The 144,179-nt window shown below is 34.3% G+C and overlaps 1 protein-coding gene across 3 annotated transcripts; it reads left to right on the forward strand.

The window, feature by feature from the left end:
- Positions 1-31,617: 31,617 nt before the first annotated feature.
- On the forward strand, positions 31,618-97,874 carry ANKRD50 (ankyrin repeat domain containing 50). Of its 3 annotated transcripts, none has more exons than XM_074275435.1 (5): positions 31,618-31,715; positions 32,651-33,892; positions 68,585-68,826; positions 82,481-86,031; positions 94,720-97,874. In XM_074275435.1, the coding sequence occupies exons 2-4, from the start codon at positions 33,384-33,386 to the stop codon at positions 86,026-86,028; spliced, it is 4,299 nt and encodes a 1,432-aa protein (XP_074131536.1). In that variant the 5' UTR covers positions 31,618-31,715; positions 32,651-33,383; the 3' UTR covers positions 86,029-86,031; positions 94,720-97,874. The 3 variants fall into 3 exon arrangements, with proteins under 3 accessions (XP_074131536.1, XP_074131535.1, XP_074131537.1); XM_074275434.1 differs by lacking the exon at positions 31,618-31,715 and adding an exon at positions 31,921-32,139; XM_074275436.1 differs by lacking the exon at positions 31,618-31,715 and having other exon boundaries at positions 32,169-33,892; positions 68,600-68,826.
- The last annotated feature ends 46,305 nt before the right edge of the window (positions 97,875-144,179 follow it).

Below are 144,179 nucleotides of genomic sequence, written 5' to 3' on the forward strand. Positions count from 1 at the left end.
TTAAAGGGAGTGAATTTAGTATTCAAAATTTAAAAAGAAAAAAAAGTTTAAAATAAATAATAAATTGAAATGTTTTTTTAAATTAAAAATAATTGAGTTATATGATTTTTTTTTATTAGAAGCATACCATTGGAGGCTTAGGAGGTAGCTTGTTACTGGTATAACTAATATACTGAATAACAGTCAGAGCTTTTGACAAGCTACAATACTGAGATGAATCTAATATTGTGAAGTCAAAAGAGATAAACTCTTAGAGTTGAAAGTGTTTTTGGAATATAGCAGAAGCAATATTAAATAAATCTTGAAAATAGATGAAGCCAGATCATGAAGAGTTTCAATTACCAGAGGTATTTAGACTTTATCTTAAAGTCAGTATGAGTTATTGAAGCTTCCTGGGTGTGGTGTGTGTGTGTGAGAGAGAGAGAGAGACAAACAGACAGAAAGACAGACAGACAGAGACAGACAGAGAAAGGAGAGACAGAGAGAGAAAGAGAGAAGAGAGAGAGAGAAAAGAGAGAGAGAGAAAGAGAGAGAGAGAGAGAGAGAGAGAGAGAGAGAGAGAGAGAGAGAGAGAGAGAGAGAGAGAGAGAGAGAAAGAGAGAGAGAGAGAGAGAGATGCTCATGTTTAAGGAAAGTTAATTTGGTAGGTGTATAGACCATAAATTATACAGGGAGATCTAAAACATGCAATATTTAACCCCAAAATAATGAATATAGGAATTGTTTTTTCCCTTCTTTTAGCAACATGAGGCCAAATAAATTGCAATGGCCTTCCTTTCCACAAAAAACTGGAGAACATATGAAGTTCCAGAGTATTCTATGAAAATATAAATATGTGCCTTTGGGAATGAAGATAGGATTTTGTTCATAGAATTAGAAGATGTATACAAATTTTGACCTAAAATCTAGCATTTCATTAGCATGCTATAAGGTTTTAAAATCACTTTCTTAGATATTTTCTCTATATGTTAATATTAAATATTAAATCAAATCTAAAATAATAGATGCTTATTTAGTTATTGTCATTTGTTCCTCATAATAACTTTGTGAAAGGGTACTATTATTATCCCAATTTTATTGATGAAGAAACTGAGATCAATAGAAGTTATGTATTTAATCTAAGGTCAAACAACTAGTAAGAAAGTGGGACAGATCTTTCTGATCCCAAGATTTGCAATCTCTCCACTGTGCCACTTATGTACCTCTATTCATCCCAATACCCTCAAAAATGTTTGAATGTAGAGAGGAATAGGTTCTGTATCTATTTCTTTGGGGAAAAAATAAATCATCATAATAGAAATGCATCATCTTAGAAGAAAAAAGTAAAACTCTTTCCAGTGTTCTCTTCTTAGAAGCAAAACATAAAAATCTCCCATGCATTTTTAAAGAAATTAATAACTCCCATCAATCTTTTTCTTCTCAAGTTACAAGCTTTAGTTCTCCATTGTAATAAAATTTATATTCATCCTACCAACCACTTTAGAAACTAAAGTCAGAATTTTAAATAAAATTAATACAATCAAGTTTTAAAGAGTAAGCAATATGTTAATTATTTCCAGTTAAAGTGGTCTCTTTAGTGTTTACTCACCCAAATCTTTTGCCAGGAACATCAGAAAAACTTTGTATTCATTTTTTTAAATGAAAAATGGGATTTTTAATGGCAATAATAGACCTTTGACTTTTATGAATAGAAAAGCTCTGGTAAAATATAAAACATGTCCATAAAATAACTATGAATTAACCTAACACTGTAAGAATTTATCCATGTAGGACTCCAATGGTCCTCACTTCCTATTGACAAAAAGCTAATCACTTTAGCCTGACACTCAACATCATTCACAATGTGGCCCTATGATCCATTTCTGTTCCTATCTCTCATTACTTAGTCTTATAAACCCTAATTCTCCATAAAATTTCAGAATTTTAGAGTTTGAAGTCAATTCAATAGCCCCTTGTCCCAACTCAGATTAAAAAGAAATTTCCACAATAACACATGTGAAAAATAGTCATCTAAGCACCTTGTGAAGAGTTTCAATGTGGGCAACTCATCACCTTCCAAAGAAGCCTATAGGTGGAACATAGATAGAATACTTGTCCTTAAGTAAGGAAGATTCATCTTCCTGAATTCAAATCCTGCCTCAGACTCTCATTAGCTGCATGATACCAGGCAAGTCATTTTACTCTGTTTGTTTCAGTTTCCTATCTATAAAATCAACTGGAAAATGAAATGGCAAACCATTCCAGTATCTTTGCCAAGAAAACTCTAAGCGGGGTCATGGAAAGGCAAATATGACTAAAATGACACAACAAAGATTAAGAATAATTTTCTTGCCATCAAGCCTGAATTGTTCTCCATGCTACTTTTGCTAGCTGTGCTTGATCCTGCCCACCAGGGACAAAGAAAAAAAGAACAAATCTAATCCCTCTTCCATATGACAACTCTTTAAATGCATGAATATAGCTCCTTAAATGCCCTTCCCTTATCCAGTTTTCTCTTTTCCAAGCTAAGCACATCTAGTTCCTTCACATGGAATCATGGTTCTTCACCAGCCTGTTTACCCTCCTTTGGAAACTCCCATTTACCAACACTCTTCTTAGACCCTGGTATCCAGACCTGATATAATACTCCAAATGTTGCCCAACATTTGGATACAGGAATACAGGAGAACTATCACCTTCAAATCCCTGGAAGATAGGTTTTCCTTAATGTAGTATAAGATCACATACGTCTTTAGTCTTCTTGTACCTGCATAACTTGTTACCCATGTCTGGAATATATGTTTCCCCTTCTCATTTCTGCCTCTTGAAAAACTAGCTCTTTTCCAGGTTCTATTCACTTTTTGACTCCACTCACCCATCTTGATCTGATCTCTCTCTTAGTCCACTCTTTCCACTTTGAAATTATCTTTCATTTACTTTGATAATAATTTGTATTTTCTTCTCTCCATAATATCTTTTCCTCCCGCTATGAATGAATATGGTATTTCCAGTATTTATTAAGTGCTTACTATGTGCAAAGCACTAGGCTAAATGCTAGGAATACAAATAGAAAAGCAAGCATTTTACTGTTCTAGAGGAACATATATTCGAATGGAGGAAAATAACACATAGGGAAGATTTCAGCTGCAAGTCAAATAGAAAGGGTCCATGATCTTTAGGATACATTAGGATACAACAGCAAAGCCTCTTTCTTAATGGTATTTCCATTGATTTTTTAAAAACCATATCAGATTCTAATGTTAAATCATTTGACAGTTCCCAGAACTTTGGAGACAAGATTTTTTTTTCTCTTGAGTCTCTAGCATATTTATTATATTATATTATATTATATTATATTATATTATATTATATTATATTATATTATGTTTATTATATTATATTAATTATATCATAACCATAGCACTTGGCACATATTACCTCTCTTCTCTCCTTCAGGATGCCATGGTTTATCAGCTAGGGCGATATGTCTGCCCTCTGTGCAGCATTTGGTGGCAAGCAGATGTCCTCTTCTCTACAGGAATTGCTTCTCCTAGTGAGAGCTGTCAGGTGTGGGCTGCAAGCAAGGACTTGGGAGTCTGGGAACAAGTCTGGGAAGGTGGTGCCATTCTTAGAGCTCCTGTACCTATTGCTTGTAGCAGAAGTTGGTCAGCAATCACTGCTGGTAGTGAGAACAAAAGTAAATCCCTTCTTTAGAATGATTTCCCAATTAAAGTTATGGACATTTGAACTTGGAAGTGGATTTGTTTTTTGTTTTTTTTTTCCTTTGGGGGGATGGAGTGAAGTTGCCACCTTTACTGAAACTTCCCTGATTACTATAAATATATGCCAATTGAAAATATTCTCTCTCAATATTTCCTTGAGCATCTCAACTCAAGGAAATCTCTCTCATTTGACTCATTTTGATAAAAGCTCATCCATGTACATGTCATCTCTCTACCAACCAAATAGACATAAGCAATTTGGGATTAGAAATCATGTCTTGCTCATCTTTGCATCCCCAGTTCCTGAGATGACATTTCCTATACAATAAGCATTTGATAAATGTTTAATGACTGGAGTTAGGAGTAAGAATCAGAGTTGTGCTTTTAGGAAGGCCAGTCTGGTATAATAATGAAAGTATGTTAGGAGAAAAAAAGACTTAGAATTAGAAAAACAGTTAGGAGACTAATAAAGATATTAGGGATTTAATCATTCATTTTAAAAGCATTTATTAAGCATTATGATGATTCAAAGAGATTTCTAGGTATCAGGAATACAAGGACTAAACCAAAATAAGGTGTAATCTCAAGAAATTCACATTCTATTGCAGGAAGAAAAAAAAAGTTGGCATACAAGTAAAACAAAATATATACAACAAATACAGGGCAATTTTTCTAAAGACATTAGACAGTGGCACCTGGAAAGATAATAGGCTCTTAAAGCTAGAAAGGACATTAGAGGCACCTAAACCAACTCCTTCATTTTACAGGCGAGTAAACTGAGGTTCATAAAAGTTAAATGATTTGTCCAAGATCACATAGGTAATGGATTTCAGAAACATTTTTATCACGAGATGCATGGATATGCCAGAAAGAAAATGATTAGGACTGGATACTAAATATTTAGAATATTCTATATGCTTATATCAGTGCCACAAAGATCCATTGCAATGGGGTGCTAGCAAATATTTAATGACTGACTCTGTTTGTGTGTGTGTGTGTGTGTGTGTGTGTGTGTGTGTACGTGTGTGTGCCTAGTAGTAGTAGTAGTAGTAGTAGTAGTAATAGGTGGATTTTACACAAGAAGAACTTTTAAGTTTAATCTGCATTTTCTTTTACTTATTTAAATCAAGACAATCAACAGAACAATAAATAAGACCAGATTTGTAATGTTTGATGATTTCCAAGATATAAATTCTCACAGTAAAAGTTTAACAAGGAGCTTTCATGGGTTGGTTCATCCATTGCTACCATTTACTTTGTACATCATAGTTTTATAGATTTAAAGCTATAAGGGATCTTAGAGGCTCCCTAGGTCAGTCAAAATAATCAATTCAGACATAGAAAAGCTAAAGGGTTACGTCACATTCGTGTTTAGTTTTTTGTTTTTGTTTTTGTTTTTTTATTGTTGTTGTTTTGTTTTGTTTTTTTAAGAGAGACCTTAGAAGGAGCAACTATTTGGCATGGTGAATAGAGCACCAGTCCTGAAGTCAGGAGAACATGAGTTCAAATCTGGCCTTAGACACTTAATACTTCCTACCTTTGTGATTCTAGGCAGGTCACTTAACCCCAATTGCCTCAACAAAAAGAGTGAGAGAGAGAGAGAGAGAGAGACAGAGACAGACAGAGACAGAGACACACACAGAGAGAGAGACCTTAGAGATCATTTGGTCCAACCCTTATTTTACAAAAAAAAAAAAAAAAGGAACTGTGTCACAGAGATGCAAATTAATTAATTAATGATAGAGAATTAACTTAATTTTGAACCAAGTTTCTCTGACTATATTTCACACTTCTTCTAGATGTGTTATCCTGTTTGCCAAATGATCTTAGAGCATTTCATCACTTTAAAGTCAAACTCACAATGAGTCTCTCCAATTTCTGACTTGATATGGACTGGCAGTTTGTGAGTGGGTAGCTTGTTAGAACTTACTAGAAACTGTGATCTATTATCAGAGCCTCTATGAATGTAGGGTCACTTCTGTGCCAAAATAATGTCTTCTTCCCCAGTCAGGAGAAGTTGCATTCACTTTTGGGTACTTCATTTTAGGAGACATTGACAAGCTAAAGTCAATCCATGTGAGGATAAAGAGAATGGTAAGATGCTGAGGATCATCCTATATGGAAATTGGTTGGTGAAACATTGCCTATTCAATATGGAAAAGATTCATTAATGTATTTATTCATTTAACCATCTATTTAAAAAAACATTTATTAAGGGCTTATTGTATGCAGAATATTGCACTAAACACTGACCTAGGAGTTAAATGACATAGTCTCTGCCTTCATAGACCTTACACTCAGTCCATCAATAAACATTTATTAAGCACCTACTATGTTCCAGGCACTGTGCTAAGAATTGAAGATACAAAAAAAGAGCCAAAAACTTCCTGCCCTCAAGGAGTTTACAATCACAGATTTTTTTCAACTCTATGAAGAATTACAATGTGAAAGGATTGAACTTAAATTGTGTCATCCTAAAAGGCAGAAACAGCATCAGTGACTAGAAGTTAGATTTCTACTTAGCATAAAAAAAGATTCCCAACAAGTTGGTCTGATAGGCTTCTTGAGAGGTCCTGAGTACACTAACATTGGGTACATTAAAGCAGAGACTGGATAACCACTTCTAAGAGAAGCTTCTTTCAGCACGAGGTTTAAGAGTAGATTAGATATTCTCTGGAGCCACAGCAGAGCATGAACAATGGCCACAACCATTATGGCAGATGGACTAAACCAAATTGAGGGTGACAGAGAGTGCTCAAACACATCAATGAATTATCAGGATGTCTACCCCAAACATGTTAAGACTTTCCCCAGTAGAATGAATGAAGGAGAACAATTTGTTTCTATGATCACAGAGATTTGGTTGAAGCAGGTTCTTTGAAGTACTTAGAGTTTAGTTAGACATTGAAGATGCCAAAGTCATCTCCTGCATTTAAGCCATAGCCAGTCATCATGACTTTTGTCTTGTACTGGACTTTAATGATTTTGGAAGAAAATGAGACTAAGGACTTTGCTTAAATCCTCACTTAATCCTCATTTAAATCCAATTCATGTGCAAGTCAAGACATTACTCCACGTGTTATAATTTCTCTTCAAATATCCTCTGAAGCTGTAGTCTATCTCTAAGTTTCTATAATGCTCTTAGATGTGACAGATTGATAAGTAGAGGTCAAAGACCTGAAAAAGACCAGGAGTAAATTCTCTAACCTCCATCCAAATTCTCAATCTATCAATTCCACTTATCATTTGAATTATTCAGCTATTTTTTTTCCAATAGACTGCAAATTCCTTGAGGTTAGACATTCTCTTTTGTATCATTTTCTTATTTATGATGATCATAGTATCAAAATCTTGTCCTTCTTTTGGTTGTTGTTATTTTATGATTGCCTGAATGATCAAAGAAGCCCATTGGCAAAGGACTTTACAAATAGTAAATACAAAAATTAATACACCAGAATTTTTTAAAGCTAGAAAGAACCTTCAAGAGCAATAAATCCAAATATCTTATTTTAAATACAAGTAAAGCTATCCAGAAAGTCTAAGTAATTTGCTCAGGACTTAATAATTGAGAAAATATTAGAGCCTAGGTCTCCTGACACCTAGTCTTAAGGGGTTTTTCCCATTGTATCAAGCTGACTATTTTATTGAATGACTTGTGGGTTATAATTTTGATCAATATTGTTGCTGAATATGAGAATTAGAGGCATTGATAAATGCTTTAAGATAAATCTGTGAAATCCAATTTCAAAACATGGGGAGATTTAGTCATTGACAAAAAATAAATTTGAACAAATACATGCATTTTATCTGGTGTTTTATTTCCTGTACTTCACATAAAAGATGATTACATTTTCCAAACTATTTATTCAAATTAAGACTTACACACCCACACATATAGCCCTATACACATACATACATACACACACACCATATATTTTCTCTATATAAATAAATAAAGATAGTTATCTATATGTGTGTATTATAGTTATCTTTCTTTCAATGATGTCATTTGGAATATTATATGTTCTAATTTACTTACTAAAAATAATGCTTATTGTCTATTTCTTTTCCCCCACAAGGAGATATTAGAACTAAAATAATAAACATCTCATTTTTCTTGGGATTTGGTCAAGTTATTTTATCAGTATTTATCAATATGATCCTAAGTGCATTTGGAGACATTAAAGCCCATTCAAACTGGCTTACAAGAACTGATTTTTAAATTTTCAGTTTGCAAACACTATGAATCAAGGTTTGATTTATTGTTTTGTTGATTTTCTAGATAGAAGAAAGTAAAGGAAATGTATTAACAATACAGTTTAAACTTAACAGTACTTACGAACATTTTTTTTCCTTCCTAGAGAACCAGTTGCAAAAAAGTTTACCAGCATACCTGGAAAGCACCCTTAGAAAGTATATTTGTAGTAGCATATCAGAAAGTGACCCAAATTGGGCTGTAAAGAGTCAGATATAATTAAACAACAAAAACAATAAGAATCTCAGAAGTCAGGAATGGTCAAGATCCCTTTGAGATTTTCTTGGTAAAGATACTGGAGTGGTTTGTTTCTTTCACAAGCTCAATTTACAGATGAGGAAATTGAGGTAAACCAGGTTAAGTGACTTGTGCAGAGTTACACAGCTAATATATGTGTATGAAGCCAAATTTAAACTCAGCTCTTCCTGACTCAAAGGCTGGCACTCTATCCCACTATGCTGCCTAACAGTATCCAAAAACAAAAATCAGAGAAGCACGGGACTGAAGAATTGGAAGGGACTTTCAAGGAACTCAAGATTGAAAATGAAACATACCATTTCCTTCATGAATATCCCCATTTTGAAAGAATGTGTATATAATAGATGTAGAATGTCACATTTCTTCCTAGATATGGTTCATAAGGGTTTGATGTATACAGTTATATATATAGGTTAAGAATGTTATGGGTATAGGTTAAGAAAGTAGAAAGGAGTCACAAGTAACAATGATACAAGAAAAATAAAGAAAACAAAATATATTTTAAAAAGAAAAAGAAGGCATGTTTATTTAAAAAGAAAAAGAAGACATGTTTATGTTATGTTCTCATCTATGGACAAAGTATTTTATATGACATATGTTAGGCATAATAATAGCAGACAATGATATAGTCTTTAAGGTTTGCTAAGTATTTACATATATCATCTCATTTGAACCCTACAATAACCTTATTCTGTCGATATTCTGTTTTATAGCATATGTGCTTGAAGCAGAATTTGATACAGTGAGTAGAGCACTGCGACTGGAGTAAGCAGCAGCTGAGGTCAAATTAGCCCTCAGATATCTGCTAGCTGTATGACCCTGTGCAAATATTTAACTGATGTCTGCCTCAGTTTCCTCAACTGTAAAATGAGAATCATCATAGCATCTACCTCCAAGAATTATAATGAAGATCAAATGAGTTATAATGATGGTCAAATGAGTTAATATTTATAAAGTTCTTACTACACATCTAGCCCTAATAAATACTTAATAAAAGCTTGTTCTCTTTTCTTCCTCCAATCTCCCTCACTCTCACCCCATGTCTCCATCTACTTTGCCATGCTTTCCTAATTATGATCCTTTCTGTTCTTCTGAACAACCATGATTATCTTCCCAATGGAGAATGGAGGATGAGTATTTCATTCAAGATAAATGTGGGTAGCAGTGTTTTTATAAAGTCTTAACACAAAAGAGCTTAGCCTCTAAGGCGATAGTAGCAGCATGATGAAAATCAGAACTCTCCTAGAAAATTAAAAAGGGAAATGCCATAACCCTTGCTACCTAGAAACATGCATACATATTGGACCAGTATAGATAGCATGATTCCCACAATATTTAATTCCCAGGGTTGTGATAAGTCTTGCATGAGATAATGTATGTAAAATGTTAAGGAAATGTCAATTATTATTGTGCTGATTGACAGTTTTTCATCAGGTGACTATGATCGTTCAAATTCTCTCTGCCCTAAGTTTAAGTGTCTTTGCAATTATATTGACAGATGGTTTAAATATTTTATAAAGATGAGGTAGAAGACAAGGGAAAAGAGTGACAGTATCTTGTCATTGGGATGAATTTTTGACAATTTAATTGTGTCACATATCTATTCATCTGTGTCAAATTGATTGAGTTCTTCTTGTAAACAGAAGTTGCCATAGAGAACTGTGTTCTTAATTGTTCTGAGCCAGGCCTGAGTCAAACTGGTCCCCGATTAGAACAAAACAAGACAATCATATATGCACCAAATGACTATTAAAGTGGCTATGGAACAGAAAGGATATTTAGCAAGGATACAGCTTTGATTCGAATAAACATGATTTCCCTTATGTTCACCTGCATTGTGAGTGACTGTGTTCTTGACTCATAAGACAATGCATTTATTAAGTCCAAAGGACACTGACTTCTCTTGAGCTGGTGGTATTCTATTAGGTAGTAATAACAACTAAGTCTTAATTCTTAAACTAATCAAGACTGAGGAACAACTTCTTGGACTTTTTTTTTTTTTTTAATTGGGTGGAGGAATAATAGATGGGAGTAGTAACAGCATAAATGTAGTGCCTTATGAGAAATTTCTGAAACCAGATAAATAAGAGGAATTTATTTCATTAAAAAATAGAAACTGCTTAAAGAAAGGGAAGTACACTTTCAGTTTTCAAGCTATTTCCCACTCTAACACTAAAACCTATTTTGAGTTATGTGCTCTCAGTTTTTATTTTTATTTTTATTTTTTTTAAACTGGATATGTGATTTCCTAGCTATAGGAACTTCTAATGAGGAACTTCTCCTTCCAGAGTGAAGAAGTACCTTTTGAATGAAGCATAGAAAAGTGGATAGTTGGTTTTATTGAGTTTCTAGGATGATGTAGACGAGGAATTTTTACAGTTCTTCCTGATGCCACAGCCTGTTCTCTATATACAGTGCTATCCTACTAATTGAGATATTGTTCTCTAGACATAAAATAAAAGGGGAGTTCCATTTTAGAAAAATAATTAATTATTGTGATCTTAAGTTTAAAGTTATTTACAGATATTTCCTCTTGTCGTCTTTTTCTCCTTTCATTTCTTTTTCCTTTTCTTTCCCTTCCCTTCTTTTTCTTTTCTTTCCTTTTCTTCTCCTTTCTATTTCTTTTCCTTTCTCCTTCTTCCTTTTCTTCCTCCCTCTTTTTACTTCCTTTATGCCTTCTACCCCTCCCCTTGTCTCCTTTCTTCCCTCCCTTTCTTCCCTATATTTTTCCATCTTTACTCCTTTTCATCTCTCTTCTTTTCTTCCCTATTTATATAATAACCATTCCTCCACTGCTCCCTCCTTCTTTCTCCATCCCTCTCTCACCCTTGCTCCTTCTTTTCCTCTTTTCTCCCTCCTCCCTCTCTCCCTCCTTTCCTTTCTTTTCCTTCCTCCCTCTCTCACTCCTTTCCTTTATTTTCCTTCCTTCCTTCCTTCCTTCCTTCCTTCCTTCCTTCCTTCCTTCCTTCCTTCCTTCCTTCCTTCCTTCCTTCCTTCCTTCCTTCCTTCCCAAGAACTTTATATTCTACTGGAGAGGTGTGTGCATGCTATGTGGCCATATAAATTAATACAAAACATAATAATAAGCTTAGAGTTTCATGATTGGCACATTCTCTATATCTAATAACATTTCTTAAAGCAGGGCCTCTTAAACTTTTTTCACTCATGATTCCTTTTCACCTGAAAAATTTTTATTCAATCCTGGGTATATAGGTATGCAAAATAGATATACAAATCAAATATTTACTGATAATAAATCACAATTCCATGACTCCCACATTCAAGTACAAGCAACCCACAGTTTGAAAAAGCTTTGTCTTAGAGCACTAAGAAACTGATTTGCTCACATAGCCAGTATATAATAGGCACCGAATGAGAATGAAATTGTTTTTGGCTTTAAGACCAATCTTTATCCATTCTACCATCAAGTCTCTAACATGATCCTATGATTCTACTCTACCAAAAAAAATGCACAAGATTTGGAGCTAATTCTCCATCAGTCATACAGCCCATAAAATATATAAAAAATAAAGACAAAGTAATTGGGAAGTGGTGAGCAGTAAAAAGGGAAAGATTCACTATGAATAGGGATGAAGGAAAAGCATCATGTAGGAGAAAACTCTGGAACTGAACCTTGAAAGAACTTGTTTATTATTCAATTGTTTCAGTCATGTCTAACTTTTGTAATTCCATGGACAACTGTCCATGGAGTTTCTTGGCAAAGATACTGAAGTAGTTTGCATTTTTTTTTTCTCCAGCTCATTTTACAACTATGGAACTGAAGCAAACCGAGGTTAAGTGACATGTCCAAGATCACACATATTGAGAAGTTTCTGAGACCGAATTTGAACTCAGGTCTTTTCTAATTCCAAGCCCTGCATTCCATCCATTGATTTACCTAACTGTTCACTTGAAAAATCTAAAAAGTATGGAAGAGAAAGGAGAGCATTTCAGGCATGGTTTGCAAGAGGGAAGGAAATGTAATATCACCTCTGGAAAACAGGAAGCTCACCTATTTAACCAGAGCTCTCATTTTAAATTCAGTGCTTTGGGTTGGGAAAGGGGGAAGTGGGAGGGGGAGTGATGTTCTTTTGATGTTGAGTAACACCTGATCTGCTCTTCACTGCCATTTGGGGCATATTGCTACTCAATTTTTTCTCATTGAAAGGACTTGCAGTTAAGCCATCAAATTTCGGAAATATCAATACTGGACAAAAAAGAAAACATAGTGGATCCAGAGCACAAAGGCAAGAAAGATCCCATGGACATCTGTAATTAATCAGCAAGTTGGTCAATAATTATTGAACTCAGATGCTTAGTTTTTTTCCTTATTATGTGAAGTTTAATTGAATATATTTTATCTATTTTACAAATTCCAGTAATACTGTATACAAGATTGAGGATTTTCTTTCTTTAACTTTGTAGAATATACATTCTACTCTCTTCTAAAACTTCCTCCAAAGAGAATTTTTCATCTTCTTGCAGAAAAAAAATGACAATTCTAGGGGAAAGGAAGAAATTTCTGTTGAGGTCATATATTGGATTTTGGGAATGGGAATGAACAGATGAGAAATTCTTAGAACCAAAACAGCTCATTAACACTCAAACAAATATAAATCATGTTTTAAAAACAAACAAATACATCCCAATACTATTTTCCACAGAGAAAATGGAGACAATTTGATATTTGGTCATGACTTCTCCAAATACTGCTACTGTTTTTCTCAGTCTATCAAGTGACATTGATTTAAACATTTCTTCTTATCATATGGTTTATGTACCATCTGAATTACTGCATGTAGAGTGAATTTAGTATGTTGAATTGGAATAAAAGGACATATGCTTTGTCAAACACATAGGGTCATATATTTAGAGTTAGAAAAAATGTGTGTGACTTTGGGAAAAGTTCATACTATTTTTATCAAGGAATTTTCAGCAGGTTGGAGTATTGGTGCTTCTAATTGTTTCAATATATTTCCTTTTGGAGTTATCAGAATACTTGTATTCTATTACAAATTGATTACCATAAGGCTTTAGGAACAGATTGCATTGTTTTCATCTTTATGAATTAAATCTTCCCTTAGACATTTACTAGCTGTATGACCTTAATCAAGTCACTTAACCTCTATTTGCCTCAGTTTCCTCATCTGTAAAATGAGAATAATAATATCTTACCTCTTAGGGTTATTTTGAGGATCTAAATTCTTAGCATACTGCCTGGCCTGTAATACATGGCATATAAATGTCATTCCCAATCCCCAATCCTCCCCAGTAATCCTCCTGGATACCATTCCCTAAAACCTCAAACTTCACCCTACCTCCCAAAGAACTTTTGCCTGACAATGTCCTTGGTCTATAGTCTTCTGATAGTTGAGCCTTTATCTTATGCTCATAGGAAATGTAATTTTTCCTGACTCTTTTTTTCTTATTTGGCAGGCCTTGACTAATTATTAGATATCAGCTGTTTTAAGCTCTTCTTCCTCCTCAGCCAGTAGTAGCCTGCATATTAATTTCCAGGTACTACCTGGAATACTAACAGTATTTCAGGAATTTTCTGAATAATCAAATAGATCATAATTCATGAAACTCTTTCCTGAGTAGTTTCTTTTTGTTTAACTTTGCAATCAATTACTTTGCAATCCTCCAAAATTTTATATCTTTTTTTCAATGTTCTTATACAGTCACTATAGATATATATAAAGGTACCAAGAAGATGTATATACACATGTGTATATAAATACATAGAAACCTAAAAGTAGGATATACATATATGTATTTGTATTTTGCATATGTATTTTGTATATGTGCATATATTTATGTATATTCTCTATAGCTATGCACACATATTTGTATAGGTCAGTTAGGATAAGATTTAAATATATAGGTATACCATATATATGCACACACATATTTATCTATACATATAAATCTTATTCTTAATCTATATGTGTGATGATAATGATAATAATAAATAACACTTATGTAGTATTTACTATGCTAAGAACTTTAAATTATTATCACATTTGATCCATACAATAACCCTAGAAGGTAAGGGGTATTATTATTTTCATTTTATAGATTTAAGAAATTGAGACAAATCGAACTGAAATGACTTGACTAGGGTCACACAGTTAGGAAGTTGGAGGACAGTTTTAAACTCAGGTCTTCTTGATTCCAGGTTCAGAGTTCTAATCTACTATACCACCTATCTGTTATAGCTGTTATATGTATGTATGTGTATATGTGTATACATGTATATGTATATATAGCATACATTATATATGTATATGCAGACATATATACATACATGTACATAAGTTCAATATAGGCTGTATTTGTGTGTGTGTGTGTGTGTGTGTGTGTGTGTGTGTGTGTGGAGACAGAGGGGGAGAAGAAGAGAGAAATAAAGTTCATTAATTTCTGGGACACCTTTTGTATATGCTAAGGATGGCATAAGCATAAACTATATACATATACTATTTTTGGTTTTACATTTTGTTTATTCTTCTAATACCAGGAGGCCTTTATGGACCTTAATACACATTAAAACAACATGTTGCAATCAAGTTTGCTCCCATTTTTCAAGATATTATTCCATAATAACCAACAATGTTAGTAAAAACACTAAGCATTCAATATTATGCAAAAAAAAGAAAAAAACAAAAACAACTAAGCAATGTTATATACCATGAATGCTAGTAAGCTAAACAATAAAGCAGATTTGTCAAATAGTGGCAATGCTATATTAAAAACCATTGCATTCATATGCTAACAATTGATGTATATCTGGGCAACAGCACACAATAAATCAAAATCAATTGCACATGCACATAATCTCATCAAAACATGCATGATGTGTTAGTGGTACCAACAAAAAAAGCATTCTGCATTCACAATTGTTCAATGACTGCAACAGATTGATTACAGAAAAAAGATTTGTCACTGTAGAATAAAACATAACAAGACCAAATAAATTTAAAAGACAAAATTTTCCTTAGATTGAGAATACAAAAAAATTCTGTGGATAAATAGGTTTTAATGAAAAATTATTTCAAAAGAAAGCAATAGTAAGCAAGCTAGACTAATATTCTGTTCAAAAATAGAAAAAAAATAGATTAAAATTTCAAAGGAAGAGAGTTGTTGAAATATTTCAGTAGAATAAAGAAATCTCTGTGGGAGACAGAAAATGACCTTTACAAAGCAATTCAGAGGATGAACTACTATATATGATGGGCCTAATGTAACATACCCACAATTGTATGGGAATGGTAGCATCTATGTTTGATGCTAGATGTATTCTAACATCAGGTAAGACTAGTAGCAGCTTCATACTAAGTGGTTGAGTGAAATTAAAAGCCCAGCCATCTTGGGGCCCTCAATAGCTGTGATTCAAATGCTTCAGCCCCCCCATGAATGGACTTTTCCTCAGTTCATTTTTCTTTATGGATCTCCTTGTGTATCTCTCTGTCTCTCTCCCACTTTTTCAGGACCTATCATTTCTTCCTAACTTTTACCAAAGGAAAAAATATTTTTTTTTGTTTTTGTTGACATTATCCTTTCTAGTCTGATACCATTCCAGAAATAACTGCATTATTTGTGTAGATGGTCGCCAAGTTTATTCAACAATTAAAATAGCATAGAAATGGAAAGGTTAGTAGGAAATAAAAGCTTATAGTCCATTTGCTAAATTAAAGTATTATCACATTTATCAGATTAGCTAATATGAAAGAAAATGTAAATTATTAATGCTGTAGAAAATGTGGGAAAATTGGAACACTAATTCACTACTGATGGAGTTGAATACTGATTCAACTATTCTGGAGAGCAATTTGGAATTATGTCCAAAAGGCTCTAAAACTGTCATCCTTTGATCCAGCAATATCAATATTAGATCTGATTTCCAAAGAGATCATAAAAAATGGAAAAGGACTGGCCTAGCTAGTTGGTATAGTACATAGAGTACCAGCCCTCAAGTCAGGAGGACCTGATTCAAATTTGACCTCAGGCTGTGTGACCCTGGGCAAGTCACTTAACCATCAATTGTGGTATAGGAATATAATCGAATACTACTATGGTATAAAAAATGATAAGCAGGCAGATTTCAAAAAATCCTGGAAAGTCTTACAAGAACTGAAGTTGAGTGAAGTAAGCATAATCAGGAGAAAATTGCACAGAATTATAACAATATTGTGTAATTGTTGTGTCCTGCTTTCTAGAGCTCCCAAGTTGGGGTGACAAAACATACTGTTGCTTTCTAGAGCCCCCACACTGGGGTGATTAAAATAACCTTCCTAATGGAGAAGGCAGGATTCCTGAGGATAGTGGAAAAATGGAGTTCATTCATTTCAAAGACCTTTCCCTTTTTATAATGTAACAAAACAACACTGGGCACATGGGACCACATAAACAATTTGCTATTGTACATAGTTTGCCACCTGGGATCACTCTTCTACTTGGTATCACTCTGCTTCAATCTCAATACAGGTTGTCACCACACCCTGACTTCTTAGGAAGACGGAGAGCCCTTAGGAGAGATGGAGAGCTGAACCAGACATTGTCTGGGCTGAAGGGTCTTATACCTTACCCAGAGTTTCCCCACTGACTGTGACCCTCTCTATGCAATGATTAAGTTTGACAGACTTGGCTCTTCTCAGCAATACCATGATGTAAAATAATTCCAAAATACTCATGATGAAAAATGCTATACACATACATTCAGAGAAAGAACTATAGAATATAATCAAAGTTCACTATTTTCTTTCTCTTTCATATGTGTGCATAGATATAGATATAGATAGATAGATAGATATGTGTGTGTGTGTGTGTGTGTGTGTGTGTGTGTGTACACACACATATATAACCTATATTGGATTGCTTGTACTCTTGTGGAGGAAGGGAGGGAGTGAAGAAAAAAAAATGGAACTCGTAATCTTATAAAAGTTAATGCTGAATAAATTGGGGAAACATTTTTACATTTGAGAGTTCTCATTTCTAAAATATATAAAGAATTAACTCAAATTTATAATAATTCAAGCTATTCTCCAAATGCTAAATAGGCAAAGAATATGAACAGACAATTTTCAGATGAAGAAATTGAAAGCATCTCTAATCACAAGAAAAGGTGCTCTAAAACACTATTGATCAGTGAAATGCAAATTAAGCATATCTGAGGTACCACTACACACTTCTCAGATTGGCTAAGATGACAGGAAAAGATAATGACGAATGCTGTAGGGGATGTGGGAAAACTGGGACACTGATGCATTGTTGGTGGAATTGTGAATTGATCCAATTATTCTGGAGAACAATTTGGAATTATGTCTCAAAAAGTTATCAAACTGTGCATACCCTTTGATCCAGCAATGTTACTACTGGGCTTATCCCAAAGAGATCTTAAAGGTGGAAAAAGGACCTATGTGCAAGAATGTTTGTGGCGGCCCTTTTTGTAGTGGCAAAAAAAAATGTAAACTGAGTGGATGCCCATAAGTTGGAGAATGGCTAAGTTATGGTACATGAATGTTATTAAATATTATTGTTCTACAGACAATTCTCAGAGGAAGAAATTGAAACTATATCCACTCACATGAAAGAGTGTTCCAAATCACTACTGATCAGAGAAATGCAAATTAAGACCACTCTGAGATACCACTACACACCTGTCAGATTGGCTAAGATGACAGGAACAAATAATGACAAATGTTGGAGGGGATGTGGGGAAATTGGGACACTAATACATTGCTGGTGGAGTTGTGAAAGAATCCAGCCATTCTGGAGAGCAATCTGGAATTATGCCCAAAAAGTTATCAAACTGTGCATACCCTTTGACCCAGCAGCGCTACTACTGGGATTATATCCCAAAGAAATACTAAAGAGCGGAAAGAGACATATATGTGCCAAAATGTTTGTGGCAGCTCTTTTTGTTGTAGCTAGAAACTGGAAGATGAATGGATGTCCATCAGTTGGAGAATGGTTGGGTAAATTGTGGTATATGAAAGTTATGGAATATTATTGCTCAGTAAGAAATGACCAGCAGGAGGAATACAGAGAGGGTTGGAGAGACTTAAATCAACTGATGCTGAGTGAAATGAGCAGAACCAGAAGATCACTGTATACTTCAACAACGATACTGTATGAGGATGTATTCTGATGGAAGTGGAAATCTTCAACATAAAGAAGATCCAACTCACTTCCAGTTGATCAATGATGGACAGAGGTAGATACACCCAGAGAAGAAACACTGGGAGGGGAATGTAAATTGTTAGCACTAATATCTGTCTGCCCAGGTTGCATGTACCTTCGGATTCTAATGTTTATTGTGCAACAAGAAAATGATATTCACACACATGTATTGTACTTAGACTATATTGTAACACATGTAAAATGTATGGTATTGCCTGTCGTCGGGGGGAGGGAATAAGGGAGGGGGGGTAATTTGGAAAAATGAATACAAGGGATAATATTATAAAATATATATATATATAATAAAAAAAAAATTAAAAAAATAAAAAAAAAATATTATTGTTCTATAAGAAATGATCAGTAGGATGATTGCAGAGAGTCACCAAAACTGATGCTAAGTGAAATGAACAGAAGCAGGAGATCATTGTACATGGTAACAGCAAGATTATACAACGATCAATTCTGGACAAGATGGCTCTTGTCAACAATGAGATGATTCAGGCCAGTTCTAATGATCCTGTGATGAAGAGAGCCATCTACACCCAGAGAGGTAACTGTGGGAACTAAGTGTGAATCACAACATAACATTTTTACTTCTTTTGTGGTTGTTTGCTTGAATTTTATTTTCTTTCTCATTTTTCTTACTTTTTGATCAGATTTTTCTTGTGCAGCAAGATAGTTGTATACATATGGATATTTATATACATTATATTTGATTTACATATATTTTTACTATGTTTAATATATAGCTTCACAAAAAATAAAAATAAATAAATAAAGAGCTTCAATAAAAAATAAAGTGCATGATGATTACCTTTACATATAATTGGGAAAAAATGAAATATTATTAAGTATGGGGAAATTATACTGCTTTTACTGACTATTCTAAAGCTTCAAATCACTTCTTTATTCATAGATTATTCATATACTGAAACAATATATAAAAGAGATTCAAGTATTATGAGAACATTAGTATTTTATGTCCCCATTAGACACACATATACATATAACTTTTCACTATATAAACCATGTCACCCAAGATAATAGTGTCAAAAATAATTTTAAAAAAGAAGTAGCATCTTTCAAAGATACCTTTAAAGTTCCTAGTTTTGCCTAATTTAAAAACTATCATCATTGCTTTTAAACAGAAGAGAATACAACTTCCAAGTTAAAGAGGGAACTCTATCAAAACATCTTATTAATCATTTATTAATCACAGCTGGAAGACTTCAAATAATAAATATCCACTAAAAAATACTCTAATCTGCTTCTCCTTTTGGGGACTATTTTTCCATCAATTACAAAATATCTTTTGCATGCAATTGTTATAAAATTCTTAACATACACCAAGGAAAAGTTTCTTGAATTGAAAATTTATTGTTATATATTTGGAATCATCCCTAATCTTCTGCTGGACACATGACAACTCCCCCTCATTTTCTTTTTTTTTTTTTTTTTTTTCTCTTCTCTTCTTATTTTACATTTAAGGTTAAAATAAACAAATACAATAAAATAAACAAAAATCAATACCAGTGTCAGCATATATTTTTGGAATGAAATCACTGAACTTAATGAATTTGGGAAGACTGATACCCAGAAGTATTAGTGAAATACAAAGTCTATCTCCTTAAAGTAGTTAAAGAAAAACTAGCACTTCCATTTCCAAAGGGGGGGGGGGGGGAATTGATAGGTCTTCTGAGAGTTCACAAATACCTTTGAAAAAACCAACTCACTTCTTCAAGCAATAGTAAAAGCTGACAACAGGCAATTTGCCTTTAGCTTATTTGAGGTTAACAAAAAATGTTTTGCTTCTGGATAGAGCTTATAATATGACTAAGATCCAAAAGTAGAATCAATAATTACCAAAAGAACTTTTACCTATGATTTATCTAAACATTGATTCACAATAAATTCAGAATAATATTTTAATATATGTTTATAAATCAAATACTTATAAACCATAAGCTACACAGAATAAAATTAAATCATGCAGAAAGATAATGAGCTATATGCCATTCCAGTCATCCTATCTATTAGAGTTGTATCTAAGATACTTTCAGTGGGATTTCATAGAATAAGCTTGTATTTGAGCATGTTTATTTAATTTTTTAAAAGAGAAATCGCTTTATCCACATGTATAATAACCCACAGAAAATTATATGTAAAAGAATAATAGCAAGATGGTAATATATTCATGAAGGTTTTAAATCTGAATTATATTGGGAAAAAAGATGAGAATGAGATAAATAGCAATAAAAAATAATTGCTATCTTTTGCATTGCACGTAAAGATTTATGATCTTATTTAAGCTACATGATACCACTCTGAAGAAAATAGTAATGTTATTCCCATTTTACAGAAAAGGAAACAAGGGCTGAAAGAAGATATTGAGACAGGATTTGAATTCACATTTCATGGCTCCATCCTGACAAGAAATTTGAATGATGAACTGAATTTTCAATTTTGGTGTATTGTAAATACAGCCTAAATTTATTCATCTGTAAAATGGTAATAATATCTTCTCTCTTTCCTTAATAGAAAGGGTTTAAAAATAACTAAGATTCTCTGGCTTCCTTGATATTCCTTGCATAAAACTCTCCATTTTCATTTTAAAAGTTATTCTTCATGCCTGAAATTTTTCCTTCATCTCTCTTGATTTCCCTGGCTTCCTTAAAGTCCTTGTTAAAATTTTACCTTCTATAGGAAACCTTTCCTGATCCCCTTTAATTCAGTGTTTTTGCAGCTATACAAATAAGGTCATAACTGATAAAGAAGTAAAGAACATCCTATTAAAGCCTGAGTCTTATTGGGTTTTCCTATTAGATATATGTACATATGTAATTTATACAAAATATGGATTAATAGATTGCTTATTCTTATAACTACTAATAGATCACTAATTAAATATGAGTAATTAGGTAAATGTTTTGAAATAATTGCTGACGATCATTAGCCATTATAACATCATAATGAAGTCAATAATACTGATTAGAGTTTGACTAGGGATCCTCAGTAAATCATCTTTGTCAATATTTAGCATATTTTTTCTTTTTTTGACAGTATTGTATACATTTCAATTTTCCTAAAATTTCAGATTTCCCCCACTTATCTCCAGGGGTAAAAAAAGTGCTCCATGACTTCAAAATTATTAGTAATATACTTGATGTGATCCCTAAGCATGGAAGAAGCTTAATCAACACTAAATTAAAAAACTGTATTACAACTAAAAAGATGATCTGTCTATTAAGTAGATGGATAACAGCAACAAAAATATAAGCATTTAGATTTTCAAAAATTATTAAAGCAAATGAATATTTTAACCTCTCCAATAAAGAATGATGAATCAACCCACATTCAAAGGGAGACAAGAAATAGACAATTTTAAAAATTCAGGTAGGCCAGACTGAGATGGCTATCATTATGCATGCAAATACTCCTGATGCTATTTCTGCTGCCACTTGCCTTAGCTCTCCCCTTCCTTCTCCTTCATATGTATAGCAAACTGTGAGAGAAATATTTCACTACTGTAGCTGAAGAGAAGCTTCTCAGGTTGAAGAATCACAGTTTTGTAGCTTCCAGGGGATTTTGAGGTTATCTTGTATATTTTCCTCATCCTATATTAGAAGAGGAAATTAAGATCCAGGTCACTTGTCTAAGGGAACATAATCAAATATTCTGAGATAGGGTTATCACAAATACCCAAGAGGAGAAAATGACCTGGGTAAGATGTCAGGGGTCTAAACATTTCTTTTCCAGAATAAGACAGGCTTCTGTATCTGAGGTTCTGTTCCTCTCCTTTATAAAAAGTCAGGCTTCCTTCCACAACTGAAAATGTTCACTATAGCTTCTACAATATCAATGGAACATAAACTAGGGCTCTCTACTGTCTATTGGATATATGTTTCTTTTTTTTTTTTTTTTTGATAATTTATTAATTTTATAATTATAATTTTTTTGACAGTACATATGCATGGGTAATTTTTTTTTACAACATTATCCCTTGTATTCCTTCCCCTAGATGACAGGCAATCCTATATATATATATAATGTGTTACAGCTGAATATATGTTTCTCAAGACTCCAGATATTGGTAGCTATCTTACATGGATTGGAACATTCTCCTCACATAATTTTATTAAATGTTTCTATTACCAGCTTTTTATAGCTACCTAAGAAGGACTAGAATTCTCTACTGGATATTATATCCATGTCTTTGTATAACTGACACCCAGGTTAATACCTGTTGAATTAAAGTAAACAAAACAGAATAGAATGGAAATGCTTAATCTCTTTGTTTTTTAAGCCATCCCAGTTATTATAATTAGTGTGTATTGATTTTACACACTAATCCCATCTGCCTTCTTAGGACTGTCTTTGTAAAGTAAGGCTTGCCAATGGAGTAATGGAAAAATTACAGGTGAACAAAAGAAGGTGTGGTTCAAGGAGGGGCCCAGAGCCTGAAGACAACTAACTGAAAACACCTTTCTTTCATTCTTGGGACAAAATCAATTTAATGATTTATATGCTTTGAACCAGAGGCTTAATTTATCTGTTGTTTTACTGACTTTGAGACTTATGCAAAGAATGCAACATAAGCAGAATTTAGTTAGGAATGTTCACCCAACAAATGATATTTAACATTAGTTGCAAATTATTATTACCTTTACCATAATTATATATAATTATTGCTATTATCACCCATGACTGTCCAGGGCTAGAGACAGAGCTGCCATATCTCCATGTCAATCTGAACTACATTCAGGTATTTTAGACTCAGTTTCAAGGAACAAATTTATTATAAGGAGGGGTCGAATGGAAGGGTGAGGTGCAAGGTTGGGGTAGTGATGAACACTGGTTCCGTCAAGCATATCATTCCATTGAAGAATGCATAGAAGCCATCAGGAATCAAGATATTTTTAGAGCCTTAAATGGTATGCTTGTGAATATTTTTAAAAGCAAGGTTTTAACGGATGTCAGAATTAAGGATGCTTTAGCACATCCCTCTTATTTTACAAAGCAGTAAACTGAGATCCACAGAATTGATATGACTTACATGTAGCAAAGTTAGCATCAAAACCTGGCTCATAATTCAATATTCATTCTACCACACTTCCTTGCCAAAGATTACTCGATCTAAATTTCATGTTGCTATAGATTTCATTTAGCTATATATAGAGCTACTATAACTCTTAGATAAATCCAATATGGTCAAAGTGAACAATTTTGGGTACTTAAAACTGTTGGATTTCTGCTATTTTCCATTTCAAACTTTTAGATTTATATTCATTAGTGATATATTTCTCTTTCTTTGCTTTATCTCCCTTTTTAGGACCATGGCAGTTTCATAAAAGTGAAATTTTATCTTTCTCAAAGTTTGAGAATACTTTGTGTATGGCAAGTATTAATTATCTTTTAAATGCCTGTTAGAATGGTAGAATTCACCTGTAAATCTGTCTGGTTCACAGCCTCCCTGCTTCCCATTGACAGTTCCTTTATGGCCTGTTTAGTTTCATTTTCTGAAACAGGGTTGTCAAAGATCTCTATTTTAAATTCTGTTAATTTAAGCATTTTATATGGTATAGCTAATACTTTATCTTAAAAACTGCATAGTATAAATAGCATATTATTGTTGCTATCAGGTTCTGATCATTTTTTTTTTTAATTTTCTTATTCTTTCATCTGCTTTTAGTGGATTTTTAGGGTAATTTTCTTTTTATTTCCTTTTTGATCATTTTAGCTTGTTTCATCAATTTTGTTAGTACTTTCAGAGAACTAACTTTTAATTTTTTTTAAATACTTTTAAAATTTTTAACCCATTTCTTCTCTAGGATTAAAGATTTCTTCTCTTACCTTTTAATTAGTTTGCTAATTTTCTAATTTTGTTCATTGAATATTTAGTATCACAATTCTCTCATTTTCTAGCTTCAAAATGTATGTAGTGATTTGTTTCTTCCCTCTCCTTCTTTGAATACGATTTTAACTGTTTCTCAAGAATTTGGATATATTATTACCTTAATTATAATCTTAATATCATTATTATCTTAATATAATGATTAATTTTTCCATAATTTATTCTTTCACCTCATTCAGGATATCATAATTAATTTTCTTCATATAAGTCTATATGTTTTGATTGTATTCCCCATATTCTTGATCATCTTCAATGTGTTATTGTGAGAAAAGATTGTTTAGTGGATCTTTTAAAATATTTATTTATAATTTCTATATAATCTGATACATACTCTACTTTTGTAAAAGGACCTTATGATACTGAGAAACGTACTTTAATGTTCCCATTCAGAACCAATCAAAAAATGTTCAGCTTTATATTTTCCTTTTGATTTTCTCTTATACTTGTCTAACAGTGAGAAAAGAATATTAAAACTCTTAAAATGTTTGTGTTGCTATTTTGCTCAAATTCACTTTAATTTTTATTAAATATTTATTAAAGAACATAAAAATTTCTTAGCATTACATGTTACTTTTATAAATATAGAGCATGTACTAGAGCACAGATAAATTATAAATATAACAATTTTAGATATTGTCAAAAGATACATGTATAGCCTCTTTGATATATTTTGAAAATATCCTTTTCCATTTTATTCTGAAGTGTAAGAATTTAAAAGAATGTGTCTAGGTTTTGCCATTGTCATCTTGGCAAGAAACCTGGTTGGTTTGCAGAGGCTGGCAATACATACCTCTAATTGCATGTATATATATATATTTTTTGAGGTGTTTGATATATTGTTGGATTACAGTGTTGCTTGAGAGAAAGTGTTGTCATATACAATCTTTTGGGATAAAGGATTTGGGAGATTTTTTTCTTTGAATTGGTAGTACTTGCCAAATAAGTACTTCACAGTGGAATATTTGTGTTTTTCCAGTATTTGAGGTTGGAAGTCTATAGTTTCCAATGTATTGCATATCTCTTCTCATATCTCCTTATTTCTCTGCCTTACTTCATGAATTTGAGATTCTAGCTAAATTTGAGAATGTTAGAAGAAAAAAGGTGAATTTTTCAAATTTGCAAATGTATTTGGGTTTTTCTTTATTTGAAAGTTCTCGCCTTTGATTCATATCAGAATTTATGCCTGTTCATCCTGTACTACTCCTTGCTCCTCACTTATAATGATATCCTGAATTACTAGGTGAGTTTTTACTTATTGTTTTTACAATAATCCCTCTCTATTTTCCCCTAACACTTTTGGTGCTACCTCTTCTTGGTGACTAATATTTCTTTTCTTTTGAAGGGTATAACTCTTTTTTAAAGGAGTTGATCTCCTAATGTGCAAATCCCAATGAACAAAATCTATTAGGAACTACTGGTCTCTCACCATGGGCATCCACTTCACTCCACCCTTGAGAATAAATATTCGTTATTAATATTCTTTCCTTTCTCCTTCTACTCTTTCCTTCCCAAACCTGCTTTTCTCCTATTCTCCTTCAGCTGCCATTCTTCTCTATAGATTTACAAAAGTACTCTATCCACTTTTGAATTGGGCTGGGCAAAATCACAAGTATCCCTTAAGTCTATTCTTTTCCCTCCTCCCATTCTCACATCTTCTTAAGGTAACCCCTCTCAGAAATAGGATTTATTTGTAAGCGATCACAAGGTTTAGTTCACATGGCATTAATTTATCTTCTATCTTCCCTCTTCTTGATTCTATAGTTATAAAGCTTTAGCCCTTTAGGTAGTTTTTTCCCTAGATGAATCTTTTTTTTTTTTTTAATCCTCTAGTTCAGTTTCTTTAAAACATCAGCTTAAAGCCTATAAAGAAGAGAAAATCGATTTCATTATTTAGTCTTTCCTTGACAATTGTGCTTACTTGCTTTTCTCATTACTATATCTTGGGGGATATTTTCAAATTGAATACTCTGTTCACTTCATTTTTTTTTTTTTTCATGAATTTCTCAATGCTTCTCTTTCACTAGAGGTCCATCAAGTTGAAGGTTAACTTCAAAAATAACTCCTGTAATCTCTTGAAAAGAAGAAGGCCAATAGAACATGTGTAGAGATAAAGGGTGAGATTGAAAAAGGGGGGGGGAAAAAGGGAAATCTTGTTTCATTGGTGGGTGGGGAACCACTAAAGAATGCTCCTATTGGGGAGATCTTTTATAATGTGAGGTGGGAACTTGACAATGTATGTAAATTGCAGGGATTTGTACTTAAGAGATACTACTCATCCTACCTCAAAAAGGGGTAATAAGGGGTAATAAGAGCTCCTAGAAGCAGCTGACACCCGGAAGAGTGGGAGGGCATAGACCCAGGGTAGAGACTTCATGGCAAATAGTAAAATAAAATAACAAATGCTAAATTGATAAGGAATCTGTTATTATTATTTTAATTGAATATGAACAATAGAAGTAATAGCATAAAGTGGACAGTTAGGTGGCCTAGTGGTTAGAAAGATAGGCCTGGAGTCAGGAAAACTATCTTCCTGAGTTGAAATCTTGTTAGGATTATTAGGTAAGAACTCAGGTTGTCTGGACAGTGACAAGGTGAGAACTCAGGTTGACTTGATAGAAGGAGCAAGCTCATTGGCTGAAATGGTTCTTCCCAGAAGCCCTTGCATTATCCCATGCCCATTCTCTGGGAGGATAAAAGAGGACACCACTCCAGGAAGAGGAGAAGACTCTGCACTACATCTGGCTTGACGCAGCTCTCTGCAGGAAGGGAAGTCGGCTCTCTGCAGGAAGGGAAGTCACTTCTCTGGACAAGAGTTAACAGCAACTGCCTGGAGACAACGGTTCACTACAGGAAGAAGAATCTGTCTGAAAGATTTGAGTAGACACAGCAGATCTCTTCCCAGAGAGCGATCCAGCAGCTTCTGGAGACGACAGCTCGCTACAAAATCTGGCCTCAGACACCTACTAGCTGGGTGATCCTGAGCAAGTCACTTAACTCTGCCTCAATTTCCTTATCTGTAAAATGAGCTGGAGAAGGAAATGGCGTACCATTCCAATATCTTTGCCAAGAAAACCCCAAATGGGATCATGAAGAACACAATTGAAATGATCCAATAAAAACAATTAAAATTTCTATAACTAATACTTTACAGTTGTGACTATAAATCTGCATGATGAAATAATTGTTAACATTTATTGGTGACAGCATGGTATAGGGGTCTGTGTTGAATCTGAAATCAGAGAATACTGTCATTTTCTGGCTCTGGTACTTGCTACCTGCACTATTTTGAATGAGTCATCTAACATTTATAAGTCATAGTTTCCTCATCCATAAGATGAAAGGGTTGGATTAGATGATTTCAATTGCCCCTGATAGCTCTATATCATAGGAATCACAATCACATATACTTTGTTCTTCTCTTCCTCCTTTCCCTCTCATTTGGATTTAAACTGAATTTCACAATACTTTTTTTTTTTTGTTTATCACCTAGGGATGATTTAAGGGCTCAGAAATTGCAGGGGAAAGTTCTTAGTTGCAACACTTTTTATCTTAAAGTCAACAACATCAAACATTATTGATAGGTCAGTAATAAACAATATGGGAAAATAGAACAATCTCTGGGAATATTGATCCTTCCAGTCACTGTGATCTTTGTACTTTTAGTGATTAGGATCCAGGGAAAAAGGCTTGACTATCCTTTCATCTCTCTTTGGTAAAAAAAAGGGGTAACAAACAGAGTCAGGTTTTTCTAGTAGACTGTACAGAATGTCATATTTCATTTTTGAATAATTAAAAGATCTCTTGTAGGTGAGAGCGCATTTTTGTTTCTGGTTCCTTTCAACTGCTTCCTGAATAGCGAGGATTTGAAAAGGTAAATGTGTGTTCCATGAAGATAAGCTGGAAAAACTTGTTTTAAAATGACCATGTGATTTCAGTGAACTGTTAGAAGTTCAGCATGAATCAGCTGCAGTCAAGAAAGCTAATGAGATCTTGACTTGCAGTTGAAAGGCACATCTGCAAGAAATCACCCAAACTTAGAAAACTCCAGTGGCTCTCTCTTGCCCCTAGGACAAAATACAAATGACTATATTCAAAACCCTTACAGATTTTGATTTCATAAATTCTGCATTGCAGGCCAATTTTTGAATGGCATTGGGTAACATCTCAGGTATGGGAGACCTTAAGCAAATCCCTAACCTTCTTCTTCACCTATAAAATGAAGGGTTAGATGACCTTTAAAACCCGCTTCCAGTTTTAATTTTGATTAGATTGGCAATTCACTTCCCATTTTGGGGACTATTTTCTCATACCCCAAAGAGATAAGGTTCGTTCCAGATAAATATTTTATGATTCTGAATTTAAAAACTTGTTTTTTTTTTTTTTGTTTGTTTTGTTTTGTTTTGTTTTTTGTTTTGTTTTTTGTTTGTTTGGGGGCAGTGGATCAAATGACTACCCTAGAGTCATACTGTAAGTGTCTGAGGCTGGATTACAGGGCCAGTGCTCTGATGTGACAACTTGCTGACTCTGAATATAATATTTTAAGTCTGGATGCAACTTTACTGAGAGAGATTAGTTTATTTCCCTCAATTTACAGAGAAGAAAACTGCTTCTCCATTGTATTTGCTGTGGCTTAATGGAAAGAGCTCCAAATTCAGGATCAGAAGCGCTAAGTTCAAAGTGGACCCTTCCCTCTCAAGCTTTAGTTTTCTTATTTGTAAATGAAGTTAGACTGTGTCTCTCTTAAGTTTTCTTCCCACTCCAGTTCCTATAAATCAGGGGTTCTCAAACTACGGCCCCGGGCCAGATGCGGCCTGCTGAGGACGTTGATGGGGCTGCAGGGTTATGGCAAATGGGCTGAGGGGCAGAGACAGAGTGTGAGCTTTTGGTTTTACTATAGTCCGCCCCCCCAGCAGTCTGAGGAACAGTGAACTGGCCCCTATTTAAAAAGTTTGAGGACCACTGCTCTAAATCAACTTAGCTTATTAAGGTCAGTTTTTAATGAGTGAGATCTGAGGTTCTGCATCCTTGAATTTATTAACTCCCTCTGGCATATCTGCAGTCCTCTGCTCCTGCTGCCTCTCCTTTACGTCTGACTCTCTTTTCAATCACTATACAAGTTGACTACTGACTAGATCCCCCCACTAAATCTGATGGTCTTGTCTCTGTTAACTCTCATCCTTGAATTCTTGTGGTTTGTTCTCCCTTCTCAAGGAGCCCTGATGATATCATGGGTGATGTCTTGACTTGCTTGTGAATTGAATTTAAGTGAGGCAGAGTTGCCCAGTCTCAGCCCCACTCTTTCTTCCAGTCATCAAAGTTTAGTAGTAAGACAACAGTCAAGATGACTGGCAGCTTTGAAGATGCTCTACTAGGTGTTCTCCTCCCAGGTATTCCCAATACTATCTTCTCTTGGCTTTCCTTCCATGTAGCTGGCTGCTTCTTTTCAGGTTCCTGTTCTGTCCCTTATAAATGGTTGTACCTGGAGCTACCCCAACGCCCTTCTCCTTATACTTTCTTCAGTTGCCTCATTGGTTGCTATGGGTTTTCTGGAATTGGTCCTCATCTCTGATGACTTCAAGTTTACTACTTTTTGAAATTATTCAATTGGATATCACATGGACATTTTGAGCACGTCTGACTTTTCTGTTTCCAACTTTTCCTTTCCCTCTCTCCATGCCCTCCCCTATATGGCAAGCAGTTTTATATATGTTAAATATATTGTAGTATATCCTAGATACAATATATGTGTGCAGAACAGAATTTTTGTTGTTGTTGTTGTTGCACAGAAAGAATTGGATTCAGAAGGTAAAAATAACCTGGGAAGAAAAATAAAAATGCAAACAGTTTACACTCATTTCCCAGTGTTCCTTCTCTGGGTGTTGCTGATTCTGTCCATCATTGATCAATTGGAACTGGATTAGCTCTTCTCTATGTTGAAGATATCCACTTCCATCAGAATACATCCTCATAGAGTATCATTGTTGAAGTGTATAATGATCTCCTAGTTCTACTCATTTCACTCAGCATCAGTTGATGTAAGTCTCTCCAGGCCTCTCTGTATTCCTCCTGCTGGTCATTTCTTACAGAACAATAATATTCAAATGGAAACTCTTTTTAAAGCTCTTCACATCCCAGTTTTCCATTCTTCTTATACAGTTCTATCGTCCTATTATTCTAAAGTCCAGCTCGGACAGCCATCTCCATATTCTATTCCATCTCTTTCCCCTTTCTTCCATTTTTGGAATGCACTTCCTCATTGAAGCTTCTCAGAAACCTCTGATTTCCTTCAGAACTCAACTTCCACAGCACCTTCTATTGGAGATCTTTCCTAACCCTGTCCCCTCTCCTCACACATATGGTTAGCTTCTTCACAAATTCTCGTATTTTTTGGTATCTTTTATGTGCATATATTATGCATGTATTTGTGTATATTCACACGTGTGTTTATGTATGTTGTATATATGTGTGTATGCAATTTTCTTCTAGAATGTTAGTTCCTAGCTGCAGGTGTATATGTGTGTATAATGGAATATATGACATTATAACACACGTTATATATTACAATATTAAACTCACACACATCATACTGGGGATATATTCTATGCTTAACAAGTGCTTGATGATGGATGAAGTGACTGGCTAGAGAGGTAAACTTGCTCAAGGTCAGACAGGTGAGCAGTGCTGGTTCTGACCCAAGTTCTCCAGTCTTTAGAACATCTAGGAGAAGAGGGGGATGGGGGTGTCTGGAGGGAGCTGGGGTGCCATAGGTTGGGGGAGCTTCGTTTGGGGGAATCTGGAGTGCTAAGGGGGAAGCTTCAGTTGAGAGCACTGTATGGGAGGGGTCCGGAGGGTCCGGAGGCGCTTCTAGGCAGAGCTCTCTCCTCCCCTTCTCCTTTCCTTCCAGGAGTAAAGGAACAAAGAGGGGACTGCGGGTCATGAGCTCTAGAGGAGCAGTCGTAGGAGTGGGGGGGAAGGGAAGCCCCAACTGGGTGAGAGCAGACTTGACTTGGGAAGATGGGAAGCCTGAAGAGCCCAGAAGGGGAAGGAGAAGGGTCTGCGTGGAAGAAAGGATCGGAACAGGAGGGGCTAATTGGGGGCGGAATCTAGGAGCGAGAGAAGGGGCGTGGTTCCAAGGAAGAGGGCGAGGCTTTTGAGCGAGAGGAGGGGAATGAGAATAGGGGGCGGGGATCCTGAGAAGAGGGGAGGAGTTTAGGAACATAGGAGGAGTCCAGAGGAAGGAGGAGGTGACGACAAGGTGGGACTTATCGGGGGTCGCAGAGAGGGTAGAGAAGGCGGGGCCGAGCTGCGGACCGGGAGAGTGTGGTTATAGAGAGAAAGGTGGAAGGAGGAAGAGGAGAAAAACTAAACTTTGGTGGGATAAAAGATGAGGGGAGTGCCGCGAGGGTAAGAGGTGAGACAGGGTGGGGAGGACTCGGTTCCCCGGGAGGGGCGCGGCCTGGCTGAGGAGAGGAACAAAGGGGCGGGGATAGGGGGCGGAGTCCTCTCGCGTGGGACACGTTGGGGGCGGGACCCAGCGCGGGGGCGCGCGCGGGGGCGGGGCCGGCTCGCGCTCCGGAGTGGCCGGAGGCTGGCAGTCGGAGCCCGGGCGGCGGCTGTAGGGCGAGGGCGAGCCGAGCAGGGCTGGGCCGGGGCAGGCGTGTGCTGCTTTCGGGGGCCGGGCGGAGCTGGGAACGGGAGCAGAGGCATGGTGGCCGCAGCAACGGCGGCGGCGGCGGCGGCGGCCGGGAGCTCGGAAGAGGGGCAGCGGCGGCGGCGGCGAGGAGGCCGCGGGGTCCGGGCGTGCGCTGACTGAGGCGGCGGCGGCGGCGGCGGAGGTAACCGCGGGCGGAGGCCTCCCTTTCGCTCCCTCCCCGGGCCTGCCTGGGCCGGGTCGCGGCCCGGACCTCTTCCCTCTGCCTTCCCCCCTCGCGTCCCACTTTGTTTTCTCCGGCCGCTGCGGGGCGGGGGCCTCGCATCCTGACGTTCTCGTCCGGAGCCTGACAACTCCACAAAGACGAAGGCGGCCGCGGGCCGAGCACCTGACCGGGCAGCAGGCAGGCCGCCCGCCGCCCTCGGAGCCCGGCTGGAAGCGGAGCCGAAGCCCGGGTCTTTGTGCATCCGGGCTTCCCCGAAAGCTCAGCCGAACTGGGGGCCGGCTCCCAACTTTGTTAGAGTAGCGACCGCAGCTGCTTCTGGAGCTGGTCTCCGGGAACCCCCAGTCCTGCAGCCCCGACTCGGGGCCGGGGATACAAAGACCGAGCCTGGTGCTTTTGATAACCAGACTGCAAAATGGTCATGTTTTACACTAAGCTAAGGATTTTTGTTTGTCTCTTTGTTCTGTTTCAGTCTCTTGTGGAAGATGTAAACTCTCCAGACGTTGCAGACCCGAGAAACCTGTGAACAGGTTCAGGGAGAATCTTCTGTTTCTGGAAGAATTCACTTTTGTGTGTTAAAAAGGAATTGACGTTTGCACATCATCTCTGCCCCTGAGGTTTCTGCTATTGGGATCACTTTCCTGGCATTGCCCTTGTCTGTAACTGCCACGATCTAGCGCTTTGAATACGGATCTATGCTGTAAAATTGCATTTTGTTTCTGAAGAAAAGTGCTCTGCTAAATTTTTTTATAGAGAAATGCATTTCTGGATGGACTTTTCAGGCAGAGAATTAACACTAGTAGTCAAGAGAAGCATTTTATGTATACTGAAAGACTGGGCTTTCTGTTTAGTTATTCCAGATGTATTGTCTCATCTCTATACTTGAAACATCCACAATTTCTATAAATTCCAGATGTAGCCATGGAGTTCTATGACCTATTGAGCCATATGAAAAATATTATTGAGTTCTGGGACCAGACATCTTTTCATCAGATCAACAATTAAACTAATATATTATCTGCTACACAAGACAAAGGACAGAAAGAAAATGAAACATCTGCAAAAAGAACTCTCTGGCTGATGAGCTTTGTGAGAAACATTAAGTAGTGATTCTACTTTGAGCTTCATTGCAAAGTGTGTAATATAGAGTCTAAAGGTCTATATACCCTCAAGTTTTAGCAAATGTTGAAGGAGGGCAGTCTACAATGACCAGTCCTTGGGAAGAGAGAGCCTGCAAAATGGCTCAAACCAGTTTGCTGCAGGGAAAGCAGTTTTATTGTAGAGAGTGGGTTTTTCACAAGCTTCAGCACTGCCTCCAGGAGAAAACTAACTGTAGTAACAGTGCTGTCAACAACCCATCGCTCGGGAATCCTGGGAATAATGCTAGTGTTGTTTCTGGGAAAGGAGCAGCCTGGGGTGTGTTGTTGGTAGGAGGGCCTGGCAGTGGTAAGACAGCCCTCTGTACTGAACTATTGTGGCCAAGTTCACCTACAAGTTTGCAGAGAGGTTTACATCGACAAGCTCTGGCCTTTCATTTTTGCAAAGCCCAAGACTCTGACACCCTGTGTGTTGGAGGATTTGTTCGAGGTCTTGTTGCCCAGATCTGCCACAGTGGATTGATCCAGGGATATGAGGACAAGCTAAGAGAACCAGCTGTCCAAAGTCTCTTACAACCTGGGGAATGTGAGAGGAACCCAGCTGAAGCTTTTAAAAGGTAATGCTAAAAATGCTGGACATATTTTCAGGTTTTTTTTTTCTTTAGAAAAGACAAATGTGCCTTAGATAAGTAAAAAAATATATATATTATTAACTATATTTTAGTAAAAACCTGTAAAAAGTAATTAAAATAATGAAGGAAACAACCTTTCAGCTTTCATTTGTCAAAATAGCATATTGATGACAATGTGCATACTGGATTATATATAGCTGTATGTGATTTAATATTTATGAAGTCAAATAGAAACTTAAGATTGTTTGAACTTGTAATTTTTCATGAGAACTTTTGATTAGAAGGAATAGTGTTCTGTGATGAAGAAGAAAGGAGCTAGATAGAATCCCAGATTTTCTGGAATAGTAAATTTGTTTGTATTTTAACTGTCATCCTTTTATGGAAATGAATTCTCTTTAACTTGAATGATGACTACTGTGAAGAAAGGTATTCTCTGTTTGCAGTTCTTCCCCATTTCTTAAATGGTAATGTAAGATTTTAAGTATCTGCTCATTTTATTTTATTGTCCAGTTAATGTTAAGTGAAGTGATAAGACAGACATCTGTACTGAATTATTGGGATTGCCTTGTAGTCAGAAAAATTTTTTATTCCTACTATAGTTTAACTCAAATAATAAAAGTTTAAATTGTACTTTGCCAAGTTATTTTGGTCAAACAATTAAGTTCTTTTTTTGAAAGCAACTAGAAGGGAAAAAAAAGTACCTTAAAAATGTTGTCAAAGTCTGCTCTACCCATTTTTACTTAGGAGTAGAGAGTTCCTCTTTTGGTTGGTTTGACTATAGATTGATTTTATTGGCATCCATTGTTAATTCAGCAAGCATTTATTGTTCACCTATTATGTGATAAGTGCTGGAGATAGAAAAATAAAACCTCCCAACCCAAGTCTTACCCTTCAGAAAGCTTTTTATACATGTGTATAGATAGAATAGAAACTGAATTTCTGAAATCACATTAACAGCAGGAATTCCTGGATAAGGACAGTCCTACTACTAATTTAAGTTTTCATCTCTGAAACTTAAGCTTTTATAGTTATTAGAGCAGTAGTGTCAAATACAAATGGAAACAGACTGACTACATAAGAATTCCTGCAGGCCACACAGTAATTTTATTTGACTTGATTGTATTTTTATTTATTTTGCATCTTTATTTCCCAAGTACATATTAATCTGATTTGGGCCATGTTTGCCACTTTTGTCTTGTAGCCTCGAGAAGTTAGGCAATTTGCCCAGGGTCACATAGGTTACCTGGTTGTCCTAGCCCTAAGGCCAGCACTCTCTATTCACTGTACTACACTACAGAAAACTAAACAGAAATTGTACTAAGAGTACATAAATGGAGTGTCAAGTATGGCAGCATGGTGTTAAAATAACCTTCCTGTAAAAGAGCTTGCACCTGATTTTGTGAAGTTTTCCTTTTTTAAAGATAGACAAGGATTTCATGAAGTCACAGTAAATGAAAGAAAAAGCATTTTAAAATACTTCTCTAAATCATTTCCACTGTTAAAACCTTGTCAGTTTCTGATGTTGAACCATATGACAGTGTCAAGGACTTTGGTGATGAGGTCTTTGTTTTCTGGCTCTCTAGTAGCTGTGGCTATAGCCCCTGCAGGGGCAGTGGTCAGTTTGCATCTCCCCAGGGCTACTTTTCAAGAGAATGGCTGCCAGCTCTGGGCTGGAAGAATGGCTGTTTTCAAAACCCATAGATTCAGGGCCAACCCTGTCAACTTCTCAGGGGACATGGTGGTGATGATGATCTGACTTACTTGGCACTTGCTGGCTGCTGCTTCTTAGATGGTCTTGCCCTGTGAGTGGCATTTGGCTGGTAATTAGTCAAAAGATGGCTAACCCAGTCTTCTCAGGAATTACTCAGATGGCTGTGAAAGTTGGCCTGTAAGCAAGACTTGGGGTCTGGGGTCTGGGGTCTGTTCCTCCCAAGGCTCTTGTTATTAGCAATTGGTCAGCAGTCTTTGCTGATGCTGATGCAGCGGGTAAGGCTGTGGCTATGTAGAAAATAGGACTGATGATTTGGGGGAGGGGGAGGAAAGAAGAGGAGGGAAACCACTGTTATTTACCCAAGGCTTTTGTGTTCAGGGTCCTAGGCTGCCTCCATCATGGTTTATGACATACTGGTGATGGTGATATGTGAGAAAGAGGAGAACATTTCAATCATGGGGGATAGCCTTTCCAAAAATGTGCTAAAGAGACATATTGCACAGTGAGTTCACAGTGCACAAGCAAGTGAAAATAGAATATTATGAAGGAGCTTAGATAATTAGCCTAGAAAGATTGGCTTTGGCTAGATTGTGAAGGACTTTAAATGTCTAATGGGATTTTGTATTTTATCTGTAGGGAGCAACTGGACAATAGAGAGCCACTGGAACTTCTTGAGTTGAAGAGAGACATGGTCAGATCAGTGCTTTAGGAATAAACTTTGGCAGCTGTGTGGAGAATGGATTAAAGAGAGAAGAGACTTCAGGCAGTAGTCCAGGGGAGAGGTGGTGAGGCTCTGAATTAGATTTCTTGTCGTATGAATAGAGAAAAAGTGATAGACACAAGAGGTATTGAATATGTCTGACATACAGCACTTAAATACTTGCTTGTTAACTAGAATTGATAAGGCTTAAATACTGAATATGACTTAGCCTGTGGGAGCCTGGCTGACTGGCACCTTCAACAGAATGAAGATAGAATTTGGGTTCCAAGATGAGATTTCTTCATATATTTGTTGCATTTGAATTGACTGTAAGACATCCAATAGGAAATATCAAAGAACAGTTAGTTGATGATGTGATACTGGAGTTCAGAAGAGAGACTGAGATGAAATATAGATCGTAAGAGCTGCTAAAAGTTGAAATCGTCAAAGCTGGTAACTCTGTAAGAGAGTGTGTAGAGAGAGAGCAGAGAAAAAGGACTTAGGACAATCCTGGGGTATATCTGCACTTTATCTTGGTGGTAAATGATGATCCAACAAAGGACTAACTAGGCAGGTAAGAAGAAAACTCTTTCAAGGGAGGTGAGAATGACTACCCCGTGGGAGGTTAGTAATGTTAAATACTGAAGAAAAGTCAAGCATGAGGAAAAGGCTCTTGGATTTGTCAACTAAGAGCTCAGTGGTAATTTTGGAGAGAACAATTAGGGAGCAGTGAGATCAGAAGCCATATTACAAGTGAATGAAGGAAGGGGAGGCATTGAGTGTACCCAACTTTTTCTAGTTTAGCTATAAAAAAGGGAAAAAGCCCTGTGGAATAACAACTTGAAGTGGTGATAGAATCAAGTGAAAGTTTAAGGATAGGATGTGTCTGCACTGGTAGGAAAGGAGCCATATGTAAGCAAAGATTGAAAATTAGAGATCAAAAGGGGTGGTTTGAACTTGATTCTTGACTAACAAGACTACTGAGCAAAGAGTGGTTCATCATGGTTCTTCACATGTTGTCTAGAAATCAGTTTCTAATGATAGTACTAATGATAATGAATACAACAATAGCCATTTATAATAATGCTCTAAGTTTTGCAAAGTGCTTTGCAAATATTGCATTTGATGCTCCCAACAGTCCTGTGGGATGAGTTCTATTTTATTCCCATCTCTCCTCCCCTTTTTAAGCTCAGGAAACTGGGCTACTGAACACACAATTAGTAAACTTAGGATACAGAATTACAAAGTTAACTCCATATTCCAAATCTAACATTCTTCCTACTATGTCAAGAAAATTAAGATTTTGAAAAAGCCTGCAAGAAATTTTTCTTATTGCTTTGCGTTTTTGTCATAAGTACATAGATCATAGAAGGAAATAATTTCATTTGTGTGTGTATGTGTAACCTTTGAACCTGTTATATCTATTCTAAGGGAGAGGAGAACATGTAATAAGAAAGTGTAGTAGAGAGCAGTGTTCTGATAGTTCATGGGTGAGAAATACCCCTAGATAAGAAAGGAATGAGACAGTTATTGGGGGGGATGGGGGAGTCTGGAGAAATGCCTAGACCAATTTCTAATAGAGTTGTCTTGTAAGTGGTAGATAAAGTAGTGTTGTGAAATGAAAAATTTATAGCATGGTATCCTGAGATGTCTAGGGTTTAGCTGAAGTTGAGTCATGGGCCGTTCATTGCCGTAAAGATGGTGTGTGGGGGTGTGTGTGTGTGGGGGGGGTGTGACATGTACATGATGGGAGATGTAGAGGAAGAGGAGAGACATACTTCTAGCTGCTTCTTTAATTATTAGTACATTTAAGTACTTCTTAAAGGCAATCTGGCTGTGAAGTAGTGGATAGTGCTAGACTGGGATTGGAATCAGGAAAGGCCTTTATCTGAATCCTACCATAGGCACATCCTAGCTATAAATCATTAGCCTCTCAGCATCAGTTTTTTCATTGGGAAAACTTACATTACAGGATTGCTAGAGTGTTCACATAGGGCAAAATTACCATCATTATTTGATTAACCAAACTCAGGGTTAAAGTTGTCATTCTAAAATTAGTGAAGAAAATCCATAAAGTTTTAAAGCTTAAGCCAAAAATTATGAGTTCGCTTTTGTTTCAAAAAATACAGTTTGAATGAGATAGTGATGTGGTTATCTGTTCTTGTTCAGAATTCTCTAAAATTATGGTTTAATTTTTCACATGAGTTTTTTTGGTTAACTAATTTTGACATTTTCTTTGTCTTTGAATTTTCTCTGAAACTACTAGTCTATTGAAGTAACTATAAGTTTATGTTATTGGAATCAGGACTGGCATATAGTGTACACTTAAATGCTTACTGAGACTGATTCTATAGTCAATCTGGTGAAGCATAAGGACTTAGTGTAGTTATACATATATTCAGTTTCTTTTGGTTATGTTTTCTTAGTGTTAATTTCTTGGGTTTTAAAACATCTATAACATTGTACAAATATTTTGATCATTAATGTTTGATTGATTATATCTTCAAAAGTCATTTCTTGATGTGGCCATTCAGAGTTTCTGTTTTGTTTTTGTTTTTCCTATATAATTTGTAGTTGTTAGTCACTGTCAGAAAGTAAGATGAGCATTATTTATTGTGTGTGAAACTAATTTCAGTACTTCTTCCTGGTTGACAGAGGGAGCTAATCATTTCATCTTCTCTTCTATTTTCTGTTTAGAAAAAGATAGTCTTTATTCCTGGACAATTTTGGTGTTCTACTTTAGTAGCCTACTGTTAATTAATCATGGGATCAACCTAAAATCCTACCTTTGTTTCTCATTTAATCCGATGAAAATTAAAAATAGGACATGAAATAAAGGGATTCTTTTGCCTCAAGTATGTGCTATAAAATGTTTAGCTGATTACATGTTTATATAATTTGATGTCACCTTGCATCTGTTTGTTGGATAGACTTTAGTTTGTAGATTTGTCTGTGTTGGTATTCCTTCAACCACTGTTTTTGCAAAAAAAAAAAAAATTTCTCCCTAGAATATAAAGTTGATTAAGATCAAAGAGCCAGAACTGAGTGGGACCTTGGAAATTATCTAGTCTAGACTCCAAAATTGTACATACTGGGAAACCAAGGACCCCAGAAATGGCAAGAGTTTCTCAGGGTCACACAGGTCAAGTGAAATAGTGACTGATCCCACTACTGCAGATACAGATTTGATGATCTTTCCACATACCACACCTGAAAGCAATCTGACTGTGCAAATTAAAAGTGACATTAAATCTTAGATCTGTATTTCCATCCTTTGTCTTCCTGTTGCTTCCTGAATCAAATAGAAACTTTTTTCTTTAAAGCTCTTTATCATTTGTTTACAGTTTATCTTCACAGACTTATACATTACTCCCTTTTTTTACATCAATCTAACTATACTATCTTTACTCCTTCTCACACAAGCTATACAGTAATCATACTCTTTGGCCCAGTAAAGTCCACAATTGGGCATATAATTATAAAATGTTATCAAAAAGAAAAAAAAGATTTATCTTATAGCAGGAGTTTTAAAGTTGTAAAAAAAAAAAAAAAAAAAAAAAAAAAATCTGGAAATAATAATTTAATAAGAAATTTAAATATTTTTAAATTTTGAAGTTATTTATATTTTATGGTTAGCAATTCTACTTATTCTTCATAAATTTGCCTTGATTGCACTTTGAGATTCTACCTAATTTTGGCATGGAGAGATTTGTTGGATAAATTATTTTTCCTTCAGATGGTTTTATGGAATGGCATTGTATTTTCTGTTGGATTTTTTGTTCTGCACAGATTTGGTTGAGTCTTTTAAATTTGCCTTTTCAGAGAATATTTTTAGATATTAATTGTATTGATATCTTTATTTTTTTATGATACCACTTTCCTTTTGAATTGTTTCTATATCTCCCATAGCAATTTCTTAGGGGAAAAAAAAAGTACTTCAGTAAAATTAACTAGCTTATCCATAATTTATGCAGTATTCTATACCTAGAGGTACCCATCTGTGAAGGGAAGGGAAAAGAAAGAATTCATTTTGCTAGCAAGCCTACAGAACCAAACTATAATTGCTACAGTTGGCAAAGTATTTTAAGCTTTTTTTGTTGTTGTTGTTCCTTCCATTTATGTAATCATAGTCATTGTTTGTGTTGTTTTATTAGTTTTGCCTATTTCACTTTGTGCAAGTCTTATAAATATTTCCATGTGTTTTTTTTAATATTTAGTAATATTCCATTACATTTATATGCCATTTAAACATTCTTCAAACAATGAAGTTTTGCTATATTTTGACACATAGGGACCTTTTTGTGTCATTGACCTTAGAATATATGTCCAGCATTGCCCAGAAACATAGGTTTTAAAACATTTCATCATGTTTTAAACATAAATCCAAATCATTTCTGTAATGATTGGACAAATTCACAGCTCTATCAATAGTATTTTATTATGCCTGTCTTCCAGTAATTTATACAGCATGTAATATTTCCATCTTTGTCATCTTTGGCAGTTTTCTGTGTGTGTATGAGGTGGAACATTGGAATGCCTTAGTTTATATTTATATTTGTCTTATTATTGATCTGGAGCAGTCTTTGATATGATTCTTAAAATTGTAGTTATTCTTTGATATATTTGATGCCAGAATTTTTTTTTTCTGTTTCAATCAATATATATATATATATTATTCTCACTGCATTCGTTATGCAAAAAAACTTAAATTATAATTTGTTATCCCTTATCTCTCATATGGTTAAGGATTCTTCCCATATGGGTAAAACAATTTTTACTTGTAAAAATTAAAAAAAACAAAAAAACAAAACTTTTTTAACCTTTCTTTTGGTGATGGTTATGATGGTGGAGGGGGCTTTAGGAAAAAGTTTGTTTTGTTGTAGGTCTTTTTATATTTATTTTTTTTCTATATCAGGAAGAAGGAAGCACGTTTCATCATTAGCCCCTGGAATCCTGTTTGGTCTTAATGCTAATTATGATAGTGATAGTATGATGGTATTTCATCACTTTTATATACTGCAATTTGTTTAGCTAGTCCTTAATTTGGGGACACTCCACCAGATTCTCATCTTTTGCCATTTTAAGAAGAGCTACATCCTTAGAAATTGTTTTAGGACTAACCCTCAACTTAATCTGCTCTCCTAATACCCACCTTACTTTTTATTTGTTGAGTGAAGTGTATATTGTTTCTTGTATATGTATGTTTTTTTTTTTTTCTTCTGACCAGTTTAGATGAAAGGGAAATTCAAATGTTATATTCTTCCCCAAACTCTTCTTCCTTGATACCAACTGGTACACTCTGATTTTAAGATTTACCTTTAATCTTCTTCCTCCCCTACCAATATATCCCGATTCCCCTCTTTCTGTTTTTAAGGCCAAGACATTATAGAAACACTTTCATGCCTTGTCTAATTGGATTCCCTCAGTGAACCCTGATATGCTAAGTAATCATATATGTATGAAAGCAGTTTATCCTTTTTTTGTTGTTGTTGTTCATTATTGTTTACCTTTTTGTTTCCCTTTCCTCGTGTTTGAAATTCAAAATTTCTTTTCAACTCTAATTTTTTTCATTAGGATGTTTGAAAAATCTTCTATTTCATTAAAGGTTTATTTTATTTTTTTCTCTTGCAGGGTTATTCTTAGTTTTGTTGGATATGTTTATTCTTGACTGTAGGCAAAGAATATGTCCTTTGCCTTCTGGAATATCATTTTCCAACTTCTTTGCTTCTTTACAGTAGTGGCTACTAAATCATGTTTGATCATGACTGTAGGGACAGATAAGTGGTACAGTGGATAGAATACCAGTCCTGGAGTTCAGAAGGTCTTCAGTTCCAATATGTCTTTAAATGTTTGCTATTTACTAGCTGTGTTGGCCCTGGGCAAATCACTTAACTGATTGATTCACAAAAACAAACAAATAAAAAAGATCTTGAATGTAGCTCCTCATTAACTTGAATTTTTTCTTTTGTCTCTTTGAACTATATATTTTTTTTTTTTCTCTGATCTGAAAACCATCGCTTTTGGGCATGATATTCTTTGGTATTTTCATTTCAGAGTTCTTTCAGGATGTGATTGGTGGTTTCTTTTTTCCCCCACATTGTTCCTGGTACTAAGAGATCTGAAAATTTTTCTTTAAGATACCTTGAAATGTGATGTCTTGTTGTTGTTGTTAGAGTGTTCAGATAATCCAGTGATTGTTGAAACTTTTTTTTTTTCTTTTAACAGTTTTCCAGGTAGTATTTGTGTAGGTATATTTTAATTTTTATTTATTTATTTATTTTTGCTATGAGATACTTTATATCTTCATTCTTTTAGCTTTTTGACTGACTTTAATATTTCATGTTGCTTATACTGGCTTCTATTTGATTCTTTCTGATTATCAGGGAATTTGTTGCTTGGGTAGTTTTCAATCTGTTGTGACAGATTGTCAATTACCTTTCCAATTCTTTCTTTTTGGAAGAGGGATATAATTTTAAGATAACTTTTGCACTGATACTTGTTTCTTTCCTTTTTTTATTTTATTTTATTAAAACTTTTTTTATTTACAAAACATCTGCATGGGTAATTTTTCAACATATGACCCTTGCAAATCTTTCTGTTCCAAATTTTTCCCTCCTTTCCCTCACCCTCTCCCCTAGATGGCAGGTAGTCCAATACATATTAAATGTGTTAAAACATATGTTAAGTCCAATATATGTACACATATTTATGCACTTATCTTGCTGCACAAGAAAAAATGGATCAAGAAGGAAAAAAAAAATCTGAGAGAAAACTAAATGCAAGCAACATCAACAGAAAGAGTGAAAATGCTATGTTGTGGTCCACACTCAGTTCCCAGTCCTCTTTCTGGGTGCTGATACTTGTTTCTTACATCACCATAGTATCCCATGTATTCTTCTCCTTCCCATTCCCCTCCAGAAAGTCATCTCATATGGCATAGTATATTTTGGAAAGGAAAAGAAGAGGAAAAAAAAAAGTCAACCTAATCTACCAATGTATTGAGAAGGTCTGAAATGTGGAATATGGAATACTTATGGACCTTTGACTTCCAGGAAGGGTAGGTTGGGGATGTCTTCCTCATACATCTTCATTTGAATCCCACTTGATCTTTTTATTTTGTTACACTTACTTTCTTTTCTTTTCTTCCTTTTTTTTTTTTTTTTATGTCTTCCTTTATGTTGTAGTCACTATTTACATTATTTTCTTGGCTCTGTTGACTTCACTCTTCATCAGTTCATATAGATCTTTCAGGGCTTCTGTATATTCATTGCACATATTTTTTACTGCACAGTAATATTCCATTACATTAATATACCACGGCTTATTTAGCCATTCCCAATTGATGAGTATCTACTTTGTTCCCAACTTTTAGCTCTCACAAAAAGTGCTTCTGTAAATATTTTGGTTTATTTGGGAACATTTTTGTACTAGTAGCTTCCTTGGCTATAAGCCCAGTAATGCAATCTCAAGTTCAGAGGGTATGGACATTTTTGTCACTATTTGCAAAATTTCAAATTGCCTTCCAGAATGGTTGGACTGTTTTTTTACAACTTCACTATGTATTAATTTACCTTTTTTTTTTCACCATTTTTCCAACATTGACTATTTCCCTTTTTTGTTTTTTTCATCAATTTATAGGGAGTGTGTTGAAACTTCTGGGTTTTTTTTTGATTTGTATTTATTTTCTCATTAATGATCTGGAGCATATTTTTTTAATGTAGTTGTATATACTTGGCAAAACTTTTGAGAACCTTTTTCATAGCTATTTGCCATTTATCTATTGAGGAATAACTAACAGTATTTTATATGTTTATTAATTGTTTTTATGTCTTGGATGAAAACCCTTATCAGAGAAATTTTTCCTGTTCTATTACTAATATTCTCATTGTAGATTTGTACATGTATTAATGTTTGTACAGAGCTTTTCAGTTTCGGTTTCCTTTTCATTTATAATCATAGCATTATGTTCCTTCAATTGTTCATTTATTTATTTATTTATTTATTTATTTATTTATTTATTTATTTAGTTAGTTAGTTAGTTAGTTAGTTAGTTAGTTTTAAGGTGAGCTTATTCACTCTGCCTGGATTCTTTCCTTTCTTTTGCTTTTTTCTCTTTGTCTGATATTCTTCCTTCCCGTCCCCATCGCCCCCTCAGGATAGCTGGACCATAGAGGGAGTAGGGTTTAATAAAACTGGAAATGGGGACGGTTGGGATAAATTATTGGGATATGTATTTTGAGGGGAATGAGTATTTGTGTTTTCCGTATTGTACTTGAGATGCCTTTTAGGCATCTGGTTTGAAATGTCTCATCAGCATTTGATGATATGGTGAGAGTTTGGGAGAGAGGCGACTTATGAATCATCTGTTTAGATGATACTTGAAATCTTGAGAACTTTTAAGTCTTTGAGTGATGGAGTATAGAAAAAAGGATAGACTCTAGAAGTACACACATACTCACAATTAGGAGTTGGAATGAAGGTGCTAATAGTTCAGAATGTAACCTAAAGAGTGATCAGACAAGAGCACTACCAAGATTCAAAGTGTCATAAAAACTTAGAATAGGGGAGTCAATAGTGTAAAATGCTTTTTGAGTTTTTTACAGCATCCTAGGATTGAGAAAAGGCTATGAGATTTGTTAGTGAAGATCTTTGGTAATTTTAGAAAAAAGCATTTCAATCTAGTGAACTGATATGTTAATGGTAAAAAGTACCATGTTTAGAGAAGGATTACTGGGAGATATCTAAGTGTTAAGAAACCTATTGTTCTATTTTATTTTCTAGTATTGATTCTTGTTGTCATCTATTACTTTGCAGTGTGGTTATTTGGACATAGGAAATAAGATTCTGTTATTCACTGTTTCTGTGGAAATTAACAAATTTAAGTACAGATTTTAACATTTTTCTTTATTTTACATGGGAATAGTGCTACCTATTTAAAGTAGAAATAACCTGGGAAGAAAAACAAAAATGCAAACAGTTTACACTCATTTCCCAGTGTTCCTTCTCTGGGTGTACCTGATTCTGTTCATCATTGATCAATTGGAACTGAATTAGATCTTCTCTTTGTTGAAAATATCCACTTCTATCAGAATACATCCTCATATAGTTGTTGAAGTGTATAATGATCTCCTGGTTCTGCTCATTTCATTCAGCATCAGTTCATGTAAGTCTCTCTGTATTCATCCTGCTGGTCATTTGTTACAGAACAATAATATTCCATAACATTCATATACCATAATTTACCCAACCATTCTCCAATTGATGGGCATCTATTCATTTTCCAGTTTCTAGCCACTACAAAAAGGGCTGCCACAAACATTTTGGCACATACAGGTCCCTTTCCCTTCTTTAGTATTTCTTTGGAATATAAGCACTGCTGGATCAAAGGGTATGCACTATTTGATAACTCTTTGGGCATAATTCCAGATTGCTCTCCAGAATGGTTGGATTCTTTCACAACTCCACCAACAATACATCAGTGTCCCAGTTTTCCCCCATCCTCTCCAACATTCATCATTATTTTTTCCTGTCATCTTAGCCAATCTGACAGGTGTGTAGAGGTATCTCAGAGTTGTTTTATTTGCATTTCTCTGATCAATAGTGATTTGGAACACTTTCATATGAGTGGAAGTAGTTTCAATTTCATCATCTGAAAATTATCTGTTCATATCTTTTGACCATTTATCAATTGGAGAATGGCTTGATTTCTTATACATTAGAGTCAGTTCTCTATATATTTTGGAAATGAGGCCTTTATCAGAACCTTTAACTATAAAAATGTTTTCCCAGTTTATTATTTCTCTTCTAATCTTGTTTGCATTAGTTTTGTTTGTATAAAAGCTTTTTAATTTGATGTAATCAAAATTTTCTATTTTGTGATCAATAATGATCTCTAGTTCTCCTTTGGTCACAATTTCCACAAGTCTGAGAGGTAAACTATCCTATGTTCCTCTAATTTATTTATGATCTCATTATTTATGCCTAAATCATGGACCCATTTTGATCTTATTTTGGTATGTGCGTGGTGTTAAGTATGGGTCCATACCTAATTTCTGCCATACTAATTTCCAGTTTTCCTAGCAGTTTTTGTCAAATAATGAATTTTTATCCCAAAGTTGGTATCTTTGGGTTTGTCAAACACTAGATTGCCATAGTTGTACCCTATTTTGTCCTGTGTACTTAACCTGTTCCACTGATTGAATAGTCTATTTCTTAGCCAATACCAAATGGTCTTGGTGACTGCTGCTTTATAATATAGCTTTAGATTAGGTACAGCTAGACCACCTTCATCTGACATTTTTTTCAATAATTCCCTTGAAATTCTCGACCTTTTGTTCTTCCATATGAATTTTGTTGTTATTTTTCTAGGTCATTAAAATAATTTCTTGGGAGTTTGATTGGTATAGCACTAAATAAATAGATTAGTTTAGGGAATATTGTCATCTTTATTATATTCATTTGGCCTATCCAAAAGCACTTAATGTCTTTCCAATTATTTAAATATGAATTTATTTTTGTGGCAAGTGTTTTGTAATTTTGCTCATATAACTCCTGACTTTCCTTTGGTAGATAGATTCCTAAATATTTTATACTATTGACAGTTATTTTGATTAGAATTTCCCTTTGTTGTCCCCTTCTTGCTGTTGGATTTTGTTGGTGATATATAAAAATGCTGAGCATTTATGTGGCTTTATTTTGTATCCTGCAACTTTGCTAAAGTTGTGATTTCTAATAGCTTTTTAGTAGAATCTCTGGGGTTCTCTAAGTATACCATCATATCATCCTCAAAAAGTGATAGTTTGGTTTTCTCATTACCTACTCTTAATTCCTTTAATCTCTTTCTCGATTCTTATTGCCAAGGCTAGAGTTTCTAATACAATATTGAATAGTAATGATGATAGTGGGAAACCTTGTTTTACTCCTGATCTTGCTGTGAAAGGTTACAGTTTATCCCTATTACATATGATGCTTACTGACGGTTTTAAATATATACTCCTGACTATTTTAAGGAATAGTCCATTTATTCCTATACTCTCAAGTGTTTTTAGTAGGAATGGATGTTGGATTTTGTCAAATGCTTTTTCTGCTTCTATTGAGATGATCACATGGTTTTTGTTAATTTGGTTATTGATATAGTGGATTATGCTAATAGTTTTCCTAATATTGAACCAGCCCTGCATTCCTGGTATAAATCCTACTTGGTCATAGTATATTAACCTGGGGATGATTTTCTGTAATCTTTTTGCTAATATTTTATTTAAGATTTTAGCATCAATATTCATTAGGGAGATTGGTCTATAATTTTATTTCTCTGTTTTCAATCTACCTGGTTTAGGTATCAGTACCATATCTGTGTCATAAAAGGAATTTGGTAGGACTCCTTCAATCTTTATTTTTTCAAATAGTTTATATAACATTGGCGTTAATTGTTCTTTAAATGTTTGGTAGAATTCACATGTAAATCCATCTGGTCCTGGGTATTTTTTCTTAGGGAGTTAGTTAATAGCTGAACAAATATGATTTTAATCCAGGTCAATTGTACTGATCATAGATCTGTTTCATCTTGGAACTTTTTCTTTTTTTCTTCTCTCAGAGCATCAAAGAAGCTAAAGATAAATCTGGAAAATGTAGTACTAACTTGCTCTTGATTATGATTTCTTTTAAGGACAAGTTTTCCTCTTGCTTTAGCTGTTGTTGTTTCTCCTTTCACCAAAAGGACCATGATCTCAAGGCAGTGATGCCTTGACATGCAAGTGATTTGGATTTAAGCTAGGGATCTCTGTGCATGGTCACCTGACTCACTTTCTCCTCTAGAGCCATGGTCCTAAGTATTGATATTGATAGCTATCAACTAGATATTGATCATGAAAACTGGAGATGGCTATGTATATAAGTGGGGCCCTCTTGGCCTTTTTCAGCTAAGATCTTTAACAAGTCTCAATTTCACTTAGGCCACATCCATTCACTGATTAAGGTTAGGTGCCATTGAAGCCAAAAATGGCTTCTTTCATCTAGCTCTAAACAATAAATAAATCTAGGAATTTTGGGGTTTCTGCCCAAAATAGAAATGATAGTTATTTACATTCACTCAAACAACAACTAGCTGGGGCTTGACTTTGTGTATCAGTAGTCATTCTGAGAGTCAGAATGATTTGGGTTTAGGACATGGTCCTTAAGAAAGAAATCTAGCTTGTAAACTCCAAGGTACCTTGGGAAGGTTCAGATATGAACCTATATATATATGTATATGTATATATATGTATATATGTATATGTATATATATGTATATGTATATGTATATGTATATATGTATATATATGTATATGTATATATATGTGTATATATATATATATATACATATTTGAAAACATCTAGAAGGAAGAGAAAATGGAAGAAAGGAAGGCAGACTTGCTCAGGGCTATATTTTGTACAAACCTGTATACTTAAGATTGTTTTCTATAATTGTCTTTTATTTGAAAATTTTTATAATCAAAATTATCATTTACTCCTGTTGTTCAGAATCTTCAATCACTTGACTTCTCATTTCTTTTGGCCAGTTTGCTTATTTCTAGTTATATCAGGTTTCCTCACTATACCTAATGCTTATCTCTATTGCTATTCTAATCAGCACTTTCCAGTTCATTAGCCTACTGAATGATTGATAAGTTATTGAATCTTGGAGTTGTAAGGACCTAAGAGATTTTGTAGTTTTTTGATTCTTTCTTCTCTTTATTTTGCTAGCTACTCTTCCTACCTCCTACTTTATAAACAATGGGAAATTTAAATAATAATTAATAATAAAAATGATAACTAGCATTTACATAGTACCCACTGTGTTCTAGGCAGTGTATCAAGAACTTTATAACTATCATTCAATTCTCATAATAACCGTGGGGCTAAGTACTAGCTTTTATTATCCCTTTTTTACAGTTGAGGAGCCTGAAACAAACTGATTGTGATTTGCCCAGTGTCACACAGCTAGGTGTCTGAGACCTGATTTGAACTCAGGTTTTCTTGACTCCAGGCCCAGGTCTCTTATCTTCTGAGCCATCTGTGATGTAACACTTTTAATCTTATACTGTTTTTTTTATAGGGAAAGTGAGACACATCCGAGTAACACAAAGGACAATGTTAAAGTATTAATAAGAGGGAAAGATTAGTTCTGCTAAATTGTTTTTCTCTTTATTTTTTTGAACATGCTATGATTGCTAATTCAAGTAAATCTAGTGCTTATCAGGTAATTGGCCTTGTTAGGGGCATAGAGAACTATCTCACCATGTTAGCCTTCAAGGAAGATGTTTTAATGAAGAAAATTAGACATCAAATACTTAACAATTGACTCTATTATTATAATTTCTTTTTAGAAAGAGAAGACAAGATATAGTTTCAATTAAAACAGTTTTATAAAATTAATTCATAAAATCTTACAAAGATAGTAAATAGTTGTGATAAATTGAGTTATCATTTATTATTAATTTCCCTTTGTTTTTATGAATGGTGTGTTTAAGTCTATAGATTCCCTATTATTTTCATAAAATCTAAAATTAGCTTTTATTAAATTCTTAATTTATATTCTTATAATTTTATTTATTTATTGCTAGTAGGATATTTAACGACTATACTTTATCTTAGTCTCTCAGTGGCCAGAATGCTTTCTAACAATATATAATGGTCACAAAATAAGGCATGAACATTGGTAGAAGGAGTTGTTTATCAAGAATTAAATATACTGATGAAATAACAGGTCTGGTTTAAAAAAATAAATCTTATTTGTGTATAGTTGTTTTCCCTTATTAGATTTCAGTATCTTTGAGGGCTAAGGTTTCTTACCTTTGTATCTCCAGCACATTGACAGGTAGATGGTGTTTAATAAGTGCTTATTGAATTATATTGTGTTAAACTGAGTATTAAAATGTTTATAGTCCTGGGCCTGAAAACCTCATAGAAACATTGTGTAGAGGAAAGAACCTCAGATCTAGTCATAGAAATCTTGGATCAAATCCTGCCTCTGTAGTTACTGGCTTTGGGACCTTGAAGAAATCACATCATCTTGTACCCCATTTTCTCATTTAGAAAATGATAAGAATGATATTGTAGAATCTACTTCACATAGGGTTGTTGTGGGGTCCAGATGATATAATGTATACATAATTTGTTTTTGCTAATCTTACAGAACCATTTTAAGTACAAAGTACAAATACTTCACTTTTTTTTTTTAGTTTAATTTTGCATTTAAATACACACACACACACACACACATATATATGAAGTAGAATAGATATTGCTTTTCACATTTCATAACTTTTTTTGATCCATACATTTGTCAGTATTTTAAAATGAGTTGGTAACTTCTAATCCAAAAAAGATCCTGTCAGGTCAGGTTTATGGGTTGAATCTGATAAGATGAAATTTAATAGAGGTAAATGTGCTTGGGTCAAAAGAAATCAAGGTCACAAACACAAGAAGCGGAGGTATGTGTAGGCAGCATTTTTCTGAAAAAGATGGGAATTTTAGGAAACAATAAGTGCAGTGTGAGTAAACAGTGTGACAGCTGAATCCAAAAGCTCATGTGGTCCTAGGATGTATTGAAAAGCATCGTGTACTTACCAAAAGAAGAAAGATTAGGTTCACTGATTCTGTACTTACCAAGCTGCATCTGGAATATTTTCTTTGGTTTTGAGAGCTGTATTTTAGGAAGGACATTTTCAAATAAAAGTGTTGAAGGAGGGGGGAGTTGCAATCAAATATTGATAAGTTCGCTAGACTGTATACCATGTTGGGGATTGTTTGAAGGATTTCAAAATGTTTCCTCTGGAGAAGATAAGTATTAATCATTGATTTATAGTTACTAGAGACCTTAGAGGACATCTATACAAATCGATTTATATATATTACAGAAAAAAAAAAATCTAAGTTCATTTATATCTAATTAAAAGGAAGCTTTGTTTAGGCTTTAACAGGTAAGCAGTTTCAAGTGTCACTACTTGGAGGGACCATTTTTTAACAGGTCAGGTTACTTAAAAGGGGTGGTGTTATTTGAGATTCAGAAGAGGGATGGAGAAAGGCCCTTTTCCATTAATCCCCCTTTTTGCATTGAACCTTGAAATTCTAAATATATGAGTGATACCATTAGATTACACTTACTTTCTCTGAGGTCTTGGGAGGATCAATATTTACAACTCATTTACATTGAGTGTAAAGCACTAATACTTTTTTAGAGAGTAGTAGATGTGGGCTGTGGTGAAAAACAAAACAAAACAAAAACAAAGAAGGCTCCCTAAAATGGAGGAGGTGGATCATAGATCTGGAGCTGGAAGAAATCATCAAGGATAGTTCCCTTATTCTAAATCTATTTTCCATGGCGCACACTTTCACCTCCTATCAAGGAAGGGAAGGCTGACTTGGCTAATCCATAGATTTGTCAAGGCCTTACCTTGTTTTTAATGTCAGAATCATTGAATTTTTCCAAACTGAGTTAAGTAGATTATATTTGGTTGATGCTTATAGTCAATCCATTTCTGGATATTTCCTGTATTTTACATTGCTAATGAAACAATAGTTTCTCTTTGGACATTTTTGCTTATTCTTAGCTTCTCTACTGTTAACACCTCAAAATCCTAAGCAAATTTAAAGGTATGAATTATAAACTATATGAATTTTTTTAAAAAGTACTCATTTGGCATTTCAGGTATAATAATTAAAAGATTGACATTCAGTATCAAGTCCACTTTGGTATTGGAAAGTGCCACTTTTTTATAGTTAAAATTTTTGTCAGAGGTTTGTGTTTTTTTTTTTAGTTTATTTTGTCTTAGAAATTGAGATATTGAAGAAAATGTAGGCTTCTAAAGCCAAGCTAAATCATCTGGACCTGGAAAATTATAGTGTAGAGTAGAATATAAATAAATCAGTTGCTCAAATATCAAAATATGGAACTTAATTGAACACTGTTAAATGATTAGATAGGTATTTCTTGCCAACAAGATTTATGAACTCTTGAGGGCTTAGGGGAATAATGGTTAACCAAAATACTATAGTGAAACACATGGGAACAATCTTCACTTATTCAAAAGAGTATATCTACCATCTCTTAAATCATCAGCAGATCCTTTGTGGACCACTTTGATTATTAGTGAATCGGACCCTGCACTAAAATGAGAAATTCCTTAAATAGTCAAAATAGATACATAGTGAAATTTCAAATAATACAAATGGTTGGTTTAGGTCTAAAAACAACTTAATTTTCTAGTAGTACTGGTAAATAAAAATTTCAGTTATTCATGTTTGGAAAAATCAATGAATATTTTGTAAGTAATTTCTTTACCACTTGTATGAAGATTGATTCTAACTAGTTTTGCCTAATTGCTTTTTCCCTTCATTAATTTAATGAAATTGCTCTAATAATATTCTTGCTTAAAATTGGACACCAAATCTTTTGTTATTTTTTCTCCCATTTTAATATTAACACATTAAGTCTCTTAAAAAGGATAGAATTGATTCTTGGTATTTTGCATTGGAAGAGGCACTAGATTTGGAGTTGAGGACTTGGGTTCAAGTTTGTCTTTGTCCCAGCCTGGACAAGTTTTTTCACTTTATGAATTTCATTTGCAAAATGAAGAAATAAGATTAGAATAATTTTAAGATTATTTAGAGCTCAGAATTTAGAATCTTTAGACAGAACAGATAACTCATTTCAAGTACATGTTGAATTTCAAAAACAAAATTAATTATGTATTACAAGCTGATAATAAGGAAACATTACTAAGGGGAAAAAAAAGATCACATGTATTATGCTGTACCTATTAATAATTTTCCAGACATAATTCATTGTAATTTTTGTCTGAAATGAAATGAGTGAAGAGAAATTTTAACCATGACTTTGAGTTAGGAGGAACTGAAAATATTGATTTAATAGAGTTTCAGAGGATGGGAAATTTGTCCTATTTTCTGCACCTGCAATTTTTGATGTTTCATTCTTTTCCCCTTTCTTTTTTAAATGACCCAATTTCCTGCTATGCTTACCCTCCTAAAAATTTGGTGGGAAAAGAGTATGAAGAACATTCCTTACTATTTCTGATTGCATTATTTCAAATAAGGTAGTCAGCCTTTGACTTAATGGTCAATGATTTGAGCAATATTGTTTTGATTTCTGTTCCTGTGTGGTAAGGTGCTGGCTATCTCATTTTGAATAGAGCAGTTAAGAGTTGTGACCTGTCACAACTAGCTTTGAACTGTGTCTAATTAGATTTTCAAAATTTCATAAGATCAGAAATTTAGAACTAAAAGTGACTTCAGGGCTCACCTCCTCCAACCTTCTCATTTTCCTAATAAGGCCTCCAGAGGTTAATTGATTTGGCATTCAGTTAATAAATGTTAAGATGCTTCAGGGACTACACCCAGCCACCTCTTAATGCTGCTTTCGTTTTGCTACTTTGGGAAAAGTAGCAAACTAGATAACCCATGGGTAGGAATATATATATGATATTCTAGTTCAGGGTTAAAATTATGAATAAAAGGTTTTATTTATTTATTTATTTGTTTGTTTGTTTGTTTGTTTGTTTGTTTATTTATTTTTTGTTAGTTGATCCAGCAGTATATACTGACAACTAACCTGAACAAGCTTCCTTTGTTGGTTTATAATTAGACTAGTTTGCAAGAAACTTATTTTTTCATAAACTACAATTTAAAATTAGTCTATCAGATTCTTGATAGGTGAACCTTTAGTCCAATTTTATTAGTCTCTTTAAATATACTAGATCTGTAAATTCAATGTGAAGATAAATATATGAAAATATTATGAGAAGTTAAACATGATTAAAATACAAAATTATGATTAGTGTTATTAAGCTGATTTTATTCTATGAGTAACATGCCAAATTTTAGATTGAAAAGTGGAAAAAAGTTTGGCAGCTATTGTCTAGAATGACCAGAGAGGTGGAGAATTTTTGACAAGTTAATCTAGGAAGATTTTTCAGAGGCATCTTAATAGTTTCTAACCAGAATAAAATATTGCATACTGTTATAAGTTTTATGTCACTTTAAAAGGAAAATTGACTTCCTAAACAAGAGGCATTAAGAAAACTTACTATGTTTAAAACAAAACAAAACAAAACAAAAAAACAGTAGATGGCTTTCATTTTAAAATTAGTCCAATAGGCTTGCAGCTGCCTTTCTGCCTGCTAACTAAAAGGTCAGCTGCATTGAGAAAATATTGGCAGTATTATATTATAAGAGGATTTTGAACAAAGGGGAAAGTGGGAGGTGTATTTCTATGGGATCCAGGCACAGGCTTTTAATGAATATAAGAAGAAACATTAGAATGAAATATACAGTTGTTGCTTTAAAAAAATAAATTAACAAAGAAAACAAGATTTCTGCATATGGACTTATAAAACAAGATAGTGCTACATGCTGCTTCAATTTTTGTTCATGGTGATAATAACTTTTATCTAATCTCTCATAGTGACATATTTTTAACACTGCTCCATGTTAAAACAAAATATACTAAGCCTGTCAAAGTTCTCAAATATTACTTTTTATAATATTCATCCTTTGCTTTATTTTTAACAAGTGATTTTTAATATACAAAAAGAGAATGTACTTCATTGAGGACAGAATGTTCAAATCTAAACAAAATTTAGCATTTTGATAACTAGATAATATTTTTCCAATATATAGCAAGTGGTGTATGTTATCTGTATCTGTAACCAGGAGCATAGCATCAATTAATCAACAAGTATTTATTATAGGATTATTAAATGGTAGGTACTTAAAGTAAGTGTGTGTGTGTCTGTGTGTAAATAGCAATAAGGAAAATTATGCAAATTTTTTTTCCTCTAGCACTATTTATATCTGGCCAGTATTTGATGTCTAAATAATATTTTATGTATATAAAACATGTCTCTGTATATCTTAGCTTACATAATTTCTACTCCTTATTTACCCTTATTTTAAATGTATAATCAACTGTCAAATCTTGGCATTATTATCCTTCTCAATTCTGTTACCTCTCACATGATTACCCTAGTTCTGCGCCTCATCAACTCTTGACTATTGCAGTAGCCTCCTATTTGGTTTCACTGCCTCATGTTTCTTCCCACTCCCAATCCATCTTCTGTGCAATTGCCTCTAACTCTCTTCTACTCACTAAACTTTGACTTCCTGTTGCCAGTAGGATAAATGTAAACATTTTGGCTTTTAAGGCCCATTACAGCCTAGTCCCAACCTTACATATATTTCCAGGCTTAGTCCCTCTTATCCCTCTTCACACACTGTACACTAGTCAAATGGCCTTCCTGTTTTTCCCACACAATAGTCCATCTTTGTACAAAATGTCCCCATCTTTGGAATGCACTCATCCTTCACTTCAATCTTGTTAAACCCTTTATTTCTTTAAGACTGCTCAAATATCTCTATCTTCTATTGGATGAATTTCAGTTTCCCCATCTGCAAATGGAGGATTCCCCCTTCTAGTTATCTTGTATTTTGTATGCGTTACATGTGTGTATGTATTTCTACTTTTGTACATGCAATTGACTTCTTTTTAAGATTCTCTGAAGGGAAAAATTGATTTATTTTTCTCTTTGTATTCTCCATAGGAAATGCATTGCTTGGCATATTAAAAAAGCATGTTAATTAATAAAGCTTTGGGTATGGTCAGAGACAAAATACTTTTGGGGTAATTTAGAAGAAACCCAGAGTTGTCAAATTTCTCCTGACTTATAGGTGTTTACTTTTAAGAATAATATTATGCTTTATAATGATAATTTATGAATTTAGGGATTTATTTCCCTTAGTTTTTGTTTAGTGAGTACTGTTAATTTGTAGAGAAATTTTTAAAAATTATCATTTTTATCGTGAGTATTCTGTAGTGTAGGCATTTCTAATTCACAATTTTATTCTCACTTAAACAATTATAATGTGATCTACATGTTAATACTTTAATGTAAAAACACTGGAAAATTATTTCTAGCCCAAGTTAAATTCATTCTTCTTTTTTTCCCCACATTTTGTATTCATGTAATGAATTCCGAAGATTCTTTCTTTCTGGTAACACACTGTTATGTTCTTGCTGGTACACTATCTCTTTGATTCTGAAAGTTAGGAGGACATTATTAGAGGTATAGAGAATGGTGTACAGCATGTTCAGGACAATGAATAGACTGATCTATGAAGGAAGATGTATTTATGTTCAGATAGGTATACTACATTAAGTTGTATAAATGAACTTATCACACTGTAGAAAACTTTGAATGGCAGGCAGAAATGTATAGAATATAAACAATGAGAAATTAGTTATTTAAATTGCTAAAAATAATGCCTTGGTGTTTTAAATACGGTATTGGGGGGTTTAACACTAGTTCAGTTATATCAAGCTGTGATGGGAAGGGAAGATTTTACATGTCTTTACTCTGTGACCTTGGGAGGTAGTGTGCTGGACTTTCAGTCAAAAAGAACCTGGGTTTAGATGGTGCTTCTAACATTTACAGAGTCCCAAGAAGGATATTAAACGGGAATTACCCCACATGAGAATGGGTGGTTGTGTTGTGGTTTACACCAAAACTTTTTAGAAGTTATGAAAAACAGTAAAGGTATCAAATGTTTCCCCAAGATTTAATTATTTATATAAAAATAAACAAGCACTGCCATCCCAGTATGCAAATTTACTTTTATCTTTAATAAATGGTAAAATTTAGTTTGTATACCTGTTTTATATACTTATAACCCTGGTTGTGTAAAATTTCTTGGACAAAAATGGGTTGCTGGTGGAAAAAATTTAAGAAGCCTTGGTTTGTACCATTGGAAGGAAGGAATACCTGCATCAGTCAGACCATGGATTTATTGAAGCACAAAAACCAAAGTCATAAGAATGACTGCTGAAAGAGAATGATCATTAGTGAATTGTGAGATCAAGGAAGGCTTTAAGGAGACAATGGTATTTGAAGGACAGAATTTCTTCAGGAATGGAGAAAAAAAATGCTTGATAGGAAAGGTGAGGTTAGAAAAAGAAGAAAATGTAAAACCAAAGTTTCAAATATGAAAGATTATTAATGGTGATGCCATAGACTGAAAATGTGAGGTAAGGGGGGGTAGAACAATGTATGGGACAGTAGTGACCACAAAAACAATCAGACTCTCCAGTAAGAAAAAGCAAACAGTATTTTGTTTTGTTTTGTTTTTCTGTTAACAGTCTTATGAAAAAGGGCATCTCCTAACCAACAGGGCTGTCAGTTAAAGGATTGCAAAACAAACTGCAAAATACAAGATTAAATAAAAGAGAATTCCCTCCCCTTGACCTTTTCTCCCATTATTTGGGGGAATCTAGTCTTATATTCTAAACAGGAAATCTATTCCAGTAATAAAAGAATAAATTTTCTTTAAAAGAAGTAATTAAATACTAATTAAGAGGTGGGAAACTGGAGGGGACTAACAGCTAAGCTATAGCTCAACTTGTTATTGCAAAGTTTCAGGTCATAATTAGGGCATAGTTTAAGGTCATATTCCCATGAGAGGATCTTCACTCAATTTATCCCATACATTCCTTCTTCTTTAATTATTATCCTTTGAAAACCTTTCACACCATTCTTAATACATTTCCTCAACCATGTTCTCAGTCTCCAATTCCTTTGGGCGTGGCTTGTCCCTTTTTTTCTACCTGGGTCCATCCTTGTTAGAACTGGACTTCCCTCTCCAGGTTGCTCAATCTTTCTTCTATGGAAGTCTCAGCCATATCCCTGAGAATAAAATTTTCCTATAAAACCTACTTGTGGGTCATCTCATGACTAATACCTTCATTTGGGTCAGCTCATCACAGCATTCTGCCTTGTGATTCTTTTCCTTTCCCCATACCATGTCGTTTCTCTCCTAACTCCACCATGCTTTCCTATTTCACTTCTCTTCCCTACAGTTAACTAACTCTTTTAGGGTACTAAATCCCTCTCAGGATTTAGCCTATCTGCTGATATGCCCAATGTGGAACTTTTTTTCTCCTGGGAAATTGTGAGTTCCACTAAGGAACTTATAAAAATCCTTTCCTTGCTAATTACATGGTCTCTGAAATCTAAAACAAATCCAGTAGCTTTGACATGTGGTTAGTAATTACTTTGATCATGGTGTGGAGTCTAAATGAGCTTATTCAGCATACAAATTGGGGTTCTGTACCCCCAGTTCCCATCTGGGGTCATCTCTCACCCCAACTATTTGGGCTCCCAGTAATTAATAGGTAACTTTTCACAAATAAAAATGCCTATCAGCAACAACAAAAAGACTTAAAAGAAACAGATAGATATATGCATCAAGCAAGAATACCAGGCCAAATACTCACTTATTTAGGATATAATGACCACATTCTTAGATAGGATACTGCAAGATCTTACATCTACTGAATACTTGCCCTGATTATAGAAATTTTCTATAAGAGGAAAAAGTAGGGACATGATTATAATCAAAAACTGGACTTTTAGGCCTCAGCTTGAGAACACATATATGTGATATGGATAAAACATCCTTAGCTCAATTTAATAGTTCCACCTTATAGCCAGACTCAAGAATAATCAGGTGTTCTTATTCAAAGGAATAACCCACTTGGAAACTGAGTCAAAAGGATTCCACCTTAAGTGGAGACCAAAGATGTCCTTCCAACTCTTGCCCAGATACTAATGTCCATCTGTAACAATTCAGAATCACTTTCCCCTAAGCAGATTATAACATATTCCTTTTAGATGGTGGATTACTGGCTTGATAATCCATCAGACAATTATATTTGGATTTAAAACTCCAAACTATATCAGCTAGCCACAAGAGATTTTACCTCTAATAGCAGATCTCATTAACTAAAGCTTCAAGCGAATTTAGCTCTGAAGGATCACCCATCCTAAATAAGTATTGACTATAATTTCATATTAATAACATCAAGAGATTCATCCTAGAAAGTTCACAGTTTATCTTCATATCTAAGTAGATGGGTTTTAAATTCAATATTACTCAAATCATTTTACTTTATGAGGTTTAATAACCAGTCTATATCAAAACATGTTTAGGTTTTAACCATATTCAAGGAACAAAGACATAGACCACTGTTCTCATAATCTCCCTCAATAATGAGAATAACTTTAAAGTGACTCAATACAACCAATTAAACCTCACATAGAATCTAGAATATCCTAATTTCACATTAAAGAACCCTATCAGAATTAAAATTAATAATTTCTTCCGCCTAAAATTGTTAATTCAACTTTATGCAATTGAGAAGCCCTATAAACTTTTCTGGAAATAATATAAATAACAGATAAAATATCAATATTAAAATTCCTCTAAGAACAAACATTCCTACCTCCCACCAAAACATTCTTAATTGCAAAGTCAATTTTAGAGGTTATGAATTGTTCTTAATAGTCCATTCTTTAGGTTCCTCCACAGTCCTTTAAAATCTCTTTACAGTCAGCCTCCAGACTGCAGGCTTCTTTAGGTAAGTTACCAGAGAGCCAAAAAAATTTTTTCTTAACTTAAAATCAAATCAAATACAGATTTAAATTTCTGTAATTAAAAAAAAAAAAGTAATAATACTTAAATATCAATGCACACACATTTCCAAAATATAAACAGGTCCACAATTTTAGCACATACCAGTTAATAGTAATTATCTCATGCAATTTCAGAATCAGAAATCCAATTTAAACATACAGCCCCCAAATCTAAGGTGGCAGAAAACTGCCCTTTCAAGTCTATCCATAAGAAATTAAGAAATTAGAAGTCTTTAGGACTCTGGGGAAGGAGGTCAGAGAAATTTGGACCCAGATGTCTGGCTGCAGGTCGGTGGCGCACTAGCTCACTCTCCATGCAAAAATGGGGGAAGGGGCAGGTGGAGCATGTCAAAGATATTGTGATACCCAATTCAGGCCAGCCAGGGACACCACCCTAGCAGGATATATTCCACAAATCTGGGAAGCTTGGAAAATTTCAGAGGATGGCATTTTCCTTCTGCAGCTTTTTTTTTTTTTTTTTTTTTTTTTTTTTTTTTCTTTAAGCCTCAAGTTTTGACCCTCCGGAGACTTTTAATCGTGTAAATTAGTTCTACTTAAAAAAAAAAAAAAAAAACCAATAGACCAACTCAATTTAGCTGATTGACAGTGCCAAGCAACTTAAAACTTAATCTTAAAAACCCCAGAATTGGCTAAAATGTTTTAACAGTTCTGTAACTTTTTCTGTAACTCTGCAGACCCAATTTGGCCAATTCTAGGTTCAAAGAAATGTCATTTTTGTTTTTGTTTTTGTTGTTGTTGTTGTTGTGGCAGTTAAAAAACTTTCTCTATTGCAGAACTACTCCTTCCTCTCTCTAGCTAAAAGTTATTTGCATAAATCCAGTTATGTACAAAACAAGTACTTTTAAAATCCCAAATAGGCAGATCTTTTCCTTTGACTATTCTGCTGAGAGAAACAGAAAACAAACAGGTTCTCACACACAAACACAGACTGCTTTTCTAAATCAGTCAAGCTCCCAATCTCTGCCCCACATTGTAATGGACTTGAGATGGGGAATTTAGGAGTCTTTTATATCCAACCCTTGGGGGATGGACAGTTTCTCCTAGTGAGTGGGGGATCTGCCCAAACAAACTTCATCCCAACTTTTCCTAAAGAATTAGTATCTCCTCAGAACACTAGATAGATTTAGTGTCAGCTTCCTTCCTTTTCCAAAGTTCACAGTTCCTTATCCTCTTTAATGCAGGACTTACTTACTAAAGGAATCTTACTAAAGGAAAATGGAGGAATCCTTTCAGACTCGAACCACTTGGAATTTTCCTAATATCAAAGGGAAGAAGGATCCTTTTACAGATTTTAACTGTCTAAATTCTCCCAATCCTAGTCACCCAGGCAACTCACCAATTGGTTGGCAGAAGAAAGTTTTCTTACAGATAGCCTTTCTTCCTCCCCCACCAGTTTTTGTTGATCTGGGCTGTACACAACTTACCTGAGTTGATTTCAAATTTAGTTGATTTCAACTCAGTTGGCTTATTATCTGGGTTGAATTAATCCTCTATCTTTGCTAGTCTACTTCTGTTTTTGTTTTCTCCAATTGTCTCTATTTGGGAGTTTACCTGATCAGAGTGGGAGTTCTTCAGCAGAGTCCTAGGACCAAGGGAAAACTCTTCAGAGAGTGCATGCCCAAGGATTCAGAATCCCCTCACAAACAGAAAATATCTCCCCCTCCCATATTGTGTCTGAGACAGTATGGACTACAAAAATCATAAGAGGCTCTTAGAAAGAAAGCAAAAATTATGATTTGACTAGAAAGGGCATCTTCCTACCTACAGAGCATCATTTAAAGGAGTGCAAAACATAAACTGCAAAACACAAGATTAAATAGAAGTTCTCTCCTCCCTCACCCTTCTTTCCCCCTCACCCTCTCCCATTGTTTGGGGAGTCCAAGCTTACACTCTAAACATGGAAATCTATCCCAGAAACAAAAGAATAAATTTCCTTTTTAAAAAAGTACTTAAATGTTAAGTAAGAGGTGGTAGGAAACTGGAGGGGAACAAACACCTGCAGCTTTTTAGCTATAGCTCAACTTGTTATTAAAAAGTTTCAAGTAATTAGGGCATAGTTTAAGACTATATTCCATGAGATGATCTTCACTCAGTTCATCTAACACAACAAGTTTTGGAGAAAATTGATGATGTCCTAAAGGCATTTGAATGAATGAAAAATTACTTAGCCATATGACAAGCCTTGTGCTAAGGACTGATGATGCAAATTTAAATATGAAATAGCCTCTACTCTCCTGTAGTAAGCATTCTAATGGGGGAGAGAACACCTGTATGTAGGAAGGCTCAGCATTAGAAAGGATGGAAAGACTTGGAAGTCAGAGAATGGGGTAAGGTCCAAGGATCCTTAAAGTGCATTGGCAGGTGATAACAGCAGTTTCTTAGGGGAATGAAGAGTTTGGTGTAAAAAACAAAGTCTGGTGATGGTGGTGGAGATGGCCATAAGAGCTAGCCATCCTTTATAGAGCCCTTTTAAGGATGTTGTCTCACAATATCTGGGAGGTAACTGCTTTTATTTTTAGGAAAAATGAGGCTGAGGAAAGTTAAGTGACTTTCCCAAAGTCACAGAGACAGTAACATCTGTGGCAGGAATTGAAGTTTTCTGAAGCCTAAGCCCAGCCTCTTCATTGTGCCACCTAGCTGCCCAATGTTCCTTCACTTCATGGGAGGGATTATATTTGGCGATCTCTGCTTATCTATATCCAGGCTTTGAGCCTGGAGGGGTCCAGCCTACCATCCTTGGGAATAATGCCAAGACAATAAAGTCTAAGTCTAAGTGCAATGAAGATTCTGGGTTTTCCTAAGCAGGGGTAAGGATTGAGGGAATGGGGACACACAAATGGACAGCAGAAGTGAGGGGGGGAAAAGGATATTGGTAGTGATGAGGTTCTGGGTAACTAGATGGAGTTGGCAGAGAAAGCCTGATGTAATGAAAAGATTACTCCCTGAGCCAAGCAGGGAAAGACAAATGGGGATCACCTTAACTTTATAGGTGCACTCCCTGTGGAGGTCTTGGGTAACCCCAATTGTATCCAATTGGAAAGCTAAATTATATCAAATCTCCAAATCTCTATGGCCAACGCCATCTTTCCTGAATCCCTTTTAAGTTAAGGAAATTTTAAGTTAAAAAGGCCCTTTTAAAGTTAACCTGCTAGTGCATTCTGCCTTGTGGTGTTTTTCTCCTTACCCCAAACCTCTTCTATGCCTCATGGTGTTTTCCTTCCTTTTTATAGCTAATTAACTCTTCTAGGGTGCTAAACTCCTCAATGGATTTGGTCTGCCAGTCAATGGCATACTCTTACCTTATGGTGTATTCTCTTTTCCCTAGTTAAATGTGAGTTCCTCTAGGGAACTTGTCCTTTCCTTGCTAACTATATGCTTTCCCAAATCTATTTCATATTGACCACATCTGGTATCTATTGTACCTATTAATTTTATCTGTAACCACTCTCATAAGTAAATCTCTTTTTCCCAAGAGAAGGGCCATTGTGAATTTTTCACATGACCAAACTCCAACATTTGGTGCCAATTATTCTCCCAAACCTCATCATTTGGTGCCTGAAAATCAATCTCATTATTTGGTCCTGAATCTCAAACATATCAATAGGAATGTAGGAGGAGATATGTGAATATTTTCTTGTCTTCTTTTTCTCTGTAATGGTTCAATTTAAAACCCTTCCACATAAATTTTACCAACACTGTGGCACTGAGTGTGAGCTTCCCTCCACCAGATCTCCTCTCTAGAACTGGCATTCCTTAGACTTTGGGTCTTTTCCCCTAAGCTCCTGTCTGATGTTTTTCACAGTTTCTATCTTTTCCAGAGGTTTTCTGAGATTCCTGAATTGCATCAGGCATATAAAACTGGAAGCCTTAGGCCTCTTATATCTCTCACTGTCCTCAACTATTCATCCCTATTGTTCCCACCTCTATGTTAGGATTCTTACAAGGTGCTAAGTCACTGGAATGGATATAATTATCTAATTTAGCATGGTACTTAACAATTCTGTTTCTCACCTTTAAGAGAGCATACTTTTAAGGAGCTCCCACAAGCCCAGGCAGTACCCACAAGCCCATTCTCAGGGAGGATATAAGGAGCCAGGATTCCGGGAGGAGGAGTGAAGATTTCATTCTCACTTCGAAGTTGGTGCTAGCTGGTGACATTCTGACACGAATTCTCGAGAGCTAAGAAGAGAGATAGGCTTCTACTAAAGCTAAGCAGGCCGCAGGAAAAGATTCAAGACTTTGAGGGACACAATAAAGGATCTGGACTTTAACTCCTGGCTGCATTTTGGGATTAATGAACTGAACTAAAAGGAAGGCTGCCTCCAGAAGCTCCCCAAGAGACCTGCCCCCAAGAGAACAATTACATTTTAGAGAAACAGAACACTACACCTCTAGAAAGCAAAATTTCCTCTTTCTTTTGCTTCTTGTTCCCATTCATTTCTTCCTAGTGTTTTATGGTGATCTGAGGATTTTTTGTTTTGTGTTGTTTTGTTTTGTTTTGTTTTTGAGAGTCTTTGACACTTCTAGGATTTTCTGTGTTCAGCTTCTACATACTGGAGAGCCTTTACTCAAAGTGCCTGCTTGGCTTTCAGAGACTGCTCTCTTCAACTAAAATGATAACTAAGCTTAGAGACAACATTAAGTTTCAATAGATGCCAGAACTTGTTGGATATAATATTAAAATTCAAATTGTTAATTGAAAAAGACCCAAAACAAATGGAATCAAAAGTCAACAAATGCAGAATAGTAATTTTAGAAAGCAAAGAATTATACAAATACAAAATAATGATTAGATAGATAAAAATATATTTTTTTCTATTTTTATTGAGTACTAATAAACTTTTGAAGGCATAATTAAATTGAGATGTAAAAGAAGGTCAGGTAAGATTTCAGAGAAGAGCTATTTATGTGATGGGCTCTAAAGCATTTAAGATCAATTTCAGAAAAAGATTGATCCTTACAAAGTAGAGGATGCTGAAAGGCAACTTAATAATCTTTAAATATACAAAGGATGAGCTATTCTTATGTTACTGATAGTATTCTAGTGGCAGTCAGAGAGTTGTGGGAATCCCCTTTTGATTGGAGGCCCAGGTCCTTCGTGAAAGAATTCACAAACCCAAAAAGTTTTAAGTGTCAGAAAGGGAAATTTATTGTTGGATGAGACTGCTAGGAGACTGACTTCCTCAGTGGCAAAGTCCTAGTAGAGAAATAACAAAAGTTTTTTTGCTGAGAAGAGGGTCTCTTCACAGCAGGCAGGAGTCCTGACAAGCAGCTATGTCAAGGGATGAGACATAGTCCTGATTTGGACATTCTGCAAAAAAAAAAAAAAAAAAAAAAAAAAAAAAAGAGTTTAAAATTGCCCTTTAATAGGAAATTTGAAATTCAGGTTTCAAACTGAAAAGAAAGCAAAATCTCCAGGCCTAGATGCTTGGTGTTAGTTTTTGCATATGCGGTCCACTTCACTGGGGCTCAGGATCTCCTGCTGGATTGTTGTGGTTTGGTTCCTGTCTTTGATAGCATTCCTTTTTTTACTTGAAAAATTTAGACCTTTTTTGCCGATCTCTTTCACTTTGTCTTTTTGCTGGTTCCAGGATTTGTTGAGGGTATTATTTTATGGTTGTTTGGAAATGGATATGGAAGAGATATGTGATTTATTGCTTACTCTGTTATCTTGGCTCCCTGAAGTCAGTTCCCCTCTTCCCCCCCCTTTTAAAGTTAGATCTAGAGAAGGAGAATAATAATAAAGTAGGAAAGATGGAATGTGCTACAAATAAGGGTCAGTGAGCCAAGATCTCAGAAGATGTTGTGAGTAATAGAATGAATGAATAAAGAAGCATACATTATGTTAAGTGCCTACAATAGTGCTAGCACTAGGGGCATATAAATAGAAAGGAAAGAAAGTCACAAAGAGATAAAAAGAATAACCTTGGCTAGAAGGGGAATGGCATCTTTGTCCAAAACCAGAAAGTAATAGATTAACATGAAGGATTTTTTAATTTGGAGGAGGAGGTAAGTTGAACAAATTCACACAGAGATAAAATATCTAATATATACAAAAATGTGAAATATCTAATACTAATTTAGTTAGGACCCATTATTGTAATAGCCCCTCCTTGAACAGCTAAACATTAACCATGTACGATCTATGAAGACTGAAAAGGCCCTCCCACATAAGCTGGCTTTTCTTTCAGGACCTAGGATAGAGCCTTAAGGGAATACTTACAATTAACTTACTTGACTAAGGTGAAGAACCAGCAAAATTAACTAAAGAGATAGGGAAGTGGGGTGGCTTTATACCACTTTCTCCTCTCTCCAACCTCAAATGGAATTTCTATAACTTATGACCAGCCTTTTGGGTAGCACCTTCACCTTTTGTCATTAAGCTTTAGATATAGACTTCCCCATCACATCACTAAAAAGACATATTTGTAGCAGCTCTTTTTGTGATAGTAAAAAATTGGAATTTGAAGGGATAACCTTAACTGGGGCGACTGAACAAATTGTATATGATTATGATGGAGTACTATTGTGTTATAAGAAATAACAAGCAGGATGGTTCCAAAAATACTTGAGGAAGCTTACATGAACTTATGCTAAATGAAGTGAGCCAAACCAGGAGCATATTTTATACAGTATTGTAAGAATGGTCAACTGTGAAAGACTTAGCTACTTTGATCAAAACAATTTCAAAGAACCCATGATGAAAAATGCTGTCCACTAGTTGTGAAGTGATCCAACCATTCTGGAGAACAATTTGAAATTATGCCCAAAGAGTTATCAAACTGTGATCTACAAGTGTTTATACTGGGCTTATTATCCCAAAAAGATCTTAAAAGAAGGAAAGGAACCCATGTGTGAAAAAATATTTGTGGCAGCCCTTTTTGTACTGGCAAGATGAGTGGATGCCCATCAGTTAGAGAATGGCTGAATAAGTTATAGTATATGAATGTTATGGAATATTTTTTATAAGAAACCATCAGCAGGATGATTTCAGAGAGTCCTGGAGAAACTTACATGAACTGATACAAAGTGAAATGAGCAGTACTTTGTACACAGCAACAGCAAGATTATACTACGATAAATTCTGATAGACATGGCTCTTTTCAACAATGAGATGATTCAGACCAGCTCCAAAGTTTTTGTGATGAAGAGAGCCATCTATATCCAGAAAGAGGACAGGAAATTGAGTGTGGATCACAACATAACATTTTCACTCTTTTTGTTGTTATTTGCTTGCATTTTATTTTCTTTCTCATTTTTTTCCTGTTTGATTTGACTTTTCTTGTGCAGCAAGATAATTGTATAAATATGTATGCATATATTGGACTTAACATATTTTACCATGTTTAACATTTATTGGGATTGCTTGTTATCTGGGGGGGGGACGGGAGGAAAGGGGGGAATTGGAACACAAGGTTTTGCAAAGGTTACTATTGAAAAATTATCCATGCATATATTTTGAAAATTAAAGGACTTTAATAAAAAAGACCTAAAAATAAAAATAAAATTTTAATTAAAAAAAAAAGAATGAAAGAAAAGAAAGATGCTGTCCACCTCCACATAGAGAAGTAAAGAATTCTCAGTGCAGACTGAGGCAGATTTTTTAACATTTTTTTTTTGTTTTCTTTTAAAGAACAGCCAAGATGGAAATAGGTTTTACATGACATCACATGTGTAATCAATACCAAATTGCTTGCCCTTTCAAGGAGGAAATGAAATAGGAGGGAAGAAGATAATCTGGAACTCAAAATTAAAAAAAAAAAAAAGTTAACAATTTGGGAAATTGGGAAATATATATATTTTTTAAAAGACTTAAGTGGTCCAAGGGACTATGACTCAAACTGTTGAAATAACTTCCTAAGTTATAAAAACCAAATTGAAGCAGTTGGGTTTCTCAGCTTTAATCTACTTCCCATTGCTCTCAAATTCAACATACCCTTCTGACCAAGTGTGCCTTTATGGCAACTGTGGAGCTGCTGTGTTCAAATGAAGCAATGCTGAATTTTTACAAAATATATTTTCCGTGCTATTTTTGAGCAAATTTTGTTTGTTATGGATGCAATTAGAAGATGCCATTATTTTATTAAAGCTAATCTTCAAAGAGTCTCTGCTAAGCACTATTTTTAGTAATAAAAATTCATATCTATATAACATTTAGAAGTTTCCAAAATGCTTTCCCAATAGTAAATATCATTGCTGCTCTACGTACCATTGTCCCCTTTTTACAGATGGAGAAAAATGGGGCTCCAGAAGATGACATGAAATTCCCAGTGTCAATAGCAATTAACAAATGTATAATAAGGCAGGATGAACTAGTTGAGCTAATTCTGTAACTTGACATTTCTTGAATTTAGTTGCTGTATGTATTTATATATTTAAAAGTACTAAAATTGCATTTCTTTTGAAAATTATCCAATTTTTTCTCTTCAAATATAGAATCCTAGATTATTCGTTTTGAAAGGCACTATAAGTAGTCATTTTAACTGTTACTATATCTTGTTCTATATGGACTGACCTTTATTATGTTGAATTTATTGAATTTTATTGTTAAAATGGTTGTTTTGGGGGAAATAAAATAATTATTTTAGTTAGAACATGAATTTTTGGATAAATTATTCATTCTTAAAATCTTTGTATTTTCTTTGGTTTATGACTTATTTCATGCTTCTAATTAATAGTTTTAATATTAACTTTGTTTGAATGGTAATATTAACAAAAACTGATAGGTCTATGTTTTATAGGTGTGTTCTCCTTCCTCTTTTGGGAATGAAGCCACCACAGCAGAGTCTGTATCTGCTTGTTGATTCTGTGGATGAAGGTTGTAATATTGCTGAAGGTGAACAGACTTCAGGCTTATCTGGGACTGTGGCAGAGCTATTAGCTGGTCACCATGAATTCTTCCCACCCTGGCTGCTACTTCTCTGCTCTGCTCGCAAACAGAGTAAAGCTGTTACCAAAATGTTTACAGGTGAGTAAATGTATTGTGATTTGCAGTTGTTACATATATATGCTATAATTTCTTAATAATTCAAGTAGGACACTTATTGTTTGTGTGTATGTGTGTGTGTGTATGCTGATATCAAAAATATCTTCTAGCACCTCACCTGGTGACTATATGAGCAGAGCAAAAATTTGCCATGTCTTACTATGGTGGAGGATTTTTGAGTGTTCATCTCAGGGTGGATTGAGTGTCCATACTAACCTGGATAAATTCCTAGGCCTTTACAACCATTTTGGACATAAAGGAGCGCATAATATGAGGGAATGAACACTTTGATTGAAGTCAGGATTGATTTTAATCCTCAAACTTAATTTACTGCTCCCTGTGACCTTGGGCAAAATACTGCCCCATTTGGTACTTCTATTTCCTTATTTATCAAATGGGAATATTGGACAAGATCATCTTTTAGAGCCTTTTCAACTATAAATATATTCTCTCAAGTAATGAAGAATGAACTTTATATTCTCCATAGCTTTTAAAGATGATTATAGAGGAGTTGTGATCTTCATTGATGGAGAGCCTATGCACACTGACACTTGTATATGAAATGAGCGTGTTATATGTATTTATACTTATCAATAAGTATTGATGATCGTCCACAATGAGTACCTCTTTCAAGAAGCAAATGCATGTTCAAAAATGGTCTGCTATCCAGTCATTTCTATCTCATACATCTTTTAGTTATACCAGAGACATAAGAAGAAATCAATAACTCTTCATTGAGTGGCTGCTATATGCAAGGCACCCATTGTGCTGGAAAATACACAGAATTCTAAAACAAAAGTCCCTTAGTTTAGCTGGGTATGGAATATATAATCCTATGAAAAATTCAACAGTTGAATATTTCAGTAAAATTTTACTAATTCATCATGCATTCCTTAGGGATTTTGAGTAGTTGGACTAGTCATTAGACTGTGAGTCTTATGAGATCAGGGGTAATTTTCTTTTCTTTTTTTTTTTTTTTTTAAGCGTTTGCAGCTCTTAGAATAGCACCTGGCATTTAATAGGCACTTAGTAAATGCTTGTTGACTTAACTAATGAGGGCAGGAAATCATATTGTAGGATTTCTTTGTAATACCTTCTCAAGTAGTCTACCAGTCAGTAAGCATTTATTGAATACCTTTTATGTTAAATGCCATATAAAACAAATTTAATAATATTCGTTGATTCCTATTCCCAAGTAAAGTTTTAATTATCCTTTAATGCGTGAGATCATAGAACTAAGTTAAATGGGACCTTAGAAATCATCTAGCTCAACTTCAAAATATGGAGTGGAAAATGATTTGGCCAAAGTCACATAGCATTAAGAGTGTATTTTAACCTAAATCTTCTGATCCCAAATTCAGTGGGCTTTTGTTATTGTTGTTGTTGTTGTTGTTTTTATTTTGGGGGTTTTATTTTGGTGATCTAAGAAGAGCTCTTTGATAGTCACATCCTTAATATAGTACTCATTCCTGGTTTTGTTTTGTTTTTTAAAACAAAAATCATTAGAAAATAGGAATAAATAAAACTTTCCTTAGTATGAAAAGTAGTATCTCTCTAAAGCCAAATGCCAGCATTATTTGTAATACAGATAAATAAAAAGCCTTACCAAATAAGTTAGACGTAAAATCGAGGATCTTTATTTACTATTCAGTATAGTTCTGGGGATGTTGAATATAGCAGTAAAGAAAGGGAAGGAAATTTAGGGAATCAGCATAGGAAAAGAGAAAACAAATTGATCAACTGTTGAGGGTAAACTAAAAAAAAGTAATTGAGATAATATCTTGAGCAGAGTTGCAGAGAGTAAAATAAATCCACAAAAGCATTAGCATTTCTGTATATTAACAACAAAGTCCAGTGGGAAGAGATAGAAAGAAAAATTCCACCTAAAATAACAGCACATGGTATGATGGGACTCCTCCTGCCAAGGCACACAGGAACTATATGAAGGCAATCATAAAATTCTACATAAATAACATTTAAATAATTGGAGAAATATTAATTGCTTGTGGATAGGCAATATAACATATTGCCTATATTATACATATATGTGTGTGTGTGTATATATATATGTATATATATATATATATATACATATATATATAAAACCAATATAATAAAAATGATAATACTTTCTAAATTACTTTGCTTATTCAGTGTTTTGCCAATCAGACTACCAAAGGATTATTTTATAGAGCTAGAAAAAAATAATAGCAGAATTCATCTGGAGGAAGAAGAGGTCAAGAATATCAAGAGATATAATGGGGGGGAAATTGGCTTGGCAGGGATTCTCACTTTACCAGATCTAAAATAATAATGTGCATAATCATCAAAAAAAATTTGATATTGGGTTTTGAAGCAAGAACTCATTTTTCTACAAAAATGTTGGGAAAACTAGAAAGCAATCCAGCAGAAACAGGGGATAAACCAACATCTCACACCATGAACCAAGACATCTTCCAAATGGGTACATTATATAATGTGAAGGGGGACATCATAAAACAGACAAAAAAGTGTTAAGGACCATTCCTAAGTGCGAAATCCAGAAAGCCTGTAAAGTGTTAAAGAGGACTATATCATTATGGGATGGATCAGTTCTCCCAAAGAGAATTATAGCACATTTGAAGGAATTGCAAATCAGCCTTTACTGACACAGATGTTGCTTATGAATTGGGAATGAAATAAATTGGAGGCAAGAGGGAAGAGGAGAGAGATCAGAGAATGCATCTGCTTCTCAGTCTCCTTGTATTGTTAACATTCTCTCAGATGAAGGGATCTATTCTGTTAGAATTAGATCCCCAGCAGCCACTAACAGGCTGCTCCTATAACAAAAAGAGCATTGAAGAAATCAGATTTGTGAATAGAGGTGTTTGTGACCAAACAAAATAAGTTTAGAATAAGTAAATTGACCAATTTTGATTACTTAAAATTAAAACATTTGCAAACAAACAGTTAAAAGAAGCAGGAAATTTGGTTGGTTGAGAGGAGGGAAAACTTTGTATAAAATTTCTCTAATGTATTATTTCTAAGATTATATAGAGAGTTGATTTAGATTTACAAGAATAAGAAGTATCCCACTCCACAGTTGATATGAATAGCATTTTGTAAAGGGAAACATTCAAACAATCCTATGAAAATCTGCCTCAATTGATGAAATGGTAGTTAAAACAACTCTCATTCCATCTCACATTCATCAGATTATCAAAGATGATTAAAAAGGAAAATAAAACTGAGAGACTGTTCTATTCTCCCACATGTGGAAGTGTGTATGCAGGATTAGCAACTAGCTACAAGTTACATTAATGCATTGCTTGTATGAACTGGTTCTGCATTTGTACTTAATGCTCCAAAAGTTATTAAACTGCATATTTTTAGTCGCAGAATTACTGCTACTAGGTCTGTACCACAAAGAGATCAAAGAAAGAGGAAAAAAAATTCTATGATGGCAAAAAATTGGCACTTAAGGTATATCTTTCAGTTGGGGAAATGATTGAACAAGTTATGGTTTATGACTGTGATAGAATATTGTAAGTAAAATGATGAAACATTCACAGAAGCATGACAAAGATTAAATAGAGTGAAATGAAGTAGCATTTCAAATGAAAAGAAGAGAATCGGGAGAATAATTTATCCAGGTACAGACAAACAATTTTGAAAGACTGAGGAACTCTCATCAACATAATGATCAACCACAATTCCAGAGGTCCAAATAGTATGCTGAAACATGCTCTACCACCAGAAAGAGCTGATATTCAAGAGTACAGTTTGAATATTGTTTTACTTTCTTTATTTTTTGGTTTGACCAATTATATATTTTTTCAAAATATCTGATAGAAGATAACTGAGTGATTAGAATAAAAATAAATTATAAATGATAGCTTTTTCCAAAAAGACAATTCAAGAATAGCAGTAATTATCGACTCTTATGATTACTTTTCAATCCCTTTATATCTTATTTTTCCTTTTCAACTTTAATTAAATTTGCTATAAATTTAATAAGGTTAGTAACTGTTTGCTTTTAAATATTTCATTGTATAATATAGGCGTAAGCTAATTGTAGATAACTAGAAGTTTTTTTTTGTTTGTTTGTTTTTTTTTAATGATTTAAGAATTTTTGGGGATAGAAAAAAAGCATTTGGAATGAATTTGTTTACTAACCTAAAGAATTTCTGTTGGGTAGAAAAATAGCAATTTTTTAAAAAGACCACACTGTCAAACTAGAAGAGTAGGATAGGTTAGTCAGAGTGGTTTGTTTTGCTTTTTTATTTCAGTGAGCTGACATGGGAATATCAAAAATGCAGTCAGTCACTGAGCATTGGAGTATGAGCCATTTAAGAACAGGAATTGTCTTGCATTTTGACTTTGCTTCCCAAGAGTTTGGCATGCCATAAGAACTTAAGTGCTTTGTATTCAATAGTTATTCATTACATGTTCTTCTCTAGTCTCCTTGGGTACACAGGCAGATGGAACCCTTTTGGCTTTTGTTTCCTGTGTGAACTCTTTTACTTAGAGACTCAGTGATTATTCTAAGTTCATAAAGCCCTATTAGATGCTCTTTTGTGTTCATCCACATAATAGATATTTTATATCTTTCATCTGCCACCATTTTTCCTTTTGACTTTTTCCTTTCTGCTATGGCATAGTAAATATTAGGTAGCAGAAACTGTCCTGTGCAATTTTGATGTTAAATTGCAAATGTATTTTTTTATGACAACAGTAACTGAAACTGATTTCACATGATTCCACTTAAAAGGTTTCCCTTATAGCCATACCTAGTGAGAACTATAAAATAATAGTAATTTGTTGTTATTGTTTTTCTTAGTGGTATAAGATAAATCTCCTGGCTCATCCACTTGGGAGAATATTTTAGGACATCTCACCTTTCACCACTCAATGGATTGATTTTCCTTATTGATTCCACTATTGTCCCTCAACTAACTCACTTGATCTGCTGTGTCTCATGACCAATGACTGTCTTCATACTTTACTTTTGAGAGTGAACAATGTGAAATTATTTTTAATTCATTTCACTTTATTACAGAAAACATTTTATATGTTATCATTAACAAAGAAAAGAGGGAGAGCTACTGCAGTAGAAAACATAATAAGTGGTCGTAGTGCATTTGGACTTGGGATTGATGGTATATACTTGCTACAAGATTTATAGCCAATAATCTCTGGAGATCAGGAGTTCTAAACTACAATAGATCTAAGAGCTTATCATGTGCACTAAGTCTAACATAAATATAGTAAGCCTTTGGGAACAGAAGACCATGAAACTGCCTTGATCAGTAAAACAGGGCAAGTTCATAAAGCCTTCTATGCATTGAGATTGGACTTGGGAATGACCATTGAACTTATTTTGTTTGGTTGTTGTAGTTTTGTCTGACTCTTCATGACCTTCACTTTGGGTTTTCTTGGCAAAGATACTGGAGTAGTTTATGCCATTTCCTTCCTGTGTGCTAGGGTCATATAGCTAGTAAGTATTTCAGACTGGATTTAAACTCAGATAAAAGAATCTTCCTGATTTTAATCCTAGTCCTCTGTTCACTGTACCACCTAGCTGCTCTATTGTACTTCTAAACGCGGTGAAATGGTGAGATTCAGTCTCTTCTTAGGCCTCTGAAGGAAAGGGAAATGGAGTAGTAATATGATAAGACTTCATATCTTCTAAGGTCTCTTCTGGCCTAAATCAGGATTCTAATATACAGCTGAAAATAAGAAAGCAAAGGCTTTGTATGTTAATGTTCTTCCATTAAACTTTGCACAGATTATGACACAATTTATCTTCTTTCTGTTACTAGTGAGTTTTTTACCTAAATTCATCTGCCATTAAACTTTACACAGATTATGGCACAGTTTATCTTTCTGTTACCAGTGAGTTTTTTACCCAAATTCATCTGCCTAAATACACCCTTCAAATCTTGGTTGGGTTTTTCCTTGTTCATATGGCAAGAAATAAGCCTGTAATACATTTTGAACTTAGCCCTTCTCTTAGAATCCATAGTTTCCTTCAGGGTTCACTTTATATACTACATCCTACATTAAACTTACCATCCCATTCCCGTCGCTGCTATTGCCTATTGGATATGTGCTTACTTTGTATGTACATGACAGTATACATGTTATACATGTTTTCTCCCTAGAGAATATAAGGTTTTCTATGGATCTTTATGTAAGTGATTCTCACAAAAGGTGGGTGTCCCTCAGGTCCTGGGCCTTCTTTTCTGGAAGTGGCATTGGGGAGCAATAAGTATTTCAACTTCCCCACTTTGACCAGTGAGCCAAGGGGAATGAATGAAAGTACAATTAGCAGAAATAATCAACAGAAGGAAGGCATTAGAATTCAAGGAGATTTGGGAAAGGGTTCCTGCAAAAGGTGAGATTTTAGCTGGGATTAAAGGAAGTCCACTGAAGGAAGCCAGGAGATAGAGATGAGGAAGGAGAACATTCTAGGCATGGGGGGAGGCAGTTTGGCAAAATGTCCTGAGCTGAGAAATGGATGGCCTTATTTGTGGAACAGCCAGGAGACCATTGTCTCTGAATTGAAGAATATGTGGGGGAGAATAAGATTTAAAAAAAAAAAAAAAAGACTGGAAAGTTAGGAGGGGTCAGGTTGTAAAAGGCTTTGACTGTCAAATAGAGGATTTTTATATTTAATCTTGGAAGAGATAGGACACCATTGGAATTTATGGAGTAGGTGATGTAGTCAGATCTGCACTTCAGGAAAGTCCATTTAATAACTGAGTATACTGGACTAGAATGAGAGAAGACTTGAGACAGGAAGACCAACCAGCAGCCTCTTGAAGTAGGTCAGGCATGAGGGTTTGTGCCAGATAAAACTTTGCCTAAAAGAGCCTGTGTTCTCCTGAAATTGCCTTCATGAAATCATAAGCAACAATTATATAAATTTTTATATTTTAAAAAAATAAATTATTATTCAATAGAATTTAAAATTCTAATGCCTTAATATCATGGATATTAAAAAACAAAAATAGATGAGCTGAGTATCAGAGATGTAATTTTTTTTAGAAATATCCCAAGATTAAAAAAAAAATCCCAATATAACAAATATTAATCAAGGGGACATTTCCATATATATAGTAGAATAAAAAAGGGTTATTTGTAAAAATTCAAATCCTTGTTATGTAAATTTGCTTTTCTTTTAAGTTTCAAGTTGTCACTTTCAAATCTATCTTGTTTGTGATTCTTTCTAGATATCTTTTCAGTGTATTTCATGTATTTTTTCCTAACAAATAAATAAATAAACCCTTCATTCCTTCCTTTTTTCCTTCCCTGTCTCCCTCCTTCCCCATTGTTATTTTTTTTAACTTTTTAACAAACATGCAAATATTTCACATGAGAGAAATACAATAAAGATCTTTAAGTACAGTTAAAAAGAAAAAAAAATTAAACAAAAACCAAAGTTCTTTCATTAATCCAGGAAAAGGCATCCTTAAAGATAAAGAAAATTTTTACATTGATTAATGGAAAACATATCTGGAAATGGGTAGGGAGGAATGATATAAGTGACTAAAGATGAATGGTGGGAAAGAGTCAGAAGAAGGAAAAAATAAATGAATTAATATTTTCTGGATAAAAAAGTGACATTGTCATGGGTGGGGTGGGGTGTATAGTAAAAAACTGGGTGAGAAGAAGAAAAAGTATCTGATAGGAAGAAGTCATACATAGATACAGTTCTACTTAGCCTGTCTTTAAGAGAAGAAGGTGAAGTAGTCTTTCATCTTGGAGAGGGATGATGGAATGGTAACAGGAAGAACATTGGAAGGTAAGTATATGACATAAAGTAGTTAGAGAAATGTCTCATCCTAGGTTGGGTGGGATGGATAGAGAACATGAAAGCACTTTCATAACAATTTTGTGTTGGGGCAGGCCCTTACAAGCACCAAAGCAGATGTGAGCCATAGGAACTTGGTAAAACTTCACTTGCTTGTTGAATTTGTTTAATTATGTGTTTGGAGGTGAATGTAATCTTCAGACTCTCCGCCATGGAATGTTTGTGCTCTCATGAAAAACTATTAATTTGAAATGTCTTAAAAATTGTGCCTAATAAACAGTTGCTAATGTTTAACTGATCAATTTCATGAGCTCTCCAATCATCCTAATGAGTTGAGGATCTTTGAAGACAGCACCTTCATTTGGAACCCTCTTTCTACTTTAGAAGACACAGATTACTCTTTTGATTAGAGATGACTCTTAAAAAACATATTTGAAATCAGGTAGATTGGCTTCAAGCTGCCCTGCTTAGTGATCTAGAAAAACAAGCTCTTAATGCTTTTCCTTTCTCTGCATACTGTATTCTGGAATTCAGTAAGGGTATGCTGGAAGGGCATCTTCTCTACTCCCCCTCCTACCCGAGGAATGTCAGCTTGTGGCAGAAACACATGGCAGAGTTAGACATGTACTTACATGTAGCCTGAGAATAAGTAATTTCTTGGAGGAAGGGGGGGATTTTGAATTCCCCAGGCAGTGTCAGCCTGGGATCTGGCCTTCTCACCAGAGAATGGGGAGCTCCTGAACATCACCTCCTTAAAGGAAATAACTAGTCTTAAGATTTCCCGAGATACAGAACTTTGGGATGAAAGCTTATAAAGAGAGAAAAGACTTTCCTAATTGACCATTCTTCTTGAAGAAATAGCACAGTTCTTGAAGAAGTAACATGCAATTACTTCATTTTATCCTATGTGGAGAACAAAGTCTTTTAGTTACTTGAACAGTATAGGTCTTATAGGAAAAAGAACATAGCTTGCCCAATCAGTCCTTAAAATATGCTATTGTAGGATGGGGAGAGAGGGTGGTTCCAAAGTGCAGAGTGGATATTATTAGTGTTAAGGTGAGTTTCTAAAAAAGCGGAACTCCACAGGAATTTCAAAAGAGCTATCTCATAAAATCTTCAAGTCTCTTTTTCCAGGGAAAGTGTTAGTTTATTTGCATACATTTTATAATTTCTTTATTTTGTTAATGCTAATCTTTTGCATTTAATATTTTAGGGTAAAATAACGGTATTCTGTACCCCAGTATGTGAATGCCTCTATTTGTGTTTGTATACAATCTCTATCCTAAGTATGTTACGTATTCCTAGAGTAACACCAGGTGGGAACAAACCAAAGAGAGGTGACACCTTCCCCCATATTTATATTTACCATGGGCAGGTTATTTTCCAATAGAAAATAAACTTTCTTAGGGCAAGGGCTGTTTTATTTATTTTTCTTTCTAGCTATAGGACCTGCTACTTGATGCTTAATAGATGCTTAACATGAGGAGTAGTGAGGTTTTGCTTAAGTAGATATGTTAGGAAACCTCTAAACCATCCAAGGAGGCAACAAAAGTCTAGAGTTGTTAATAAGTCCAGAGTTAACATATATTGTTCCTAAGATAGATAAACAATGAATGTGAGGCCTTAAAATTAAATCAGGGCTTTATGATTCTGGAATGAAAATGTATATCAGTAAACTACAACATACTTCATGAATTTGATTTGAGAGAATGAGGCTTTTCAAATAAAGATCCTTGACAAAAATGATAAGAAAGGGAAGAATAGCTGTCATTTTTGATTGTGCTAATAAAAAGACAGGAGAGAACTGAGTTGTTGTTGGTTTTTTTTTGTTTTTGGTTTTGTTTTTTTGTTTTGTTTTGTTTTGTTTTGTTTTTGTTCTTTTTTAAAATCTCTAGGTCTTACTTCATATGAGCAAAGTAGAAAGAAAAAAAAGGGAGTAAAATAAGTGAAGAGTCCAAGAATCGTGATGCAATTTCAGAATTAAGAAAAAAGAATTAATAAGGGAGTTGAAATATGTTATCATTTCATTAAAGATTCTAGAATGAAATTGACTTTAAGAAGATAGATGGGATTTGGGGGCATGAAAGATTCTGTATTGTATTCTTATCTGGGTATCAAAAGCAGGTGGCCAGGTCTTTCTTTTCTAAATCTTTAAGTAACTGTGGCTGGCTGCTTCCCAGAATGATGGCTGAAGGTACTGGGTTGGAAGCAACAGTATTTCCAAAGCTCTTGGGTTCAGGATTTTGGGCTGTCTCCATTGGGTTCTGAGAAGAGATGATGATAGCTTGACTAGCTGCAAAAAGACAAATATTTAATATAAACTTTATAGACCGTCAGAACGACATCTTGAACAATAAATTCAGAAACAAATCATAAAAATGTCAGCTTAAGTGAGAAATAATGAGTAAGAAATAATTATAATAATTATACATTGATTTTGAGATGAAATTAAAGTATTCTTCTAGGGAGGAAATAGTCCTCTGAAAACATTAAAATAGAAAAAGAGGATTAATTTTTATGAAATTTGAAAATAAGTCACAAAACAAGAAATGATGAAAATTAAAGAAAAATAGATAAAATTGTGAACAAAAAGAATAGAGAAGTGGCAAAAAAAATTAATGAATCATTAGCTAATTGGTGTAAAAGAAGAAAAACTAAAATTACCTAAATATAAATGAAAAGTGTTATGACACAGCAGAGAGTAAATAAAAATAATTACCAGAAACTATATAATACCTGTCAGTAGAACTGGAATCTTACAAAGGATATATGTAATTACCTGTAAAATAAAATACTAAAATGAACAAAACAAGAAATAGATTTCTTAATTTAATCTCAGAATGAAAAGTAGAGAAAAGCACAAAGTTATTGACAGATAAAAATTAGGTGTTGGAGGGTGTGAACTCCTTTTCTAGAAAGTTTTTCAAATGAAATCTATAAAGATATCAATTTTTAATTAAAAATTTAAATTTAATACAAATCTTAAAAAAATCTATAAAATTTTAACAGAATAGTTAATACCTTTGCAAAAAAAAAAACTATATTCTCAATAAATGGAATGCTATCTGCTATACCTTTATGAAACTATATTCAATAATTGTTAAGAAAATGAAAGCCTTCCTGTACCATAATCCATGATAAGCTCTGATTGAATATGTAATCTAAATATGAAGAAATCATGTTTTAAAAAAAATAAAAGGGAACAGAAATAGCTGTTTTTCATAACTTGCTTTGGAGAAAACTCATAACCTGTCCAATGATAGACATCACAAAAGACAAAATAGAATTTCTTGATTATGTAAAATTAAAAGCTCAAACAAAATCATTGCAGCTTAAATAGAGAAGCGAAAATTAATTTTTGCTTTAAATGATTCTGATGATTTACCTTATGTCCAAGTTACATAGGTAATCAATATGAAAGAATAAAATATCAATTATATATTTAAAGTCATGCAAAATTAGCCCTGGGTAATAATATACTTGAAACAGTAGAGAAATAGCTGTACAGATTGTGATATGTGGATGAAGTAAAATATTATTATTATACTTTTAAGAAATTAATTCAAAGGATAAAGGGAATACAAGATTTGAGCAGATAACATCATATACACAAATGTCTATAAGATTGTGAAGGAAAATAACTATTGAGGATTTTAAATGCTGATTAATTCTAATTACCATTTCTAGTCCTAATGTATTGATAATGAAATGAATAGACTTTTTTCTTCTCCATAGAGAAGTAGGAGACAGTCTATGAGTATCGTGACTTACTGGTTTTTAATTAAATATTTTGGGATTTTTGCTTAAATATTTTTTTCATTAAATTTCTTGCCACAAGGAAACCTTATTGAGTTAAAAAAAAAAATTGACTGATATAAAAACAAGAGACAACAATAAATCTTAAAAAGTTTATAACTATATGAAGACTTGATTTTATGCAGTAACTACTGAATATTGAAAACCATTATTGATTTTGAGGATATAGTGCTAATTTTTTTTTCTTTCTAGCACAAATTATCTGATAATTTTATTAAGTCATGTATAATATTTACTTTTGTTTTGACCTTGGTGGGGGAAATACTGTTTTTTTTTTGGTTTTTTTGTTTTTTTATAGAATAGAAAAAGAGGGAATGGAAATGATATATTTGAATCTATTAATTCATATTTAATAAGACATACTTATTTTAGAATTCTCATGGAGCTGTTCTTTCATTAACAGGCATATTCTATCAGCTTAGATTTAATAATAGGGAAATTATGTTAATATAATTAGAATAACTTTGATCTTATAGTTTTGTTCTCTGAAAGTCAGGGATTTTGATATGATTGTTTAATTAAGTAAGATTAATTTAAAGGCAATTACAATTGATACACTGGATAGATGAAAAATATTAGAAATATTTTCAAATTAGTGAATATCCAAAATTGTCCCTAAAAACAGAATTTAACTTATCAGTTTAGAAACACACAATGTATGGACATAAAGTTTTTGTTGGACATGCAAAATTTCACTTTAAAACTGGGAAGTTCAGAAAGGCTAGACTTTATTATTAGTATTAGTATTATTATTATTATAGCTTTTTATTGACAAAATATATGCATGAGTAATTTTTCAACATTGACCCTTGCAAACACTTTCATTCTAACGTTTCCCCTCCTTCCCTCCACGCCTTCCCCTAGGGGGCAGGCAGTCCCATACATGTTAAACATGTTAAAGCATATGTATACATATTTATACAGTTATCTTGTTGCACAAGAAAAAACGGATTTAGAAAGAAGGTAAAAATAACCTGGAAAGAAAAACAAAAATGAAGCAAATAACAACAGAAAGAGTGTAAATGCTATGTTGTGATTCACACTCATTTTCCAGTGTTCTTTCGCTGGGTATAGCTGGTTCTGTTCATCACTGATCAATTGGAACTGATTTGGATCCTCTCATTGCCAAAAATAGCCACTTCCATCAGAATTGATCCTCATATAGTATTTTTGTTGAAGTGTTCTGCTCATTTCACTTCCCATCAGTTCATGTAAGTTTCTCCAAGCCTCTCTGTATTCATCCTGCTAGCCATTTCTTACAGAACAATAATATTCCATAACATTCATATACCATAATTTACTCAGCCATTCTCCAGTTGATGGGCATCTATTCAATTTCCATTTTCAATTTCCACTATGAAAAGGGCTGCCACAAACATTCTTGCACATACAGGTCCCTTTCCCTTCTTTAATATCTCTTTGGGATATAAGCTCAGTAGTAACACTTCTAAATCAAAAGGTATGCACAGTTTGATAACTTTTTGAGCATAGTTCTAAATTGCTCTCCAGAATGGTTGGGTCCATTTACAACTCCACCAACAATGCATGTCTCCCAGTTTTCCCACAATCTGAAAGGTGTGTAGTGGCTTAGATTTTTTTTTTTTTAATGTGATACTGACAATCTATATATTGCTTGTTTTAATTCTGATGTTCACCTCTCATTTTTTATGCTATTTAATACAGGGAGTAAGTAGTATGCCAAGATTAGAAGTCTGTTCCTTACTGGTGAAATAGACTTGCTTAAATAATATTTTAAAATAAGGGAAAATATTTCAACTGAAATTAGTAATTACTCACCAAAAGCAAATTAACTCCAGGACCAATTTCCATGTTTATAGAAATACATTGAAACTCTTCATTTTCAACTTTTGTCTTGGATGAAGTTCAGAAATTGCTAGCTAATTTTTCTTCATTAAATAATTATGTCTAGGATTTATATTCCTTGATCAATGCTTCTCTAATACTGTGATGATTGTTAATGGTTAAAAAAGTATTCTTTGACATGTTTCTCTTTCTTTTCTTTAGGCTTTCGAAAAATAAGTCTTGATGATCTTCGGAAAGCTTATATTGTCAAGGATGTCCAACAGTACATTCTCCATCGTTTAGATCAAGAAGAAGCCTTGAGACAACATCTCACAAAGGAGACGGCAGAAATGTTGAATCAGCTTCATATCAAAAGCAGCGGGTGTTTTCTTTATCTAGAACGTGTTCTAGATGGGGTTGTGGAAAATTTTATTATGTTAAGAGAAATCCGTGATATCCCTGGAACTCTTAATGGGCTGTACCTCTGGCTCTGTCAAAGACTTTTTGTGAGGAAACAATTTGCAAAAGTTCAACCTATTCTGAATGTAATACTTGCAGCATGTCGACCACTAACCATAACAGAATTATATCATGCAGTATGGACCAAAAATATGTCATTGACCATAGAAGACTTCCAACGCAAATTAGATGTACTCTCAAAACTTCTTGTTGATGGACTAGGAAATACTAAAATACTCTTTCATTATAGTTTTGCAGAGTGGTTACTGGATGTCAAACATTGCACACAAAAATATTTATGTAACGCAGCAGAAGGACACAGAATGCTTGCAATGAGTTATACTTGTCAAGCAAAAGATTTAACACCTTTAGAAGCTCAAGAATTTGCATTACACTTGATTAATTCAAACTTACAATTAGAGACTTCTGAGTTAGCACTGTGGATGATATGGAATGGTACACCTGTTAGAGATTCTTTGTCTACTTTAATCCCCAAAGAACAGGAAGTCCTCCAATTGTTGGTTAAAGCGGGTGCACACGTTCACAGTGAAGATGATAGAACATCTTGTATTGTTCGGCAGGCCTTAGAAAGGGAAGATTCTATTCGAACTTTATTAGATAATGGAGCTTCTGTAAACCAGTGTGATTCAAATGGGAGAACTTTGTTGGCTAATGCGGCATATAGTGGCAATCTTGATGTTGTTAATTTACTCATTTCCAGGGGAGCAGATTTAGAGATTGAAGATGCTCATGGACAAACAGCACTGACTCTAGCTGCTCGACAAGGACATACCAAGGTGGTTAACTGTTTGATTGGGTGTGGAGCTAATATTAATCACAATGATCATGATGGCTGGACAGCATTACGATCTGCTGCTTGGGGAGGTCACACTGAGGTAGTTTCTGCTCTTCTTTATGCTGGCGTCAAAGTTGATTGTGCAGATGCTGATAGTAGAACAGCCCTGAGAGCAGCAGCCTGGGGAGGACATGAAGATATTGTGCTGAATTTACTTCAACATGGTGCTGAAGTTAACAAAGCCGATAATGAAGGTAGAACTGCTTTAATAGCTGCAGCATACATGGGACACAGAGAGATTGTAGAGCACTTGCTGGACCATGGGGCAGAAGTGAATCATGAGGATGTGGATGGGAGGACTGCACTGTCTGTGGCTGCACTTTGTGTTCCTGCCAGTAAAGGGCATGCATCAGTAGTTAGTCTTTTAATTGATCGTGGTGCTGAAGTAGATCACTGTGATAAAGATGGCATGACTCCCTTGTTGGTTGCTGCTTATGAAGGACATGTGGATGTTGTTGACTTGCTTCTAGAAGGGGGTGCAGATGTGGATCATACAGATAACAATGGTCGAACACCCCTTTTAGCAGCAGCTTCTATGGGTCATGCTTCAGTAGTAAACACACTTTTATTCTGGGGTGCTGCTATTGATAGCATTGATAGTGAGGGTAGGACAGTTCTTAGCATAGCTTCAGCACAAGGAAATGTTGAGGTGGTACGAACTCTGCTGGACAGAGGATTAGATGAAAATCACCGAGATGATGCAGGATGGACACCATTGCACATGGCAGCTTTTGAAGGTCACAGGTTAATATGTGAAGCGCTTATTGAGCAAGGAGCCAGAACAAATGAAATTGATAATGATGGCCGTATACCTTTCATTTTAGCTTCCCAAGAAGGACATTATGATTGTGTACAAATATTACTGGAAAATAAATCGAATATTGATCAAAGAGGATATGATGGAAGAAATTCCTTGCGGGTTGCTGCTTTAGAAGGTCACAGGGACATTGTTGAACTACTTTTCAGCCATGGAGCTGATGTGGACTACAAAGATGCTGATGGTCGACCTACACTTTACATCTTGGCTCTTGAAAACCAGCTTACAATGGCTGAGTACTTTTTAGAAAATGGTGCAAATGTGGAAGCAAGTGATGCTGAAGGGAGAACAGCACTTCATGTTTCCTGCTGGCAGGGTCATTTGGAAATGGTGCAACTTCTGATGACATACCATGCTGATATTAATGCTGCAGACAATGAAAAGCGTTCTGCTTTGCAGTCTGCAGCCTGGCAGGGCCATGTAAAGGTGGTTCAGGTTTTGATTGAACATGGGGCTGTAGTTGACCATACATGTAACCAAGGTGCAACTGCTCTCTGCATTGCTGCCCAAGAAGGACACATTGATGCTGTGCAGATATTATTAGAACACGGTGCTGACCCAAACCATGCAGATCAATTTGGACGTACTGCTATGCGGGTTGCTGCCAAAAATGGACATTCTCAGATAATTAAATTATTAGAAAAATACGGTGCATCTAGTTTAAATGGTTGTTCACCATCTCCTGTTCACACAATGGAGCAAAAGCCCCTGCAGTCAGTATCTTCAAAAATGCAATCTTTAACAATAAAGTCAAATAGTTCTGGAAGTACTGGTGGAGGAGATATGCAGCCCACATTGCGTAGTTTATCTAATGGACCAACTCATGCTTTCAGTTCTCCTTCAGAATCTCCAGATTCTACAGTTGATCGCCAAAAATCATCACTGTCGAATAATTCCCTTAAAAGCTCCAAAAATTCTTCTTTAAGAACTACTTCCTCTACAGCAACTGCCCAGACAGTCCCTATTGATAGCTTCCACAATATGTCTTTTACAGAGCAGATACAGCAGCATTCATTGCCACGAAGCCGAAGTAGACAGTCAATTGTTTCTCCATCTTCTACAACACAATCCTTAGGACAGAGTCATAATTCACCAAGTAGTGAGTTTGAGTGGAGCCAAGTAAAGCCCAGTTTGAAATCAACTAAAACAAACAAGGGGGGGAAATCAGAAAATTCTAGCAAATCTAATTCTGCTGGGAAAAAACCTAAATCTAGCAATTCTTCACAGCCAAAAGTTTTAGAATATGAAATGACTCAGTTTGATAAAAGGGTACCTGTTGCCAAATCTGCGACTAGTACACCACTTAAGCAGATGCCAACAGAATCACAATGTAAAATTATGATTCCTCCAGCTCAACAAGAAGTTGGGCGATCTCAGCAGCAGTTTCTAATTCATCAACAAAGTGGTGAACAGAAGAAGAGAAATGGAATAATGACAAATCCAAATTATCACCTTCAAAACAATCAAGTTTTCCTTGGTAGGGTTTCAGTCCCACGAACAATACAGGACAGAGGGCATCAGGAAGTTCTAGAAGGCTATCCTTCTGCAGAGACAGAGTTAAGCCTTAAACAAGCCCTGAAGCTTCAGATTGATGCTTCTGATCCAAGTTTCAACTACAAAAAGGAAACACCTTTATAAAAGGTAAATTTTCATCAGTGCCAATATGGTTCTAAATGAAATTTTTAAAAATATTCAGTGGGACTTGATACAGACACAAAGAGGACTCCTAATGTTGTGCGACACAGTTTATACTTTGACATTTTCAGTTTGAGCTGAGACATATAGTCAGATGCCTATTAGAATGAATTGGCTTAATGGGGTCATCCATAAATAGGCTGTGGAACAGATAAAATTATTTTTAAATATTGAAAAAAAGTATTCTTTGGCTTTCAGATGCATTCATTACTGCCTGCTCAGATATTTATAAGCCTAAGCATTTGAGAAGGTTTAGTGAATTTGAATCTCTGATTTTATCATCCTAGGAAATGACCAGTGAAATAAACTGTCTATCTAAGGCTTATCTAGTCACATCTGTTTTTAATCTTAAAGTCTTTGGGACATTCTTGGAATATTGAAAAACTCAAGAGATTTGTCCAGAGACTTTTTAAATCTTTTTTTAAATAACTATTTAATCATAATAAATCTCTGCTCTCTTAGCTTCATTGTTAAATGTAAGTAATACCTCTACTAAAGTCTTACGAGGATGCCTCATTATAACATAGAAGTGACTCTTGAGTTCTCATAGGTTATACCAATATTACATAAAGCTAGAAAGTCTTTGAATATAGGCCTGGTAATGAACATGTGATAACATGTCTGTTTTCCTAGTGACCAACTATGCTAAGTTCAGAAGGGCTCATTGGCATGATAGCTGCAAGGTCATGAATCAAAATTCATTTTCTAAGTCACAAAGACTTTCCAGCTAGCTTTAATGGAAGGAGTATATCTACATATACAAAATTAAAGATTCTTCACATAATGAGTAAAATGTTTATAATGATTTTTAGGTTTTTTTAATCCACAAAATACTATGACAGTTTCCCCATATTTATCAAATTCCTTAAGGAAATGTTCATGTTTTATAGGGTAGGCATTTCATTTTTCTTAAAAGATAAGAATTTATATTCCAGTAAAACTTTTAAAACATGATTCTGCGTATTATCTAACCAGTTCATTCGTTGTCTTATGCTACAGTCGTTTAAGGAAACTTGACATTTTAAAGAGAAAGTTTTTTCATTCAACATAATTCCCCAATCTTAAAAGGCTTTTTGAGAGATTATGAAAAACAAAGAATTTAAGAAATAATATAATGTGAATGATTGAATTTTAAAAAGAATATTCTAGAGAATCTTAAACAAAAACCTTTATGAAATACATTAACAGAAAATGTTTGTCAATTTTCTAACTTAATTATTTTTTATATTGGTGAAAATTAATTTTATTGTTAAGGCTTAATTCATCTATATACCTTTGGTAGGTTTGCAGAGTTACAATTAATGTAAAAATATAAATTTTTAAATGGAGAGATAACTTTAATTAGGAACATGACATTAATACGAAAAATAGTCAACATGCCAAAATATTTAGACAAAAAAGACAAGTACAATATTTATAAATAATTGTATAGCAAAAACTTTTTGAACATGCTAATGTTGTTATAAGAAAAATATTGGTGGTTGATTTTTGTTTGACTCAAAGTCATTGCTACTGCAGAGATTTAAAGGAACAAAATATTTTTCTTCATAGGTCTTTTTAAGGTAGGCAAATGTTACTTAGGTAGAACCAAGTTTTACCAATCAATTGTTGATTGATTCTTTTCCTTCCTTCTCTACCCCACCCATCATGATGGCCAAGGCAATAAAGTAAAAAGTGGAATTAATTAAGTTTAGTTTCTTGATAAAACTCCCTTTTGGAATTTAAAGTGAGAGTGTTGGGGATTACATAGGGATTCAAATGATCCATGCCATCTATCCCTGACCCCTATTAACTAGGATAATTAGTGAAAATTTGAATTTTTCAGAGGCCACAGTATTTGTTCTAATTTCTGAGGTATTGACTTTTACACATAAATTAATTTTAAGGTTTTTATTTTTTATTCCCTCACATTTTAAATCTTCCTTAATCTTGCAGAGGCTGAATAGAATCATGGAAAAAGCATGGGATCTAGATTTCACAGATCCATGTTTGAATCCTAGATCTCTTTGATTGGATTTGGACTTGGATAAGTCACTCAATCTCTCTGTGTCTCAATTTCATCATTTGTAAAATTAGAGACTTTGATAATGATTTCTGTAGTCTTCTTGATTTCCAAATTTTTGATCCTATAAAAGTAAATATTAACCACAATGCAAAGAGATATTCAGTATCACTGTGTATTACTAAGTACCATTTTATCTCTTACATATATAATGATAAAGATTTTTTTAATGTATCTTTCCTAATATGTGAGTCCAGAGATTAAGTAAAAATGACATGACATTTATTTTCTCATTTTTGATGTCCTAAATTATCTCTCTCTCTCTCTCTCACACACACACACACACACACACACACACACACACACACACACACACATAGATATATACACATACATACACATATATATGTATATAAGTATATAACACACAGAGAAAGGGAGGCAGGAGACAGATCAAAAGATGGCAAGTTGTGTGTACCATAAGTCTGGAATGGTTATGAGGCACCAGGACCTTTGATTTCAGGGTAAGATGACATAATTGATTGTAATAAATAATCAAAAAATTTTATGCAGACAGTTGACATGATCAGATTTTTACTTAACAATTTAAGGGTGAATTGGAAAGGAAAAAAAAAAAAAACTAGAAACAGGCTACTTAGACTGTTGTAGGTAATTGGTAATGTTTAAGTGCCTATATTATGGTTAAAGCATTGGGAATAGAAGAAAGAAAATTAATTCAAGAGATTGTAGAAGGCAATGTGGTGTAGTAGATAGAATGCTGGACTTATTAAGATAGGTTAAATACTGCCTTTAGCAGTTACTAATAGTGTGACTCTAGGCAGGTCACTACATAACCAGATCTGATTATCCCTAGGGGTGCTTTCTCATTTTTTATAATTCTTATCAATGTTCCCCCCACCCGTCATGGATCCCATGTAGAGAATATATCCAGCTTACCAAAGGACTTCATCTAGCTCTGATGAAGTAAATGCTATTGCAACACTTAACATTATTCATCTGTTATTTCTTAGGCTCTCACTTAATGATAAGGCTACTTCTTTTTCTTACCATATATCTGCTTCATTATATTCCTTATACTACTTTATAGCATATGGGTCTACATGTACTCACCATGTATCTTTCCATTCTTCTTTAGGTCAGGTACAATACTGATTCATTGGAGACTAGTCTTTCCAGGTAACCAATCATATCATAAAAAGGTAGCTAGCATTACTTGGAGAAGGTATTAAAAATATCTTTGTGTGCCTGTGTGTCCATGCATATGCTCCTCTATGTCCATGTGTATGTTGCAGTGTAGTTTTGGATCATTAGAAGTACTAAATCAGGATCATTTATTCTCTACCACCTATGCATTCTTGGGCCTCACTATTCATCTGCAATTTCTATCCCAGTACTATAGATATACAAGCATATCACTGACTGATCAATAATACTTTTCATCCAAATAGTTTTTCTTGTTTAGATTTGTGTTTTAACACATAGTTTTATTAAATTGTGATATTTATTATAATGCCCTGTAATGTTTTGAGGCTTGACGGAATCTTAACTCACTATTCTGTGAACAAACACTTCATCTCTCATTCTCTTGACTTCCCCATCCTTGAAATGCTCTCTCATTTCCACTCTTGACTATTGATCTCCTTGTCTTCCTTTAAGTGCTAATTCAAATGCTATATTCTACAGGAAGCCCTCTTGATTCCAGTACTTTCCCTATTTTAATAATTTTCTATTTATTCTATATATACCTTGCTCTGTAAAAATTTTTGCATGTTGTCTTCCTCATTAAATTGAAAACTCTTTGAGGGAAAGGACCATCTTTTTGCCTCTTTATATTTATAGTGCTTGGCACAAAGTAGATCCTACTAAAGGTTTATTGAGTGAATGAATATAATTTAAGAATAGAGCATCTGGAGGACCTTACTTTGTATAAGGAATCTTTTTTCAGGTAAAAACGAGAGGATGTTTGAACAGTTTTCTCTACAATTTGTCAAAAAAACTGTATATTCTTATACATACCTGTAAAAAAATATTTTGGGGGGAGAACTTTTAAGACTAGTTGTCTACATCTTTTAATCATTCAGTGGCTAGAATGCCCAGGCTGAATCTTCCAGATTTCAAATCTGTCCTTGGACACTTAATAACTGTGGACCCTGGGCAAATCACTTCCCCCTGTTTGTTTTAGTTTTTTCATCTATAAAATGAGGTAGAGAAGGAAATGGCAACTCCAGTATCTTTGCCAAGAAAACCCCAAATGGGACTGCAAAGAGTTGTATACAACAATAATTCATGAAATACTTACTATGTGACAGACACTGATTGTGGAAACCAATTTTTGTACAAGTTAAACTTGATATATATGTAACAAATGTGTTGGTTGTTATTTGTCTTCTTGAATGCTTTTTGAGGGTATTGATTTTGTCTGTGACTTTTCCTCCATTCTGATGGGGAAAACCTCTCTTTTCTTCTTCTTAATCTCTCACTTGTATTTGACGCTGACTACCTTTGCCTCCTGGATATGCTGATCTCTTTGGGTTTTCATGACATTGCTGTAACCTGATTCTTCTACCTCTCTCTCTCAGAGTTCTTTGCAGTATTATCTTCTGTATTCTACATGTGTCCATGTACCATAGGGCTCTGCTCTGGGTCTTTTTTCTTATTGATCCAGTTAACTTTCCTGGGTTTAGGTATCAGTTCTATGGAGCTATTTCCCAGTTCTATAGATTCAGCCCCTATCTCTCTTAAGCTGTCAAAATTGTCCAACTGGATGTCCCGGAGATTTACTCAACATATCTTGGCACCAAACTTTTTTCTTGCTAAATCTGTCCCTCTACCATATTTCCCTATTTCTGCTCAAAGTATGCCATTCTTTCAGGATTGTAATATTGATATTATTCTTTACTTCTCCTTTCACATATGCAATTAGTTGCCAAATCTTAACCATTTATATTTCTATAAGTCTTACATCTATTCCCTTTTCTCTACTCAGCTGCTGTATTCATTTAGATGCTCATCACTTCCGCACAGATGATTGTTACAACTTCCCTATAGGTTGGTCTGTCTGCCTCCAGACTATCTTTCACACTGCCAAAGTGATTTTCATTAAGTTCAAGTTTGACCATGCTGCTCCCTTTTTCAATTGATCAGTTCTTCCATATTGTCTCTAGGATCAAATAAAAACTCTTCTGTTGAACTTTTGAAGTCATTTACTATCTGACCCATACATTGCAAGAAACCTAGCAGAGTTGGCTTTCTCTGATTTTTACAGGACATTTCATCTTTTATTTTTGTATCTTTGTACTGACCATCCTCTCTGCCTGGAATGTGATCTTTTCTCCTCTTTGCCTCAAAGACAATGCACTCAAGTACTGTCTTGTATATAGAGCTTTTCTTGGTCCCTCTTATCTACTATATCCAAACTTTCAAACTACCTTTTATTTAATTATTATGTAGTTGTTTATATTGATATTTTTACATTGATTCTATGTATACTTACACATTAACTTGTTATAAATAAGTATTCCCATTCCTACTATCTCACTAGAGTTTAGCACAGTGTCTGGCATACAGCAGATATTTAATAAATAATCATTAATTGTGTGGTTGGGCCTTTTGTTATTCCTCCCCTCCCTGTGATGTTTTGGTAAAACACTTATTCAATTCTTCCAAAATTGTAATTCTTCCCAGATGGACTTTCTTCCATGATTATATGCTCTGATCTGGCCACTTGATCTTCTAAATATTTCAGTTTGCCTTGTAGGACAGCAAATATTAAATATATTCTGTGGAGTCAGAGGACCTGGGTTAAATCTCACCTTTGAAATGCTAGCTTGACTTGACAAGTCACTTAAGTTCCCTGAGCTCAAGTTTTCTCAGTTACATAATAAGATTGGATTAAATAACTCTCTGACATTCCTTTTGGCTTACAGTTCTATGAGAAGTATGTAGAAACCTATGTCTTGCCAGTGCACCCATTTAGAGGAGAAAGTGAGTCAGGTGACCTTGCCCAGCATTCCCTCTTTTAAATCCAATTCACTCATAGGTCATGGCATCATCTTCCTGATGTCTTGGTCCTCTTCTAGAAAGGAGGACAGACAACAGCAACAACAAGGAGTATTAAGATCCAAATGTGAACATTTATTGTCATTGATGATGAAAGTAGATCATTATAAAACACAACTGTTTGATTTTCTTTCTTTTGAACGACCTGCCAATTTTGGATTTGAATGCCTGACAGATGATATAAGTTGGTTAGGTCTCTTATCAAGCCTTTCTTATGTATTTTTTCTTGGGAGAAAATTTTGGAGTGGGGGGAGGCTGGCTTCTAACTTGCAATCCCATGAGATAATATTAATCACAATCTTCCACTATTCTGCTCTAATGTTTTACGAAGTTATATGTATTGTTATATGGTGTTACCTTTGGCTATTATTGTTTATATTTATGTAATATATAAACATTACAGTTTATTAGGCAAGTAAATCAATTGTTTACTGGCTAAATCATCTGTGTTCTCCTGAGAATAAGTATCTTGGGAACAAAAATTTTTGATGGAATTTATGGTAATGTTAGTCATTTTGCCTAATTGAAATTACTGGAGGTCATTTTACAGCATATTTCATGAGAGAACATTGTCAATGTACCATAGTGCTCTGTCCTCAGCCTCTTTTTCTTCTGAGCTTTCTCTTTTGACATTAGTAATTCCTGTATGCTCCACTGTGGTTACAATGCAGATGAGTCCCAGATCACATTTTTCCCTCATTTTACTTCAGATCTCTGGACTTCTTATCTCCACATGGCTGTTGGGGATCCACATAGATGTACAATAGTATCCCCTAATTCAGTATGTCTCATTATCTTCATTTCCAAATCACCCAAAGTTCCCTGTTTCTGTATAGGATATTACCATTTTTCAGTCATTAAGTTTGCAGTATATATAATTCTACTTACCCTGCTCTACCTCCCCATATCAAACCAATTTCCAAACACTATCAGTACAACATTTTTTTACATTTTTGCATTTTATCTTTTCACATCACAACCATCTTATTTCATTCTCTCATCACCTTTCTCCTAGACTTTTGTGGCAGCCTCTTCATTGATTTCCCACTGTTGAATTGAGAAAACTGAGTTGTGGAAAGTTTTAAAGTGACTTATATGAGGCCAAATGACAAATGAGTTTTAGATCTGAGAGCCAAATTTTGGTCCTCTTGGTGGAAGAGTGAGCAGAGTCTGAACCTGGTCCCTTGAAATAGAGATTTTAAGAACTGACCAATCAGAGGAAAGGATCAGAGGGACTTTTACTATATACTGTATCTCCCTTCTATAATTCCCTTCTCAGTGATAGAATGTAAATTGCTTGAAGGCATAGATTGTTGTTTTCATTTGGGACTTATAGCTCTCTAGTGCTTTGTATAGTACCAGCCAGGCCTATGTTATTTAAGAAATGTTTGTTGAATTAACTTGAAACTCACCAAAATACAAGCATGCTTTTCAGAAAGACTAAAGTTGTATATAGTTAATACTTTTTGGATATTCTTTCAATTGAATTTTATTCCTTAAACTTATAGTTTTCAGGATACATGACAGCTGGAAGGGATTTTTTTTTTTTAAAGGAAGGGCTGCAATTCCACTCAGATGGTAGGGAAACAAATCATATATTAAAAAATATATATAAACTTTGTTGGTTGTCTGTGAGCATCTAGAAAAGAGAAGAAAAAAAGGGAGAAAAAATTCTGCAAAGGAAATTGCCTTTAATTTTCAGCTAACTTAGTTTATCTTAAAGGTAACAGAAAATTGAATGCCATTAAAAAATGTCTGAGTGGAAGAAAAAGCTAATGCTCAGCCTGAGGAATAAAATTTGTAGTGGCTAGGGGCAAAGGAAAATGTATATAGACTGGCAAAAGAGATCAATATTTGTATTAGAAAGTATGGTTTGGGTAAGTCAGTTTACCAAATAAAAAATTTTTTTGTAATCCTACATGGTTAATGAAGGGAGGAGGAGGGATGAGATTTTATCAACATAGTTTTGCATTAAGAACAAGTGTCCTGCATATCTACTATTGTGCAGTTTTCTAAAAATTTACTTTTACCGAGGATATTTTGTTCCTATAACTCTTATACTTTTTTCCTTTTTTGATTACATCTCAGTTTTTACTCAGTCTTCAAGGTTGAAGTCCTCTCATACTATCATTGGAATTCAGGCTGCCTGGTGGAATGAATAGGTGGAAAGATTATTATGATTAGGTGTGCACAATTTCCAGCAATAGGTAGTCCTCTCTCATTCTTTAGTGTAGTGTTAAGGAATATTTAACAAGGTTTTTTAATGGAGTTACAATCCAATGATAAACTTTTACTACTATTTAAAGATTCCTTTGCAAATGCTATCAGTGTTTCAAGATGAAGAACATTTATGGACTGAACTAAGTTAAATACTTAAGTTTCTGCAAAAAGTCATTTGGCTAAAATGTAGCCAATTTAGCAGTTATACCTGTTTAATTCTGTTTTTGCTTTTGTGATATTAAAAAATATTATGATTGCATGATGTTAAATATGAGTGTATTTTTTAAATGCCAAAATTAATTATCTATGCTTTTTCATTTGTTTGCACCCAGTTGCCATTTCTGTGAAACAGAGACATTTGTCACTAGCATGGTTCATCAGCTGCCTGGGACAAAAGCATATAATACCTGTTGAACAGCTGGAGAAATGAAGACTGTGATCTCTGCAGTACAGTTATCTTCATTACTGTAACGTGCCTACATTTTAAGGCTGCCTTCTCAGTGTAATCCTCTGTGCTTCAAAATTTTATTTTGTGTACTTTGTATTCACTACACAGAATAAGCACTTTTTTTCCTTAAATGCAGATACATATTGACTGTATTTCCCTGAGACAAGCTGAAAAACATTTGAGTAAGCAATTTTGAGTTAATAATTCAAGATTTGATAAATGTGCATGTGCCACAGTCAAGTGTTCCTTGTATTTATTTATTTTTTTTTTTGTGGCAAAAGAAACTAGACATACAGATCAAATAACATTTGCATTCTTGTAATGTATGATTTATTGTATCATTAATTTTTTTTCAAGAAAAGCAAATTTTACATTAGTTAATAAGCCACCACATGTTCTCTGTATTTTATTGCTCATTGGATAAAAGCAAGATTACACTTAAATGCCACAGGGTAGGTAAAGAAAACTTTAATTGATAAGGATAACTTAATTATTCTTAAGCAATCCAAGTAACTGTTTAAATAATTAACTATTAATTTCCCCTGACAATTCCTCTCATCTATGTGTAAGGGCATCAGGAAACAAAAAAAAAGCAGATCAGAGTGCTGTTTCATTCGTTGGATCACCCTTTAACCTTCTACTGGTCATTCCACTCCCAATGTTGTATACCATTCTTAAGGCATGAAAATTCTCAGGGCCAAATCCATGCTTCAGGTATCTGTATGTAGTGTGAAAGGCATCTATCTATAAAATTAAAACTGCACTTCTTGCTTGAACAGACAGTTCATTAACCACTATCTTAATTATTCTTTGCAAATTAAATAGTATTTCCCCAAATGTTAATTCTAAAGTCATATATCTCAACTGTTTCTATCCTAAAATTCATCATACAACCAAATAGCTTCACAAACATTTTTTTGTATTGACTTTTAACTTGTTGAGTGAATATTCTTGAATCATAGAATTAGAGCTGAAAGGGACTTTATAGTTCATTAAGTTCAACTCATCATCTTCCAGATGAGGAGCTAGGGGCCCATGAAATTAAGTGACTTGCTTTAGGTCATACAGCTAATTAGGTTTCTGAGGTAGAATTAGAACCTATAGGTTTCTTGACTTCAGATCCAGGGCTCTGTTTACTAGGCCATGATAAGATGAATGTAACATAAGCCATTCTTCATAGATTATACTGCAGATTGACCAACCCTAGAACTAGGTGTCAGTTCTTTGGTTAGTAGTGATGATAAATTCCATGTACTTTTCCCATTTCTCTGTACATTACTGAGACAGCTTCCAAGATCACTGTGTGATCATGAAATAGGAAAGGTAATCATACCCTGTGAGTTTAAAACTTACAACTTTGGCTTAATGAGTATTAATATTTTAAGCCTGTTGAGCTAACTGATGTGTGTATGTATATTTTTCTTGGTGACATTAGCTTAACTAGTTAGAACATGGTCATAGTGAAAGCCAGGTGCATGATTTTGATCCTGGTATGGGCTATTTAACCTTGCACAAGCAAACACTTTTGTGACCACCAGCTTCAATCTCTGGCTTTTCATTTGTCAAGATGTGTGCTGTTTGTTGGTCAGTGAGCAGACAGGCAAGAAAATGACTGAACTAGCACAAATTCATCATCTCTACCATGAAAACAAAGTCCATTTTTAGCAGGGTCATCTTCATACATGTACATGTGACATATTGAATATTCAAGGCCATGGAACGGTTTAACTAATTAATATTTCCACTTGAATCTTATTTTAAAAGTCATTTCTAAATCAGTGCAGCTCATTTTATTTAACTTATTACATCAGTTATAATTCTTTAATAATCAGAAATGCAGGATAATTTGTTAAGGTGACATGGCAATATTGATAAATCTAATGTGAATGTTTCAAGTACTGAATTTCTTGTCCCTATGGGACATTTATAAAATAAACAAAACTCTTACAAAATAGCCTTAAGAGTATTAATGGTTCCTTAAGTAAATATGAACACATCTTAGTATTAGCACAGACTTGACTCACTTCTCAAGCTTAGTACATTACAAGATTTTAGAAGATGGAGCTCTTTTTATTAGGTGTATTTTTCTTTAGAAAGAGAACCCTAAAAGCTGCCAATTTTCTATTATCCTTGAGTTATTTGGATTCTATTTATTTAATTTTATTCTATTTGTTACAAAAAATGCACCTTGTGGCCAAAGGGCAAAGAATATGATTAATTTCATAAAGGCTTGTTTTTCAGAGTTGAATGTTTCCTATCCATACTATTTACACTTGAAACTGTTGGTAGGAACTTCACAGTCAGTAACCTAAAAACAACCAAAAAAGACCTGTTGAAAGGTATGATTTTCCAAAAGCAAGTTTTCCTACAGATGTTTATATAAATTCCTTTTTTGCAATACGACATGACCTTCTCTGTTAAAAGTGTCAGAGACTTATATGTATGTTTGTGTGTGAATGGCGTGGCCATTGGGGCCTTTGTTCCACTTTACAAAACAAACTAAATTGTTTCAGAGTGTTCTGATGTTCTTGAAATTATCTCTGCAGTTGCTTCTCTATCATCTTACTTATTTATATATCATTCCATTATCCTTAAAGGGTGATAATGGGGGAAGCTGTAAAGAATTGTGTTGAAAACATTTAACATCTGTATACACTTAGAGAAAGATTTTGGAGGAAAACGTATCAAAACAAAAAGAATAGAAAAGGACAGTAATGATATCTTTAGTCTTCTCTTTCCCAAGTTCTTACTGAAAGTGTTATTAACTCAAAAGATCAAGCTATTACTTTTCTCAATATTGTTTCTGCTATGCAAATGTTGTTTGTTTATGTTTAAGGTCCTCCACTTACACTTTTCAGCAAACTTAGTTTGCAAACTATTGTTTTTAATTTCTTTTATCCCTGGCTTTGGGTTGTAAATAGCCTATAATGTACATTGAATTTCACATTGTAAAATTTTTATTTTATTCCTTGTATTATATTAAGCAAAAATCCTTATGTATATGAAAGTACATAATAAATATATTTGCTTTGCAGTGAATATTTTATGGTTTTCACTTTTTAGGCCAACTTTAGAATTAAGTATGAGATTCTCTAAAAAATATGCTTAAATTATTTTGCATTTTAAATACCAAAATAACAATGTGCTTTTTGAAATGTTTTACCAATGGGAAAAATGGAGACAGAGAAATAGATACTGAAAAAGACAATCGAAGCAGGATTTCCTGCCTTTCTAGTAATTTTTAAAATATCTCTATTATGCATCCTAAACTTTTATCTGATTACATTGCTACTTCATAATTTCAAGGATTCACATTATTCAAATAAAATACATACAGTTTTCTGATGGACAAGGAGATATATGGTCACTGTAAATCCAAGATTAATAGGATTATTGCCAACCCATGATAATTTCTCTTTTTACATAGTATTTTTGTCTTTTCTCATTGAATAATTGTTGAATGCTTTTGATCATTCTTTTACTCCTTTCCCCTCATGACATACTAACCAGTACATAACAGTATTTCTCAAAAGTTACTCTTCTGTATGAGGCTAAAAAGGTGTTTCAGTTTTTATAACTATGGACTTTGTCAATGTAAATTGCTTAGACATTATTTGATATTTTTTTTATCTCAGTTTCCTAAAAACCTATAGCCTTACATAATAATAATATAAGAGCTAGAATGGATTTTATAGATCTCATTCAAAAATTCATTTTATTTTTTAATTGATATAGTTTACATCATCTACATTTTCAAATATATGTCTCCCAGAAAAACATCCCTCATTTAAAAAAGATTTTTTTAAAGTTTTAACAAAATTAACCAGTACATAAAAAAAGTATGTACCATTCAACACCAGTACTAGTACCTTTTCAAATATGTAGAGGAATTCCCTTTTGACATTTCTTTTTTGAGGAGTAGAGGGAGCCAAGATGGCAGAGTTGAAGCACTGAGCTGAGCTCCCAACATTCCCTTTCAAACAACTTTAATGGCTCAAATTAAATTTGGAGATGGCAGATCCAACAAAAAGGTCAGAGATATTTTTTCCAGCCCAAGACAACTTTTAGGAGATTCAGAAGGAAACATTATGATATGCAGGGTGGTGACTAACCCAGAGCCCATGTTGGTGAAATACCAGAGGTGGAACTGTAGCAGCACCCGAAAGAGATGGAGCTTTGGGAGCACTCAAGACAGAGCCAGTAAGGGCTCTTGGCAACTGGTCAGAAAGAGATTGCAAGTGATTCCTATGCTGAGAGGTCACTGGCAACTCATTATATCTGCCCACTTTTGGGTCACAGTTCAAGAGTCAAGAGGGACCAAGAGCCATTGAGGAATTCCACTGCCAAGGTAGCAGGGGCTTTGAAGAGCAGTATCACTTGAAATCTCAAGGGATCAAGATCCCTTCCTGGGTAAATACCAGAACAGAGCAGGATATCAGTGACCATACCTCTTGGCAGCTCACACCACTTATGAAAAAATAAAAACTTTTAAACTCTTGGAATTAGCTCTGAAAACAGTGCAAAAAAGATCTAAGACAGATCAGTGCCCTTTCCCATGCTAAAATCAAAGTCCAACATTGACATAAAGTTCAAAATCAAAAAGGTGGAAAAATGAGCAAATGTCACCCCCTTCCAAAAAGAGAAAACAAAACCAAAAACACCTTACTATGTTGACAGGAAAGCTCAAGACAAACTCAGAAGAATATGAAATCAAGACAGTTATAAGCAAAGCCTCAAAGGAAAAAAAAAATGTGGCTAGGACAAACTTAAGAATTCTTGGAAGAAGTTAAAAAGTGAAATTCACTGTCAGTGGTAGAGGAAAAATTAGGTAAAAGAGTATTGGAGAAGAAAGATTATGAAAAGACAGTAGTTTGTAAGAGGCACAAAAAAATCTGAAAAAAACACCTTAAAGACAAAATTGAACAAATGGAAAAAGGTACAAAACTTCAGCAATCAAAACTCCTTAAAAAGAAGAAATGGCCAAATGGTTAAAAGAGGTATAAATATGCACTGTAGAAAATAATTCCTTAAAAATTAGAATTGGACAAATAGAAATTAATGACTCCAGGAGATGTCACAAAATAATAAAATAGTAAAAAATAAATAAATAAATAAAAAATAAAAAGATATAAAAATAACTAATTTGGAAAATAGAGGAAAACAAAGGTAAACCACCCTGAAATCTTAGCTCTTGAGGGTAAAGTAAAAATTAAAAGAATCTAATAACCACCTGAAAAAAATCTCCAAATGAAAGCTCCCAGGCTTATCATAGCCAAATTCTAGAGCTCCCAAGTCAATGCAACTTGAAGGAAACCATTCAGATACCATGGAACCACAGTCTTCACACAAAATTTAGCAGCTATCTTGTTAAAGGAACAGAGCCAAAGAGATGTGATTAAAATCAAGAATAACATCCAGGTAAATAGTTTCCCAAAAGAAGATAATGGATATATAATGAAATTAATAGGGGACATTCAAGTATTCCTGATGAAAAGATCAGAGCTAAATAGAAATTTTGACTTTCAAATACAAGACTCAAAAGAAGCATAAAAACAGAAATAAGAAAGAAAAATCATAAGCTAGTCAATAAAAGTTAATCTGTCTAACTTTCCATAATGGAAAATGACATGTATCCTCTAAGACTTTGCCATTATTAGGGCTATTAAAAAGGATTCTATATAGAGAATGTAAGATGAGTCAATTGTTTCTAGATAACATGAAAGAATATGAACAGATGGAGAAAAAGGGGGAAGGGAGGAAGGGAGAAGAAGAAAATGGTTTTATTTTTAAAAGGCATATAATGCTTATATTGGATTTAACATATTTCTACCATGTTTAACATATATTGGATTGGTTAACATCTAGGGGAGGGAAGGAGGGAAATTGGAACATAAGGTTTTGCAAGGGTTAATGTTGAAAAATTATCCATGCATGTGTTTTGAAAATTAAAAGCTTTAATTAAAAAAATTTCTATATAGGAGTAAGCAATTGATCAACTACATACACACACATACACACATATGCCTTATGATATGTATATATGTATGTATGCACATATATGTATACATACAGATACACACACATATATGTACATGTATATATTTTTTCCTTACCTGGGATTTCCCTATACCGATAAAAAATAAAGATTTATTCCCTGTACCGATAAAGTCTTCTTTCAATTTCCTATCACTAAATTTAGGATTGAATATTATGTAAAGTAGTTACTTCTTATAGTAAATACTTTAGGAAGATTAAAAAAAAGGCATACAAGAAAAATTTATAGGGAAGGAGACAGGCAGTGCTTGAACCTCACATCTAGATTGCTTCAAAGAAGAGGAAACACATACATGATTGGCAATATCTTGCTAAACAGGGAATAGGAGGAGAAGAGGGTAGAAGGCCACAGTGATCAAAAGCAAAATAGACTTTAGAAGAGACAGTATAAAAAGAGGGGGGAAAAAAGAAGAAACTAGAATGGAAGGAAATGTGGAGTTGCAATTATAACTGTAAATGTGAATGGGATGAACTTACCCATAAAATGGAAGTCAATAGCAGAATGAATTAGAAATCAGAATCCATCAATATGTTGTTTATCAGGAACAAACTTGAAACACCACACACAGAAAGAGTAAAATTAAATGTTTAAGCAGAATCTTATGCTTCAATAAAAATAATTAAAGCAAGGGTGGTGATCATCTCAGAAAAAGCAAAAGCAAAAATAGGACTCATTAAAAGGGAGAAGCAGGGAAATTACATCTTGCAGATTGCAGAAGGAGATATTAAAACCATCCTAATATGGGACTTCAATTTTTCTCTTTCAGAGCTAGATAAATTTAATTATAAATAAAAGGAAATTAAGGAGATTATAGGGTTTGCTTGATAAATGATCAAACAAAAGTCCACAAGTCTGGCCCAGACAAGACTCTCAATCTCTCGCCTAATTGCTTTCCTACTAATTCCCACTCATCTAGATCCAATTCTTCTTCCAGAGAAAAACAAGGACATTCATAGAGAGAATTCAGAACGATTAATTATACCATGACAACATGAGCAAATTGCTAAGGCTGCAATAAAAGCTTGGGGTGTCCTCCCTGGACAGAAAGATCGGGCCAAAGATTAAGGCAGACACCTACATGTCTGGGGTAGGAGGATCAATAGTAGCAGAAGTTAGTGCTAGGCCTTTGAGATGGATATTTGAAAGTGAAACAGGAGTTTTTACTCCTTTTGTGGTTGAAAAAATCCCCATCAATCTGTGGGGAAGAGACATTTTACAGCAGATAGTATTACAAAGAAGTACTTCAGCTTTTTAGGCAGGGCTGCTGTTGAAGGCTTACCTGCACTTTCACCAGTTCCTATTCAGTGGAAGACTGATTCACCAGTGTGGGTAGAACAGTGGCCCTTAAGAAGTGATAAAATTTAGGGCTTATTAGACATAGTGAACAAACAACTTGACCAAGGACACTTGCGGCCTTCTCTAAGTCCTTGGAATTCCCCAGTATTTGTGGTGAAAAAGAAATCTGGAAAATGGAGGATGTTAACTGATCTAAGAAGAGTAAATGAACAGATGGAAACTATGGGAACTCTTCAGCCTGGACTTCCATCTCCTACTCAGTTGCCAAGAGAATGGCCTCTATAGGTTATAGACATTAAGGATTGTTTCTATTCTATTCCTCTAGATAAGGAGGATATGAAAAGATTTGCTTTTTCAGTGCCTAGTGTTAATTTGGCTGAGCCTTATAAAAGATATGAATGGACAATTTTGCCACAGGGAATGAAAAACAGCCCTACTATGTGCCAAATGTATGTTGCTGCTGGTCTTGCTCCAGTAAGAAAAACATTTCCAAAAGTAATATCGTTACATTATATGGATGATATTTTGGGATGTGCACCTGAGGAACAAATGTTAGAAGCATGTCTACAAAAGACCATGGAAACACTAAAGTACTACAAACTGCACATAGCTACAGAAAAAATTCAAAGACATGCTCCTTTTCAATATTTAAGATATGAAGTATATCCTAAGACACTCACAGTACAAGAGCTTTCTTTAAGAACAGAGAAGTTGAACACCTTAAATGATTTCCAAAAATTAATAGGAGATATCCAATGGATGCGTCCAGTGTTAGGCCTAACTACCAATCAACTGCAATCTCTATATGACATTTTAAGGAGAGACAGTGCTTTAAATTCACGACGCCAGCTTACAAAAGAAGCACAAGAGGCTTTGAGAGAAGTTGAACTGGCTTTATCCAATGTGGTTGAAAGAGTCACTCAAAAACCCTCGGAAATATCAGTTTTTGCTACACAAGAGGCATCCACAGCAGTCCTTCATCAAGGAAATAGTGTGATTGAGTGGGTGAACCTCCCAGCACAACCAGAACAAAGCCTTACTCCTTACCCAGTGCTTCTGGCTAGAATTTTATTAAAGGCTATTAAGAGAGCAATACAATTATCTGGAATAAGTCCTGAAAAAATATACACATTCTATACTAACGCACAAATTAATGTATGCTGTGAGACCATCCCAGAATGGCAAATTTTATTGGCCACAGCTCCAAATTTTGCACATGGGTCTCCATTAAAGATAACCCAGCTACTACATAATTGGTGATGGATTCTTGAAGAAAAGGTTTCTAAGGTTCCTCTTAAAGGACCAACAATCTTTACAGACGCCTCCAAAGAAAATATTTGTGCTGTATACTCTCTTTATGGTTAAATCATGAGAGTATAGAATTTTACAAATGTTAAATATGATGGAACTCTAGAAAAAACTGAATGGAAATAGAAAGGAGTACATCTTTTTCACAGGTATACATGGCACCTTCATAAAAACTGATATCTATGAAAGCATAAAAATCACATTAGCTTCCATAGAAAAGCAGAAATATTAAATGTGCCTTTTCCAGATCATATGTAATAAAATTACATTTAAAGAGATGTGGAGCATATACTAAACATTTATTGGATACCAAATATACTTAAAAAGTGACTGATTCAAAAATGAAATAAAAACAAGTAATGTTTTTATTAAAGATATTGAAAACAATAAGGGCAAACATCAAAATATGTAGGACACAACAAAGCAATACTTAGAGGAAAATGTATATCTCTAAATGCATATATCAATAAAAGAAAGAAACAGCAAATTAACTAATTGGATATGCAACTTTAAAAAAACTAGAAAAATGAACATTAAACATCCTAAAAGACCAAAAAAAGAAGTCCCAAAATTAAAGAAGAAATTAGTAAAATTGAAAGTAAAAGGCACACCTACTAAGCTAATAAATAATAGTAGAAGCTTGTTTTATGGAAAAGCCAATGAAGATTAATTATTGGCTGATTTTATTTTTTAAAAATTACCAGCATCCAAATAAAAAGATTGAATGTGTCATTAATTAAGAGAAATTAAAGAAATTATTGGAATTAAATAGCACCAAAATTGAAAATCTCAGTAAACTAGATGAATATTTATAAAAATAAAAACTGCCTAGATTCATAGAAAATGAAATGGAATAATTAAGTGACTAAAAGAAATTGACAATCATGAATGAACTTAAGAAAATATACTGGTCTAAATGGAATTATAAGACAATTCTAGTAAACTTTTAAAGGACAATACTATATACTATATAAGCTATTTTTAAAAATTCACAAACAAGTACAATCAAATTCATTTTATGATACAAATACTATTTTGATATCTAAGCCAGATAGAGCAGAAACTGCAAAAGGAAATTATAACTATTTTTATATCAAAACAAAAAGTAAATAAATAAAAGAGTAAGGAAATTTCAGCAATATATCAGATCATATATTGTGAACAGGTGGGACTTATACTAAGAATGTAGTAATGGTTCAATGTTACAAAAATTGTCAACATAATTGGTCACCTCAATTACAAAAATCTTGTGATTATATCAATAGGATACAGAAAAAGCTTTTTACAATATAGCACATACATTTCTATTAAAAACTACTAGAAAACATAGGAAGAAATGGAGCCTTTCTTTAAATAAGTGGTATTCATCTAAAACCCAAAGCAAGCAAAATGCCTTTTCATCAATCCCTTTTCGTACAAAGAAAGACAGATTGGAGAAATACTCATTTTTTCTATGGATAGGTCCAAACAATGAAATAAAATGACAACTTTGCCTAAATTAATTTACTTATTCCATGAATTACCCATCAAACTAGCAAAGAATTATTTTCTAGAAATAGGGAAAAAATAAAAATTCATCTGGAAGAGCAAAAGGTTAATAATATGAAGGAAAACAATGAAAAAAAATGTGGAAAGGAAGACATCCTCTTAGTAGCAGATTTCAAAGTACATCAAAAAATGGTTATCCTGAAATAATCTGGTACTGGCTAAGAAATTGAGTGATGTGTCAGTGAAATAGATTAAATACACCATACACTTAGTAAATGGTCATAGTAATCTATTATTTGATAAACCCCAAAACTCCAACTTTAGTGTAATAACTCAACATTTTACAACAGTTGCTGGAAAAACTGGAAAGCATTTCTGAAGAAATGAGTCATAGACCAACATTTCTCAAAGTATATTAAGACAAGGTCAAAAGGGATAAGTGATTTAGATATAAAGGGTGATATCGTAAGTAAACTAAAGTAATATGGAAGAATGTACCCATCAGTTCTATGGATATGAGAAGGATTTATGACCAAACATGAGATAAAGAGGATCTCAGTCAAATGGACTACATGAAATCTAAAAAGTTAATTAATTAATTAGTTAATGCAGTTATAGTTAGAAGGAAAACAGGAAACTGGGGCAGAAAATTTATAGCGAGGTTTTTTTTTTGTGTTTTTGTTTTTTGTTTTTTTTTTCTGATGAAGACTTAATTTCTTAAATAGGAAACTGAGTTAAATTCATAAAAAAATATGAGCCAGTCCCTAGTTAATAAATGGTCAAAGAATATAAACAGCTAGTTTAAAGAAGAAATCAAAGTTATCTATAGTTACATGAAAAAATGCTTTAAATCACTATTAATTAAAGAAAAGCAATGTAAAATAGCTCTAATACTACTTCACACCTATCAGATTGGCTAAGGACAGAAAAGGCAAATGACAAATGCTGAAAGAAAATGTGAGGAAACTGGGACACTAATGTAATGTTGGTGGAGTTGTGAATTGGTCCAACCCTTCTGGAGAAGAATTTGGGATTATGCCAAAGGATTATAAAACTTAAATTACATATCCATTGACCCAATAATGCTACTACTAGTTTGCTTTATCAGTGGGTGGGAGAAAAAGACAGAATTTATAATTTAAAATGTTAAAATACTGGTAGTTTTGCAAATTTTCTATGTTATTGGAAACTATGGAACAAAATAAAAATCTACTAAAAAAATTTTTTATTTTTATTTTTTTGAGACCTAACTTCACCATTTCAATTTTCCAGAATACAATTCTGATTGTTTTGTTGTTTTCTCCTTTTCATGATTATATTCATTGGGCATATTGTTTTCCTGGTTGTTTTTCATATCAGTTCATATACTGTACTACCCCATGTTTCTCTGAATTTATCATATTTTTTTTTTACAAAATAGTAATATTCTCATAATTTATCTATTTTTAAAGTACCCTCTACATATATTTTAGAGTAAGTAGTGCTTTTTTTTTTTTTTTTTCCATTGACTTTCTTGTTTGGAGGAGAATGATGAGAAGATGAGAAGAAAGGGAGGGAGGATGAAGCCTGCTATACACATTTTTTTACTTTATCATCAGATTTCCAAATTTCTCTCTAGAATGTTGAATCATTTTACAACTTCACCAGAGTGTATTAGTGTGTGTTCCTGTCCTTCCACAAATCTTGAACAGTGATAATTCTCATTTTTTATCATCTGGATAAAACTTCAGAGTTGTTTTCATTTACATTTTTCTTTGTACTAATTTAGGTTCTTTTCCTTTTTCCCCAGTCATTTTTGGCAATAGATCTAGTGATGGTAAATACATTTAAATAACAGAAGATAGAAATGAAGCCAATTTGCTGACTTATGAATATAGTAAGCGTCCATTCCTATTGATACATTGTGAAACTAGAAAAACTGAAGTAACTGCCAAGTTCTGAAGGTCAGTAACTTCAATGTAACATATTTCTTGTAGTCATTAAAGATGGTGTTTGTTTGTTTGTGTGTTTTTTACACAAGTGGGATAGCAAGATAGTTTGGATAATTCTAGATATTGATAGAATTGTTAGTTTGGATACTGATCCTGCACAATAAATGCATTTGTGAGTCTGATTGCCATTTGTACCTGTGCTGCCAGCTTAAATGAAAATTGTGAACCTTGTTGGTGTAAACTGAGATCTTTTGGGAAAAAGTGATGTAACCTTTGGGGGGAGGAGAGTGTAAATGGTGTCCCCTTTGGGGAGACTTTCAAACTCTGGGGAAAACATATCTTTCCCAGACAAGCCCTTCTCAAGTTAAGTGGTTTCATTCATTCGGAGAGCTTGGTCAAATCACCCTCCATTGAAACTGAGATCTTGTAGGGGTGTCCTGAATCCCATTCAGGGAGTTCCCAGACTCTGGGAAAAGCCTTCAAACTCCTAGTTAAGTGATTTTATTCAATTGGAGATCTCTGCCTGATGCTCCTCTATTGATTAGCCCAGACAGCCCCCAGTCCCAGGCCATCACTTACCCATATAACCAGCTGTCTGTTAATCCACCTTTGCCAAACTCCTAATGAGAAGTTTTGCTTACAAAAAAAGCTTCCTTCCTAGTAAACAATAAAATTCCCTTTTTGCCATAGATTTTCCGGTTTGGGGAATTCTTTCTAATCAGAACTGTGCTGACCAGAGGGGATTCCCCATCCCAATTCTTGCACCTTTTCACTGCCACTAACCTCATCATTTGTATCTCATCCTTGGCACTATTGATACTTTTAATGTGTCATCCTGGATGATAGAAAGAGTGTGAATATACTTGAACTTTTTCCATTTCTGGATCATGTTGAACAATTCAAAGACTTGGAATAAAAGCCATTTTTATAAAAGATACCCTTGATGGGATATATTTGTAAGGTATACTCTAGCTCCAACTTAGGCAAAAAATCTTGAGAATTAGCTCCAACTTTAGTCTTCAGAAAAAAGAATTTCTTCTGTTGACCTATCAAAAAACAAAACTATAACAGTCCTAGGCTTGGAGAAGAGCTTGAGGAAAGAGTCAAGATCAGTCAGTGATCAAATAACAACAGAATCCAAAAGTATATGATAGTCACAATAGCCTGACTTTCTATAGTACATTAAGATTCACAGAGTGCTTTTCCTACAACTCAGTGAGATGATATAACTCCGTCAGCTGATTTGATAAACAAGGAAATTGAGGTGCAGAAAATTTAGTGATTTGAAGATCACAAAGCTGTTAAGGATCAAGGGCAGTATATGACTCCAGGTTTCTTAACTTCAGCTCTCCAGCACTTTTTTTTTTTTTCTTTTCTTTTTAAGTCACACTAAAGAGCATAATGTATAAACATTTCAGGGAATGAAGCAGATAATGTTACACAGGCTTGGTCAGAAGAGTTTAAAGTCAGTCAGTAATAGAATTAAAGAAGTGTGACCAGGGCATGAGAGAGCTATAGTAGTTATTTAGGTCTGGATTCTTGATTAAATTACAGAAAGATCTTTTAGTTGCTAGGGAGAGGGTGGAGGATGGGGGAGGGGAGGAGGAGATGTGGGAAGGGAAGAGTGAGTAATCAGAAACAATTCCAAGTTTCTGTGCTTGGGGCAATGGTAATGCCTCCTTCAGTATTTAGGCAGCTGAATGTGGGGAAATTTTAAAGATGAAGATGAGTTCAGATTTGATTTGAAATGGTAATGAAACCAGTTCAGAGAGACTGAGAACAAGGTCAGTATTCTTCTATTTATGACTATTCTAGCCTTAACTTTGGATTTCTTGGGCAGTTTTCATTCAATATTAGCTTGTCATTATGGCTCTTTGATTTTTCATCTGTAAAATTGAATGATGGGGTAAAAATGCATACTTCATAATTCTACTCAGTTACCCTTAGTTATTAGAATTGAGAATCTAGCCTTATTATTTTGAAATATTAAAATCAGCAGTTCACTACACTGCTCAATTCTTTAAGAAGAATCCCATGTTATTAGTGGTAGATAAAAGCAGACATATTCTCCATTTTCTCTAAAAGAAATAAATTTCCTTTCAGAAGTAGATGGAATTATATCTATAATTATGAAAAAAAATCATATCCTCATCTTTAAACCGTAATTTCCATGAATCCAGGGCTCAATTGCCCTTTGTTACAGATTTGTTATCAGGGAGTCATGGTCTGTGTCCCAGTGCACCACAATCCTAATTAACTTCCTTACTGTGATCCTGAGCAAGAAATTTGACCTTTGCAAACCTCAATTTCCTCATCTGTAAAATGGTGCCTTAGATAATTCATGGGCTTGACATGAAAACAATGTTTTGTAAACTTTGCTATGCATTCTAAATGTAAAATCATCCTGATGAAAATGCAAGGCAATTGAGCTTTGGGGGCTCCACTCAGTGTCTGATGGTGAAATAGAGAATCATGGGGTATTTGAAAATTTAATAATCACTTCTTGAAAACTGGTTTGAGCAGATTCCATGACGTTCCAGAGTGCAATGAGCTATTCAACGATGAAAGAAATACTTACTTCTACAAGGAAGGAAATAAGCATTTAAGTACCTACTATGTGGTAGGCAAATACCTTAAAATGTTTTCCTTATTTGATCCTACAACATGATGTTATTACTATACTAATACTAATTTTATAGTTGAAGAATCTGCAGTAAACATAGATTAAATGACTTGCCTAGTTTTACACAGATAGGAAGACATTAGATTTGAACTCTGGGGTTCCTGATTCCAAGCCTTGCATTCATTCCACTGGACCATCCAACTAATAAATCTATTGAAGCAAAAAGATTTATGTTGAACCTTGTCCTGTAGTGAAATGTTCCTTGTAGTCTGGATAGGTATTCAGAGTTATATTGGGACATAAATCTATGTTCTTCCTGGAAAAATGATTGGAAAACACTTAGAGATTAAAATTCATATTATCACAGTTGATTACACTGGAAATTCTCATCTAAAAGGTGACTGATGATCTTGTTGCTTGTATTTAAATCCTTGGTGCTTACCTTAGTCAACCTAGATGAAGCACTTAGTGCATAGGAGATGCTTAATAAATGCTTATTTCCTTTTCTTTCCTTCCTTCCTTCCCTCCTTCCTTCTTTCTTTCTTTCCTTCTTCCCTCTTTCTCTCCTCTCTCCCTCTCCCTCTTTCTCCCCCCCCCACCTCTTTCTTCCCCCACTCCTCCATTGAGATAAAACTATTCATATGTATTTTGATCTGGCTTATCTTGACTTCTACATAAACAAATATGATTTTATCAGTTGATGTTCCCTCTAATGGTACAGATTGCAACATATCCATATCTCTCATTCCTGAGTGAATCTATTCATGTTCCACTGTAATTTTGCCATAGGAGCACCACTTAATCTGACTTTCTCCCGATATCAAGAACATACAATAACACTTGCTTATGGTTTTAGATAAATGATTTTTATAAATTAAAAAAAGAGGGTACCAGTGGAACACCTACCTGTAGACTTTACTCTGGCCATATAGCCAGTCTCTATTCTTTTTTTCAATTATATTTCTGTTAGATCATATCCTTTACTTTGTTATGGCCACAGAGTTCCTTGTTATGAAGAAAGTCAAGTTGACAACTATTTATTAAGCACTTACTGTGTGCCAGACATTTCTTACATGCTATAGCTAAATTTCATCCAAGATATGTCTATTCATTGTCCTCTTCAGGGGAACTCATTTTAAATTTTTTAGAAGCTGTAATTTTCTAAAATTCAGAGTCATATAATAAACAATAGAATATTAATGCTTAAAAAATAAAGATTTAGCCCTTTTTGTAGTGGCTAGAAACTGGAAATTGAATGGATGCCCATTAATTGGAGAATGGTTGGGTAAATAGTGGTATACGAATGTTATGGACTATTTTTGTTCTGTAAAACAATGACCAGCAGGATGATTTCAGAGAAGCATGGAGTGACTTAAATTAACTCTGATGCTAAGTAAAATGAGCAGAACCAGGAGATTATTATACATTTCAACAACAATACTATATGAGAATCAATTCTGATGGATGTGGCTCTCCAACAATGAGAGGATCCAAATCAGTTCCAGTTGATCAGTAATGAACAGAACAAGCTACACCCAGCGAAAGAACACTGGGAAATGAGTGTGGACCACAACATAGCATTTCCACTCTTATTGTTGTTTGCTTGCATTTTTGTTTTTCTTCCCAGGTTATTTTTACCTTCTTTATAAATCCGATTTTTCTTGTGTAGCAAGACAACTGTATAAATATGTATACATATGTTGTATTTAACATATATTTTAACGTATTTAACATGTAAGGGACTGCCTGCCATCTACAGGAGGGGGTGGAGGAAAGGAGGAGAAAAGTTGGAAGTTTGTAAGGGTCAGTGTTGAAAAATTACCCATGCATGTGTTTTGTTCAAAAAAAAAAAAGCTATAATAAAAAGAAAAGAAATAGAGATTTATATCTGGAAAATATTTAAGTAGTTTTACAATTTTCTGAAAGTCATTTATCCTGCTTTCCTCCTATTGAATTCTGGGCTCAATTTCTCCATTTGTATTGTCTGCCCCATATAAGAGAGTTCATAAATAATTTTATTTATATACACACATATATAAAATACACAAATATATCATGCATATCATACATGTGCTTTATAGTTTGTTCATCTAAATAGATGCCATAATGAAATAATCTAGGCAATAGATATTATTTATATCCTTTTTTCCTGTATGTAAGGTCAAAGGAAATTTTTTTGAGTAGTTACAAATCCTCTCCAATGTCTCAGCAGTGTTACTGGGCTTGATGCAATCTGCATAGTGGCATTGACAACTGTAGGATCTCACCATTTACCTAGAATAACTTGGACTTTGGTTAGATTTCTTCCATGACAGTGACAATATATTTGGCAAATACATTTTTCCCTTTTGTTGTGGTTGATGCTACTGTTTTATCTTGCCTGACATCTTCCAGAGTGTCATTGGACAATGTTATTTATATCTTTCAAAGAATTCTGAATAATATTAACATGTAGAAAGGGGATACCATATAGGAAAAGAGCTAGTAAAGTGACATTTTACTCTACAAATTTGAGTGTGTGTTAATTAACAAATACAGTGGAATCTTGTAGTCTTTACCTATTTCAGCTGACTATGGATTGTTAAAGATATTATTTATGGTGGAATATTGCTTGTGACTGCATGCCTATTCCCTAGGAATAAATACCTTTGATGTATATGTAGATAATTCTTCTCAAACTTTATATCTATGGGAAAGTAGGCATGTGGTTTAGTAATTGATATTATCTTAATTGCCTTTGTGAGTATTAATAAACTAAAATTTTACTCTTTTTCTTTCCTTCAGATACCCTGGGAATTGATTTCTCATTGCTCTTATAATTGCCTCCAGAACAAATTTCTATGCACATTTGATTTAATCCAGTTACTTTTCTCATTTTTATTCTCTGTACTGCCAGTCCTATTTTCTCTCTAAGCATATTTGGTATTGTAACACCAGGATCTAACTGTAATGGCTCCACTGTTCTTGGTGAAGGGAAAAAAAAGTTTGCTATTAAAATTTTTATGTATTTTTTTTTATTCTTCTGCTTATTGGCCTTTGTTCTATTTTAATTTCATCCTTATATGCCTTCAAACTGAATTTGCCTTTTTATAATACTCATAATTTTCTACTATCCTTTTCATTAGTATGTACTGATTTAATTTGGAGAATTTTATCATTTTTTTATAGAATTTCTCTATATCTTAATCTTCTAAAGCAAGTATATGCATGATAAGCAGTTATTTTCATGATTTTTTACAAATAATTATCATGAACAAAGCAACATGAGATCACCAAACTTCTCATGAAATGACATATTTTATTGCTTTTGGGTGTATAATAAAAGCAACTTATGCAATTTCTTATTTTCTTTTCAAGGAGAATTTATCAGACATCCTTTCATATTTCTACTTCATTCTTCTATTTTTATTTATAACAAGAGTATCATGATTGATAAAAAATATTTCTTCTTGTAGTGTGTCTACTCGCTAGTCATCAGACAAGAATCTCACAATTAGAATGCCAAAAGAAAAATTAAATTAATAGTCTAAAAATCTGCAGGATTCTTAGTATCAGCTGTACTTTCCCTCCCACCACAATAATTTTGCTACTAGTACCATAGAAGGAGGAGTGAATCACATAGGTATGTAGGGCTTTTGCATTTTTTTTTTTGTTTGTTTATTTTGTGACCAAAGAAAGGTGTTAAATTTCTCCATACTTATCTAGACTGCCCTTGGAAAAACAGATTCAATCTGTTAGGATTCTACAGAAGTCTTCCCAGGATGGTATAACCATCTAAAGATTGCATTTTAATGACACAACCCAGGATTACTTACACAGAACAATGAAATTAGTAAAGTAGAATTTTGTGGAAATGAATGCTTCAAGTTCAGGAGGTCTGAATCTGAAGTCTCTGAACTGGTTTAAAAATATTTTGATCACTATATTTCAATATAATTGACTTGTTTTGCATTTATTAACACTTTATTTTATACATTTAAAATGTGATTCTGAGAAAGGATTCATAGACTTCAAATACTGCCAAAGAAATCCAGAACATACAAAAGGTAAAGATTTCCCACTCTAGATAGAGAGGATATTGAATATATGTACACAGATGTTTGAAAGACAGATGGACAATAATTCCCTAAAATACATGTGTTCAATATAAAATCCTTATGTCTAATATTAAAAAATATGAATATCCATTCTAATTTTATAAGACAAAGCACATATACATACACATGGATTATGTTTACCAAATAAATCAGGGACATTTTGAAGAACGGAATCAAGGACCTCCAAATTTGGCAAATCCTAGAAATAGAATACTATTCCTCTATAATCAGTGTGTTGTATGTTCCAATATGAACATGAAATAAATTGTCACTGCAGTTGCCAAGTCAACAATAGCAATTTTGATAATTTCTCTTCTCTAGGCTTTTAAGCCTCATTTTGGGTAAGCCATTTCCATGTTCTTTGTGTTTCAGGCAGATAGGTTTTCAGCAAGAAGTCTATACTTTCTCTGTCTCTCTGTGTCTGTTTCTGTTTCTTTGTGTGTCTCTGTCTCTCTCTGTCTCTGTCTCTATTTCCGTTTCTGTCTCTCTCTTTCTCTGTCTCTCTCCCCTATTTATCTTCTGTCTTGACAGACTTTCTCCCCTGTGATTACAGAGCTTAGCAGAGACCAGAACAATGCATCTACTCATATTGTAACTAAGTTTAAACCTTTAATGTCTGTGGAAAGTCATGTGAAGCCAGATTGTGAAGCCAGAAATGACTTTAAACAGAAAGCAAGTGCAGTTTTTTGATTCTGGTTGTGTGAAGAACAATATTAATGATTGGAGGCAGGGAGAGAAGCAGAATGAGAGATGAAACAAATGAAGAGAGATAAAAATCTAAAACTAATTAACATGGAAAGGTATTTTTGCATTATAAATATCTAAATTATTTTAAGCTATTTTCAGTTTGTAGCAATCCAGAAGACTTGAATATTGAAGGTCTTTGTAGCCTATAGAATGACTTTCCCCCCCCCACATTATTGTCTTTGTTTCCTGATTTATCTAGCATTTACTAAGGATTAGTTTTCCTGCCAGACCCTGGAATGGATTCTTTCCTATATTGGATTCTATATCCGATCCATATAAGACCTCCTACTCTCCCCACACCCACCTAAAGGCAGTTGATGTCTCTTCTGCCTTGACCTGTTTTTAATGTGACTCTTAAGAGCACACTTCCATTTAGGACCCTTATTCTCTTGGAGATTCCTATGCTGAGGTGGGGAAGTTTGTTTCTTTGTTTCTGTGAAGAGTCATTGAAATATTTGTAACATCATTTGTGGGCCTACAGAATTATCAGCTTAAAGAATTAAAGAAGTTACTATCACCTGCTGTTGCCTTGGCAGGGCCAGACCAAATAACCTCAAAGACCTTATATGACCCATAGGCCAGACATTCTCCACTCCTGCATAATGCATTGTTCTTTTTTGCTTAGAACCAGATTACTTGGCAGTTCTTAAAGTTTATTGGTTTAGTTCCACTGTCTTTTGCTGACATGTGCTGCTAAAAACTATGTAAAGTTTGAAAATTCAGTCCCATCCTCCAACTTGTATTATGTTATTTTTGGATAGTAGTCTAATGGGAGACTGGCACATGGAGAGAGTCACTTTGCTCATTCTCCATTCCAAATTATGTCAGGGCTAGAAAACAATTACCAATGATGCTGGACTCTAGTCCAAGCTATAAATGAATGTCGCCTTAGGCAACTGAGGTCTGGGAAAGATCTTAATTTAAAAATCCAAGGTCATCCCTCACATACTGAGCCATGACATTTATGTTACCACTAGACTTCCATGACTCTACAGGAAAGTTGATAACTTTGTGCAGCTCTGGTTTAAATTAAATTCACACACAAAAAACAAGATCTTTGTAATGTCATCAGTCCTTTCCAAGAATGAAGGAAAAGGGGAGAGGATTCTGGGAAGATGGCAGGGTAGGTCAGTAAATTTCAAGCTCTCCAGATTTCTCTCATATACTGAACTAATTTATACCTCAGGGCAAACATAGAGTGATGAAACACACACACACACACACACACACACACACAAAAACTTGGAGTAGAACACTGTCTCCTGGAACAACTCAAGAAGATCTGAAGACTCCAGACTGGAGATTAACCTGTGTTTGAATCATCTCATTGTTGAAGATTTTACAAGGGTCATTGTTGAAAAATTACCCTTGCACATGTTTTATAAATAAAAAATAATTAGGTCTGCAATTAAAAAGATCATCCAGCAAAATTATCCACAAAATTGAATTTTAAAAAAATGTATATTCAATGTACTTGAAGATTTTCAAGACTTTGCCTCAACCAAACCTAAACTTAATTGGGAATGTAACATAGAAGAGCCAGTATTAAAGATTAATTTGAAGGAACTTTACATAAACAAATTGATTATACATGGAAATGTACACCATATGTTTATGATTGATATAAGTAATTGGGTAGCTCAGAAGTAAGATTGGGGGAGCCTTGAGTATGATCTAATTCTAAAAAGCAATTCTGTCTAAGAAAAGGTGAAAATAGTAATTATTTATATAAATGATCAGAGAAAGAATTGATAAAAAGGCATTAGAGAAGGGAAAAAGGTAACACTCCTTATATACCATAAAGAGGATAACCTTCCAAAATTTATAAAGAAATTAGAGGGGGATGAGGGGAAAGAAGAGGATAAAGTGAGATATAAAAGGCTATATAGATTTATGGCAGTGAGACAAGATGTGTAGATTAATGGGAATGGGATAGAGACTAGCATAAGATAAGATATGCATACATAAAGGTGTTTAGATTAATTGGAATGAGATAAGGTGTGCTGATTAATAGGAATGGGATGAAGAGGAAAAGAAAGGGTGGAGTGAGAGGATATGGGAGGCATGGAAAGGAGGTTGAGTAATAGCTAGGCAAGTTAATAAGAATTAAAGTAGATGAATTATCAAATGTAAGAAATTAGAGCTATACACAAACACTACAAAGATCAAGAGTAGAATTTACTACAAAAAAAGGTAGGGCTAGTAAGCATTGATCATAGACAAAGTCAAACTTAAAGATTCAGTCAAGAGAGAAATCTACACTGTATGTCATCCATATTGTTTTAAATGCAAATTTATATATGGGTAAATTCATATGCATATATATGTGTCTGAGTATATGGGTATATATGCATGTAGGTCTATGTATATATTTATATTGATATTTGTAAATGTGCGTAGATCTGTGGGTGAGTGTGCATGTGTATTATATATATGTGTGTGTGTGTGTGTGTGTGTGTGATATATGTATCTATGCTTAACTGTAGCCTGTTTGGAGGCAGGAAGGGAGATGAAAAGAATAAAGGAGATGAACGGGGAAAAAAGAATAAAGTAAAAATTGTTCATCAGAAAACAAAAGAACAACCTACAAGGAAGCAAAGAAAATATGAACATTCATTAATAGAATTTCTTCTGCTATTATATGTGCTTTCTTGAAATGGAAATTTGTTATAATATATTTTGAATCTTTCCTGATATTCTGTTTTGCACATAACAATGTTTTTTTTTCTTTTTTCCTATTCTTTTTTTTCCTTCTTATTTTGTTTTGACTTCAATAAAGTAAAAAAAATACATTTTCTTAGGAATTAAGGATAAACAACAGAACAGAATGGAAAATTGTAAAATCATCACAAGCTTTAGCAGTATAAAACTATATCAACAGTGGTGTTCAAAAAAACTCATTACCAGTTGAGTATTGGAAAAAACCCTTACAACTCATGGAAGACCATCTACTAAGGCTTAGATAAATTGCAAACTATGGAGGGAAGCTGTATCCTGACAAATTAATGAACTTTAAATATTGATGAATATTAATTAGGCCATGCACAGATAACTATTTTTTCAAATGATTAGAATATATAAGAATGCAATAATAGGTAGCATTTATTTTATTCTTTATGATTTGAAAAAGACTTGATATATAGTATTATTTGTTCCTCACCACAACCCTAGGAAGTAGTTATTATCTCCATTTTTGCAAGTGAGGAAATTGAGGCAGAGAGAATTTAAAGTGACCTACCCAAATGGCACACAGCTAGGAAGTATCTTAGATGAGATAAGAATTCAAGTTATCCTTACTCCAAGTCCAATACTCTTTATGCCATCTAGTTACCTTAGCAAATACTTACAATGCTAAAGCTGAACTTTTGGATGATTTATAAGGCATTTTAGAATTAAGCTATTAATTATGAAGATTGAGGAATGTAGATGCTCTAAAATTTAGGAGTGAATGTATACTAATAGATACCTAGACTATACCCTGGAAGAAGAAATGGAACCAGGATTCATCACAGTGGTAACTATCTAGAAAATCACTCTTGGTAGTAGAGGGTAAGAAAGAGGAAAGTGATGAGAAATTAGGTTTCTCTCTAACTGCCTATTAAAATTGGGTGTCATCTTAATTTGGTTTTAAATAGTTCCTTTGATGACCCTAAGCTTCTCCTGGAAACAGAGGTGCAATTTTTTGTGCCTGCACTCTGTTAGTATGACTGACTGTGACACTTTACCATTTCCTATGAAAAGTTAAAAAGGACCACCCCACAGAAGTAATGGTGGATAGCATAGATAGCAGCCCATAACTAATGAGGAACTTTGAAGAGAAAACGGGCAAAAGTGAAGAACAGGATAGACAATGTTCCTTTGGTCCTCCAGCACATTAGGTTCCTATGGGGAACTTAGGGCAGTTGTATGGCTTGTGAGCTGCTTGTCAAAGGAAATAACCCAATTGATGAGACTTCTTTTGAGCTTTTGAGTAGATCCTTGATGTAATACTATTTAATTATTATATATTCAATTCAATTTGATAAACACTTGTGAAGTGCCTACTATTAAGCCATGGGTATGCAAAAAAAGAGGCAAAATTCAGTCTTTCCCATCAAGGAGCTTACAATTTGATAGGAGGGGGACAACATGCAAACACACAAACACACACACATATATGTGTGTGTGTATATATATATATGTATATATATATATATACACACACACACACATATATACACACACACATGCATACACACACACACATATATATATGTGTGTGTATATATGAAGTAAGCTATATACAGGATAAATTAGGAAATTATTAAAAATGGGAAGACTCTGGAATTAAGAGAGTGAGTAAGGAAGGCTTTTATATAGAAAATAGGATTTTAGGCCTGGGGAAAGATAGTTTCTTGTTCAGATAACATTCAATAGGCTATTGTCTCAGGATCAAAGAATATGTATCAAGAAGAAAGGTACAAGTAGACCAGAAACGTAGGAGGCAGCTAGGTTAGGAAGAGTTTTGAATGCCAGACAGCGTTTTGTATTTGCTCCTAGAGGTAATAAGGGGCCACTGGAAGTAGAAGGCTGATATGAACAGACCTTCGTTTTAGGAAAACCATTTCAGTGACTGAACAGAAAATGGGTTGAAGTGGGGAGGAGACTTGAGTCAGATAATCCCTCCTCATTCCAGCAGCTATTATAATTATTAAAATGTGAGTTGATGAGGGCCTGCACCAGAGTGGAAGCAGAGTCCACTTAGAATCTTCCTCAAGTGTCTTATCACAAGATAGAAATAACATTTAGATATAAAAGGCTATGTTAGTGAAGTGCAAGCTGACAGGAAAGGTTTAGGAATGGGTCATGGATTTTATATTTTTGTTCAGTGACCAGCTAAACTTAATTTAGACCACAACAATTCTTAGAGATTATTTGAGATCTTCAGAGATTACACCGATGGGTGTGCTAAAAAACATTTAGTAATCAGATCTCTTAGGGGAAAAATGTAGACATGAGACACTTAAATTTAACCTGCATTGTTAACATTTTTTGCTGTCACTTTTTAAAGTCTAGACAATCAACAAAACAATAAATCAAGCCTTGATGTAGTATTTGCTGATTTCTGAGGTGTGAATGTTCTCACTGAAAATTTAACAATCTGTTCTCAAAAATTGATAGGAGCTAGCTCCAGCACATCCTTGATTATCCCCTTTGTGTTAAGTGCAAACATTGGGAAATTCATGAATTTCTAAAGCAATGGAACTAATAATGATAATAGTTAATCACATTTATAACAGTTTAAGAAGTGCCGAACAATTTACATATATGATCTTATCTGGTTGTTGCCCTTCAAGACTGAAGAAAAACAAAATGACATCACTAAGTTGGAGTAAGGGTACAGTGTGTATGACTGTGGTTGGTTAGATCAATATGGGCTTAGAAGGCTCTACCACAGGTTAGGCACAGGTAACCCAAATGACCTTTTGAAGTAAAGATATTTCTCATATTTCTTTTGAGTTACATTTCTGCTGTGCTCATAGAACACAGTGTCTTTTTTGATGTGGACACATGCTGGACAGTCCTGGGCCAGTATGTCTCATGTCTCACAATCAATTACAAAGTTCTTCAGAGAAACCTTGAGAATATCCTTGTTCTACCTCTTCTGAGTTCTGTAGGAGTCCATCATCCATATGTGGAACAATTGCTTATCTTGTCAGTATTAGCCCTATTTTACAAATGAAGGAACTAAGACTGTGTGAAGTTATAAGACCTGCCCAGGCTTGCATACCTGTAAGTGACTGTGACAGGATTTGAACTCAGTTCTTACTGATATCAAGGCCACTGGTCCATCAACTATCCTACCAAGCTGCCTATTTAATATCCTCACCCAATAGTGCAATGTTTTTTAATTGTCATTTTCCAAAGAAAGTAAAAGAATTTAAAAATATTATATTATATTGTTATACATGATAAATATTTTATGAAAAACTTGAGATGAGGTTATATTAAACTTATATGGATAGTATTTTCTATAGATCATAGAATGTCTAGAGAAGAGACTTTAGAAATTATTTAGTTCTATCTCATCTTTCTACATGTTTGAAACTGAAGCCCAAAGGGATTAAGTGACTTGAACCAAGGTGCTATGATTCCAATTCCATCAATCTCTCCTATCCCATGAAGCCTCCCATGAAATGGATTGTCTATAACCCTACATTAGTATTAGGACTGGCAGGTTCATCTACAATAAAAAAACCTTAAGTACAGGTCCATTACCAGACTCTATCTCAGTTATCCAGAGATAAGCTCAGTTAAAAGCAGGGAACTTCATCACCAAACAGATTGTCCATCAAGAAATCAACTTTGAAAAATTCAACAACCCTCTCTTCCCTAAGAAATGAATGGTATGGGTCATTCACAGCAACAAAACTTTGGATTTTTTGAAAATTTGGAAGCAAGATGATGGTGGAATTAAAAGGCAACTAAAACAGATTTTTGTGGAAATAAGACAAAATTAGGTGACTCACTTAATCTTCAAAGGTTGGTGACATTGCTAAAGTAAAAGTAAAAATGACTACTCACAATCTCAGAATAAGAAACTGTCTAATTCACTGATCTTGAGGAAGAATGCTCTCTACCAGGAGCAATAACACCTCAGATTACCTCAAACACCTCAAATCAGAGGGAAGCCCAAGGAACCATGTCTTAATTTTGTATAACTTTCCTTATTAGAAAGGAGGCAACTCAGTGAATGGAGCACTTGGGTTAAAGTCAGGGAGACTCAAGTACCGGTCTAGCACAATCAGATGCTAACTAGTTGTGTAGCACAAAAATTCACTGAAGGTCTAACCCTGTTTGCTTTTATTAATTCATTGCAGAAGGAATCCACTTGCTTATTAGGAAGTCTTTCTTTATGGAAAACCTAGATTTACTTTTTTCAACATCTATCTGTTTTATGGGATCAAACAGAAGCATCTTCAGTATGATATTTTTTCAATGCCTAAATATACCTATCACCCCCTCCACCTCCTTACCCTCCTCCACTGCCCTGAATAATACCCTTCTTTCGGTATCCTAAACATCCCTGATTTCCTTCATAAATACTCATTTCACATGGACCTAAAACCCTTTGTTATCCTTGTTGCTGTCCTCTGGATCTTCTCTACAAAGTGCATCTGTTATAAAATACCTGGAAGTACATCTACCAAAATAAACCCAGGAACTTTCTAAACAAAATTAATTAAAATGTTTTTATAAAAATAAAATCAGATTTAAATAATTGGATAAATATTGTTTATAGATAGACAGGGTCAAGATATTAAAAATGACAATTTTGCCCAAACTAATTCAATGTCTTCCCAGTTAAATTATCAAAAAAAATTTATTGAATTAGAAATAACATAATTTATTTGGAAGAGCATAAAGTGAAATATCAAAGAAAACAATGAAAAAAATTGTAAAGAAAGGAGTTTTAGCAGTACCATATCTTAAACTATATTATAAAGGAATGTGGCCTCTATTCTGAAAGCAGAGCCCTATTCTTAAAAAAAGAGCTAAAAATCTGGTAAAATGAGCAAACAACAGAAAACTGTTTTGACCATAGAAAGTTACTGTGATAAAAAGGAAGATAAAAAACACTTTGCTATTTTTTTATACTCTTTCCTTTGTTTTATTCTCTTGTGAATTTCTGGGTATTTCAACTTCAATTATTTTTTCCTCTGTAACTACTCTTTAGGTATTTAATTTGGGTAAGCTATAAGTTTGTGTATATGTATGCACAGTATGTACGTGCATGTGTGCATGTGTGCATGTGTGCGTGTGTGCATGTGTGCGTGTGTGTGTGTATGTAGTCTTTTCCTTCCCCATTTACTTTGGTTTAAAGCTTTCTTTATCAATTTTACAAGACACCCAGAAAATACATTCTTAATAACTTTTGTTTTGTAAACTCAATCTCTGATAAGGATCCTGTCATCTCTATATTTTAAATAATGGAATATAAATTCCAATCTCCTTCTTCTTAGTCAGTTATTCATTTCCAAAGTCAGTTATTTTTCTTTTTGTTTCTTTTGCCTTCAATAGGCTATGGTCAGGAAGATGTAGCTTGTGCTTCTATGGACTGTGTTTCTTGCCTAAGATTTCATGATTGTTGGCAATACTTTGTAGGTTCCTTTGGGAAGCATCATTTGTGCCCATGTAAATTATCGCAATTGGCATAGTGATCATTGCACATAGATAATAAGTCTTGGGAGTTTCCCTTTCATGTCTTGAATTCATGCCCCAAGAATACAATAAATTCTCTGTTATTGTCATCAGGTATATAAATAGCTATTTTAGCAGCCCTGAGTGGGGAATCACCAGTTATTAAAGTCCCACCTTGTGCAAAAAATCATTTTCCAATTAAGAAGAACTGGCTTACTCCTCTGGGATTCCCCAAAACTGTACTTTCTACCTTTTATTTATACATAATTATTTCTTTGTTGTATTCTCCTCGAAACTATAAGCTCCTTGAGAACAGGGATTATTTTATTTATTTTTTCCTCTTCTTTATATTTCTATTGCAGAGCACAACACAGTTCCAGCCACACAGTTGTCATTTAATTAGTGCTATTTGACTGACTGATGAACTGCCACAACTTTCTTCTTTTTCTAACTCATACTGGCTAATACAAAAGCTTTTATGTATCATTCTTTTAAGGAAAAACAGCTTTCCTCAGAGCCTCTAGCTCCCTCCTCTTCAGGAAGAGTCTTAAGTCAGTTTTTAAGCATTAGCAACACAAGTGTCCTTTTTCTTCCCGTCATCTTCGTAGTTATACTCTCACTTTCTAGCATCTTGACAAAGGTTATCTCCTTTCTTATAATTCAGATTGTCCCATACCTGTTCTCATTGAATTCTTTTTTTTTTTAATCTCATTTTCTAAAAAAAAAAAATTATTGCACTAAATATAAAATAAGAAAAAAAAAAAAAACCCAGAATAGAAAAAAAGTTAGAAAAGTAAAACAAACAAAATAGAACATTATCATGTGCCCAGCAGACCATTAAAAAATAACAATAAATTTCTATTTCAAGAAAGCATATATAATAAAAATTATATTAATGAGCATCTACCTTTCCTTTGCTTCCTTGTAGATTATTCTTTTGTTCTCTGATGTGCACTTTTAAAAACTTTATTCTTTTTTCTCTCATCCCCCCATATTTCTTAAGCACGCTACAGTTAAGCACAGATATATATATATATATATGTATATATACACCCACACACACATACATACATACATTATATATGTATAGATAGATTCACACCCAACTACAGGCCTATATATATATGTCTATACATACATACATAGAGCTGCAAGCATATATACTTACATTTATTCAGACATATCTCTGTAAATATACATATATATACATACACATATTTACCCATATTTTAACATGCATCTAAAACAATATGAATATGACTAACATACAATGTAAATTTCTCTCTTGACTGAATCTTTAAGTTTGATTTTGTCCAAGATTAATAATTATTAACCCTACTTTTTTTCCCCAACGAATTCTACTCCAGATCCTTGTTTTCTTGTTTGTGAATATCTCTTTATTTCCTATCCCTGCTACTCTTCCACTTTAATTCTGCTCCTTTATTTGCCTTGCTGTTACTTAGCCTTCCCCCACTAATGAATTCTTCCCTTGTCTTCTTCCCCTACTCTTTCCTTCCCTCTTTATCCCTTGCCCATTTATCCTAGTGGATCCTCCCACCCCTTATTGCCTTATAGATTTTGAAAGGTGCTATATCCTTCATGGTATGTATGTGTGTTCCCTATTTAATCCACTGCCAACTATGGTATTCAGAACTATGAGCCTTCCTTCCTCCTCTAATCTCTGTCTATTCTTCCTCTGCACCTCTTTTGTATAACATAATTATTATTTTTACCTTTTTCTAGATAGTATTGCTTTTTAGAATTAGATCATAATCAACTCTGTCCCAATCTTTCTTTTGACCTACTCAATTATTGATGTTAATCTTAAATATATGGCAATTAATCTTTGGTATTGGCACTTATATGCAAATTTTTCTATTTAGTTTAGGATGATTGAGATAAAACCCTGAAAATCTGCAAATTCATTGAATGGTCATTTTTTTTCTTTTAATATTTCGGATAATTTTGCTGAATATGATATTTTTGACTGCAGGTCTACTTATTTTGATCGCCAGTATATGTTATTCCAGGATCTGTGGTCTTTTATTATGGCTACCGATAAGTCCTGTACAATTCTAATTGTAACTCCAGCATATTTGAATTGCTTTTTTTGTTTGTTTGTTTTGTTTCTTGAAAAATTTTCTCTTTGATCTGGAAGTTTTGAAAATTAGTAATAATATTACTATGTGTTTTCCACAGGGGGCAGCTAGGTGGCGCAGTGGATAGAGCACCAGCCTTTAATTCAGGAGGACCTGAGTTCAAATCTGGCCTTAGACACTTAGCACTTCCTAGCTGTGTGACCCTGGGCAAGTCACTTAACCCCAGCCTCAGGAAAAAAAAACAACAAACAAACAAAAAACAAAAACAAAACTATGTGTTTTCCACAAAGGATCTCTTTGAGATGATTATTGTTTTTTCTATTTCTTCTTTCCCCTTGTGTTCTACCACTCCAGGACAATTTTTTTTAAAATTTTTATTTATAAATTTTTTGACAGTATATATGCATAAGTAATTTTTTAAATAACATTATCCCTTATATTCATTTTTCCAAATTATCCCCTCCCTCCTTCCCTCCCTCTACTTCCTCCCCTTGATGACAGGCAATCCCATACATATTAAATACAATATATGTGTGTAAATACAATTTTCTTGTTGCACATTAACTATTAGATTCCGAAGGTATAAGTAACCTGGGTAGATAGACCATAGTGCTAACAATTTACATTCACTTCCCAGTGTTCCTTCTCTGGGTGTAGTTATTTCTGTCCATCATTGATCAACTGGAAGTGAGTTGGATCTTCTTTATGTTGAAGATTTCCACTTCCATCAGAATACATCTTCATACAGTTTTGAAGTGTACAGCGATCTTCTGGTTCTGTTCATTTCACTCAGCATCACTTGATGTAAGTCTCTCCAAGCCTCTCTGTGTTCCTCCTGCTGGTCATTTGTTACAGAACAATAATATTCCATAACATTCATATACCACAATTTACCCAACCATTCTCCAATTGATGGACATCCATTCAACTTCCAGTTTCTAGCCACTACGAAAAGAGCTGCCACAAACATTTTGGCACATACAGGTTCCAGAACAATTTTTTTGATCATATCTTGTATTATTGTGTCAGGGTTATTTTTTTGGTCACAGCTTTCAGGTAGTCCAATTATTCTTATATTTTCTCTTCTTTATCTGTTCCCCAGATCTTTTTTTTTCCTTTTTTAAATTAATTTTATAATTATAATTTTTGACAGTACATATGCATGAGTAATTTTTTTACAACATTATCCTTTGTATTCATTTTTCCAAATTTTCCCCTTCCTCCCTCTACTCCCTTCCCTAGATGACAGGCAATCCCATACATATTTAATGTGTTACAATATAACCTAGATACAATATATGTGTGTAAAACCAAATTTCTTGTTGCACAGTAAGAATTGGATTCCGAAGGTATAACCTGGGTAGATAGACAGTAGTGCAAACAGTTTACATTCGTTTCCCAGTGTTCCTTCTCTGGATATAGCTGTTTCTGTCCATCATTGAGCAACTGGAAGTGAGTTGGATCTTCTTTATGTTGAAGATATCCATTTCCATCAGAATATATCTTCTTATAGTATCATTGTTGAAATGTATAGTAGTTTCCTGGTTCTGCTCATTTCACTCAGCATCAGTTCATGTAAGTCTCTTTAAGCCTCTCTGTATTCCTCCATTGGTCATTTCTTACAGAGCAATAATATTCCATAACCTTCATATACCATAATTTACCCAGCCATTCTCCTATTGATGGGCATCCATTCATTTTCCAGTTTCTAGCCACTACAAAAAGAACTGCCACACACATTTTGGCACATACAGGTCTGTTTTTTTGTTGTTGTTGTTGTTGTTTTTTTCTTTATAAGTTGTTTCACAAGTAAGTAGAACTAAGAGAATATTGTATACAACAACAGTAAGATCATGTGATGATCAGTTCTGTTGGATGTGAATACTTTCAACAATGAGATGATTCAGACTAATTCCAATAGATTGTGATGGAGAGAGCCATATACACTCAGAGAGAGGATTGTAGGAACTGAATGTCAGTCATAACATAGTATTTTGTTGTTGTTTGCTTGCTTTTTTATCTAATTTTTTTCTTGTGCAGCATGATAAATGTGGAAATGTATAGAAAAATGTCACATGTTTAATATATATTGGATTACTTGCTATTTAGGGGAGAGAATGAGAGGAGGGAGGAAGAAAAATTTGGAACACAAGATTTTGTGCAAAGGTGAATGTTGAAAACTATCTTTGCATACATTTTGAAAATAAGAATTTATTTCATTATTTGGAAAAAACTGTTGGGAAAACTGGAAATTAGTATGGCAGAAATTAGATATGGATCCACACTTAACACCATATACCAAGATAAGATCAAAATGGGTCCATGATTTAGGCATAAAGAATGAAATCATAAACAGATTAGAGGAACAGAGGATAGTCTACCTCTCAGACCTGTGGAGGAGGAAGGAATTTATGACCAGAGGAGAACTAGAGATCATTATTGATCACAAAATAGAAGATTTTGATTACATCAAACTAAAAAGTTTCTGTACAAATAATACTAATGCAAACAAGATTAGAAGGAAAGTAACAAATTGGGAAAATATTTTTAAAAACAAAGGTTCTGACAAAGGTCTCATTTCCAAAATATATAGAGAACTGACCCTAATTTATAAGAAACTGAACCATTCTCCAGTTGATAAATGGTCAAAGGATATGAACAGACAATTCTCAGATGAAGAAATTGAAACTATATCCACTCACATGCAAGAGTGTTCCAAATCACTACTGATCAGAGAAATGCAAATTAAGACAACTCTGAGATACCACTACACACCTGTCAGATTGGCTAAGATGACAGGAACAAATAATGATGAATGTTGGAGGGGATGTGGGAAAACTGGGACACTGATACATTGCTGGTGGAGTTGTGAAAGAATCCAGCCATTCTGGAGAGCAATTTGGAATTATGCCCCAAAAGTTATCAAACTGTGCATACCCTTTGACCCAGCAGTGCTACTACTGGGCTTATATCCCAAAGAAATACTAAAGAGCGGAAAGAGACATCTATGTGCCAAAATGTTTGTGGCAGCTCTTTTTGTTGTAGCTAGAAACTGGAAGATGAATGGATGTCCATCAGTTGGAGAATGGTTGGGTAAATTATGGTATATGAAGGTTATGGAATATTATTGCTCTGTAAGAAATGACCAGCAGGAGGAATACAGAGAGGCTTGGAGAGACTTAAATCAACTGATGCTGAGTGAAATGAGCAGAACCAGGAGATCACTGTACACTTCAACAACAATACTGTATGAGAATGTATTCTGATGGAAGTGGAAATCTTCAACATAAAGAAGAGCCAACTCACTTCCAGTTGATCAATGATGGACAGAGGTAGCTACACCCAGAGAAGAAACACTGGGAAGTGAATGTAAATTGTTAGCACTAACATCTGTCTGCCCAGGTTACTTATACCTTCGGAATCTAATGCTTATTGTGCAACAAGAAAATGGTATTTACACACATGTATTGTATCTAGGTTATATTGTAACACATGTAAAATGTATGGGATTGCCTGTCATTGGGGGGAGGGAGAGAGGGAGGGGGGGATAATTTGGAAAAATGAATACAAGGGATAATATTATAAAAAAATATATAATAAAAATTATTTAAAAAAAAAGAAAATAAGAATTTATTATTTAAAAAAAGGGCAAAAAATGTTTCACATTATGTTTTTTTTTTTCTTTGTTTTTGTTATTTATTTGTCTTTTATATCTTCACTGGCTTCCCCTTGTTCAATTCTAATTTTTAAAAACTTATTTTCTTTTTTAAGATTCTATCTCCTTTAATAGTTGGTTAACTTTGCCCCCTCTTCTTGTTTTTCTTGAATGATTTTTATTTATTTTCTGTGGCTTTTTCTCAATCTTTCTCATTTGATTTTTAAAGTTTTTTTTTTTTTCTTTCTGAATTCTTCAATAAATTCTTCCTGGACAGGTAGCCATTCAATGTTACTCTTTGGAGTAGAAGAGGCTTTTTTTTTTTTTTTTTTTTTTTTTTTTTTACTTCACTGCCCTACTCTCTGAAGATGAACTCCGATTTTCCCTATTTCCATAGTATGTTTTTATGGTTGAGTTCTTTCTTCTTTGCCTGTTCATTATTTTTTTTAAGGAGAAGTAAGCACCTCTAATCATGGGGTGGGGGGCTGGTGCCTCTAACTTCACTTCACCTGGAACCCAAAACTTCCCCCTCCTGAAAGTGTCTACAGCCAGCAGTGTCCTTGCTTCACCTCTTCTGCATTTACCTGAAGTGCTGGTATCTTCTTACCCAGAGCTGTGTCTATATAGCACAGCTGGGCTTGGTGTTCCTAATCAGTTTAGGTTCCTTCAATCTTCCTGGACTTGGCTCCAGCTCCCCAGTCTGTCTAGGACTTGAAAGTTTTTGTGGTTTGGGCTGAGGCCCGACTTAATATTTCTGTGGATCTAACCTGTAGGTGTTTGCATTGTATGCTGGTTAATGGTTAATCCTCTTTGGGGATCTTTCTTCAGATCTTCTTGAGTTGTCCCAGGAAGACTCTAGTTTTGCCCCCAAGTCTTCCTTGTATTTCACCAGTCTATATCCAACCTGACATGCAATTTGTTCTTTTTGTGGAGAGTTTTAGTGTAATAGTAGTGATAGGTATAGTTGGTAGTGATGCTAGTAGTAATAGTGATTGTAGTAGTGGTGGTGGTAGTAGTAGTTGTTGCTGTTGCTATTAGGGATACATCATTCTAACAATCTGGAGTAAGGAGATACATTCTTTGAGTCCCTTTACCTTCTTCAGGAGAATGATCCTACTTGGATTTGAATCACTTGTAAAATGAGGGAGTTAGATGAGAAAACCTTTGAAGTCCATTCCAACTCCAAGATTTATTTCTATGATCCAGTGATTCATATTCCAATAGTTAATGAAGTATTATTGTGATTTCACCATTGTTGCAATTATTCTTTCTCTTTTGCTAAGAATACAATAGCTGTTTCTGGGATTCATTATATTTATATGTCCAACTGAATGACACTCTATTCTATTGAGTAGACTATTAAATGTTCTAGATTATAATAATTCTAAACAATAATAGGTATATGTAATGTGAAGTTGAACTCATTCAATGGATCTTTTTAGTCTTAGATTTTGGTTCACTGGATTTTTTCAGCAAAAAACCTTAAATTAATTTTTGATTTATACATATACGATGGCTGAACATTATGGACTCAGTTGCCCTGTCATTTTAGTCAACCTGTAAAAAGCAACATTAGATTTGAAATCACAAAGTCTTTGGTTCAAATCCTGCCTCAGAATGGCTTTTAAAATCCCTTCTAAATCTATAATGCTATAAGATAGCAATGTCTTATATTTAAAAATATGCCCATTCAAACAGAAGCATGGTATGTTTAGAAAGGGACCTGGACAAAATTGGTACAGTGTGAGAAGTCATACCAGGACTACCATCTGTTCTTGTAGAGTAAATGTCTGCATTAATAAGGTTATAAACCCATTGAGTGGCCCAGCTAATTTTGTGAGAGTCCTTTAGATTTCTTCAAGTACTACAGATATAGATAATTCTCAGAATATTCAAAGAAGTACTTTCCATGAATACATACTCCAGAGTTGAAGGGAAAAAAAAAGACAAACATTGGCATTATCGTTCAGATTATTTTAACGATTATAAAACATCCTCCAAGGTATTCTTGCATTGTGTCTGCAAAAGGAGCTCCTCTGGTTATCTGTGATTCACTGGAAATTCCCAATAAGAAGATGCAAAGAGCATGCTGTAACTGGTGATGTATATATCATAGAGATAGAAATTGAGATTCACTGATAAAACTTGGAGGATGGGAAATTTGAAAAATTTACAAGACCATTGGCTTCCACAAAGCATTCTTCAGCAGAAGCTGAAGGTTTTCCCACCATGATTTGAGAGAAACACAACTTTTTTTCAAAACAGACCTAAAATGTTTTCTCATCTATAAAATGGAGATAATAATATGGCCTACCTCCTGAGGTTGTTGTGAGGATTAAATGAGGTAATATTGGCAAAACACTTTGCAAGCCTTAAAGCATTATATAAATTAGCTATTATCGATGCAGGAATTTATAGAGGCATTTGATTTATTATAATGTCAAAGTGCCAAAGGTATTCCTTCCTTACCTCTTCCTTCTCTATCTCTAGTTTTCTGCAAAACACAGATCAGGACTTCTATATGAGGCCTTTCCTGTTCCCTAAACCTAATCCTGACCCAGTTATTATTTTCTCATTTTTAAAATTACTTTGCATTTTCCTATTTATAGATGATATATTCTCTAGGTGGAAGGTAAGTGTAGTAGTTTACACTAAGAGCTTAATAAATGATTTTTCATTTATTCATTCCATGATTCATTCATTAATTTTGTGAAGAGATTTTCTTTTCCTTTTTTTTTTTTTTTTTTTTTAATATACCTAGTACTTAGCACAGTGCCTTGAAAATAGTAGGCACTTAATAATTACTATATTGATACATTCAGGAATGCTAGTAATTTAATCCCAACCTAGATCTCTTTGATATCCTCTCTCCAATTCTTTTTTGACTATCTATTCTTGTTAGCATTCATTATCAAAAATGCTATTTAGACCTTGCTATCAGAGACTATCACTCTTAGAACTTCTCCAATTATATAGGCAGCTTGGTATCCCAGTGGATGATTCTGAAGTCGGGAAAACGACTTCAAATATGACTTCAAACGTTAGTGTGTGATCTTGGGCAAATTACTTTGCCTCAGTTTTCTTATCTGCAAAATGAAGATAATAATAGAATCTTCTTCCTATGGTAATACCAAAGCCAACCTCATTCTAATTGGCCACCAACAGATCCTAGTCCAAGTCCCATTTGGTCATTATTTGGGTCCCTATTGACTCAGATTGAATGTAAATATTAATTATTTCTGCTTTGGCTAGAAACCCTGAGGGTCTTCCCCTCCCAGATTCCCAGATTCATTTATTTATTTATTCATTTAGATTTTTTTGGGGGGGGTGGGACTAGGTGAAGGAGAAGATTTTTTGCCTCAATTGCTACTTAGCCTTAATCACTGAATGGGTGCAGCCTCAAACGGAGACCTGTTGAAGACCTTAGCTTAAAAAGGCCCATTTCATCCAGAGCCATCTCCAGTCACCTTGATCTATATGTTGCCATTGAACCCAGATAGCTCTAGAGGGAAAATTGAGGTAGGCGATCTTGCAAGCTCTTCCTCACTAAAATCCAATTCACATGCATGTCATTACATCACTTCCCTGATGAACTAAAACACAAACAACAACATTGTGGGACCAAATGATAGTGATTATAAGCCATTTTGCAAACCTTAAAGCACTAATTATTGTTATTATTATGTTCTCTATGCTTTTGTTAAAATAATTTTCAGAAGACAAAAGAATGGATCAGTCTCAGCCTTTCCCTTCAGTTTTCAATTTTGTTTCCAAAATGTCAGTGTTCATTGGTGGGGAGTGTTCTTTTGCTCCTCATATTTAGTTTCCATTAACATTTTATAAAGGACATAGATATTCACAGAAGATGAATTAATTATATGTGCCAAATTCTGCTCACAAAGGTTATTAGAAAGAGGAGAAAGATCTGGCAAGAATTTGTAACCTGGATACCACAGTTAATGAAGAGTAGCCCCAGCTAGGGTTTTCTTTAAATTCCACTCTCCTCCCTAGAGAAAAACAACCACTCTGGGCATTTATACGAAATCTGAACTGGCACTGATCATTTTTTCCACCCATAACAGAGCTCCGTATTTCTCCCTTTCTTGTTAGTGTTTCCAGATTTTAATCTTCCTTCCCAGAAGAGGTCTTTTTTTCCTCCCCAGAAAAAAAGAATGAGTTCTACTTGGAGTTTGTGAAGAAAACTCAGCTGGAGATGGCACAATTCCCTCATCCAGCCATGGGCTTGGTTAACCCTGTCAGGCCTGTCAGGCCTTCAGCCATCTGTTTTTCCAGCTCATTACTCTTTCATTGTTGGAAACAACACATTCTGCCCCCATTTGCTGAACGGTTAAGAATAGAAACTCATGAGGGGATTAACATTCATTCTGCTGCCCCGCGGGTTTGCATCCTTAGCTTGCCCTCAATTTGGAGAAGTGCACCATCGGTGCTGGCAGCTGGGAAATGAGAATAACAGACAGAACTGGCTTTCTGGCATGAAGCAATCGGGGTGAGCCTATGGAGAAATGGCATGCTGACGAAGGAACCTAGGAAGCAGGGCCATAAACCATGACAGTCCTTGCAAGCATTGACCTGGGGCTCAGCTAAGAGAATGAGCAAGGCTATAATTAGCTTAGTGCATTTAGAAAGAAAATTCTTTGCAATCTTCCAAAATGAGCTGGGATTAGATCACTTATACTGGTAGCATCTTTCCCTTTAGATCTCACTGTTTTTTAACCTCTGTGATGCACTTTTCCATGATATAAGATGTGAACATGTGATGCACTGTTCCATGAGGTCAGGGACTGAGTCCCCCAAATCCAGTTGAGTGACTTGTATTTAGCAGGTGATGGTAAATATTCGTTTGGTTGTGAAATGGAAAAAAAAAGATTGACTGTAAAAGATATATATTTGTAATATCTGGGAGTAGGAAAAAAAGTTTTAAAAAGTCCTGGCTGTCATCCCCAAAGAGTTCCCAATAATCTTCAAATATTCCTTCAGTTCTTATGATTACATTGATGTTGCTGGACGTCTAATGAGAAGATTGTAACTGAAACATGCCTGTCCATTAGTTTGGTGACTTATTCATATGCCTTCTTCTAAGGGAGGCAATTTCTTTAAGGGGAGAAGTGTTTGAACCTAAAATGACTAAGGAGGGAATTTTCTTCCTTCCTCTTACATCAGGGTGGTACTACTGGAGATCAGTAAAATGTTCTTTTTCCCTTATCCCTGGCAATTCATAGGCCATGGAAATCCATGATCCCAGATGAAGTTGGTATCTAGTCAGGCTTCTCTGGGATGACCTCCAACCTTCTGCATATTCTGCATTCTACTTTTATTCCTCTGGCCAGGAGGCCATCATCATCTGCATCCCTGCTATAGATAATCCCAAATATGATTTTTGGGCCCATCGTTTCCTTCCCAATGGTAATAGATTAGCCCCCTCCATATTATACATTTTAAGGACTTTGCCATTCACCCTACCACTATAAATCTATAAATGCTGCCTCTTCAATTAGAAGTTAAACTCCTTAAGAGCTTGATGCTTGGCATATAGGAAGTGCTTAAATTTTTTTTTCTCATTTATTTATTTATTTATTTATTTATCTATCCATCTACTCATCCATTTATTTATTTATTTAATTTATTTAATCAGTTGGTCAATAACAATACTGAAATAGTATTAAGTGCCTATTATATGCCAGATATTGTGTTAAACTCTAGATACACAAAGGAAAATTAAAGATAGTTCCTGCCTTCCAGAGATCTAATGGGGGAGACAACATACAAATAATTTCGTATGAATAGGAAATAATCAGCAGAGGAAAGGCACAAGAATGAAGAGGGATTAAGAAAGAAGTCATGTAGCTGATGAAATTTTAGCTGAGACTTGACTGATCAGCTTGTGAGATGAAACTGATCTGTGCCACTTAGATTTTATTTAAATGTCAGGTATGACTCTTCTCCAGGGAGGAGGAAGGAATTTAAAGGAAGCTTGAAAGTCAGAATAAAGTGAGAGGGAATTCCATCCAATTATTCCTCATGTTCACTGTGTGACCAATTCATTTTCTTTTTTTAAATTTATGTACTTCTTTGACAATATCTTTACTCCATTTTTATTTTTATAATTCCTCATTTATAACATGTCAGTCTGATATCATGAATAAACCAGCCATTTTCTCAGAGACATTATTATGAAGATTTAGTAGGCTAGAGGGTCTGTACATGGGCAGGAAGATATGGCCCAGAGTGGCCAGGTTCACATAGCTTTTCATTCTAAAAGTCTTTCCCAGAAAGCAGAGACCATGAGATATTGAAGAAGGAACAATTACTTATGAATTATACATAGGTGAAGCAGAATGCTGACTTGTGGTCATTATTCACTTAATAGCTATCTAGAAAGGACAGTGGAAATGATCATCTCACAATTGGAGAAGTCACTGATGAAGGACAAGTGAGAGATGGATGGCCTGCAACTGATGGAAAGAGCAAAGAATAGAACCATGGAAAGAGCAAATGAAAGTTGGTGAGGCAAAATATTTTCCCTTACATAACACCTTCACTATCCCCTTCTATTCCTTCAGAAAGTATTTTTGGCTATTTGAATATGCAGAGTGGGACTAAGACGGAGGAGCTTCACCCTTAAAGGTTCCAAGCATGTCTTCATGAGGGGTCTTCCTCAGCCAACCTAAGGGGGGAGAAAGACAATGAAAACAGGCATATTTGTTATTCTTAACAGCCTACCATGCATATTTATGTGTTCAGATAATACCTCTACATCTTTCTCTTTTGAATTCTGATAGAGATTGGTAAACAAAATTAGGTGACAAACCTGACATGGAGAGTTTAGTCTTCATTTTGTTTTTTGTTTTGTTTTTAAATATGTATGTGTTTGTAGTTCTTCAGTTAGTTTGGGCATCTTAGGACTGAAGTGTTAGAAGCTTATTTTTTCTGGTATAGATGAGGTCCATTGAAGCTGGTAGGAACACTTGGATACACAAGCACACACAAACTTAAACACTGTAGTGTATTATGATCTTCACCTCACTGATCCCAGTATATCTCAGTTACTGAGAACATGTGGTGGGTCTACTACTTGCAACTATGTAACTTTGGTAGATATTGGTATTAAAAAGGTAGCTCTTATCTCAGGGAGAAGTTGGCTATTATTAAACAAATTTTGCAATTTCCCAAAAGCCAATCTTTTTTTTCCTCCATGTGTTTAATCCTGTGTATTTCTCATTGACCATTTGCAATGTCTGTCCAAGATAGATATACTGACAGATGAAATGTATAGATTGACTGCATATCAAAATCCAGACAATAGGTATTTTTCATCCCCTTAATTTTTATGTGTGAATGATTAGCTCAAACTCTTTTGATTTATTATAAATCTCATCTAGATAACTCTGTAGGATTCTGGGCTTGGTATCCTCCTCTCAATTTCACTCGTCAACACATTAGCAATCATTTGATAAAATGTAATGTGCCTCTGTCTATAGTTGTGTATCTTAATGTCTTTGTCTCTTTCTTTCCAATTCATATTGAAATACTGGGTCCTTCTTTTTTTGCCATCAAATGTACCTAAATTTCCCCATCCTTAAAAATTTTTCACTAAACTTTACCATTCCCTCAAGCTATTGTATTATAAGTCTCTGGTAAAGACCATCAAAGTCCTTGAAAAATATGTTGACCCATTTTCCTCTAGTTACTTTTAAACACTTTGCAATTATCACTCATATGAAACTGAAGTCTCAGTATTATCAATAATCTCTTAATTGTCAGATCTAATGGTCCTTTCTTAGTCCTCATCTTTGACCTACTCTTGGTTTTCCTTCTTCCTGATAATTACTCCTTCTTTGTTGGCTCATCACCTATATTAAAGTTCATAAGTTTACCACTATCACTCCCAGACAAGGGGAAGGAAAAAATGGGCAGAAGGAATTTTTTTAACAGGACCCAGGACACAAAATTTCTATACTGGATCCTGGATACACACACACACATGCACACACACACACACAAATACATCTGTATGTGTGTGTGTATATGTGTATGTGTACATATATATGTATATATATATACATGTATGTATATATATATATATATATATACATATATATACAGAGTATATATGTCCATACAGATGATTCTCAGATATATATTCAACCACAATCCCTATCCTGAGTCAACCCTGCTTCATCAAATACATGAAACTTTGAGTACTTCAATAATCTCTAGCACCAGAGAATCTTAGTATTGAAAAGGAATATTTGTAGTCATCTGTCCAGCTCAGTGAAATAAAGTAGAAAAATCAATGGTTTTGAGTCTGATTATTTGGTTTTCTCTTTTATTTTACTGGCAAGAAAATGAAAATTCAAAGAAATGGATACAAGTTCATACAGGAAATGAATGGAAAAGCTAGAACTTCAACTTAGTTTTCTTCCACATTTATCCTAGTGAAATAAGAACATTTGAAAAATGAGAGAGCAGATAAATGGAGAAATCTAGAGAAGGAAGAATTAGACATAATGGAATTCATAAAAAGTGTTGGGAAAAACTAGAAAATATAAATTTCTTAGGATCTATGTGATAAAAATTACTTTATAACTTGGAAAATATGGGTAGAAATTAGGCTTAAATCAACATTCCACAATAAGTTCAAAACTGATAGATGGCCTTAATATTTAAGATCATATCACTAAAAAAAATTAGAAGAGTAGCTGATCATCATTTTGTACAGCTACGAATAGAAAATTTATTACCAAAATGAAATGGATATCTTTGATAACATGAAATTTAAAAGCTGCTATAATAATCAAAATCAATGCATCTAGAATAAAAAGGGAAGTACTCAAAGAGGGAAAATATATGAAATTGCTTTGATAAGGACCAAGATCTAAAAACTGACATATGTATGTATATAATATATACATATACGCATATGTGTGTATGTGTTAAATTAAAAATTAAAAAAATTAAAAACCATTCCCCAATAGACAGGTCAAAGGATATGAACCAACAATTCTTAAAAGAACTGCAAATTATTAATAATTATAGGAAATGATCACTAATCACTAATAAAAAGTACAACTAGATGGCATAGTGAATAGAGTGCTGGGTTTGGAGTCAGGATAACTTAAATTCTAATCAGCTGCTTACTAACTGTATGATTAGTGACAAGTAATTTAACCCTGTTTTCCTTAGTTTTTTCATCTGTAAAATGAGCTAGAGAAGGAAATAACAAACTACTCCAGTTTCTTTGTCAAGAAAACCCCAAATGGTGTCATAAAAAAGTTAGATTTGACAGAAACTATTGAAGAACAACAGCAAAATAGCAAATATGACAAATAATGGCAAGAAGAAACATTGAAAGGATTGTGAGAAGACTGATATGCTAGTATATTATTGGTGGAGCTGTGAATCAGTATAATAATTTTGAAAAGCATTTTGAACTTGTATAATTAAAATGACTAAAATAATCTTTGATCCAAGGTTCCACTACTAGGGTTATGCCAAAGGATATCATTGATAACAATGAAATTCTCATATATACTAAGATGTTTATAGCAGTATATGGGTGTGTGTGTATGTGTGTGATATGGGTGTATATGTATGTGTGTGACAACAAAGGATGAGAAACAAAGTCGGCGTTTATCAATTGGAGAATAGATAAATCATGGAATATGAAATTGATAAAGAATTGTTGCCAAGTGCTATCACAAGATATAAGAATTATGACTATGATAAATACAAAATTTGCAGAATCTGATGCAGAATCAACTAAGCAGAACCAAGAAACAATATACACAATGACCACAACAATGTAAATGGAAAGAACAATCACAATTCTCTCCCCCCACCAAGAAGAATGAATGCGCCAAAATCACAACAATAATAATTCCAAAGAAGTGAAAAGAAAGGAAAATCTTTCCTCCTCACTTCTTTGCAGAAGTTGAAGATCCATGGATATAGTGCACTATGTGTTTTTCCAGACTTTTTCAATATTTTGCTAAATTTGTTGATTTTTTTCTCTTCTTTTTTCTTTAGAATCAATATTTGCTATATTGGATGACTTTCTGAGATGGGGAAAGAGAGATGGATACGAGAGAAATTTTAGTGATGAAGAAAAACAAAAAAGAAAATATTCTGTAAGATAAGATTCTAACTACTTGCCAACATAATTTTGAATGCTTGTGGAGGGAGTGAAGAGTAGGAACACTAAGCAATTGCCTCAGATTGAAATCTAATATAATGAACAGATTTAGTATAAACATAGGAACGGATCCTGGACATTGGCTTTCCAACTCTTTCTGTAGCTGGGACTCTGTTTTTACATCAGTAAAATGAGAGGGCTGAAACAAATGATGAGTCAGGTCCTTTCCAGCTCTCTTTTCTGTACTTACTCTGACTTTAAGGTGAGAGCTTACAGATAGAAGCTATATTCAGGAATTCTAGTGCCTGAAACAGCACAAATGGTGTTCCAGAGAAACATGACCCCAAGTCACATTATTAAGTCTGGCACTGGACCTCATGGGCAGAAGCCAAACTGTGGAGGCATGGTGTGGATGGGAAGGGAAATCTATATCCTTATTTTAATTAATTCTTACTATTTGGGTGTAAATTTTATTGTTTCTGCCAACAATATGCTCTAAATTTGAAGCCCTGGACAAAGATCTATTCACTCTGTTTTAGGTATGGTCATTCATGCCCTTTAACTGGACTGAAAAAATGTAGATCAGTATCAGCTTCCTTTTTTCTTTTTCTTTTCTTTTTTTTTTTTTTTTAACCAATTTTATATTTCCTAAGAGCTGTTAATATTATCTAATAGCTCAAAAGATAGGTTTTGGTTGGCTGCCATTGAAATTGTCAAAGAGACTCAGATTATACCTGAAAATGTTTTTGTAGAATTCACAGATTTCCAAGGACACTTTCAGTTCAAAAGTTAAAAAAATATATATAACAAGGCAACCTCAAAACAAGTTGAAAGCTCTTCCTGATTTAAGTAAGCATGTTTTATCCAGCTCAAAGACAATACCACTCCTACCACTTCCAATACTTCCACGACCTGGGGCAAGGTTGTAATGGGAACCAAGAGGCCCTGGAGATCGAGACTCAAGCAGCTGAAGTGTGTGTGAGTGTGTGTGTGTGTGTGTGTGTGTGAGTAGTGTGTGTTGTGTGTCTGTAACTGAGCAAGTGGGCAGGACTGGGCCGCTGCTGCTTCACCCCAGCCTTGATGTTCTCAGCAGTTGCTGAGCAGTTCAACCAAGTGAACTTTTTAAGGAAGGATGCCAGCAACAAAGGGAATATAGGAAAGTAGGCAGTCCAGCTCAGAATGTTCCTAGAAAGACTGCCCCATTTATTCTACTATGGCTTCAGAATTTTACTTGAAGGGAGCAAAGAATACAAAATATATTCTAAACATGTATAGGACTGCAATTCTCTGATGAATTACCTCTATTATCACCATCATTATTTTTACTACCACTTTAGTTATTCAGTCATTTTTATTATGTCTGATTTTCTGCAAACTCATTTGGATTTTCAGGTTGAAGATTTTGGAATAGTTTGCCATTTCCTTCTACAAGTCATTTTACAGATGAGGAAACTGAGACAAACAGGGTGAAGTGATTTGTCCAGGGTCACATAGCTGGTGTATGACTGGGTCTGGACACTTCCTGACTCTTGGACCATGTCCAGAGATGATGATGACGATGATGATGATGATGATAATTTGCATTTATAGAGCACTTTAAGATTTGCCAAGCACTTTACAAGTAAGTAGAGCTACTCTTATGGTGTGCAAGGCCCTAGTTAAATATTTTTGGCTAGTACCATTCTAGGTAAACAAAACTTTTGGGAGTGATTCATGGTACCTTTCCTAGAGATCCCCCCTTATACAAAAATCATTAAATAAGTATTAGTCTATGCTAGCTGAAGTAATGATAAGTGCTCAAACATGTATAAACTACTGTAATGTCCCACTTAGAGGCAGTTACTAGCCAGAGGTTTCTGGAGTCAGGATAACCTGAGTTCAATTTTGGTCTCAGACATAAATTAGTTATGTGCAGGTAAGCAAGTCACTTGACCTGTTTATCTTAATCCACTAGAGAGAAAACAGCAAACTACTAGAGTGTCTTTGACAAGAAACCTCATTGACAGGATTGTCATGTTATAGGCCGCAGGCTCATAAAAAGTCACATCTGAATAAGTGACTATAACAACTGTAATATCCCATTCAAGCAATAGAGAGACTGAAGTTGTCCAAATAAAATTGACTCTGTATAAGCTGAAATGAGTCACAATATTCAGCAGAACCCCATGTTCTAAATGAGAATTAAAGCAAACAACTCTATGTCAGAAAACGAGATTTTTTTTTCATAAAAAGTATGCAGCAAAATTTTGTCTTGTGTATGGATTAAATTTTGCTAAAGGTAAAACACTCATACTGCACAACATTTTAATAAATTTGATCACAAAATTAGCTTAAATATTTACCTTTTCATAAAAAGTATTGTCATTTAAAACATTGAACTAGACAGAGCCAAAATCACTATGTAAATCTGGCTTACTATTGTATCCATAGTATCACTCAAGTTATAATTCCATGCAGAGTAAATGACCACAGGAGGCGAAAAAATGAATGCCCCCCACTATTACCATTTCTTTGCAAAGAATATGGAACCATATTCCAATAATATCTTAATCATCTCACTTCTGTGCTGCCCACAGTTCCCTAATAATGCCACAAATATTCATATCTTCATTTTCAAAAAGTATTTTTAATACCATTTGATAATTGATACCTGGAAGATAGAATGTGACAATTATTTGGTTATTACTCCCCAGTAATACACATACCAAGAAAAACTGAAAATGTTTCTCCTTTTTGCAATAGTGAATAAAAACTTTATCATAAATTGAAACTGTTTTTGATATGCTTCATGAGAAAAAAACCACTTCATAGTAATACTGATAGTAATATTCATTTTCCATGAAATAGATAATTTTAAAGATGATTTTACTGAATTTTACACTAAAGCTTATAATATTCTAGGATATTACTTGTGATGTAACTGCAAACATACCAGACAATGGAAAGGGTTGTACTGTTTTTACATTTTGTAGCATCTCCTTTTATGAAACTTCAAATATGATAACTTATTTTTCTCAAAATTAAAGCAATAATTCTTTTTACTAAATATGTAAAAACACATGATTTAAAAAATGAAATGAAATAGAACCTATGTTTTAATTGTTCATATAAATGACAATATTTTAATATTAAAATCATGATGATAATGATGATGATTATACAACATTGAATTTCCTCATCTGTTAAAGGAGAAGATTGGACTGGATGTTCTCTTGGGAGGTAACCTGATATAATAGATAGCATTGGATTTTTTCTTACAGATTTTTATTTACAAAAATGTATGCATGAATAGTTTTTCAACACTGACCCTTGCAAAACCTTTTTTTCCAACTTTTCCTTGCCTTCCCCCACCCCCTCCCCTAGATGGCAGGTAGTCCAATACATGTTAAATATAGCATTGGACTTTGAATTAAGAAGATCTGAACATAAATTCTAGTTTATTAGTAATGTATTATCCATACACTCCTAGCTTCAGTTTCTTCATCATTAGAGAAAATCTGTCTCCTAGGATTGTTATAAGTAATAAATAAGATAATATGCATAAAGTAGTTTACAAATCTTAAAGAAGTATAAAACCCTCAGCTTTCACTATCACTTAAAATACTACTTTTTGTTTCTTTAAATATTGAATATATCTTTTAAAATGAATAAGAGCACAGTAGAAAGTGAGTGGGGAAAGTCAGAAATCTTTCAAAAATCTGATTTCTTGATGAAGGAAAAATTAAGTATTTCAATTTTTGTCAAAAAAAAAAAAGAATTTATTCTTGATGATTCCATATTGCTATTATTTAAGAGGTTTTCCAGCTCTGGAAAGGTGATCAGCTCTAAGTGATCAAAAAGTCAACTGTACTAATCTCCCCTGTCCCTCCTCCCACAGCACTGAAAGCAGAATCCTGAGTTTTGTCTTGTTTTAATGGGACTGACCTCTTCTTCTCATCCTTGCTCCCTAGATGATATCTGAAGGGAAAGAATCTTTGGGGCAGTTCCAGTGTCAGCCAAACTTTGGAGGGTTTGAAGAAGATGGGAGCCAGACCTATTCAGATTCAAACTGAAAATCGATTGATGGCTTAGCTGAGAGGGCCAGTGGGACAAACAGGGCCTGCTTCAGTGAGGGTGGTCCTGGGGAGGCAGGAAGTCAAGTTTAAAGTGAGGGATGAAAAGCTCAGGTCACCAAGAAAGAGATTTCTGATAGGAGTTGTAAAACACTATCAGAACTTGCCAGATGTACATCTTTAGTGATTTAAAAAAAAAAAAAAAAAAAAAAAGTAACAGCATATCTGCCTGAGATATTTGCATAAAGTTCACCTGGAAAAGGGGAAAACTAATTGGAGAGTATTTAACTATATAAATAGTTAGGCTTCTATAGGATTTGTAGTACTGGGGCATTTTTTTTTCCTGTCAACTTTACTATTTTTTAAAAAAAGAATATATTTTATTTTATCTTACAGTAACAGACATAAGCTTTCAGATATGTCTTTAAGTATAAAAGGAAGAGATTACACACAAAACTATAAACAGGAAAAATAAAGAAAACTCAATCCAAAAAGCATTTTTGGACTTATTTTAAATAATTTAAAGGCCTTTTTTCTATTACAATCACTTATTTCCTAACATATTTTCCTACCACATGGTTGTAGTCAATGGTATATAGTACGTTCCTGATTTTACTCATTTCACTCTGAATTAGTTCACATAAATCTTTTCAGTACTTCTCAGAATTTTTCATATGCATCATTTCTTATTGTAAAGTAAAATATTCCGTTACATGCACCACCACAATTTGTTCATTCATTTGACAAATGATGGTCATACCCTGTGTTTCCAGTTCTTTGATATCACAGAAAGTGTTTTTCTGAATTTTTTTTTTGGTATATATCGCACCTTTCTACCTGGTGGTCTTCTTGCATTATGTTCTTAGCACTGAAATCTCTAAATCAACATCCATAACTGCTTATTAAACATCTATATGTCGGTTATTGTGATATAAGAAGACAGAGAAAAATGAGACAATTTGTGACCTTACAGATCTTATTTTTTCCTAAGGAAGAGCAACATATATACATTTATACAACATTTACACAAATCACCAGGTATTGAGGGGAACTGAATCCATGCAGTCCAACTGTAACCCTACATTCTAGGTTTCTAGAGCCTAATTTCATGGATTCCTGGAAATGATAATCAAGATAGATAATATAAATTGTTTTGCTCAAAGAGGAAAAATTATAAAAGTTAAGAGAAGACCTGGAAAAAAGGGGATAGGAATAGAGACAGAGAAAAAAAAAAGAAAATAAAGCAGTGTAGTTGTCAGAGAGACAGAGACAGAAAAGAGAGACAGAGACAGAATTGGAGACAAAGAGACAAAGAAAGATAGAAACAGAATAGTTGAGACAGAGAAAAAAAGAGACAGAAAAACATACATAAAGTGAGTTAGATATGCACAAAGCTAGGCAAATATTCTCTAGTAGGCTTTTGTCTCTGTTAATATAAGACTGGATATCAAGGGAAATTGAGGGCTTTTCCAATTTTAAACCCCTGTAAAAGAGGTGTGTTTTGAATGAACTGAAGCTGAAATGGTGAAATGTTTAATTCTCTTTCCCCACTTTTTCCTGCAGAGAAAAGACAATTTAGTCTAAGTTTGCTCTGTTATTTAAGTTGTTCATAATTCTTATTCATATGGTATTTTTAGAAGCGAGGTTACTCTTGATTTA

Source organism: Sminthopsis crassicaudata, chromosome 6, assembly GCF_048593235.1.
Source record: "Sminthopsis crassicaudata isolate SCR6 chromosome 6, ASM4859323v1, whole genome shotgun sequence".
NCBI classification, from domain to species: domain Eukaryota; kingdom Metazoa; phylum Chordata; class Mammalia; order Dasyuromorphia; family Dasyuridae; genus Sminthopsis; species Sminthopsis crassicaudata.

Coding starts and splice junctions, on each gene's coding strand:
- ANKRD50 (XM_074275435.1), top strand. CDS start 33,384: ATGACCAGTCCTTGGGAAGAGAGAGCCTGCAAAATGGCTCAAACCAGT. Junction 33,893..68,584: donor CCAGCTGAAGCTTTTAAAAG/GTAATGCTAAAA, acceptor AAAAACTGATAG/GTCTATGTTTTATAGGTGTG. Junction 68,827..82,480: donor TGTTACCAAAATGTTTACAG/GTGAGTAAATGT, acceptor TCTTTTCTTTAG/GCTTTCGAAAAATAAGTCTT.